General features: G+C 33.9%; 1 protein-coding gene across 1 annotated transcript; it reads left to right on the forward strand.

Annotated features, from left to right (window-relative positions):
* The first annotated feature begins 19,725 nt into the window (after window positions 1–19,725).
* On the forward strand, window positions 19,726–118,909 carry LOC126893020 (follistatin-related protein 3-like). Its single transcript, XM_050662960.1, has 3 exons — window positions 19,726–19,963; window positions 106,386–106,622; window positions 118,653–118,909. Exons 1-3 carry the CDS (start codon window positions 19,726–19,728, stop codon window positions 118,907–118,909), a joined length of 732 nt encoding a protein of 243 aa, XP_050518917.1.
* The last annotated feature ends 25,270 nt before the right edge of the window (window positions 118,910–144,179 follow it).

A 144,179-nucleotide genomic window follows, 5' to 3' on the forward strand; every position in this document is an offset into this window, starting at 1 on the left:
TCAAAAGCCTTCGAAAAATCGGTATATATAACATCAACTTGGCCATTATCGTCAATAACTTCAGAAAGATATTGGGTAAAATAAACCAAATTGGTTACAGTTGATCTTTTATTAACAAAACCATGCTGACGAGATGAAATATAAAGTTGAACAGAAGATAAGATCCTATTATGTAACACGATTTCGAAAACCTTTGAAAAATTAGATAAAATAGAGACAGCTCTATAGTTTTCTATTTCTGACTTCACCCCAGCCTTAAATATCGGACACACCCTTGCTTCCTTCCATAGCTCTGAATACTTCATTTGTTGTATAGATAAGTTTATAATCTTGGTTAAAGGTATGACAAACGCACCAGCGCAATCTTTAATAAGAAACAAGGGAATCTTGTCAGGGCCTGATGTCATCTTATCTTTTAACTTTCTGATAGCAGCATTTATTTCATCCTCTGTAACCGATTGAAAATTAATTGATGTCATATAGTGGTTTATTGGATAATTGCAACCACCTTCATCATCAGAAACTAAATACACACTACTGAAAAATTCCGCAAAAGCATTCACTATGGCTTGCGGATCTTTGTAATCACTGCCCTCAAAACTCATGTTGCCAGGAATTCGTGATGATTTATTTCTAGAGTGAATGTAAGACCAGAACTTAGTCTTGTCTTGAGAAATATTTGTTTGAATATCCTCCAAGTAATTGTCATATGCCACCTTGACCTGATATTTTATTAGTCGTCGTAATCTTTTAAACTCAATAAAATCGGAATGAATCTTAGGTTATTTATATTTGCGTCGGAATTTAGCTTTTAGTTTTATGTTTTTTATAATCGCGGAATCAAACCAAGGTGGATATTTATGAGCATAATTTTTGTAAACCGGAATATGCTTATCAAAAATTTCATAAATTTTATTATAAAAAGTTTATACAGCAATATCTACTTCGTCGCAGCATTCGATAAAACTCCAATCACTCTGTAGGATACTTGAATATAAGTTAACAAAATCTGCATTCCTAAAATTATAAGCTTTATCAAGTGAATTTGGAATAAACGTTACTTCCTTAGAAAATATCTTGTTAAAATTTATTAGTAGAGCCGGATGATGATCATCCTCAGCTACAAGAGGCAAATCATCGTGAGACACAGTACATTTTATATTGGATGCTATCAAATCAAGTATTCGTTCAAGTGTATTTTTTATATTTTTGATCCAAGTTATTAGTATTAAATAAATTTAAAATTGCTGCAGTTTTTCTATCCGATATGTCATTCTCAATAAATTTAGGCGCATTAAAATCTCCCAAAATAATCACAAAATTATCATTCAAATAATCAAGTTGCTCTAAAGATTCATAGAAAAATTCAAAATCTAATAAACTTAACTTATCAGGAATATACAATACCATTACATAAAAACGATATACCTTATGCTGCATTTAATAACTAACATATCAATTAATGGAAACTGAAGATCAAATGGTGAAGTATCCATTACCTCGGACTTTATAAAATTTTTTATTGCAAGCAAAATTCCACCGCCTTTTGTTTTATCAACTATAAAAAAAGCGACAAAACAAAATGCAAAAATTATTAGAGGTGGTCTGTAAAGTACTTGCAAAAATTTTTAGGAAGACATTAACGAAATATGAAAGCAAAGTCATCGGAGAATGCCAGGAAGGGGTAAGACCAGGAAGAACAACTACTGATCAAATAAGTAGTCAATGATTTTTTTATCAAATTTTTTTATCAAATTCTTCCTTCAAATTGGTGAGTTCTTCCTGATTTTTCGTTTGTGATCTCGTCATCATGATGATGATGATGATGTTTGGCATGGAAACTAGTCCATTTGCCACAGATTTTTGCATGTTTATATAATCTTATTTTAAGTTATATTATTAATTATGGTATATTTACGAACTGAAACTTGACTGTTACAAATCTAAATTATATACCATGAGAAATCACTTATCTCTTACGTTTCAAGTATTATCTATATCTTCTTTGTGAAAATAGGAGTTTTTCAGTTATTGGTTGATACAGGTTGCGAATTGTCTTAGTTCTTCCCCATTCTCATTTGCTCAGTTCTCACCTGGTTCTTTCTTGCTGTGGTACATATACACCTATGGTATTTGGTGACCTGTGTCAATGAAACGAGTATGGTTTTCTTAGGATAAATTTATCCCGAGATCTAGATTTATTTGCAAGGCATAAAAGCCTCCCTTTGTAGTTTAATAACAAGAGAGCCCTCTAAAATTTGAAAGAAAAATAATGAGAACAACACTGGCCATGCATATGAGGGCCACAATAGTGGCCCACTAGTAGTTTAATACGATAGAAAGAGCGGCACAAAACAGTGGCCTAAATATTAATGAAATAAAAACCAAATACATGAAGGCCAGCAAATCGACAGGCCAAAGAAACCTACAGAGTCTGACAATAGGAGACTATAACATCGAAAGCGTAAAAATTTTTAAATATCTAGGTTCACTAGTTACCGCAGATAACAATGTCAGCGAAGAAGTTAAGAGAAGAATACATATTGCTAATAAAACATATAATGGACTCATTAAACATCTAAGATCTAACAACATCACCAGAAAAACCAAATGCAAAATATACAAAACCCTGTTAAAACCGGTCCTTATATATGGATCAGAGACATGGACACTGTCGAAAAGCGATGAGAACTTATTAGGTACGTTTGAACGAAAAATCCTTAGACACATATATAAAGGGGTGAAAGAAAATGACGTATGGCGCAGAAGATATAATTTTGAACTATACGCAGCGTACAACGAACCCGACGTCATAAGATTCATAAATATCGGAGGTCTGCGCTGGAGGGGTCATGTTGAACGGATGTTGGAGACCGAAACACCAAAACATATAATGAAGCAAACACCAGTAGGGAGAAGGTCAAAGGAAAGACCCAAACTTAGATACATGGAACAAGTGGAACAAGATCTGAGAACACTTGAGATTACCTACTGAAAGAACAAAGCAAGGAACAGAACAGAATGGCGGAAAATCCTAGAACAAACCAGGACCCAAAAAGGGTTGTCGATCTACTGATGATGACGATGACTGGGCCACAATGTAACAAGAGAGGGAGAAATAAGAATGAAAACAAATGCCGAATTTGAAGGAGAATGAATGAGAGAACATAATATATACATATATATATATATATATATATATATATATATATATATATATATATATAGAGGAGGGCGAAACACATTTCTAAGAACTAGTGTTTGGAATTTTAATTCTATTCAAAAATTTTTTCCAACCCAAAATGGTGGATGTTTGAATTATTCGTAAGGGGATTTCTCAACATTCTCTATTTCATTTGATTGATATCGTACGAGTGGTCGTTAAACCAATAACTTCTCATCTTTTGTTTTAAACATATGTTTTACTTCAAGTAATTAGGGAATTAAAACTTGAGACTGTCATTTTCAGATTTGGCGTAGATCTACGCTTCTGCTATGTCTTGGTCTCGAATGTTGTTTTTGAGTGGAATGTGTCTAAGGATATTCAACCTCTCATCCTTACCGATGAGCCCAGAGAGGTTGAAGAGGGCGAAACACATTTCTAAGAACTAGTGTTTGGAATTTTAATTCTATTCAAAAAATTTTTCCAACCCAAAATGGTGGATGTGTGAATTATTCGTAAGGGGATTTCTCCACATTCTCTATTTCATTTGATTTATATATATATATATATATATATATATATATATATATATATTGTTATATTTCTATTTGATATAAAAATTAAAATTTGATAATTATAAACAAAATTCAATTTAATATAAAATATTTTCAATTTTCTCAACCACGGGCATATAAATTTAGAACACCCTGTATACAACAAATTGTTATATTTAATTTTAAGAAGTGATTAGAATAAGCGTACGAAACTCGGAACAATGTGCTTAGATAAACAAAGTGAATGACGCGTACCATTATCGTTCTTCTCGGAAGGTCGATCATTAGCCTATGCTAAATAAAACTCAGTGAAATAGATGATAGTTCATTATCGTTTTTCGCGGAAGGTTTCGATCATTAGCCTATGCTAAATAAGACTCATTTGAAAGAGAGAATAGGTCATTAAAATTTGTAAATAGTTAGAAAGTATTTTAGAATGGGAATTAAATATTTTCTTTTGAAATCCATTAAGCATATTTAGAAAGATTAAAAATTGGTTTTGAGGAATATTACGAATGAGAGTTGGTGGTGGAAGATTGATTTGTGGGTCTGGAAGGGATATTTAGAAAGTAGGTGAATGAATGACAGAGTGAAGGCAGAATGTTTTGAGCTGTCGAGAAGTGAAGTCGAGTAGTAGACGGTAGTGTTCGAGGAGTGAGAAAGCCGGTGTGGTTCCGTGAGTGTGGAGTATCTATCGTGGAACGAGAAGTAGGCCAGGTCGAGAGTAAAAGAACCTCCTTGAGCCCAGAGTGTCCCGGTAGCTGATAGCAGTTTCGAAAAAGGTAGAACACAGCATCACGACAAAAGCAGGAACGAGAGCTATTCGAGCTAGTTTTTCAAAGGAGAACATCACTGGAAGCCAGGACGAGGTTTGATCGCAGCCAAGGATAGCAGGAAAGGGTCTTGTGTGAGGACATTTTCAGTTCACCAGGAAAAGGTCAGTCTCATTTGTTTGGACATGAATGTATGGGTTTTCGTATTAAATTCCACATAAAAAATTGAATAACATAATCAATAATATCAGAAAAGCTTCATCAAACTTAAATAGAGTTGTTCCTAATAACTCCTAATAGTTAAATGTTAATAAAAACTTTCAATTGAAAACCAAAAGGAAATAAGATTCCCATTTGTAAATGTTATGTTTAAGAATAATAAGAAATAGCAAATATTAAGCATTGATTGCCTTTTTAAATAAAATAAAAAATATTTTGATTATAATTGTAACCCATATGTGTATTTTTTTTACTCTTTTCTTTTCTATCCCGATTAGGAACCATTAAGAAATATTTAGAAGCCACGGAAGTAAGTAATTAATTTATAATTCGTCCTGAGATTGAAAATATATTGATATGTGATCTGGTTAATTAATTAGATTAGTATTAATACATTGATTAAATTAAGTAACATATAAGAATATTATCTCATATCAATAATAAAGATCACATCAACTGTCGTCCAACGTGGAAAGCATTGTAAAGTATTTCTAGTGGCAAATTTGAAGGATAGAAAGAGTAAAGCCGGTATTTGAAAATTTATATGCCTGTGGTAAAAAGTGAGATACTTACATTTGATAACATAAAATTTTAGATCTCTTTAGGTACAAATTTTACATAACTGATTTAATATTTTATTTTTACGATATTTACATTTGATATATTTATTGACAATTTATAATATTTGGGTAAAAAAAAAGTCGTCTTGGTAACATACTAGTAAAATTTCATATTTGGCGGGGATAATACTTCTTGAAAACAAATGTCTGTGACAAGAAGCCAAAGCAAGGACAACAAAAAACAAAAAGAACATTCAGACCAAGAAGATATTTTAGACACGACAATCATGGCATCAGAACAGCAAGAATTATCAGGAATAGATAAACTATTACAACTGATGCAACTCCAGTCACAAAAACTGGATGACAATCAACGAAAAGTGGATCGAAAAATGGATGAAACACAACAAAAATTGGATCAGAAAATGGATAAAGTGGAGAAAAAAATGGATGACAATCAACAGGAAACAAAACAAGCGATAGAAGAGAACAATAAGAAAATAGAGGAACGCATAGAAAAGTATGAAATGAAAATTAAAGATCACATGCAAAAACAAGAAATGAGAATGAAGGACCACATGAAAGAACAAGAAATGAAAATTCAAAATAAAATGAAGGAGTTAACGAATTGCCAGAAAAAAGAAATGGAAAGTTTGGAAAACAAGTTGGAAAACGCTATTCAAGCAATCAGAGAAGAAATGGAAAGAAAGATTGCGGAAATCAATATTCAACAAAATGTAGGAGAAAGAAGAGAAATGGTTATAAATAGCACAGATGACGTGAAGATAAGGTTTGGCGGGGATGTAAGAAGATTAGACCCAGTGCCGTTCATAAATAGCTTGAAAAAGAAAACACAGCACATCGGAAGTTTCGAAACAGCAAAAGAAACTATCAGAAACCATCTCAAAAATGAAGCAAGCCTATGGTTCGATTGCAAAGAAGAAGAATTTGACAGTTGGCAACAATTTGAACAAAAATTTTTGAATTATTTCTGGGGAAAAGTCCAACAATTGGAAATTAACAAGGAATTGCAAAATGGGAAATACAATGATAGGATGGGTATATCAGAAAGGACATATGCATTACAAATTTACTATAACGCAAAACATTTACAATATAATTACTCATCGGAACAATTAGTCGAACTGATTGCAAGACATTTCGAAGAAACGCTGGAAGACCATATCACATTGCAAAACTACAAAGACATAGATAGTTTATGCCAATTCCTACAAATAAGAGAATTGCGTTTAAGAGAAAGAAAATCAAGAAGGTCGCGAGAAGATTACAGGCCCCGAGAAACACAGGAGTACAGAGATAGAAATGAAAATAGGAGGGACTATACAAGACGAGATTTTAATCCCAGAAGGGAAAACGAAAATAGAGACAACGGAAGAGGAAATTATGAACAAAGAAATAGGCAATGGAATGAGGACAGAAATCGAGAATACCAGAATAGAAACACCACACGCTCAAATCAAGAAAACAGAAATAATGGTAGACAAAATGAACAGGGATATCGAGAAAACCGAAACAGATCCGACAGACCAAGAGAAAATAGAAGAGAAGTTAATAATACCCAGACAGATGGATATGACGGAGAGAGACATTATGACGAAAATATAAACAACGATGAGCAACCGGCGTTTTTTCACGAAGGCGCTCACTAAAAACCAAAAATCAAACAGGAATCTTTTGTAACCCCAAGGATTTTATTAAATTGGCAAGAAACAACGAAAAGAAAAATGGAGTAAATTTAAAATTTGTGGATGGATTTATCAACGAGAAACCAATTAAAATTATGATAGACACTGGATCTGAAATAACATTGGTCAACAGAAAACTAATAGAAGAAGTTAACTTAACAAATTTAATTTACAAAATATCTAGGGTAAATTTAGTGGGCGCAAACAAACGGACATTGGCAACTATAAATGAAGGCATACGAGTAATGGTATGACTGGGTAAGAAGATGTATGCACTACAATGTGTAATAATGCCAAACATGTCACATGACATGATAGTAGGAGTTGACGAATTGGCAGAAAAACATGTAGTGATAAATTTTAAAAATAATACGATGAATCTAACAGAAGAAAAAGAAGAAGAACAGGACAAGGAACAGGAGAAACAAAATACGGACGAACCAGGTAAAGAACAAACAGTGGAAATGAATTTGGCAACGAAGCAAGGACAAAGAAGAAAAGGGAGAAAAAGTCAGAAAAAGACAAAAGAAAATGAAACCTGTGGCTCCTCAAAAGAAGAGTTGAGCCCAGAAGAAGAAAATTTGAGAGTATCAGAAACAAAGGAAACCTGGGATTCCTCAAAAGAAGAGACGAGCGCAGGAGAAGAAGAAATAAAGCAAAAAAATGAAAGCGAAAAAGATATGATCGAAACAGTGGCATTTGAAGAGGAGGCATATGAAAACGAGGATGCAGAATACACGATAAAAGTATGTGAAAAATCGGAGGAAAAAGACAGAAGATTAATATGGGAAAAAGGGAAAGACAACATAATAGCCGACACTCTAACACAGGATGAGGACACTGAAAATAAGGAAACAATTACTCTACAGGTGGGACTAATTAGAGTAATACAAGAAGAAGGGGTATAAGACGTAGATTAAAGTAAGGAAATATACAGGGAGTTGGTTTTGCCTCGAGAAAATTTATTTAAAAATGCAGATAAATTTTATCGAATACAAGGCGGGGATTTGTTATATTTCTATTTGATATAAAAATTAAAATTTGATAATTATAAACAAAATTCAATTTAATATAAAATATTTTCAATTTTCTCAACCACGGGCATATAAATTTAGAACACCCTGTATACAACAAATTGTTATATTTAATTTTAAGAAGTGATTAGAATAAGCGTACGAAACTCGGAACAATGTGCTTAGATAAACAAAGTGAATGACGCGTACCATTATCGTTCTTCTCGGAAGGTCGATCATTAGCCTATGCTAAATAAAACTCAGTGAAATAGATGATAGTTCATTATCGTTTTTCGCGGAAGGTTTCGATCATTAGCCTATGCTAAATAAGACTCATTTGAAAGAGAGAATAGGTCATTAAAATTTGTAAATAGTTAGAAAGTATTTTAGAATGGGAATTAAATATTTTCTTTTGAAATCCATTAAGCATATTTAGAAAGATTAAAAATTTGTTTTTGAGGAATATTACGAATGAGAGTTGGTGGTGGAAGATTGATTTGTGGGTCTGGAAGGGATATTTAGAAAGTAGGTGAATGAATGACAGAGTGAAGGCAGAATGTTTTGAGCTGTCGAGAAGTGAAGTCGAGTAGTAGACGGTAGTGTTCGAGGAGTGAGAAAGCCGGTGTGGTTCCGTGAGTGTGGAGTATCTATCGTGGAACGAGAAGTAGGCCAGGTCGAGAGTAAAAGAACCTCCTTGAGCCCAGAGTGTCCCGGTAGCTGATAGCAGTTTCGAAAAAGGTAGAACACAGCATCACGACAAAAGCAGGAACGAGAGCTATTCGAGCTAGTTTTTCAAAGGAGAACATCACTGGAAGCCAGGACGAGGTTTGATCGCAGCCAAGGATAGCAGGAAAGGGTCTTGTGTGAGGACATTTTCAGTTCACCAGGAAAAGGTCAGTCTCATTTGTTTGGACATGAATGTATGGGTTTTCGTATTAAATTCCACATAAAAAATTGAATAACATAATCAATAATATCAGAAAAGCTTCATCAAACTTAAATAGAGTTGTTCCTAATAACTCCTAATAGTTAAATGTTAATAAAAACTTTCAATTGAAAACCAAAAGGAAATAAGATTCCCATTTGTAAATGTTATGTTTAAGAATAATAAGAAATAGCAAATATTAAGCATTGATTGCCTTTTTAAATAAAATAAAAAATATTTTGATTATAATTGTAACCCATATGTGTATTTTTTTTACTCTTTTCTTTTCTATCCCGATTAGGAACCATTAAGAAATATTTAGAAGCCACGGAAGTAAGTAATTAATTTATAATTCGCCCTGAGATTGAAAACATATTGATATGTGATCTGGTTAATTAATTAGATTAGTATTAATACATTGATTAAATTAAGTAACATATAAGAATATTATCTCATATCAATAATAAAGATCACATCAATATATATACATAGTCAGATACAAAAAATATCTTCGCTTAGAATGGAGAGGATATATTATACAGAGACGCCCACGCTTAGGTATGCTGAGAAGTATAACTAACTGAAAACCACTGTGGCCGAGGTGTAGTGGAAAGCTTAGAAGAAGATGGCTGGATGATGTAGAAGAAGATATAAGACCAATAAATGTTAAAGACTGGAAAGTGCAAGGACAGGAAGAAATAGAAAAGAGTCACGAGAGGAGTAAAGATACACAGCAAGCTATAAATAACATAGAGGAATAATCCACCTCACCCAAGAATATGATTTTGAATGCCATGGCGTTATCTATAATCCCTAGCAATTATAATCCTTAATGAATTAATGAATGTAGTTTGAATGCCGTATTTAATAATTACTAGTTTTTACAATCGACTACTAATCGAGTACAATCAGGCATATAAAACGGTTACTAGAACAAAGCGGTGGGAAGCCTTGAAAGACCTGAATATTGACAATCACCTTTTGCAGATTATCATAGAAGTGTACAGGAATAATACAGTACAAGTTAGAAAGAGAGAAGTATTGTCGCTCTCCATTAATGTCACAAAAGACCTTAGAGAGGGTTGTAGTATGTCTCCTCTTTTGTTTAATTTGTATGTTGAAGTAGCCCTTAGAAGCTAGAAGAAGGGATGTGGTCGAATGGGTATTCCAGTTAATGATAACACCCTTGTCTCTCTTAGTTCTGCAGATGATCAAGTCGTGATAGGTCAAGATGCTTTCGACCTAGAATTTATAATAAAAAGGTTGTATCATGAGTATCAAAAGTGGAGACTGCAAGTGAGTCTAACAAAAACAGGGTATTTGGTAGTAAACAAAGAGGCTCGGTTTCAAAGTCCTTGTCAATAATGACATTAATATTATTTAGGTGGAAACATTTAAATACCTGGAACTATTGCTTGACAAGACCGGATTGTGGGAAGCAGAGATAAAGAAGAATCCGGAAAGGCATGCAAATTGTGGGAAGCTTGAATTTATTTTGGTGGAATAAGAATATTTCTAATCAAAACAAGAAAAGGGCAGATCAATAGTGGAGTCGGTAAGTCGGTACGATGTTATGGTTCGGAAGTATGGACTCTCAACGCAGATCTGAAGAGAATGCTACTAGCCGTAGAAATGGACTATATAAGAAGAATTAAAATCTAGTGTCGGAACTCGAAAGGAGTCTGCATCAGAAAGAAGTCGCCCTTGCTGCATTTTTAGATATAGAAGGTGCATTTGATAATACCTCGATCGAGTCTATACACAGCGCACTGGTGAGGAAGAAAATCAACAATACAACATGCAAGTGGATTATTCAGATGCTTCAGAGAAGAATAATATCCACAGATACGCATGAAGATACCATAAAACTGAGGGCAACTCTAAGGGATGCCCTCAAAGCGGTGTATTGTCACCGTCATTATGGAACATAGTTGTCGATGATCTGATTCATGGGCTAAGCGCCCAAGGAATCTGGGTCCAGGGTTTCGCAAATGATATCGTAATAGTAACTAGGGGAAAATTTCCCAGCACTGTTGCGTTTCAGATGCGATATGCCCTTCACAACGTAGAGAACTGGTGTCTGAAAGAGAACCTCTCCGTGAACCCTTCTAAAACTAAACTGGTAGCCTTTACAAATAAGAGGAAGCTTACTGGACTGAGTGAGCTGAAATTATTTGGAGAGGTACTGGAAAGAACCAATGAGGTTAAGTATCTAGGGGTAACCCTGGATTCGAAACTCAATTGGAATACTCATATTACCAATATAACCAATAGGGCTAAGCGACTCTTCTGGAACTGCAGACGAGTTGTAGGTAAAACCTGGGGATTGAAACCAATGGTGGTATGTTGGTTGTACACATCAGTGATACGACCGACAGTCACTGATGGGTCAGTACTCTGGTGGAGAAAGACGGCTTTGCAATCTTGTGTGACCACTCTCACCACCCTACAGAGACAAGCGCTTCTAAATATAACAGGAGCCTTGAATAGTACAGGAACGGCTTCACTAGAGGCTATCACAGGTCTCCCTCCGCTGGAATTATATATTTCGGCGGTAGTCTTTATGACCATCCTGAGATTCAAAGCAAACAATACTTGGAGGCCAAATTATGTATTGAATAGCCACACAAACATTACTGGGACTATACTTGAGGAATCCAACTTTATGATGATCTCAGATATGATGACACCAGAACTAATCTTCACTGAGAAGATTAACATAATTATACCATCTAGAGAACAAAAAGTCCCAAACATTAATGGGGACTTAATATGGTTCACTGATGGATCTAAAACTGCCCATGGTACTGGATCAGGAGTCTTTGGGCAAACATGTAACTATAATAAATCTTAGAGCCTAGGTAAACATACAACGGTGATCCAGGCTGAAGTGTCTAGTTTGGTGGCCTGCATTGATGAAATCATTGATGAAGACCCTAAAGCTAAGAGAATCAACATTTACACAGATAGCCAATCGGCTATTCTGGCTGTAAAGGACCCTCTCACTAAATCAAAACTGGTGAAAAACTGCAAAGATCTCCTCAATAAACTGGCAAAAGACAATAAAGTGTCTTTAATATGGGTGCCGTGTCATGAAGGGGTGCATGGGAACGAACGAGCATATATGTTAGCGAAACAAGGCTCGAGAGAAACTTTTGAAGGCCCAGAAACTTTCTGCGGCATCACTAAAGATGCTATGAAAAACGAGGTTCAGAAATGGCTGATAAAGAATCATCAAAATAAATGGAGAACCACTCAAGGGCAAATCCAGACTAAAAAAATAATCAAGAATATTGATAAACAACTCTCGAACAATTTGATAAACCTCAATAAACGAGAGATCAAAACGGTCACTGAAATGGTGACTGGACATTGCCGTTTAAGAAATCACCTATAAAAACTAGGTAAGGTGAATGAACCATGGTGCAGAAAGTGCGAAATGAAAGAAGAAACTGCCATACACACACTATGCCATTGCAGTGTGCTAGGTGATGTAAGGCAGGACTTCACTGATCAAATGAGGTTTGAACCAGAAAAGATCCTAAAACTACCAATAAGGAAACTGTTGGCCTTCGTTGAGGCCACATGACTTATTAAAGTTTAAGGAGAAGAACAGGGTTTGGTACAAAGGTCTTATGACCAAGTGCCAGAGACTAACGAGTCTCGCCTGAGTTAAGAAGAAGAAGAAGAAGAAGAAGAAGAATATGAAGAGAAGAATTGCAAGAATTTCAAGATGGGAAAGGAAAAACTGACGAAGAAGTAAGAACAAGAATGAACGCTGAGGAAACGGTAGTAGATAGAATAGAAAGAAGATCATTAAAATGGTTTTTACACCTATTAAGAATGCCTGAATAACATTGGCCTAAACAAATATTTCAGTGGAGACCACCAGGAAGAAGAAAGCGGGGTAGACCGCGAAGATCGTGGAACGAGAGCGTCAGGAGATCGATGTATGACGGCAATTTACAAGAAGACGATACCTTGGACAGAGAGGTTTGGCAAAAGATGACAGGAATACGCAAGATGCTGTTAACAATTGAATAATTATTGTAAAATAATTGTACCCGTAATAAATAATAAATGATAGTATTTACAATTAATGTGACCCCAGTTAATGTTCAATTTCTAGTCCAGCAATGTAACATGATATACGAAAAAAAAACGCAGATTTTAAATAAGTTAACTTAAAAATTATGTTCACATTTCTTGTTCGCGTGTATTTACTAGTAAGAATTAATATCATTTCATGTTTAAATAAAATTACTTAGAAACCCGCAATACAAAAGACCTAATCATTCTTCGTTTCCGTTTAGCATATCGAAAAAACGCCGGAAACTTTTCGCTAAGTGAGAAATATCTTAATCGAGGTGACAGGAAATATTTATTAGTCTGTTTATTGATGACAGCTTTCAGAGAAACCTTTAGCCAAATAAAATATTTTGTTATATATAATGTACTCAGAAATATATTGAGTACACTGAAAAAGTGTTACACAAATTGAAAACATGACTACAAAAGTGCAAAAAAATCGATCCACTGAAAAATTTGGTCATTTTTTATTTTCTTTGGTCTCGAATTTCCTAAACCTGTGGTTCAATTTAAGTGATTTTTTTACCATGTTATAAGCCTTATTCATTAACAATAATGCTGTAATAATATTATTGCTAGACAGGTAAACTGTTATTGTATACCGGGTGTACGAATCAAACTGTGTTTTTTTCTCAAAGTTCGCATCACCCTGTGGACTATTCTAGCATTTATAAAATACCTAAATTTAAACCCAACTATAGCCTCAGGTTTTCTTAACATTCTATTTTTCGTTTCATTCGCTTATGTTGGATAATAGAAAAGTTAGGTACTTTAACAACTGGCCATGTTCGTCATCAGTACAGGGTGTTTCTAAATGAGTGCAACAAACTTTAAGGGGTAATAATTCTGCATGCAAAAATAAGACCGTTTGAATATATTCTTATAATCATATATGTCCACAAACGCTTCGTTTCCAAAATACGGGATGTTAAATTGTTTTTACAAACTGACGATTTATTTATTGCTTTAAAGCCAGTTGGGATATGGAACTCAAATTTGGTGGGTTTTAAGACGTAGTTATTGCACATTTTTTGACATACAATTAAGAATTTAATATTCACCATTGTCGCGCAAACGGGTATTATGACCAATAGTCATAATAATGTCAAATAGTCGAAACCGAGGCAAAGATGAAAAATGTCAGAAGCATTAAAAATTAGAGGAGGTATTATATTACTTAAAAAAATAAATCTACTTTTTAATATCTGCCTTCACAACGCCAATATTCCAATAAACTGGAACAACGCTACCATGATTATATTAGATTAAGCAGGAGACAACTCAAATTTAGAGAATTACAGACCGATTAGCCTGCTCAGTCGTATATATATAAGTTGTTTACACTAATAATTATTGTAAAAAGAATGGAAAGAAAATCAGAGACTTATCAGCCAACAGAACAAGCCGGATTCCGAAAAAGTTACGGAACGAATGACCATCTACAAAGCATAAAAACCCTAATAGAGAAAGTAATGGAATACAGTAAACCTCTAGTGCCAATATTTATCTTCTTCTTGCTTCTTGTACATAGGCTTTAAAGCATTCTTTAATGTTAGCCTCCTAAATTGTTTAAGTTATCGCACCATCTTTTTCTTGGTCTGCCAATACTTTTTCGTCCATTTGGTGACTTATCTCGTGCTATTCGTACTATCCTATCCTCTCCTATTTTAGTAATGTGTTCGTTCCACTCCTGCTTTCGTTTTGTCACCCATCCATTTATGTCTTCTACATTGCATGATCTTCTTATGTTTTCGATTCTCTCCCTATCCAACAGACTCTTCCCTGATATTTGTCGGAGTATTTTAATCTCTGTTGTTTCTAGTAGTCGTCTCGTTTTAAATGTGTCAGGTCTTGTCTACGCCGTGTATGTCTATATAGGACTAATTGCTGCTTTATAGAATCTTGCTTTTGTGTCTTGTTTTAGGTGTTTGTTCTTCCAGATTGTGTCATTAAGAGATCCCGCCGCTTTACTTGCTTTTAAGCTTTGTTGTCGTACTTCCTCTTCAACATCTCCGTAATTGGTTATATCTATTCCCAGATATCTAAACCTTGCTTCCTGCTTTATTATTTTCCCATCAATTTCGATTTTACATCGTAGTATGTACTTACATGTTGTCATACATTTGGTTTTTTCTGCTGATCAGAATATTGTATTTCTTGGCTGTTGTATTGAAGATATGTGCTAATCTTTGGAGATCGTCTTCTGTCCCGGCGATCAATGCGGCGCCGTCTGAATAACATAATATTTGGATTTCTTTGTTCCCCATTCTGTAACCATGACCTTTACGTACTTCTTCTATTACATGATGCTAGTATATTATAGTATGTTAATATTTATCGATTTTCACAAAGCCGTTGACACAGTTGAGCTAAAAAAAAACTACAGTCGCTTAAAGACGACATCAAAAGAATCGATGCACAGAATTCTGCATGAAGCTCAAGAACGACAGAACTAGAACAAATTAGGGGAGGCCTATGCTCAATTTTGGACGCAAAAGGCTGAATGATGGAGAGGATGGTAGTGAAAGCATAATCATCATCACCCTGAGTTGTGAGGTCCGACCAGAAGAAGAAAAATGAAGTCATGCGTTATGCGTTCTTATGTATACCTGTATTTTTGTATTCGTTTCTTGACCCATTTATCAGAAAGTTTACGTAGTTTTTAAAACTTACTAAATTACTGGTTTAGATTTTGTTCCTAATATATGTACTTCATTTCATTCTATTAATTAACCATTTTAGAATTGCATGTAAGTCACAAATAATTACTTCAAAACTAGACAAAACATAAATTGAACCAACATCACTCATATTTCAGCTAAATATTTCCAACTTTTAAAACTAAACTAAATTGAAAAACATTTTCAACTAAAATTTAAATGAATTTGTGAAAGTAATATAAAATAACTCAACATTGATTCCTGAACACTCGTCTCTAACGGCACTTTCATGGTTGTCGTCTGGGACATGCAAAATCATTTTTACGACTTTTTTTAAATTCTACAAATTTCTGTGACCACTATAAAAGTAGTAGATCTTTACACTTATGACCACAGTTATATTTATATCGTCTTAAATTTTCCGAAAATTACTGCCAATCGTGAGCTGAGACAATTTCAGGTAAACATTTTTATTGCATGAATGATTTTGGCTTAACAAGGTATACGACACAAGAGACTTAAAGCAAAAGCGGAGGTACAGAAGATGATATTAGTATGAGAATACCAAAATCTCAACAAGCATTTAGCATGCTTAACCCTGTTTGGAGGTCTGGAGAATATACTACAAGGACAAAGATCCGAATATTCCAGTCAAATGTTATGTCTGTTCTACTCTTTGGATGTGAAACCTGGAAAGTGACAAAATATCTTACAGACAAATTGCAGGTCTTTGTTAACAAATGTCTACGAAGAATTGTCCGTATTTTCTGGCTAAATACCATCAGAAACGAAGATCTGCTACACCTGACCCAACAAAAGAGGGTAGAAAATGAAATGAAGTCCAGAAAGTGGGGCTGGATAGGTCACACACTCCGAAAAGATAGTTCCAGTATTGCAAAAACTGCCCTAGAGTGGAATACTCAAAGAAAAAGAAAAGGAGGTCGCCCAGCACAAGGAAGTCAAGGAAAGTCTTGGAATGAGGTGAAGGTCCTAGCGCAAAATAGAAGCCGATGGCGCGTTTTCACTGAAGCTCTATGCTCCACTTAGGAGTTCAAGAACTTCTTCTTCATCTTCTTCTTATGCAATCCACTAATGGATATTTGCGATCACGTTTGACCATTTTTCTCTATCCCTTGCAGTATGTATTAGGTCTCCTATGTTTTTTAGTCCTGTCCATTGTTTGACATTACGGAGCCATGACGTTTTCTTCCTGCCCACTCCCCTTCTTCCTTCGATCTTTCCTTCAATTAAGGTTTGCAGAAACTGGTATCTTTCGTTTCTAATTAGGTGCCCCAAGTATGCCGTTTTTCTCTGTTTAATTGTGCATAGCAGTTGTCGTTCTGTACCAATTCTTCTCAGGATTTCTTCATTTGTTATTCTTGCGGTCCAGGGAGCTTTAAGGATTCGTCGATAGATCCACATCTCAAATGCCTCTAGCTTATTCATTGTGTTTATTTTTAATGTCCATCCTTCCATGCCATATAGGAGCACCGACCATATATAGCATTTTGTGAATCTTAGTCTTAGGCTTAGGTAAAAGTCAGAGTTCGTAAAGACGTTTCTGAATTTCATGAATGCACTTCTGGCCCTTTCTATCCGACATTTAATTTCCATATCCGACGTCCAGTCTTCACATAGCCAGGTTCCCAGGTACTTAAACTTTCTTACGCGCTCTACATCTTGGTTGTTATATGCTAGTCTTGCATTTTGATGTTGACATAATTGACGGCTGATTATAAGGAACTTCGTCTTTTTTTATGATGAAGTCCCATGTTCTCGCTATGCTCTCCAATTTTATTAAGAAGGTTTTGGAGGTCTTCTATATTGTCTGCTATTAAGACCGAGTCATCCGCATATCGTATATTATTGACCCAGGTACCATTTACTTTGATGCCGCTTTCGCGCATTCCTCAAGGGCTTCCTGGAAGGTACTTTCTGAATATAAATTGAACAGCAGTGGGGAGAGAATGCATCCCTGTCTTACATTTTTGAGAATTTTTTGAGCTTGCGTTGTTTCATTATCCACCTTGACGACAGCTGTTTGACTCCAGTAAAGAGCTTTTATGCAAACGTTCAAGAACATTATACATATATCAATTTTGCGGAAATGACTGCCAATCGTGAGCTGAGACAATTTCAGGTAAACATTTTTATTGCATGAATGATTTTGGCTCAACAAGGTATACGACACGACAAAATTATTGATTTATATTCTAAAAGTAAAGATGACTCAAATTTGACTACAGAACAGGCCTCCACTATGTGCTTATACGTATTTCGAGTTTAGCTTATCCTCATCAGAGCAGCTGTGTAGAAGCACTAAACAGGAATCAAGTGTTTTCATCCCTTCGGTGTAATTATTAAAGTAATTACAAAATATGAAACTGCACTATCTCTGAATCGTCAGTCAAAATGGAACAGGAACTAAAATTCGAATTATTTATTCTCTATATTTTTAAGCCCAATTCCTCTTCAATGGAAATTGGCTGAAGTGGAATTGGGCGGGCCATAGAGCCAGAATGAAACGGGAGATGGATCCAAAAAATTAAAGTGTGGAGACCAAAAGCAGACAGAAGAAGTAGAGGGAGACCACCTAGACGATGGACAGGCAACGCCGACGTCAAAAGGATTGCTGGGAATTGGTTGCAGGAAGCCCAATATCGGCAAAACTGGAAGAAATTAGGGGAGGCCTATGTTCAATTTTGGAGGCAGAAAGCTGGATGATGATAACATTTTTTAAGATATAATAAAGCAGAATATAAAGCAGTCAAAAATTTGATCCAAGTTACGTGCCTCTACACAGGTGTTCTGATGAAAATAAGTCTGTAGTGGTATAGCAAAACTTTATGAGTTCGATTTGTTGATATTTGACTGTTTGCTTGATATATGTTATCTAGTAACATTTCTTCAAGTTGGTAGAGTTTGGATGTCTATGATGAAGGTAAAACCCTTGAAAAATGAGAATGACTAATATATAAGTAACTTATGATATATAGTAGTTCCATTTTATTTTTGCCCATGTGGGACGACTCATTTTCAAAAAAATTAAATGAAAACATAAAGTGAAACGTACGCCGATGTGTATAGTATATAGTATACAGTATACAAAATGTATATATGTTACCGGCCAAACCCGATTTTAGGACAAACTAGTTTGGCCTAGGCCCTAGGCCAAAGTTTAGTTTGAGTTTAGTTCACGGACAGACAGACAGACGGACAAGCGGACGGACAGATGGACGTGGATAATTCAACATTTTCACATTTTTTGAAAATTGGTGAAAACAATATTAATTCGTACTCGATTTTATTCGTAAGTGTATCTTTTCTTTTAATTTTTGGAGAAAACCTCATCCTTTTATTTATTATTTTTTATATTATTTAATTATTATACAAGAATATATTGATTTATAGCATGTATCAATATCTCCATTCGATGTATCATAATATGATATAATATATCGATGTATAATTTTTTCTCCATCCCTGTTGGGACGTGATTTGGGAATTCCCCGCATGTAAAAGTCCTTATTACATGTTCGCTAAATTACTTTCGTCTCGTCTAAATTGGTTTACACTAGGTCGTACTAGTTTATCCTGAAGTGTGAGTCTTTATTATATCAGGATAAACTAGTTTGGCCTGAAGTATGTGTATTTATATCAGGATGAACTAGTTTGGCCTAGGCCAAACTAGTTGATCCTGAAATCGGGTTTAGCCGGTAACATTATACCCATCGACGTTCGTTTCACTTTATGTTTTGACTTAATTTGTTTGAAAATGAATCGTGACGCATGGGAAAAGTTACAGCGGAAGAAGTATATCCGCCCTTTACTTATTAGGTAGAGCAAAACTTGTTACTTGGTAGGGTAACTAGGTAACTAGGGAGGGTATGTTACTTGATTTCTTATGTTGATTACTTTTCGTTTTTGGTTTGGCAAAACATGATTCAAACTTTCAAAGTGCTCTCCTGAAAAATTTGGTTAAACGCACATATCAGCCTTTGCCAAAACACTACATAAATTCTAAATACGCATAAGCACATATTGGAGGCCCTGTTCTATAATCATGGACGATGGCGAAGCTAAGATATCAACAGCAGAAATAGTCCTACTTCCTTTGGATATTCATCATCCACCTATATCTTTTGAATTTAAGTGTGAATCATGTGTTAACAACCCTGGACTGACTGGTGACGCTTTTTATAGAGATTTACATGCGCTCAACGTCCTAGATGTTACAAGTTTTCTTTCTCAATTTAATTGTGATAATTTGTTCAAAAATAAATCTCTTGATGATATGATCAGTATTTTTTACGATATTATATACTTAACAATTGATCTTTATGTTCCTGGTAAAAAGTATTCAGCAAAGAAATTTCCGGTGTGGTTTTCTCCAGATCTCAAAGTTGCAATTATTCAGAAAAAGAAAGTTCACAAAGAATATCTGAGAACTAAATCCCCCACTAGTTTTAATGAGTTTTCTGCATTAAGGGCTCAATGTAAACGCTTAAAACAACAATGTTATCGTGATTACATTGCATTTACTGAATTAATCTCTCAGGGATAATATTAGAAATTTTTAAAATTTGTTAGTAATAAAAATAGCAAGCCTAATATACCATCAATTGTACACTATAATAATATCATTGGTACTAGTGGTACAGAAATTGTTAATTTGTTTGCTGAATATTTTTCAAAAACTTATAGTGATAGAGATTGTGTTTTGCAGGATAATATTTTAGTTTCTGGTAACATCAATTTATCAAAATTTACTATATCTCAATTTGGCATTTCTATTTCGTCTAAAACTTTCCATTTTGGATAGCAACAAGGGGCCAGGTCCAGATAGTCTTCCACCTTCTTTTTTAAAACACTTAAGCTTTTTACTTTCTAGACCTCTTCTTCTTCTTCTTGTAGTTTCATGGCCTCCACCTCTTAGGTACTTGGCCAGTCCTCGTATTTAGACTAACTGGAAGGGAATCCTCTTTTCAAAGGGTCTGGATTTTTCCATATTCCCTTCTTTAAATTCATTGTGATATGATTTTCAAATAACTATTTTTATTTTATATTTTAATTTGAAATATTGTTAAAAATTGATTGATCTTTCTTAAGGTTTGTTCATTAATATTATGTAGGAGATTTTGTATTGAAATGGGGGTTGGACTTCCTATATTAACAAGTTCCTGATACAGGTCAAATTGATTTGTTTTATTAATTGGGCATTCAAGTAACATATGAGTTATACTTCCTATTTGTCCACATTCACAAAAATGAGTATCACTACAATTAATTTTAAACAAATGATCTGGTGTGTGACAATGGCCCGTTCGCATTCTAATAATTGATGTCAAGTGCTTTCGATCCACAATTGTGAATTTGTGGAACCAAGGGTTTATAGAAAAATCACTTTGGCATTGTTGATACCATTTGCCTTTAGTTTTAAACTGCTTTGTCCATTCAACTTTAAACTCATTTACAATTTTTTGTTTAATAAAAGGCAAAAAGTCAAATTTATCTATTTAAATGTCTGCAGGAACATTTAAAGTATTGCCTATATTTGCCAATTTATCAGCCTCTGTATTCCCCTTTACTCCAGTATGCCCTGGAATCCAAGCTAAGATGATATTAAATCCTGCTTCCATTGACTCAATAATGAGTCTTTTAGTTAGGTTTACAATATGGTTGTTTGTCCCCCAGGTGGTGTTATGTAATTTTTGGATAGCACTTTTAGCATCTGAAAAAATTATTGCTTCTTTAATATTTTTTTCGATACAAACAGACACTGCCTTGTTAATTGCAATAATTTCTGCAGTGCATATTTGAGTGTGCTCATGTAATCTGGGTGCATAGTTATAATTGATTGAAGGTATGTGTACCCCAAAACCTACTGTTCTCGACTCGGGATCTAAAGAACCATCTGTAAATACCCATGTATAATTTACATATGAAGCTGAAAATTCATTAAAAAATTCCTGATGAGTATAGGTTTTCATTTTTTTGTGGGTTGAGAAAATTGTCTGAAATGTTCCCGTAAGATAATTCAGTTCGATCTGAAAGCAGGATTTAATGTTCTCTTTATATAGATTAATAAGTTATTTGTCAAAATTATTTTTGATTTCAATCAGATATGGTGGCTCTTGTGATTTCCAAAATCCTATTTTATAATTTACTTTGGTTCCCAACTCTGACAGAATGTCGTTCAGTGGATTTTTCAGATCAGCTAGGATTTTTTCTAGACCTCTTTTTCACATTCTTAACCTGTCATTAAAGACAGGGATGTTCCCAACCTACTGTAAAGCTAGCTTTATTACCCCAATACTAAAATATGGAGATAAGTCTTAAGTGAACAATTACCGTCCGATTAGCATTCTGAGTTGTATTCCCAAAGTTTTTGAGAGCCTTGTATGTGACTATTTGTCAGCAAGTTTAAAAGGCTGTTTTATCGACCAGTAATTTGGATTTCTCTTTAGCCGCTCCACTGAACTTAATTTATTGACATTTACCGACTTTCTTTTGGACTCTCTTGAAGGCGGCTTCCAGGTTCATGCTGTATACACAGACTTTACAAAGGCGTTTGACCGGGTAAATCACAAGATTTTAATCAATAAGTTTAGACGTCTGTGTATCCAGGGTGAACTTTTAGAATGGTTATTATCCTACCTATCTGAAAGAATACAAATAGTACGTGTTCAGGGTTTTCAATCGTTTAAAATTAAGGTACGTTCAGGAGTGCCACAAGGGTCACATATGGGACCCCTTCTATTCAATATCTATGTTAATGATAATCCCTCCTGTTTCCACTTTGCTTTTTTCCTAATGTTTGCTGACGATTTAAAATTATATTTGGAAATCGAGAATGATGGTGACTATCAAAAATTACAATCCGACTTGTATCGGTTGAGCTATTGGTGTGATAGCAACGGAATGGAACTTAATGTTAAAATGTGTCACTTAATGGATTTTGGTCGAAATGGAACTCCTACAAATCATATCTATACTATTAAGGATTGTCCTTTAGACTCCGTATCTCAGATAAAAGACCTAGGTGTTGTACTCGATTCCAGCTTATCCTATATCCCCCATATCTCATCTATTGTCTCAAAATCACTTCAACTTTTAGGGTTTATTAAACGTTGTGCTAAAGACTTTCTAAATATCCCATCCATAAAAATATTGTATTGTTCACTTGTGAGACCTCACCTAGATTACTGTTCATGTGTTTGGTCTCCACACTATAACACCCATATTCTAGCTATCGAGAGAGTTCAGCACAAGTTCTTAAGATTTGTTGCATTTAAACAAAACCATAGGGTTGATGAAATTAACTATTCTAATATAGAAAAGTTTTTCAACATAACCTCTATCCAAATCCGACACATGCATAAGGCTCTCACAATGTTTTATAATATACTACACTCCAATAATTTTGGTCCTCAACTATTGGAGAAAATTAGCCTTCATGTACCCAGTAGCCAAACGAGACTAAATCAACGTTTTTACATTAGACCCGTTCGCACTAACTACGGACACAATTCCTTCATGTCCAGAACACCTAGGTTTGCTAACCAATATTCGGAATGTTTAGATTGTTATAGTTTTCCAAATGAATGTAAAGCTCAGCTTAAAAACTGTGTGTGATAACTAGAGACTGGAAAATATGCACTAAAAAATGTCTAAAATATGCATGCAATATGCATTTTAAAACAAGCTGAATATGCACAATTAACATGCAAATATGCATTTATATATGCACTTATTTTTATATGAATAATTTTATGGTTTACGTTAAATACATAAATAAATAAAAAATAATAAAAATAAATAAATAGGTTTGAATTTAAACCAAATTGTATTATTATTTCTTAATATATTTTTTTAACTTCAGGTTTTGTGACAAATAAAACGGCAAAATATTTTATTTTGACCACAAGATAAATAAGAGTACAATAAAATAAATGTACATATTTTTATTGTTACAATATTGATTCATATTTTCTAAACTAATATTATAAAAAGAGTACAATAAAACAAATTTACATATTTTTATTGTTACAATAAATAATCATATATTGATTCATATTTTCTAAACTAATATTATGTCTTCTATCTGTTAATATTTGTTTATAGGCAGAAAAAGATCTCTCAACGTCACAAGATGTAATTGGGGCATATTTAAACTTTGCTATTAGAGACGCATCCATATTAATATTTTCATCGAAGTTTCCAAAATTGATTATATTATTTATTGAACGCAATAAAGTGAAACCCTCATTTTTGTTTAAAACGTCATCAAGTTTATCTTTAATTTTTACTCCAATTTCCCCATTCAGATTTGTTATTTTCTGTTTAACCGAATCAACAATAGACATACTATTGTGAAGACATAAATTTTGAGCCTCTAATTTTGTAATTGAACTTTCAATGATATCGAAATTCGATTTTATATACAACAATTGATTTTTAATAGACTTTTCTTTAAAAATATTTTGACAGTTATCAATAGCGGTACAAGTCGGATCAAAACTTGAAATAACGCTTTTGATGTCGTCGTAGTGTTCAGATAAAAATATAGCACTTTTAAGCCAAGTTCCCCATCTGGTTAATACTGGTTCTGGTGGTAAAGGAATATCGGGAAGCATCTCCCTATATACCTGTACACGTAGTGGTGCTTTCAGAAATACTTTTTTTACATTATTTATTAAGGTGTTTACATTGGGAAATTCAATTCTAACTTTCTCTGCAACTCTGTTTAGGCCGTGCGCCAAACATGTACAGTGAATTAAATTAGGGAAAAAGATTTTAAGATTGGATGCAGCTTTCATCATATATGAGGCGGCATCACTAAGCATTAATAATATTTTTTCAAATGGTACTTGATCAGGTAAAAAAAAATTTGTTAGGGATTCGTTAACAAATCTAGCTATTGTAGCATAGTTTGTTTTTTCCAAACATTTTACACTAATTAAGTATGAGTTTTTAAAATCGCCAGAGTCGTTAAGAACTCCAACAATTAGATTCGCAATTTGTCGACCCTTTGTATCCGTTGTTTCGTCGACGGAAATCCAAAGATATTCGGCTTTTAACTGATTTTTAATACTCGTCATCACATCTTTGTAACATGCACTGACATATTTTTTCCGAAGAGTTGAAGAACTTGGTATTTGAGCTGGTTTATCTTTAATCTTGCAATAAGTTTTTAAAAAGTTTTGACACGATTTATGTTCTAACTTGTGCAGAGGGATATTGCAGTTCAAAAAAAAATGGCATAAATCCTTTGCAAAGGTTTCTTGCCCAACTGACGTATTCTGAATCTGCAAACTGTTCTGTAGAATCTGCTGGCGAGGTTTATTATCATTTTTTGATAGCTTAGTTTGGTGAAGTGAAGTTTTTATGTGTTGAACTACTTGGAATTTCTTTTGACATGGAATCTGGAATATAATGATAATGATGTTTTAGATGTTTTCGTAAATAGATACCTACATTAAAATGATCAAACTTTTTAAACCTCCCCCAATTTTTTTTTATTTCTCAAAGTGAAATTGAAATCGTCAAACAATAAAGTACAGTCAGTGTACCGTAGTATACAGGGTGGGCCACTCTCAACACTTCGCTCTGTATAAGCCAAACCGTTGCGAACTTTAAAAAACAGTTTTTGAAGAAATGGGACGGTTTGTCATTTTAGAATAGACAGACACATAGATGTGCAAAGAAGTTTGATAAGTTTAAAAATCTATTGAAGTGGAGAACTTACCTTTTTATCACAAATGGTGCAAAACATACTTTCACTGTCGATAACTTTTAGATGATTGTTACTTCCAATCCAACTTCTGAGAAGACTTGATTTTTCCCTTGCTACTTTAGGCATTTTCACAATAATAATAAAATGATTTTTTTACACAGTATAGTCAATAACTTGCAATCACAAAAGTTGAATAATCGGCGATTGATTTAAGACTAACCATTCATAAAATAAAATAATCTATCCTACCCTTAAAATGCTTAAAATTTCGTTTTGGTTGGTTTTCCCAGAATAATTCATAGTTGGCCGACACCAGCAGAAAGTACAGGTAATATTTGTAATGTTATTCAAAATATAATCGGTATTTACTTAGGTAATTTGTAAATTCTGAGAAGTCTATAAATCTTAAATATCCGGATAATGATACCTGCAGCTATAAATAACGCCCATTATGTTTATGGGTACAACAACAAAGGAGCTTAACAGCAAAATATTTACTTTCACATTTTATTTTAATGGATGTTGATGTTACTAATATATACCTTATTTTTAATTGGGGTAGAGTAAATTCCCATCAAAATATGCATTTATATGCTCTTAAATCTCCAAATATGCAAGGCATATGCATTTATGAAAAACATGAGAAATATGCAGCATATATATGCATATGCATTTTGCATATAATCCAGTCTTTAGTGATAACTTAATATCCTTGTGTTTAGTACATCTTTTGTTAATGATTGTTATTCAATGTTCCTAGTTTGTATGATTAAAATTTTTAAATTTACTTTAGGTTAGGTTATAAATCTCCTGTGATTAATGTTTATAATGTATTTTAATTGGGTGATTGCCCGTTGATAAATAAAATAAAATAAATAATCACATCTGAATCATCTTTCTTTTAGTTTATTTCACTTTTGTGGGTATAAAAGGAATTAATTCGCTCAAGATTATTATCACGGTGAATGAAAGGTCGTGAATGCAATAATTATAGGTTTCCTTCTCGAGTATTTCACCACTCTATTCTGCTTTATTTTTCCATCTTAAAAAGCGCACAGGATAAATAATTCGAATTTTAGTTCATGCCCCATTTTAAGTTATGATTAACATTCCTTTTCATTTCCTTTCCACTCCATGTAACTCGAATGATGTGTTAAAATCAACAACAAAATACACACACCCAAACTTATATGGAATCACCTGATATTTTTTATTATTTCGTGCGAATTTAAAAAAACGAACACACGAAGTCAAACAATATTTATTTTATCGCAATTCAATAACAAATATATAACAATTAAAGAAAACAATAAAGTATTTAACAAACAAATTGAAATTAGTTTTATTAAAGTCAATAGCATAAAAAAATTCAATGTAAAACGAATAATGTTTAAATTGTTATTTATTTTATTTTTTTGTTTTTTTTTTGTAGTCAGTGTTATCACCTCTTGTCCTTATGCAAGCTTGAGTTTACGTGGGCACGCTCCTAATCAAATTATCAACATTTTGTTGTGGTAGGTTGCTCCATCCTTCAGGATCAGCTTGTACTAGCCGTGAGGTGTTTTGTGGATTATCATGGCGAGCTCTAATTTTCTTTTAAGCATATCCCACAAATTCTCTATAGGGTTAAGCTCGGGTGAGCAAGCAGGCCACTCCAAACAAAAGATACCTTCTGCTTCAATGATGTCTCTAGTCACTCTAGTGGTATGTGGAGGTCCATTATCATGCAAGAAAATTAAATTTTCTCCTTTTGCACCTCTCCAGAGCCTAACTACAGTTATCAACATACCTGTGAGCAGTTACAGTTGATTGGATCAAAATTAAAGGAGTTTTTTACGGATCACAATTCCTCTCCAGAACATTACACTTCCTCTTGTATACAGGGTGAGTCACCACTAACGGGACGAAAGATTACAGCGAAATGGTAAAAGTTTAAAAAAAAAATTTAAATTAGTAGTTTGTAAGTTGATAAAAGCTACATTTAAAAATTATTTTGAAATATACAGGGTGTCCCAATAAATGACGGCGGCGTATCAAAGTTATATTTTTTCTTATGGAACACCCTATATTTTATTGTATTTTTAATTGTCCGCAAAAAATAAGGTATAGTTTCATAAGGCTTCCCTATACCTATGTACAGAGTGTTCTGAGCTATGTTGACTTTTCTTAAAATGTAGAGTTTTAAAAAAAGACTTATTCTCAAGTTAATTATGAAATTATGAAAAAATTACTTTTACATTTAAATAGTTGGATATTGGTTGAATGTATTCTATAATTGATTATTACACATTTATATACAGGGTGTTCAAAATTTGCAGTTTCATTATTGGATTATTCAATGTGTCCTATGATGCTTATTTTAAATAGAACACCATACATATTAGTAAATAATTATACTAAACAAATTTACCTCTTTCGAACGGTATGTGGATGTCCTATACCTAGGTCTCATAGTTATTGCGTAATTTACAATTATTTAAATTCTTAATCTGTAAATCGATTTTAAAACAAAAGATGTAGTTATTTAATGTCATTGTATCGCATTGTCATTTTATGACAGTACGTTTTGGTAATTATCTTATAATTAATTGTATTCCATGATTGATTATTAGGTATCCATTTATTTACAGTGTTCAAAATTTACAGTTTCATTATTGGATTATTCAATGTTTTATATGATGCTTATTTTAAATAGAACACCGTATGGCGTATATTAATAAATTATTATACTAAACACAGGTTCCTCTTTCGAATGGTATATGGATGTTCTATAACTAGGAGTCATAGTTTTTGCGTAATTTACAATTTTCTTAAACGGTAAATCGATTTTAAAAATATTTATTTTAGAGTCACTCTCGATTTTTAAACCCATCATCTTGACATAGTTGGTATGAACGAGTGTAGTTGTAAATAAAGATGTATATTTTTAGTTGCTGATTTGAAAAATAAATTTTGTCCCTATTGAAAATAATTAAATACATAACGAAACAAAGAATTTTATTAAAACAAATACATAAATAATACAAAATGAATCACAACTTACTATAAGTAAAAAATGATCAGTTATGTAATAGATGTTCAAAATGTTTGCTATCTTGTGCAATACAACAAGCGATTTTATCTTCAAATGATTTGCTTACATTATTTAACATAGGTGGTGTTATGGACGCAAAAGCGTTCGAAATTCTTAATTTCATATCATCTGGAGTAGTAGCAACTGTAGCATATACAATATTTTTAATATAACACCATTTAAAAAATCCATCTTTTTTCAATCCTGGTGACCTGGGTGACTTTCGTAGATAGCGTGATTGTTCATTTTTAGGAACAATTAAATTTGAATATTATACACGGATGTTTATATTTTTGATAATTACCAGACCATACTGTCATAAAATGACAATGTCATACAATGACATTAATTAACTAACTACATATTATTCTGTTTTAAAATCGATTTACAGATTAAGAATTTAAATAATTACAAATTACGCAAAAACTATGAGACCTAGGTATAGGACATCCATACACAATTCGAAAGAGGTAAATCTGTTTAGTATAATTATTTATTAATATACATGGTGTTCTATTTAAAATAAGCATAATATGACATATTGAATAATCCAATAACGAAACTGTAAATTTTGAACACTCTGTGCTATTTAAATGTAAAAGTAATTTTTTTATAGTTTTTTAAATAACTTGAGAACAAGCCTTCTTTTAAAACTTTAAATTTTAAGAAAAGTCAACATAACTCAGAACACTCTGTACATGGGTATAGGGAAGCCTTTTAAAACTATACCTTATATTTTACGGACAATTAAAAAATGCAATAAAATACTGGGTAAGAAAAAATAAAACTTTGATACGTCGCCATTTATTGAGACACCCTCTATATTTCAAAATAATTTTAAATTGTAGCTTTTATCAACTTAAAACCTATTAATTTAAAATTTTTTACAAATCTTTTACCATTGTGCTGTAATCTTCCGTCCCGTTAGTGGTGACTCACCCTGTATTTGTGAACAGATCTGACAGTTTTCGTTCTTGCTTGTCTTCCTCGACCTCTAAGTACACGATTTCATGGGTCATCTGATTTTACACAAATCCTGACTTTTCCTGAAAATAGCACATTTTGTTAATTCCCAATGTTCCAGTTATGGTGGTGAAGACACCAATTTAGGCGATCAATCTTGTGCTGCCTGGATAAGTCGGGTGTCCATAATTGTGTCCTGCTGTATACTTCTTGGCACGAACTTCCCTTCTTATCGTTTCAACTGAAAGAGTTACACCTGTAGCTTCCAAAAGCTGCCTTTGGAGCTGCAGGTGAGAAATGGTTGAGTGTCTTAAAACTGAATGGACAATTAAACGATCGTGGCGAGCCGTTATTACTTTTTGGCGACTTTCCCAGCCTTTATTTTTGAGCTTTCCTACTCCTGTTACCTAGCATAGGTATTGGACAGAACGCTCTGTGTTACGTCTGGCTCTACAGCTATGTCCCTCTGAGAACATTACTTGCTCCACAAGACCAATAATCTTTTCCGTTGTAAGTTCTATAACCCCTTTTGACGCATGTTTTAGTTTTTGGGCGCAAAAGTTAGTTTATTTATTTTCGTTCAATTTGCAACTCAAGCAAATAACCTATACCGTACTGAGCTGTACTATCTGATTGTCTTATATGTAGATTTGTTTATTTTCAATAAAACCTTTATTCTTCGCAACAATAACAAGTTTTTTCAAAAGAAATAAATATTACTTTGAAATAAATGGTAATTCCATATAAGTTTGGGTGTGTGTAATTGTTGTGCCTACCTAATATCAACATTTTCGACCTTCTAAATTATATTACTGACAATACCATTTTATTGCCTATTTTAAAATTCTGGAATGGCATATGTAAATTTTCAGTAAAAGCCACGCAGATAAAATTAAATTATGAGAAGAATTATTATGTTTTTTCCAACGTAATAAAACAAGATCCCATCGTAATAAAAAAAATAATTGGAAACCGACTCCTCATTTGGAAATCCAAACATCAAGTTTATTTTATAATTTTGGTTTATCTCTTAACAATATAATGTAGAATAAAAACAAAAATAATGTTAAATTCAGGATCTTTCTACCGAACATAAATTTTCTAAAACAGGACACATAAAATTTCTTTTAGCTTCCGTGTTTTAAAATAATAATAATAATATATTAGCAGTTCGAGCCAATCATTTGGTTTGGTTTGGTTTATAATCTTCCTCAATTTCTGTTTGTTCTTCACTTTTTGATTCCAATTGCTGACATTGAGATACCTCAGATCGTCATTAACTTCATGACTCCATCTGGTCCTAGCCCTTCCTTTTTTTTTCTCATCTACTGTAACGCTTAACAAGAGTTTTGGCCTTCTAACATAGGTCTTTCTTTAGACATATCCTAACCATTTAAGGCTTTGTGCTCTTACTACAATATATTAGGCCCCCTTCCTAATAACACAAAACATTCCAGGAATGTTCCTAGAAGGTACACATAGGACATTGAAAACATTCCTGGAATGTCCCCAAAAGCACACGAACGTCCCTGGAAAGTTCCAGGAAACTGCTGTGTCAGCATTTTAAACATTCCTTGAATGTCTTGTTGGAACATTCCATGAATGTCTACGAATGTTCTTTGAACATTCACAGTATATTTTTTAGACTGAATGTCTTGTTGAAACATTCCATGAATGTCTACGAATGTTCTTAGGACATTTAAAGTATATTTTTTAGACATTCTCTGAAATATATCGTCAGTTATGTGACAATACCTCCTATATGTTTTTTCATGAGTTTTGCAGGAGACGAAAAACATTTTTTAAGGTCACCCAGTGTTTTCATACGTAAATTTTGACTTGTTTTATAGTAAATAGATAGTTGAATTTACTACAAAACAAGTCAAAAAATATATGAAAACAGGAGGTGGCCCAAACAAGTTTTTCATCTCCTACAAAATTCATGAAAAAGCAGATAGGAGGTATTGTCACATCACCGACGATATACCAGAAGTATATGTGGCCATACAAAATGATGCATCCTTGATAAATTTCATTTTTATTGCACAAAATCTTGTCATATATTTTTTTCCAAAATCATCACTACGGTGACGATTCATTGTATTGAATTGTACATTACAATTATAATCTGGTCATAACTCTGACCAATGAGCAATTTTAATTTAACCTAAATTACTACTGTTCCTTAAAATGAAGAGCTTACCCCATAGCATCTCGTATCTAATCTAACAGGCACACCTATCACTCAAACTAGTTCAAAAAGGCTTTGTCCTCTTCAATCTTCTAGTTTGCCCAGTAGTATCGAGGAGCTGGATTTCCTCAATATTCTTGTAGGTACTTACGAAGTTGTTGCTTGTGACTTCCAACTTTACTCCAACTTTAAAAACAAATCCAGCCGTAAAATATTTATGTGCCTGAAGGCTTTTGTATGCTTTCATCTGCTGCTTAGAGTAGTAACTGTGAGACTCCACCAGATATGTATAAATATCTATAATAGTAATTTAGTGGAATGCACTTTATGGTAGAATCCAATTCTGACTGAATTGTATATAAATCTAATCCCCAATTATTTTCAGCTTCAATAAATAGCTAAAACAATAAAAGAAATAATGTTATTGCTTGCAAAATTCATCAATATTGATAAATATCATAGAAAAATGAACAGTAAATAAAAATTGTTTCCCCTACCTTTCTCCAAACATCTGGAGTTTCCAATAATAATTTCCTTAAATAATCACTTTGCAGTGTGGTAAAGTTTAAAAAGTTCACAAAATACAGCAAACGAAATCCAAATGAATCCAAAATAGACAAAATACGACGATAAATAATGAAATGAAATGACATATTTCAAACATAATATAATATATTACAAACATAACCTCTAACCTCTGTAACTTTTTGTATGCCAACCAGAACCAGAAGTCACGTGGTTTGAATTGCCTAAATACATATATACAGGCGCGGCAAATTTGAAAATGAATGCAAATTGAATAGCATATGGCCTCTCTTAAAATATAGGATATTGGTAGTATGTTCATAGAATGTCTTGTGGTAACATTCCACCAATAACTTAATCAGATGTTCACCGAATGTTCCTTGAATATCCAGGACATTCAAACATTAATAGAACTTTGATAGTACATTCCTGGAATGTTTTGTGTTGTTAGGGTTATATAATTATTCTAACTCTGTCTTTTCTTTGTGTCCACTGATTATTTATCACTATTCCCCCAAATATCCTAAGAAGTATTTTTCTTTCCCATTCTTGTAACACTGATATTTAAGTTTTTGTCATTGTCCAGTCTCATGAATCAAACGTAACTATTGGTCTCATTACAGTTTTGTATGTTCTTAATTTAGCTGCTTGGATATATTATATTTTTTCTTTTTCTATGTATATTGAATCCATACCTGCAAGGATTTCCTTGTTTGGGTATCTCATTGAGAACTAGAATACTTAAGTGCTATGTTTTCTCCACCTTGCTCTATGGTGTTGAAGCCTGGACAATGACAGAAGCAACACAAAAGAGAATCCAAGCATTCGAACTCTGGTGTTACCGTAAAATTCTCAGCATATCCTACATGAGCCATACGCCAAATGCTTAAGTCTTGCGGAGGATGAACAAGGAAAGAGAGCTTATGTTTATAATAAAAGAATGGAAAACACAATATTTTGATCACATCGTAAAAAATTAAAATTATGAACAGCTCAAACTTATAATTTCAGGCAAAATCAATAGCAAAAGAGGACCAGGAAGAAGACGCAACTGTTGGCTTAAAAACCTACGACAATTTTCTTCCAAAAATTCTTCTCAATATTCGTCGTTCCCATATTTCAATTTTCTGTTGTAGTTTCTTTGTTAACACCCATGTGTCGCACCCATACGTCATCATAGGTCGCAGGAGAGTTTTATACAGCCTTATTTTTGTATTTCTCGATACCTCTTTGTACTCCTGTAACTTGGGATTTTGAACTCCTGTAATGCCTTCATCAGTTTTGATCTATCTACATTGTCATAAGACCCTTAAAATCCACAAAGAGAAGGTGGGTCGGTATGTCGTATTCATATGCACCAGAAGGAACTTGTTTCAGCATAAATACATGATCACTCGTTGTTCGATTTTTTCTAAAACCAGCTTGATATGTTTTCTGTGGATACTTTTTTTTGGTTGAAATGTTATTTGGTTAAAATGGTTGAAAGTACCTTATATGTGACATTCAGGAGTGCTATTCCTCTATAGTTATCACAACTTGACGGGTCTCCCTTCTTATGTATTAGGTATATTATAGATTTGAACCACTCTTTAGGTATTATTTCCTTTTTCCAGAAATGACATATTAGTTTGTAGATTTTTTCTCTTAGCTAGTCTCCTCCATATTTTAAGTTTTCTGCTACTATCCCGTTTTCTCCAGGGCTATTGTTTTTCATCCCAGTTAAAACTTCCTCAACTTCATCATTAGTTGGTCTTGCAATATCTATTCCATCCATTAGTATTGGCTCTCGTTCATTATCGTTTTCCTCCCACATTTCACCGTTTTCAACTTATTGTATTTGCGATCTACTCCGACTAAGTATATTTTATCTCCCAATCTTCTCGCTTCATTTATTTTTACTTCTATACCCATTTTCTCATCGATAAAATTTTCTACTGCTTCTCTTGTTTGTGCTTTTCCAGTTCAATTGTTTGTAGATAAAGCCAAGTTTTTACCGGAGACATAAAATTTCTTTTAGATTCCGTGTTTTAAAAAGTCCTATAAAATTTTTGGAAGAACACCTAACCAAACTTTATAAATCGTTATAAATTCGTAGAGTAAGATCAACTCTCTGTGCATTAAATTACCCATAAATTTTCGCAAAGGTAATACCCGTAAATTTAATAGTTATCCAAGTCGCGTATATATCCGAAATAGTGAAAAGTTAGATTTATTGTAACTTTAGTGATATCTGAATTTTATATAAATGCCCTAGAAAGTAAAGGGTTAAGTTTACTTAAAACATGCTTGTGACTGCAGATTTTAAAATTTATTATCAGAAATTCGAAAGATTTACTGACCCGCAACTTACAATCGGGCCTTGCTATAAAGCACGTCATTTTAACGGTTTGCACGAAATCCATTTTTTCTAATCGAAACTTTTTTGAACAAAACATCTTGCATGTTGTATACCGACTCCTCGCTAAAATAAAATAAAAACTTTTAAAATAAGGATTAGTTCATACTGCCAAATCTCCTGAAAAATATTCACATTTCACCTTGTTACAGTAGGTATCCCATTTTATTTTAATAGATGTGGTAGGTTGTGAAAAAATTGTGTATCCGTAATTATTTCTCGAAGGATCATCCACATCTTCTTGTCGTAGCACTACAATCCTGGGTAGGTTTGCTGACTGCACAACTCACTTCCATCTCGAGCGGTTGTCCATGATAGTTGGCCATACAGTGGAACCCCTATAAGTCGGCTCCCGATAACCCGGAAGTCCGGCTAACGCGGACCGATTTTTATCAGACAAACATTTAAACAATAAAATTGTATGTAATATAATATTTGAGAGATAATGAGTATAGTGGAACCTCGATAAGTCGGCCCCCGATAACCCGGAAGTCCGGCTAACCCGGACCGATTTTCATCAGACAAACATTTCAACAATAAAAATTTATGTATTATGTTAAAACATTTTATCTGTACCCTCTTCTGGAATGTCTTAAAAATATCGAGTTTCATTGATAAAACTTCGCTTCGACCATATATTGGAGAGATAATGGGTATTTGTGTAATTTGAACTATACGATAGTAAAAATGACTCATGGCACACGGCGGCGGCGGCGGCAGAGCGATGTTAATTATCTGGGGCTATCGCAAACAACAGGCACTTGTTATTCTTTTATTTATTTTCAACTGTCTTTTAAAAAATTATTTTTAAACAATGGTCTTTTAAACAATGAAAGAGCCACTGTTCTTAAATAACATAATATTGTTCCGATGGCAGACAAAATTGACACAACCGACACTGACTGAGATTTTTTACCTAGAAATGAACAATACTCTATACTGTCTATACTATACTCTATACAATTATAGGTAAGTTAGATGTGTACTGTGCATATTTATATTTCATGTTATTTTAATTATAACGGACTTTATCTATAAGTATACCGCATTTTATTAATTTTTACCATACTCTCCGGCTAACCAGGATTTTCGATAACCCGGGTCGGCCGCGGTCCCGATTAATCCGAGTTATCGAGGTTCCACTGTATTTGTATAATTTGAACTATACGATAGTAAACATGACTCATGGCACACGGCGGCAGAGCAACGTTCATTAGCTGGGATTATCGGAAACAACAGGCACCTGTTATTCCTTTATTTATTTCAAACTGTCTTAGCAATAGAGAGTTTTTAAACCCTCTACTTTTTCACGTACCTTAAACGTAAAATTGTATACTTGTCATGCGCATTGAGTAATAAATAAGGGATAACGTGTTTATTTAAAGTAGTTTTTGAATCCTTTCAGAAAACACGCACACAGGTTAACGTTAATTGACATTTGGCAAACGTAACCTATAAAACGGAAGTTGTGTCCTATAACCTATTTTATTGAATTATTTGCCATAATGGAAGAAAATGTATTAAGACGTTCACCAAAGAAAATTTACTACTTGAAGAACACAAAACATCCATCCTAAGTTTAACAAGACAATTCAGTCAAGTGTCAAATTTTTCAAGAAATTGTGTAATTTAGAATTGAAATTAGAACCTGATAGTTTTTAAGAAAAACAAATTTTGATTACAATTTAATACATCGTTACAATATTTTCTACAAATCTTACAAATACGTCATCCCTTAATGACGTGAAGCTTATTTCTACCTTAACCTTCCGATGACCAACCTTTTTTTGTTACACGGATGACCCAGGGGGGGGGGGAATGACCCCAGGTCAAAAATGTAAAAAATGACAATTAACAAAAAAATGAAGTTTTTTTTTATTTTTATTTTTTGGCATGGACTTTATGTCATTTAGCCAGTCGCAACATGAGTATTAGTGTCATGTGTAGTGTGTATGTTGAGTAAGTGTCTTGTTACTTTGCAAATTCGACGTCATTAGCGTAAAACTACTTGGAATTACACATAATAGACGGTATTTTAAATTTTTTTCGTAAAATATAGGGAATTTTTTTATTTCAAAATATGAGGATATCTAGAATGATATTAAAGTCAAATAAAAAAATAATGAGTTAAAAATTGAAAATACTTTTGAATTTATTAAAGAAAAACATACCCTGGGGTCACAATTTCCCCCGCTTGGTCATCCGAAGGTTAATAAGGGGATACCTTATCCGCTAATAAAGTAATACGTTATTTTTCTGTTAATGCGCATGAGCAGAATAACGTATAACGTTTAACGTTACTGAAATAAGGGACTTAAAAACTCTCTACTGTTTAAAAAAGACTAAAAGACTATTTAAAAAATTATTTTTTAAGAAATGGTCTTAGTCTGCACTGTTCTTAAATAACATAACATCGTTCTGATTGTGACCGTATTGTGTGTAGTACAGTCGTATTTCAATTATAACGGAGTTTATCTGTAAGTATACCGTATTTTATTAATTTTTACCATATTCTCCGGATAACTCGGATTTTCGGTAACCCGGATCGGCCGTGGTCCCGATTAAACCGAGTTATCGAAATTCCACTGTATATATTATATTAAAGGCTATATTAAATCTGGCAAATATTATCTCTCTCTCCATTGCATTCGTCCAACTAAAAATATTGATGAACATATTATCACAAGAAAGTCACAGGCTGGTCTTGGACATTAACCTTTCCAAAACCAAAATCATGGTATTCCACAAGAACCCCCATGAACAAATTACACCCAAGATAAAAATAAATGGTATCACCACCCTTCAGAGTTACCAAAGCTTCATAAACCTGGGCAGAGATTTAAATAGTAAGCTAGACCACTCAAAATAAATTAGAAGACGCATTGAAATATCAAGGTCTGGTTTTATGAACATGCGTAAAATGCTCTGTAACCCCAAACTATCAGTTACAATAAGATTGAAAACACTAAAGTGTTATGTGTATTCTCTATTAATATATGGCTGTGAGACCTGGACATTAAAACAGGATGACGTCAGAAAAATGAATTCATTCGAAATGTGGATGTACCGCCGAATGCTAAGAATAAGCTGGACCAGTAGAACTACGAATCTGGTCATACATACAATCAAAATTAGAAAGACGTCATATCTACGACACATAATGCACCATAGGGAATTTGAGCAACTCCAGGTAATATTAGAAGGCAAAATCGAAGATAAAAGTGGTATAGGAAAAAAGAAAAAATTCTCGCTCCGAAACATCAGAGATTGGACCCACAAAACAGGGAATGACCGAATTCATCAAGCCCAGAAAAAGAGACGGCTTTACCTATTGTGCAGAGTGTGCGGTGCACACGAGCGCCGAGCGCCAAAGAGCGGGTCCTTTACTTTGTTTCAACATAAAATATGCTTTACAACCATTAATGAAAAATTACATTGGCACTTAAGCCCGATTTATAGATTGCGGACCGCCCGGCTGTCCGTCCAACGAACGGGCGGCAATATTTTTATTCGTTTGAAGACATAGGTACCGACAATAATTCCGAAATAGGTTGTGGATCTTATAAAGGTAAAAATAAGCTTTGAAGGAATGGATTAAGTATTATATTTAAGTTAACATGTAAATATAAAGTAAAGCGGCTTTTGATTGAAATTATTTAAAAGGAAGATTTTCTTTTATTACCACCACAATTATTGCTACATTTAGCGGAGTCAGAGCTCCTCAAAAATTATCCATATTCAATTTGTTGTTGGTTCTTTTAGTAATACGTAGAAATATAAATTACGTAGTTCATCATTTTATCAACCTCAACCAATTCTCAACCTTACCTCATAGATGAAAAAGTTCATTTTTGATTAAATATTTTTTACAGATTTGGGTGGGTTGTTCTGATGCCGTGAATACCTATTGGCTTCCAACATTCTTAATCTATTATTGCACTATTTGCATCTGGATGTTTGTTTACATTATAAGCGTGCCTAATACCCTCTAATACCCTATGTACTAGTATTAGGTAGGTACTTATTCGACTATTCCATTTTGACTACGCGTCTACCAAAGGGCGCCAGGGCATCAACTGCACACGGGCGCTACATGGGCTAGAGCCGCCTCTGCCCAGAACAGAGAGAAATTTGCCATATTGATTGCCAACCTCAATAGAGAAGGCACTTAAGAGGAGGAGGATTGCATCCGTGGGTATCCTAAGGTCTTCCTTCCTGTGGAGGCTTCCTCCCAGATTTACTTGGCAAAGTAATTATTTGGGAATCTATAGACATGGCCAGCCCATACTAGACGTTGGGATTTAATCTCTTGGGCTACGTCAATTGCCCGATACATCTATTTGACTTCCGCATTTTTTCTCATTCGCTATTGGTTGCTATTCGGGTAGTGATAAACTACGAAGATTCTTCTGGGGATTATTCTCTCAAAATATCTAAGCTTTCTTTAAATTGCTTTGATCAGCGTCCACGTCTTACTCTCACATGGGCATCGATCTAGTCACCGTTTTTTTTTTTCATCATAATATGGATGGAATAACCAATTTTTTTTTTATTTATTAAACACCAATAAGATGCTTAAGAATACTACAATCGGATCAAATAATGTGATCAATGAGCAACTTATTTCTAACCTAAATTACTACTAAAAACTTAAGACTAAGGGCAAACTCAATAGTACCCCTTAGGTTCTGTTAGTATATTGCACAAATGTTAACTTGCACCATCACTTGCACCGTGCACTATTTTTCACTTAACTAACTCGAAGGGTTTCTTCCTCTTGAGTCTTCTGGCTAGATCCGTGTTGTCGAGGAGCTGGATGGCCTCAATATTGACATGTTGAAGAAGTCGTTGTTCGTGACTTTTGGCAAATTTTTCTATGGTCTTGTTAACAGCATCCATGTGTATGTCCCTATGGAGGTCACTGTTCCTATAGTACCATGGAGCGTTCACAATGTTCCTTAGCACTTTGTTTTGGAATCGTTGAATGATGTTTAAATTAGTATTACTATCGCAGCCCCATAGCTGGATGCCCTATGTTCATATAGGTTTTATAATTTTATTTTATTATGTTTTATAATCTGTTTATACAAAAGTATTTTATTGTAAATCGAGAGAGTGGGTTGACTTCCCAATAGCCAATACGTTTTTTTATACTTCATGTTAAGCTGTTCTCGTTTCTTTTTAACATGGACCCTCCAGCGTAGCCTAGCGTCTGGTGTAATACCTAAATATTTTGCGGTATCGACGTATGGTATCTGAGTATTATTAACGTTAACAGGAATGTATTGTTTTTTCTTGTTTGTAAAATTTATATGCACTGACTTCATTTCGTTTAATTTAATTCGCTGGTGTTTAGTCCACTTGTTAAATCTGTTAACAGAGATTTGTAGTTTTCTTGCTGCTTCTTCATGGTTTTCACCTACGGCTAAGACGGCAGTGTCATTAGCAAAGGTAGCTATTGTGTTATGATCTACTTCAGGGATGTCACTAGTGTATAATAGGTATGGGACCGGTCCTATCACACTACCTTGTGGTACACCTGCATTGATTTCCTTTAGTTCCGAGTAGGCTTCTTCTTGCTTAATCCTAAAAACTCTCTCTGATATATGATTCCAATAATTCTGTGTATTGTCTTGGCAAAATCCTGCTTAATTTGTATTTAAGTCCTTCGTGCCATACCTTAACAAAATCTTGCGCCACATCGAGGAAGACAGCGGAGCAAACTTTATTTCCTTCCAGCGACCTCTCTATTATATCCGTTATTTTATGGACTTGGTCGATAGTTGAATGACTTTCTCGAAACCCAAACTGGTGTGATGGAATTAGAGCCTTAGCATCTATAAGAGGTTTCAACTTTTCAGCAAAAGCTTCTCGTATAGCTTTGAAATTACGGATATTAATGAAATCGGTCTGTACGATGATACTGTATTTGGTTGTTTTCCAGAATTAAGGATCATTATGACTTCAGCCACTTTCCATATCGTGGGAATATATTATCTTAATCTGAACCATTTATAAGATATGTCAGTTTTACTATGGCTTTTCTAGGCCAATTCTATTGGAATAACCAATGAAACCGTGTTAATATTCTAAATACTAAGTGCTGTTCCGTGAGCGAAAGATACGTGATTGTTCTCTAGATGTGTAATGTCAAAATCGTTTATCTAGTCCTTTGGAACAGAACCATTAGACTGATAATTATTATTTCCAGAGTTCACCAATCCAAACAATCAGATCATATCCAGGGGCGATATGTGGATCAAATAATACTCTCCTCATGGCTAAAGTTAAGCTTAAACTTAAAGCGCCCAACAAACGAAGAGATACAAAGAATAGAGTCTAGAGAAAGGAGGAAGACTTATTCCAACAAGTACAAAGAAGTATGCCCTCTATTCTTAAGGAGACATCACACGAAATCTGGCCGACTATTAAACATTATACATCAATTAACAGCCCAAAGCTAAATAACCCTATAAAACAGAAACACTGGATAATAGATGAAACCCTGGAAATAATTGAGAATAGAAGAAATCTTTGTCGACGTGATATACATGGTGAAAAGGAAAAGCTAGTTTAAGAAATCCAAACATAGAGAAAAACGGAGATGCAAAGCTGATAAATATAATAGTACATACTATTACAATATATGTAAAGAAACTGAGAGCCACGATCAAAACAATCAGCCGAGAGATCTACGAGTATTTAGAAAATATAATATAACACAACTGCATAACAAGGGGCTTTAAAGCCAGAACTTATGTCACTGAACACCACACAAAAACTCTGAGAACCATCAGACCAGATATAGTAAAGACATCGAGATTGAGCAGACGGAACCTATAATGTCAGGAACTTATTCATCCAATCACTGAAGAATTGGAGAAAAACCTATTATACTTGAGAATGAAATAAGACATGTGATACTTAAACTCAAGTACAATAAGGAGCACTAAGTCCAGACATAATAACGGCAGAAATTCTCAAAGACATAGAAGAAACTGGAAATGGAAAACAATTGCTTCACTTACTCTGTAACAAAATATGGCACTCCAAGCAATGACCTGGCAACTGGACGAAATCTAACATAACGACAATACATAAAAAGGCAACTTCCTAAGCTACCTTCACCCTAAAAACAATGATTCCAGAAGTGTAAAAAAGGAAAATATATCAAATATTAATGATCCTTAAAAAACTCTGACAAAATCGGTCCCTTGAAATTACATTTAAAGGATGTAGTACTTAAGTTATTTATGGGCTCAGAAAATAAACTTCTTTAACTTAGTGCTGTGTTCATAAAAGGATGTGGGTAATATTCTGCAAATTAGATTATTTATTTGTAATCAGATTTTGTACTAAACATTTGTTGATAAATGTTTAGAACAATTTGTTTGCTATTTTCGGGGAAAAAATATTTTTTTTGTACTCGAAAAGCTGGCAATTTTTCATAAGTTAAAAAAATAAGTTGTACGATTAGAGGCGAGGTTAGTCATTTTTTTATTCATAGCGTGTAGCGTGTTTGTTTATAACAATTTTTTATTTATTTTTTTAGTATTTACAATATGTCCTTAACAAAGAACAGTAGGTAAATTATTTGACAGAAAATTGAAAATTTGACCTGTACAGGGAGATCCAGTGATCATCCTCTTTACATAATATAAATTAAAACAAGTTAAAAAGTTTAGTTATTACAGATTATTTGAATCTTCTTGCTAGGTCCACTATTTTGAATCTCTTTAAGCGTCGTACATCATTATGATCATCAGTGAGATTGCTGGCTGCACCTACATTAGGTGCGTTCGCGGGTACAGTTGACAAATTGTCGCCGACAATTTCTAACCTCACTTAATATAAATAATACCGTTAATAGATAAATATACAAGGTATATTTACTTTTAGTTAATATTAATAACTAATTATTAAATTATACTAGGTAAATATACCTTGTATATTTATCTATTAACGATATTATTTATATCATTTTAAAGTGTGCATGCGTTTTGCTGCTAATTTGTCGACGACTAGTCGCCGACAGGCACCCGCGAACGCACATATTGGATCTGTATTTCTCCGATCCGATCCGATCCGAACCGATCCGATCCGATCTGACGTCGGTTTGAAAACAAACTCATGGTATTAAATGCAGAGACATGTTAACCGTAGACAAGGCATACTGAGCAAAAAAGAGTAACGCGCGGCAGTGGATCGGTGGTCTCTCTATCTCTTTTTACTAAGCGATACCGCTCATGTGACGGACAAAGATGCCTAGACCGCTCAGAATGAATATTGACCAATGGCGTCCTTGATATCGGCGTTACACCTCGATGCACAGAGCGGCCCATAACTATAGCCTAATCTACAGGTTATTATATCTATGATTAAATGGCTGCACCTACATTGGATCCGTATTTCTCCGATCCGATATCGGGCGATGAGATAGAAGAAGCTGCAGCAGAGAATCAGTTCGACGTCGGCCGATATCGTATCGGACCGGATCGGAGAAATACGGATCCAGTATAGGTACAGCCATTTAATACCATGAGTTTGTTTTTTAATCCAACTTCGGAATTTTATTCCTTGTAGTTTTCTTTTTTGGGAAAATGTGCTTTTGTCCAATGAATCTCCTATCAAGTTGGATTCCTAGGTACTTGACAATATCGGTTTTTTGGAGCTGTGTTTCGTTCAGAGTACAGTTGGACATGTTTGTCTGTTCATAATGAAAGTTACATGGGTGGATTTAATCTCATTCGCCTTTATTTCCATTTTTTAAGCCATCGTTGGATATTGTAAAGGTATTTTTGAAGGGTTCTGGACGCTATGATTGGATCATGGTGAGAGGCTAGTACAGCGGTGTCATCATCAAAAGTTGCACACGTTATTCTGTTACTTGTCGGTAGGTCAGCAGTGTAGAGCAGGTACAATATTGGTCACAGGGCAGTTCCTTGTGGTAATCCGGCTTTTATTGGTCTTAGGCTTGTGTATTCATTTTCCTGTTTTACTAGGAGATGTGGGTTGGAAATACAGCTTTTTAGGAACTGTTAGAAAGGATGGAGAAGATCTTTATGTGGCTTACATAGGTTACGAGCATGCCATACTTTGTCGAAGTGCTGACCAATATCCAGGAATGCAGCAGAACAATACCTTTTATTTTCTAGAACATTTCTGATGTGTTTTACCAATCTGTGTACTTGTTCTGTTGTTCCCTGTTGTATTCTGAACCCAAGTTGATGTTGGAGTATTAGTTTTCTTTCTTCTGTGATTGGGGGTAATTGCTTAGGGAGAAGTTTTTCCAAGATTTTTCATAAATCAGGTAGTTTTATTTTCCCTGGCTTAGGTATGAGAATAACTTAAGCAACTTTCCATTGTTCTGGGCAGTACCCTAAGCTTTATAACCATTAAGAAACCTAATTAGCTGCATTTGAAAGCTCAGGAACTGAAGTTTTAATGTACGAAGTTTGAAAAAGATTTACTTGAAAGAGGGTTGTCTACAAAGCTTCAAAATGTGGATCTCTAATAGCTTCAGCTTGGAGTACTGGAGGATTACTTTAAAATTCGCGCTATAAACTATGTCACCGGTTCTTGATAGATTTTGACGTTTCTTTTTTAATTTGTATGTACTCTTTTTATATAAAATGAATTTCGCTCTTATTAATAAATAATATTAAATTAATCAGGTAAATTGTCAATCTGCAATAATTTAAATAGTTAATTTAATATTAAATTTATTTTTCACATTAGTGAGAGACTGTAATTTTTTAAGATATTATCCAAAGTACTTTACAGTGCGTCATAGAAAGCCTCTTTTTTCTATTTTTGGTTAATTATGTTCGGTGCCCTATATAAACATAGTTTCAAAAGTTATGACATGGTTTATATTTTTGTAATTAATTTTATATAAGTAATCCTATTTGTGAGATAGAGCGACATTTCTTTCTGTTGTTTTCGATTGTTTCATATAATGTAATTTTTTACAATTGTTCATATAAAATGTAATTATTTATACAAAGAAAGATATTATTAATTATTTTAGACACATAAAAGACCGCTGGTTTTTCTCCACAAAAAATACATATTTTTTATTTCACACTTCGGCTTCTTTGTCGTGAATTACAACAACCGTAGAAAAGTGACTAATGGTCGAGTTTCAGAATGTTGCGTGTTTTGGAAGAAACAAATAATACGCCGGAATGTCACAAAAACATCCATTTTTGTCCTAGCTCTTGTCCGATTGTTCAGTTTATTGATGTCAATACCCTCTCAACATGCAATTAAAAAGATATTTTTATTGCGTTTTATCAAAATTATCATGTATCGTTTACTAATGGATAGGCTATAATCTATAGCGTGCCATTGCTTCTTTCTTATTAAGGGCCAATGTAGACTTATATTGTATTTGTTTTGCCATTGTAAATTGTGATCTTGGTTTTAAGTGAAATACTTAATGTCGAAATACTTAATTTCCTAATTTGTTTATTCCTAAAAGGTTATTTTCCATTTACTTTATTAATCGTATTTGATCGTGAAGGTTTTGGACTAATGACATTTTAATTTCATTATAATTATCATAAAATTACATTTTCAATATGATTTTCATCACGATCCCCATGAGGAAATGGTTATCGAATTTCTATTTCTGCATATTTGGATGAATTATATTGATAGCCTTCAAAAAACATTTAAACATGCCGTGTTTCTTCTTCTTATTGTACTGACTTATAATGAAGGTTGGCGATCACTTCTTTTAACGCTTCCCTATCTTTTTCAACGTGAAATATCTGTTCAACACTGAGGTTTGTCTAATATCTAATATTTTTCAGCCAAGATTTCTTCTTTCTTCCAAAGCTTTTTCTTCCCTCTACTCTTCCTTGCATGATGACGTCGTGTAGCAGGGAGTATATATCGTTTCGAAGTATGTAGCCCAGATACAATGGTTTTCTTATGTTAATAGTGTTCATAAGCTTTCTTCTGATGGGTTAATATAGTTCACTTATGGATCTAAAACTGCCCATGGTACTGGATCAGGAGTCTTTGGGCAAGCATGTAACTATAATGAATCCTACAGCTGAGGGCAATATACAACTATGTTCCAGGCTGAAGTTTTTGCTTTTGTGACCTGACTTGTTGAAATCCACATTTATGCAAATAGCCAAGTGGCTATTTTGGCAGTAAAGAACACATTCACGATATCAAAGCTGGTGAGAAACTGCAAAGATCTCCTCAACAACCTGGCAAAACACAATAAAATGTCTTTAATATGGGTGCTGGGTCAAGAAGGGGTGCATGGAAACGAACGAGTAGATATGTTGGTGAAACAAGGCTCGACAAAAACTTTTGAAAGCCTAGAACCTTTCTGTTGCATCACTAAAAATGATACGATAAACAAGGTTCAGAAATGGCTGATAAAGAATCAATAAAAGAAATGAAGAGCCATTCAAGGGCAAATTCAGACAAAAAAATAATCAAGACATTGCCGTTTGAGATACCACCTATACAAACTAAGTAAGATAAATGGACCTTGGTACAGAAAGTGCGCAATTTAAGAAGAGACTGTCATACGCATATTATGCCATTGCAGTGTGCTAAGTGATGTAGGTCAGGCATTCACTGGTCAACTGATGTTTAAACCAGAAGAGATCCTAACACTACAAACAAGAAAACTGTGGGCCTTCAATGAGGCCACAAAACTTATTAGAGTTTAAGGAAAAAACAATGTATGTTACAAAGGTCGTATGACCAAGTGCCAGAGAATATCAAGTCTCGCCTGACCTAAGAAGAAGAAGAAGAAGAAGAAGCTTTCTGCCATGTCCAATTCGTCTTAATACTTCTTCGTTTGAAATTTTGCAGTTCAAGTAATTTTCATAGTACGCCTACATAGCAACATTTTGATGTACTCCAACTTTGTTACTGATTGGGCTTTCAGAGTCCAAACTTCTACCCCATATAGTAGCTGCGACCATACACAACACTCGACGTATTGCCGTGTTTATCTCATACAATTTATTTTGCTTTCCTGTCCTGCTCTTTACAAAACACTTACTCTTAGTGACTCTTCATACAGGATTAATTATCATTTTAGCGTTGAACGTGATTTTTTTTTACTATTTTGATATATCACTGCTGCCTAAAAGAAGTCCTCCTCCTTTATCCTTTATCCTTGGTAAGGATGTGGTGACGTTATGGTATTCGACATATAGTTGCTATCTATGCTTCTTTCTCCTGGGCATGGTGGGCTTTCTCAGACAGAGAAACCGCTGATGCTCTTTATTTGGTCTAACCGGTGATGCTCTTTAGTTCGTCTAAGCATCGAAGTGGCGATCTTTCTCAATTCTTTTACCATCTACTTTGCCTTCAACCACCAATCTTTCCACACCTTTATTTCCTCTGGCTATGTATCCAAAATACCTCAGTTAATATTGGTTGGTGATGGTGGTAAGCCGAGTGTTGATGTCGAGTTCTCTTAATATTGAGATATTTATGCGGTATGATGTCCAGGGTGCATGTATTGGTATACTCACCTTTTAAAGGCGTCGTCAGTCTGAGTCGTGTTTGTTGGTCCAAGTTTCTGCAGTTTGGATAGCGAAAAGAAAGATAAGCGCCCATACAAGCAGTTTTTTGTTCTTAATTATAGTTGTACTTTTACAGATTTTACTAAGCGTCATCCATTTTTTGTGATAATCAATCTAGTGAATTAAAACGGCTTACCACTTCATACCCTATTACGTTTCGTATATTATTATCTGGCTGGTTATTTCTAGCACATAACAAATAAAGGAATAACACCAGCTTTCCAAACAAGCAATACCTTAAACAAATATATCAAGAACAATAAGAGCCAAAAGAAGCACTTACAGAGTGGTGTATATAAACCTACATGTGGTGCCTGCCCAAAAACTTACACCGGTCAAACTGGTAGCATCCTTAACAAACGTATTGTAGAACACAAAAGGGCTTTCAGTAATAGAAAAAGAAACAGAATCTATGTATTCACTTCACCTTCTAAGTCGTAATCCTTTTATTAATGACCAATTAAAAGTTCTCCCTATTTGAATAAACTCTTTAAGCTATCTGTATTAGAATTTATGGAAATTATTGAAATAAAAGATACAGATATAAGTCTGAATGACCAACTTAAGACAACAACTCTACCCTTTTCAACTGATGCAGTTAAATACTATAAAGCAGGGGTCACCAATTATATTTCCTGAGGGTCCGTTTTGAAAACCTATGACACTTCCGGGGTCCGGAGTTAACACTACCTGTCTGGTTGTTCGAATTCGGTAAAGAAATCAGAAGAGTGCAGTGCGAAACTTTTAGGCAGAAATTATTTTTAACAGTTTTTTAATATGTAAATCCAAAACATCACCTTTTTTGCTCCCAAAAAAATGTTTTTAGCATTTTTGGGTCATCTTAAACAAAAAATATTTTTTGTCATTTTTCTCAAAACTTTATGGATTTCAAGTTTTAAGCGATTTATAGTCTAAAAAATTCGAAAATTAGCATTTTCGAAGCTTGAAAATTCATGTTAACATTATTATTTTTGCGGTGGCCAAGTGCCTAAATTGAAATTTAAACATTCAATTTCAAGATTCTGATGAGTTATCGGGGTTTATTTCAATTTCGACCGTTTACTTTTATTTGGGTATTTAATTAGAACATTGGCAATAATTAATTGAATAAATAAATAAATCATTAAGAAAAAAATATATGTTAATAATAAAGAATAAAATTTTAATAAATGTGAAGTATTTGTTGGGCATTTTTCGTATAATTACGTATGATATGTATAATAAGTGCGACAGAGACCCACCATAAATTGCGATGTGCGGCGGCTTAAAAGTCGAGTGGACTCGCATAATTAGCAATTAAAACAACAACGGTCTATATTGAAGTAATCCCCGATTACTCGTTAGAATCTTGAAATTGAATTTATAAACTTCAATCTATGCATTTGGCAACCTGAAAGCTAATAATTTACATATGAGTTTTCAAACCACGAAAATGCATAAGTATCTTCACATTTTTTAGATTTTAAATCGCTTATAACTCGACATTTATGAACTTTTGAAAAAACGACAAGAGACCTTTTTTTTAATACAATTTTCGGGACTAAAAGGTAATTTGGAATTTGTATAAAAAGATTGTTTTGCCCGGCATCTCGGGCCCCTTCTGATTTGTTTAAGGGGACATTTTTGAACAGGAATCCACAAAAAAAAAATAAGAAAATTTGTTATTTGGAAGCGGCCTCACAACATGGAGTAATATGTAAAGGAAACCTAATAATATGAGATTATTTTTTGGTCACTGTAGAGTTGAATACTTTCCTGGTACAATAAATAAAATATAAATTCATTGTGTATTGTTTTGATGTTATTATCAGTAACACAGAAGTATTGTAAATTGTTATTGAGAATATTTTAAAAGTTAGGGATTTATAGTTTGGATGTTAATAAAGTCTTTCTCAAGCTTTCAGACATCTTCGGTTTTGTACATTTTGTAGGTACTTTCTTGAAATCCAGTTATTAAAAGAGAAATTTAAAATAAATAATCAGTACGAAATGGTAAATGATTTGTTATTTTTTCTACAGTAGTCTCAATGCAAGCTGTTTGTTGCAAACTTATTAAATCTGAAAACTATTTAGTTACATACATGCACACCTGAAAAGGGACGGGGTCGAGTTCGCTCCCAATGGTATGAATTTTACCTGAACTAAAAAAGGTAGAGTCCGAATTGGCTCCCATAGACAAAATTTATTTTACCTAAACATGTCGAAAATATCACCCAGCGTTGTCACTTCTTTCAAATTTTCTCTTTTTGTTAGAAACAGGTACCTTCCTAGAAATATCTATGGGAAAGGAGGAAGACCTAACCCTTCGGTCCTAACTTAACTTTCGGGTATTAGAGTGTAGAGCGCAAACCGGCCGATTTCAGGTAAGAGCGCAAAACGGTCGAGCGCATACCGGCCGACACCGATAATTTGTGTTAAAATTGCCACATATGCCAATGTTGAACTAAAACAAACTCTAAAAGTATTTGTCTAAAAGTATAATTTTCCTATAAAAAGTCTATATCACTATGTAAATTTCCTAAGCAGTATAAATATTACACGATTTGGCAACAACGTCTAATGTTTCCGCGATTATATGAGAGCCTACCCGCATTCATGCAGGAGCCAATTCGTACCCTTCTAAAATATACCTGAACGAAGCGGAGCGAACTCGACTTCACCCCTGAAAAGTACCCCCACTTAACATAAAGTAGAGAGGAAATGAATATAAAAAACGCACATGACAATTTTATATTACCTACAGTTTACTTAAATTCAGAATTAAGGATTATAATAAATATAACAATAAAGGGAAAACTCTTTACAAAATTAAATTATCAGTGAGAAAAATGACATTTTTTATTATGTACAACCTGTCTGAAGTTAGGAGTGAGTTTGGTGCAACTGATTCTCGTTGGGGAGTTGAGATATTCATCTGTTAGCTGAGATCTGTACCGATTTTTAATAAAGTCCATTCTTGATAAAGCGGCTTCCCACACATAAGTTGAGTCAAACATATAGACTAAGAGCCGCTATAGGTGAAATTTCTTAATCATTTTAGGCACGATGGGACCCTATAACTTAAATAGTAGAACCTAAAAGAAAACGTTTGAACACTGTGCCGTCACTTTTCAGTGGCACATGCGTCGACAGTGGCGCATCAAACTTTCCACTTATGGACGGGATAAATAAATTAAAAGTTAACAGAACTTACTAACAAAATTACATTTTTTTTATTTTTTTAAGTTATATGTGATTAACACATAGGATTCATCGTAATTTTAACCCACCACCCCCTTCCCCCTGCCACCACCATCAAAAACTTCATTTTTCGTGTTTATTTTTTTGGTGGGATGCAATCAATTTTAAAATTTCAAAAAATGCACACGCATAGTTGAGGCTTTTATAAAACATGCCTATTTTTTATAGAACCATAGGTAGAGTGTACATAACCTCAAAAAATTAAAAGAAATTTTTTTTTTCAAAAAAGCGTATAATTTTTTTTTGAGGAATAGCTGCAGGTCTAGTTGTTCCTTAATCTTGTGTGTTTTATCAAACACTATATTTTTAATTTTTTTCAGATTTTTCCGAAAGTCTCCCCACCTTCAAAAATCCGAAAAACTGTTTTTTGGGGGGTTTTGGGGGGTTTTCCCTATTTTATAGACTTCGTAATATATCAAATCAATTTTGTTTTTATAGGTTATATGTAACTTGAAGTAACTGAGTTCTTTAGAATATTCAAAAATCAGAAAAACACGTTCAAACCCCCCAAAACCCCCTTAAAAACAGTTTTTTTTTATTTTTGAAGGTGACTAACGTTACAGAAAAATCTGAAAAAAATTAGAAATATAGTGTTTGATAAAATACACAAGAGTAAGAAAAAATTAGATCTGCAGCTATCCCCAAAAAAAAGTTATATACTTTTTTTCAAAAAAATTTTTTTTTGAGGTTATGTACACTCAACCTACAGGTCTATAAAAAATAGACGTGTTTTATAAAAGCCTTAACTATGCGTGTAAATTTTTTGAAATTTTAAAATTGATTGCATCCTACCAAAAAAAAAATAAAATCGAAAAATAAAGTTTTTGATGGTGGGGGCAGGGAGAAGGGGGTGGTGGGTTAAAATTACGATGAATCTTATGTCTGAATCACATAAAACTTAAAAAAATGAAAAAAATTAAATTCTGGTGATGAGGGAGGGTATTTTTTAATTTATGTATCCCGTCCATAAGTGGAAAGTTTGATGCGCCACTGTAGACATTTTCTTTTAGGTTCTACTATTTAAGTTATAGGGTCCCGTCGTGCCTAAAATGATTAAGAATTTTCACCTATAGCGGCTCTTAGTCTAATACAATTTCATGTATAAAGTATAGACGCATAATAAAAATATATCACTTGGGAAAGGCAGCCAAAAGCTTTAGCTCTGCCAAAACAGGTGTAGTGAAAATAAATTGTAATAAAGATTGTAAAAGTGTAGAAAACAAAAGTTTTCAGTGTTTTATTCTTAGATAAAATGAACTTTCATCAAATAAAAGTCGAATTCATCATCTACTCAAATGTTTCTTGAATTATGAAACAACTGAAATTTTTACTTTCGAAACTTTTTTGTCGCTCATTGTATATATTTTTGTGATATCCGGAGGCTTTCATTATCTGATACCTCATTTACCAGAGACGACAGATAAACGTATATAAAATTAAAAAAAATCTCTCACCACACTGGCAAATACAAAACATCCCGCTTTACAAATCACTCTAGATTTGTACCCTAAGGCTATTTCCATTGTAACAGGAACTCAGATAAAAGAAACAGGGAAAGAGGCGTCTAGTGTCCACTGCTTCTCAATCTGTTGTTTGTATAGTCTCAATGTGATTCTCTCTTGTCGTTGTCAGCCAATATGTGTGTACATGAGCACCAATAGAGCATTAAAACCGACTCTATTTCCAATATATCTTTTTACCGGTTGATACGTTTAATATAAAAGGGTTTCAAGCCAATAGTTAACTTTGTATAATTATTATGAATACACAACCTAGAGAAACATAAAGTTGGTTTGTGGTTTACTTTATTTGCTTTCCGGGAAAACCCAACTATTTGTGTTACAAAAACTAATTCAACCTAAAATATCAAAGGAACTAAATTAATGGTATCTAGCGAAATGTTTGTATATTAGCATTAATGCTTAATTAAGTAACATTGATTTTTGTTTTTGAATTTCAACTTTTATCTTGATTATCTAAAATAAGAAAGAATTTTAACTACATGATCATAAATTAGTATCCACTTTGGATAGGGATGGACTCGAGTCGAGCCGAGCTTTTGACAAGCTTGAGCTCGGCTCGAAATTTCGCGACGAGCTCGACATAGAAGTTTAACTTGAACTTGTGTGACTCGTGTTGCTCGTGTTGGCTCGGCTGGAATTTATTCCATATTTTACGGGCACATTCTTCTTCCTCTTTAGGTGCCGTGTCTGTATTCAGACGTTGGCCGTCATCATGTTTACAATTTCCTGAAACCTCTCTATCGGCTGCTGTGCAAAATAATTCTTCTACTGTGCAGCCACACCATTGTCTAATATTACGCAGCCATGAAAGTTTCTTCCGACCAATCCATCTTTTCCCTCCACTTTTCGTTGTATTATAATGCGAAGCAGATGGTATTTAGGTTCTCGAATTATATGGCGGAAGTATTCTGTTTTTCTCCTCTTTATGATGCTTATGAGCAGACGTTCTGAATTCATCATTTGAAGAACATCTTCATTGGAAGTGTGCGAAACCCACGATATCTTCAGGATTCGTCGATAGCACCACAATTCGAATGCTTATATTTTGTTTAGAATTGTGATTTTTAACGTCCATGTCTCATAACCATACAATAGGATCGACCACACATAACATTTCTGGACCTTCTTTCGAATATTTATCGACAGGTTTCTGTTACATAAAACTGGTTTCCAGGTCATAAAAGCTTTCCGTGATATTTCGATCCTAGTTATTATCTCTTCGTCATAGTCACAATTTAAATTTAGCCAGCTGCCAAGGTACTTGAAATGCTTCACCCTTCTAACTCCTCTCCATCAAGAGAAAGCTGACCTTGATCTATATTAATCTTTCCAACTACCATCCACTTTGTTTTTGAAATGTTGATTTTAAGGCTTCTCCGATAATTTGCTTCACTGACTAGATTTAGTAGTGTCTGAAGATCTTGTAAATTTTCAGCAAGAATTGCTGTATCGTCAGCGTATCTAATATTGTTGATTAGTTCTCCGCCTAGCCTTACTCCCTCTTGTCTGTCATCCAAAGCCTCCCTAAAGATTTCTTCAGAGTACATATTAAAAAGGGTGGGTGATAAAACACAACCTTGTCGTACTCCACGTTTTATCGGTAGTTTTTCAGTACGACTGTCTCCAATTTGGATAGAGGCTACTTGGTTGTAATATAAGTATTTCAGCAGTCTTATATCGTAGTGGTCAAGTCCTGCTGCCTGCAGGCAATCGAAAAGTGTATCGTGTTGTACTCGTTCGAATGCCTTCTCGAAGTCGATGAAACAAACATAAACGTTCCTAATCATAAACAAACATAAACAAACATAAATAGTGCTTCTCTAGTTCCTAGACCATTTCTAAATCCAAATTGCTTATTACCCATTCTAGTTGCGCATAGAAGAAATACTCGGTTTTGTATAATAGATACGTAAAAGTATCTTAAGTATGTGATTCATCAAACTGATTAGTCTAAAATCGCTACATTTGGTGGGCCTGCTTTTCTTTGGTAATGTTATAAACAGTGACTCCAACCAATCATCTGGTATTTTTCCTTCATTGTAAATTTTGTTGAAGAAAGTCAAGTAGGTAATGTTTTCCTCATCTAAAAGTTTAAGTAGCTCAACAGGGATTTGACCTGGTCCAGGTGCTTCATTGTTTTTGGCTTGTTGTATTGCTTTTATGACTTCCGACTTCAGTATACTGGGACCACTGTCTAATTGGTTGTCACAGGTAGTATTTGGAGCGTCTTCTCGAGAAGCATCGTCAAAAAGGTCACTGATGTGTCTCTACCATTGCACTGTTGTTCGCGATCACAAATTTTTCCGTCTGCGGTTTTAAGTACGTGAGGATTTTTCTGTTTTCTAATTCCGGAGGTATATTTAAGTTTCGTGTGTAGGTTGAAACTGTCATGCTTTTTTTGGAGGTCTTCTATTTCTTTACATGAATTCTCGAGCCAGGATTCTCTAGCCTGTTTAATTTTTCAAATAGGACACACCGTATATTTAAAATACATATTTGTAGTCTACATTACTTATTCTCAAACAAAAGTATCAGTCGTAGCAGAAATAAATTAATTACAAAAAGTATTGAGCATTAGTTAAAATATTGACAAGCTCGTTAAGAAAAGCTCGGCTTGTTTTGAGTTTAGCTCGGCTCGGCTCAAAAATATTTGATTCAGCTCAAAGCTCGGCTTGCAAGAAACAAACCGGCTTAAGTTTGATACTCGGCTCGTGAAACGAGCCGAGTTACGAGCCGAGCCGAGCTAAGCTCGAGAATTGTGACCATCCCTAAATTTGGAAGATTCTTAAAATTTAGATACCTAACTGTTATTTAAAAAAGTATTTTTTTATAAAATCAACATAGACGGTTGCGCTTTGATTCAATTTGAGTCTCTTACCATCCTTTGACACGTGTTTCTAGGTCTACCGGTTATCAAAGAGGCTTTGTAATAAGACTTAACTGAATCAAAACACACCGACTGATTGGTAAATATATTTAAAAATTATTATCATGACACTACTACTATGATACTTTTTATGGGTTTATGGCAACAACTAAAATTCTCTTTCTAACAAGAAATTAAACAAATTTTTGTTTAAATAAAAATTTGAAGAACTTATTTATAGTAATCAGTAACACTAATGAATTCAATGAATCCACTGTTCGCAGATTCTCCTTGTGGGATGCAGTGACTTAAGAAGAATACACCCAGAGGATATGACTGTAAAAAGCGACTTACGGGAGTAACTAACCGCTGTCCTTATCCAAGATTTCCGCAGCCTTACCCAAATTATGTATCTTAAAACCCACTTCACATAGAACGCAATAAATGCCAACTACCCGTATTTCTTGCCTTCGCAGACTATGAAAAGGCATTTTGGTAGTATCGAGCTGTGGGTCATAGAACAAGCTATTAATAATTGTAGAATAAATTCGAGATCTAGGCAACTAATATATATTATTATACATGGATATGAAAACTCAACTCATAGTTACTATGATCGAAAATACAAATCCCATCCCCATTAAGAGAGGAGTTAGAGAAGGAGACGTAATAGCACCAAAGATTTTTAATCTAGCCCTAGAAGACGTCTTCAAAACTACAAATTTTATTGGTCAACTTAATAGCATTACCGTTAATGGCAAGAAGTTAACTTTTTGCCTCGGCCCATAGTCGCTGACAACATTGTGATTATAGCGCGGACATTCGGGGAACTACAAATTATGATGGAGGAACTCACAGTCAACTCCAAATGCGTCCAACTAAAAATAAATATTACAAAATCAAAAACAATGACAAACACAGACGCCGGATTCATGGTAGGACGGGGACGTGGACGACACGGATGTCCTACGGGGCACGTTGAAGATCGTCTGATATGAAAAGCATTGGCTGGTTTATGCTGCAACGGGACGGGGCGACAACGTGGCGGAGCGACAACGGAGCGGAGAGGCGCGCTTTGTATTGTTCTACGGCACGTATCGTGCACGCCCCGTTCTAATATAAATCAGTCTTAACCCAGACATAATTGGGAGTGAGATAGAACAAGTCCATGAATACATAGATACATGGCCATTTTGATGACTTAAATTCTATAACAGATTCCAACAAACATATAACACACCTATTTCAGGTTCACACCGAGAGAAAAAACTTCTTGACATAAAGAAACTATATTAATATTTAAGAAAGATCGACTTGGCATATTGCCTAAGAAATATATCTTTGTATGTAAGATATAATTTTCTAAAATATTTCAAATAAATTGTACTATAGCCAAAGAAATATATCTTAAACATGATTGAACTATCACTTTCTGGCAAACTTCAAACCCATTTATCAGAAAGAAATTACACTTGATGTTAATTAATTTTATTAGTCATAAAAATATATTTTCTACACATTAGAAAACTATTCTTTCTGAGTAATAATATTTCTTAGTAAGAAATGTTATTATTTTACTATTAATAATTAATTTATTTAATGATAAGAAATATATTTCGCAGAGATAAACGTATATTTAGAGTTAAGTTAATATTTCTTGAAAATAAAGTGATATTACATAAGGGGAAATAAATCATTGTGATAAGGTAAAATCATTATTTATTAATAAAACAAGATATAAAACGTTATTATTACATACAAATATTTTCTCCACTCATAAACCACTGGCTTCTACACAACAATAAAAGGATAGAGAGGCAAATCCAACTTCCTCAAATTTTCTTTCTTTTGTTAATAGCACTTTGTATATATATATATATATATATATATATATATATATATATATATATATATATATATATATATATATATATATATATATATATATATATATATATATATATATATATATATCAGCAATTCACTAAAACAAAATCGTTATGTAGAAAGAGTAAACTTACTTTAATAATTTTTTTTATAAAGATATAGATATTTATTTTGACAAATTTAGGAAATACAAAAAAAAACAAATACACGGCCCCACATAAGAACTATTAATACTAATAATAATCAATGATATTTAGTTCAAACATGGCATTATTTAACCTACACATCTTTGTCTATTTTTTTTTTTGTTAATGAAATATTAATTATTAATCTGTATAATATTAAGTCACACAATCAACATTGTTTAGCTAAAACAAGAGGGAAAATACAACCAATGTAAAACATTGAAGCAGACATAATAATATGTAATTTTCTTAATTTTTATAATCTGAAAGAGACAGCATACCTAATCATTAAGAAATTTTATTACGGGAAAGTATTATTAGTTTACATCTAAGTCATTTAATACATATTAACTAATTCACGGTTTTCGGCAATAACATTTCTTAACCATAAACATATATTTCTTTTAGACTAACTGATTTCTTTATCTCAAATAAATTAACAGAAAAACTCCTCAGCGTTGCACCCGCCATGTTTGATATAGCGTTGTATTGTATATTTTTATAGAAGACGATACATTCAAGAAACCTATTATAGTTGATACATAAGTATACACATTTTTAAAAAGGTACTTACATGTATGAAGTTCTACCATTTCTAGAAGGCCCCGCAGTTGGTTAATGACTCCTTTCTTAATATTGTTCTGAAGCTATATATTATATCATTCTGTCCCAGCTTTAAATTGTGGCATATTTCCCAGTTAGAATAATAAGCTCAGAGTCGTCCATCATTATACCTAAAAAGCATATAAAGATACTATTATGTTTCTTTTTTAACCATTCGGATACGCAACAATATTATTATTACATCTTAAATTACTTAATTTACTTTTATTTAATACCTATATATGTACGTACCTTCAAAATATCCGTTAATTTTTAAAGTACACCAATAAATCCAACATCCATCTATATGAACATGAACATATCACGCCATCTTGACAAACACTGACGACTAAATAATCATAAATAGTTATTCTGCGCAATTCTTTTGTGGAAGAAAATCTCTTTGCAAGTAACATTTCGGCATTAATGACAAAGTTTTTATTTTATAACCAGAGTTACTACAGAGGGTATTTCTGAAGAATTATTTCTTGTGGTTTAAAATATTTATTTGATTGCAAGAAAATTTCTTGTTCACAAATATAAATATGGATTAACTTAACATTGTATTTCTTATACTGCAAAATATTTGTAGTTTTCAATTTAAGAAATAAAAACTTTAGGATAAGAAAATTAAATGTAGCCATTAATGCATTTCTTAGTATTGAAGAAATTATCTGTAAGAAATTATTGAGTTGTGTTTAAAAAACTCGTTTCTTTATATGTGAACCGCTATGTTTAAGTTAATAGGATATGTTAACTTTTAAGAAATATTGCTCAAAGAAATCGGTGTTTTATGAGAAAAGAAATTGTTCTCTCGGTGCATATATTTATTGAGGCTAACAGGAGGGCGACGAGGCGATTCCCTGTCAAACACAATATTCAACATAGCAAGCAGTAGAAATAACAATTAAAGCCATCGGAATTAAAGGAACTATAATAGCCCACTCCTCAACACAAACAGTTGCATATGCAGTTGATATACTTCTTATGGGAAGAGGCAAGGAAATATAAAATAAGCGGTAACAATCCTGGCAAAGTAAGCACAGAAATTAACTACACGATAGAAAACTATACGATTGAAGGAGTTCAACAATTTAGATATTTGCAAGTAATTGTGAATGGCAAAAATAAGAGAAGTGAAGAAGTAACGGAGCGAATTCTGACAGGCAACAAAATATACTGGAGATATCATAAGCTAAAGAAAGACAAGAACTTATCCAGAAATTCAAAACTAAAAATATACAGAGTTGCAATCAAACCACTAGTTACATACGCATCTGAGACAATGAGCTTCACAGAAAAATATGAAGAAAAATTAAGAATATTCGAAAGAAAAACCCTCAGATGAATTATGAGCCCGATTAGAATGGAAAACGGAGAAATGAGAAGAAGAATGAACGATGAACTAAGAGACACAATGAAGGGAGAAGATATAGTTATATTTACTAAAGCGCAGAGGCTGAGATGGCTGGGACCCATAGAGAGAAGGAAAAATGACCTTCTGATTAAGACGATCACCAGCTGGAAGCCAGATGAAAGACCAAGGGGAAGACCCAAAGAGATATGGAAGGACCAGGTAATGAGAGATATCAAAATCCTAAATCTAAGAAACTGTAGGGAACTATGCACATATCGAAATGAGTGGAAGAAAATTGTAACGAAAGCCAAGTCATACAACAAATTTTGACAACACAAAAGTGGAATTCGGAGTGATTCACCGCAATCAGCGAATCCGAGAGCTCTAAGTAAGAGGGGCAAACATTCCATCCAGAATGAAAGGCCTTGATGATGGTTATATTTCTTGAGGTTACCACTATGAAATAATATCGAGTTGCAGATTTTTTTGTTTCCTGTATCAATCTACTTGATTTTCTGGATAGCTATTTCATGCCAATATTTTAAGTTATTCTATTGTCTTGCCACTGCTACAGGATTATGTCAACTTAATGTTCCAATGTTCAGATCTTTTTCCCATGGTGGTCGCCGTATATTCGTCTAATTCCGAGGTATCTCTTCAGCTTTCAAAACAAGAAAAGCATTTACAAGGTAGAATTGTTAGTTCTACCTTTAACCATCTTTTCAGAAGACCATTTTACCCATTCTTGTCGGCTGTCAAACATGCTTTACAATGTTTTATCAAGTTTCAGTTGTGTGGTCAAGACCACACTTCTTGGAGATGAGGATAGCAGTTGGGTTGTAGCTGCTAGAGACCCTTTCTGAAAAACACGGTATGATGCTCATTCCTACCCAGTGACGGCTCGTGATTTTTACCATAGGGTAGGCTATACCTAACTGTAAAATATCTAGACAAATTTGAACTAGCAAATAAAATCCGCCAAAAAAATCTAATTAAGGCCCCATTTTTTTGACCATTTTTTATTTTCATTTTATAATATCATCATAATTCATAATTTCATAATATCATATTATTTTAAAAATAGTTAGTCAAATTGTAAAAGTGTATTACCAAAGTTTGTGTCGTTTATTTGTTAACAATTCTATCTCTATAAATAGATATGCATATCAAAATAAATACAGATTTGAACTTTTGCAGTCCATACAGGTTAAAGGTTCACATTTTTAAGATACTCAACTGAATTTTTTTAATTCTAAAAGCGTCCTACTGCGAAGCCAAAAACACGGTAAAATACCGATATTTTGATTTGCATTACAGATATAGGAAAAAGTTATTTGAACAAGTTGTTCCAAATATTATTCTAATCCCACATACCAAATTTCATCACAAAATTCATATTTTAGTTTTTTCATTATTTGTAGTCAGGATCCTAAAATTGTAGAGGAGGCTGCTGGCCGATCAGCCGCCCTTGCCCAATCTCTGGGCAGCGTGTGCGTTAAACTATAATGCAGCTCTAAGGAGACCGGGCCTCCGTAAACGCTTCTGGGCTGCGCAGAGCATTAGCAAGTGAGATTTTCCGGCCAGCAGCCTCCTCTCCAGTTTTAGGATCCTGACTACAAATTATGAAAAAACTAAAAGTGCGAATTTTGTGATGAAATTTGGTATGTGGGGTTAGAACATTATTTGGAACGACTTGTTCAAATAACTTTTTCCGATATCTCTAACGCGAAGCAAAATAGCAAAGTACACAAAACACTGTAGCATGTGTAAAAAATTTATGGGGACGCTAAGCCTCCTCTGACCAGCCGCCACTGTACTACCCCTTTGTACCCTATTCCTTATAATTTGCAAATAATTGTAAATTAAAAACAAAAACACGTATGCTTTAAAGGCAATAAATATTACTTCCTTGTCTAAACCTTTTTTTATAAAATATAAAAACTCCAGGGTATATTTCACGTTAAATTTAAAAATAACAAAAATTTCCTCCAAATTTAGAAAGGATAATATAGCATGACTGGTCTATATATAAAATAAGATATTTCATATTTTACGTCGTCACTATAGCGTGAGAATTTTCGATACAAATCCAATGAAGCGCTATTTCCAGGTTCCAAAGAGTATATCAGCATTTCAAATATCTACGAATATAAACGAAATCTCAAAAATCTAAATATTCCACATATGTAAGCCCGAATGTTCCGTTCCATTTAAGTGCCTTTTCGCTACATGTACTATTAAAATATTTATAAAATCGTTAAAAATCTTAGAAGCTATCAATCCGGTTTTGAGTTAGTTACAACTAACATACAGTAGGTTTTGAAAGAAGCTACAAATTAAAAAAATATTAAAACACTGAAAACTTTTGTTTTGAATACTTCCAGAAAATTTATTACAATTTAATGTGACTACAGCTGTTCCGCAGAGTGCATTTCTCAAGTGATGTATTTTACTATGTCTCTGGATAGGCTGAGGGATCGGGAGCTATTTGTCTCAAGTTGGTCATTCAGAACTGTATTTAATTTGCTGATTTTCATAGATTACAATAAAGATAGCTTAAGGCCTTTATTGTGAATATAAAGAAACTGTTCATTAAAACATTGATTATGATCTAGAAAGTGAACTGCGTCCGTAGAATTTGTGTTTATATTATTGAAGTCCTATGTTATATTATATTATAATATCTATGTTCTGGGATGTTATGCTAGAGGAACTGTTGGAACAATTGACTATAGATCCTGAAGTGCTTGGAAGCATAGCATATGTAGATGATTTGTTGTTGATCATAGATGCAAACTCAAGAAGAGAATGAGAAAATAAATCAAATGAAGTATTAATAAGAGTAAATGATTGGATGAATAAAGTAAAATTAACAATATCAGATTTAAAAACAACATATAGTTTAATAAAAGGAAATTTAGAAAGAGATCCAATTATAAAAATTAGAGGGAAAACAATAAAAAGAAAAATGGAAACAAGATATTTAGGTATTATAATAGACGAACAAAAATTATTTACAAAACACATGAATTGTGTCTGTGAAAAGGCAACAAAGATCATGCATAGCATTGCTAGTCTAGCACAGAAGGAATATAGAATTTCGTTCCGACAGATGAGAATATACCTAAGTACAATACTTGCATCAATTGTAGGGTACGGTTCAAGTGTATGGGCACATAGATTAATAAATAAAAAAAAATGCAGAAAAATTAAATAGAGCTCAGAGAGGATTTCTTGTAAGAATGACGGGAGCATTTGGAACAACTGCAACACAGGCACTCACAGTTTTAACTGGAGTAATGCCAATGCATTTAGAAACACAAAAAAGAGCATGTAATTATTGGCTAAAGAAAGAAAAATATGAAAAAATAATACAAATAATAGGATTAGATATAAGAAATAAAAGAGAGTTAAAAGAAATAATAAATAGAAAAAGACAAAATGAATGGCAAAAATTCAACAAAATCTAGACGTTTATACAATTTTATACCAATATTAGAAAATATTCCAAATTATTTTAATCCAAAACAAGGTTTAATACACTTTTTAACAGGACATGGACCGTACCCAACATATCTGGACAGATTTAACTTAAAAGATGATACATTTGTGAATGTAGAGAACTAGGTACACCAGAACATCTAGTGTTACATTGTGAGAATACTATAGAAAATGAAGAACATAGAGAAATGAGAAGAAGATTAGAAAGAATTGAAATAAGAGATATATTACAAAATGAAGAATATTTTGAAATATTAAACAATCTCACACAAATAATATCTAAAAAACAACAAAAAATCTATAATAATAGAAGAAGACAACCAATAATCCAACCCTGATGAAGTTGAGTACGATAAAGTTAAAATAAATAAAATAAAATATAAATTCAAAAATAGATATTTACAATTATAATAATAATAATTCAATATAAAATAAATATAAAAAAATAATAATTCAATACATAACTCATGAAATTAAAAAAAAAAAAAAACAAAAAAAAAGACTACCATCTCTCTTCTGAAAATAGAGGGACTGTCTTTATAACTTAGAAGGGAGTTGATAGTACCAAAAATATTTTAAACTAAAAGGGAAGTTCCCTAGGTTGGCTGTATACCATATAGTTAAAAAACTCTAACAAGAAGTAAAACCACTTCTATGTAAATTGGTATATTTATTAAAACTTAAAAATCCCAATGGATTGAATAAAATATGTCCAATTCAGAACGTTTTCAGACCTATCGGTCCATCATCAGTGAATGTGCATACTTGCTAAATAGCCCCAGAACCAAACAATGGTTGAATTTAAAATTCGATTTACATTATTTAAAAATAATATTCAACAGGCTAAACGCCGATGTTACAGGATATTGCCTATGGGAACATGGTGAAACCCTACCAAAACCTCAATCAACCATCTTAGGCCAACTTTGACTATAAAGTGACTTTATAGTCAAAGTTGGCCTATAATGGTTGATTGAGGTTTTGGTAGGGTTTCACCATGTTCCCATAGGCAATATCCTGTAACATCGGCGTTTAGCCTGTTGAATATTATTTTTAAATAATGTAAATCGAATTTTAAATTCAACCATTGTTTGGTTCTGGGGCTATTTAGCAAGTATGCACATTCACTGATGATGGACCGATAGGTCTGAAAACGTTCTGAATTGGACATATTTTATTCAATCCATTGGGATTTTTAAGTTTTAATAAATATACCAATTTACATAGAAGTGGTTTTACTTCTTGTTAGAGTTTTTTAAAAATATTTTAAATTGTTTATTTAAATTTGTTTGTTAAACGTAATTAATAGATTATGGCAAATTGTTAATTGTAAAAATAGATTTAATAGTTGAGTAAAAAATGTAAAAATATAAAAAAAATATCTGTAATCCCATCAAGAAAAAACGACCTGGATTAGTCACTAGAGGCCAGGTCATATGTATAAATAATAAATAAAAAAAAATAAAAATAAAATTATTGCAGTCCTTTGTGTTCTGCTATGCGTTTGTCAAAAGTTCTGCCAGTCTGACCGATGTAAGTTTTTGAACAGTCACCACATGTCAGTTTTTATATGTTACCGGCCAAACCCGATTTCAGGACAAACTAGTTTGGCCTTTTGTCCTATCGCGCGTAGGCCAAACTAGTTTGTCCTAGACCAAACTAGTTTATCCTGATATAAAGACGCACACTTCAGGCCAAACTAGTTTATTCTGAAGTGTATATTTTTATATCAGGATAAACTAGTTTAGCCTAATATAAACCAATTCAATCTAGTCGAAAGTATTTGATTATAGATTGGCTGCTGATTTAAATGTAAGTTTAGAAGACACTATTAAGACTTGTAAGACTTTTAAGTATTTACGGTAAATGATATACCGAGCAGGCACTTGTATGAAAGATATAGAAATGAAATTAGTACGGGAAAAATAAGCCACGAAAGCACTCCATGGAGTGATATGGAAGAACACTCTAACTAAAGAAAACAAAAAAGGGTTTTTCAGGGCATAGTGCTGAATATTACCCTACAAGAGCGGAAGAATGGCCAGTGATAACAATAATACGAAATAAAATACGAACAGCTGAATTGGAGTTTATGAGGTGTTTACAAATTACCAGGTAGGATAGAATAAGAAGAAAGGAAATATGAAACAGAATAAAAGTAGAATGCTCAATTACAAAAAACTTGTGGTAGTAAAAGTAGAGCCCTGAAATGGTACGGGCATGTACAAAGAATGCCGGAGCACAGGTGGCCGAAAAGATTACTGGACTGGGACCCCCCGAGGAGGAAGACGGAGAGGAAGATCCGCTGTGAGATGGAAAACTCACACAGGAAATGATTGATAAATAGAGACCTCAGGGATGAAAAAGCCAAGAAGGAGAAAGTAATTCAGCGAACTAGTACGACTCAGTATAAATAATAGATTGAATAAAATACTTTGCTCTTGGAAAAATAATGATTTTTATTAAAATTATAATTATTCGTAACAAACAAACAATAATATTGAGTTATATTCGCGGTCGGACGGACCGACAGCCCAGGTCAAATGTCTCACCGATAGTACCATCATTGGATTATAAGCTTTCATTTGACACCTCATTTGTCATTCTACCTGGTATAATGACGGAGGAGTTGAGTTCACAGACAGACAGTCAGACGGACGGACGGACGGACAGACGGACGTGGATAATTCAACGTTTTCACATTTTTTCAAAATTGGTGTGAAAACATTATTAATTCGTATTCTATTTTATTCGTAAGTGTATCCTTTCTATTAATTTTTGGAGAAAACCTCATTCTTTTTTTTATTAGTTTTTATATTATTTAATTATACAAGAATATATTGATTTATAGCATGTATATGTCATATGTTATGATATATCATAATTATGATACAATATATCGATGTATAATTTTTTTTGCCATCCCTGTTGGGACGTGATTTGGGAATTCCCTGCATGTAAAAGTCCTTACATGTTCACTAAATTGGTTTAGACTAGGCCGTACTAGTTTATCCTGCAGTGTGAGTCTTTATTATATCAGGATAAACTAGTTTGGCCTGAAGTGTGTGTATTTATAACAGGATAAACTAGGATAATCTAGTTTGGCCTAGGAAAAACTAGTTTATCCTAATCTCTTTCAGATTAAAACAAGACATACGTAATTTTTTGCAAAGATATAGCTTTGATCCCAATAATTGTGGATCGCTCGTTATTATAGATCCGAGATATTTATATTCTTTACATGTTTTTGTGGTTCTAATTTCTAAATCTGGATCTTCTTCATCGTCCCCTATTTTAAGATACTCTGTCTTTGATATATTCATATTGAGGCCCCATTTTTCATATTCTTTCTTTAGTTTTCTAAACATGTAGTCCATGTCTGCCCTCATAATTCGCTACGACTACCTGATCACCTGCGAAAAACAAAGTTATTAGACATTTACCACCGCCTATGTCTATTCCCATTCTGGATACTTGGTTCTTTCACTGCTCTAGTTATGATTGAATATACAGGGTGTCCCGAAAAGATTGGTCATGAATTATACCACAGATTCTGGGGTCAAAAATAGGTTGATTGAACCTCACTTACCTATATACAATAGTGCACACAAAAAGAGTTACAGCCCTTTGAATTTACAAAATGAAAATCGATTTTTTTTTCATATATCGAAAACTCCTAGAGGTTTTTTATTGATAATGGACATGAGGAATTTTTATCGCAGCAACATCTTAAAAAAAAATTATAGTGAAATTTGTGCACCCCATAAAAATTTTATGTGGGTTTTGTTCCCTTAAACCCCCCAAACTTTTATGTACGTTCCAATTAAATTATTATTGTGGCACCATTAGTTAAACACAATATTTTTAAAACTTTTTTGCCACTTAGTACTTTTTTGATAAGCCAGTGTTTATCGAGATATTTTGAATATTTGTCGAATCCACCACATATACGTATATGGTTAAGTATGATTATAGACACCTGTTAATAATCTGAAAATTTATTTATAACTTAAATTTTTTGGTATATTTTGAAAAAGAAGCCACATCTCGATAAAAGTTGACTTATCAAAAAAAGACTAAGAGGCAAAAAGTTTTAAAAACACTGTGTGTAACTAATGGTACCACAATAATAGTTTAATTGGAACGTACACAAACATTTGGGGGGTTTAAAGGAACAAAACCCCCATAAATGTTTTATGTAAATATAGTAAAAAAGAAGCCGCATCTCGATAAAAACTGGCTTATCGAAAAAGTACTAAGAGGCAAAAAAGTTTTAAAAACGTTGTGTTCAACTAATGGTACCACAATAATTAATTTATTGGAACGTACACAACAGTTTGGGGGGGTTTAAGGGAACAAAATCCCCATAATTTTTTTATGGGGTGGACAAATTTCACTATAATTTTGTTTTAAGGTGGTCCTGCCATAAGAATGATACATGTCCGTTTTCAATAAAAAATCTCTGAGAGTTTTCGATATATTGAAAAAAATCGATTTTCATTTTGTAACTTCAAAGAGCTGTAACTTTTTTTATGAGCACATTTGTACTAAGATAAGTTAGGTTCATCCGAACTATTTTTGACCCCAGAATGTGTGGTATAATTTATGACCAATCTTTTCGGGACACCCTGTATATATTTTAAATAAAGTCGGAGACAGACAACATCCTTGGTTAGGCCCCTTTGTTATTGCGTTATTGGAAATGATTCAGATATAAAGTTTCCTTCTTTAACGACGCTTCTTGCACTTTTGTATATATTTGCGATAGTATCCACATACTGTCTACTAAGACCTACTTTCGTCAATGTTTGAAACAGTTTTTTCAAAGGTACCGTATCATATGCCTTCTCTAAATCTACAAACAATAGCTGAGTGATAGATTCCTTGCCTTCCGTTTTTCTATTACCTGCTGCAGAACGAATATATTACCAGTGCACGATCTTCCTGCACGAAATCCACTTTGTTCTTCCATGTCTTCGTATTCTGATTCTATTCTTTCTTTTATTATTCGACCGTACAAACTCCCTACTGAGCTGGTAAGGAAGGAGAACAAGAAAGAATAAATCTGTACCTTTTCTTAATGTTTTAGTGCTATACGCCATTAGAAATCGCATCCATTGTATATGTCTGAATTGCCAATATAAATGAGTCAGATTAAATAAATTATTAGAAGAATTTTTTTGCTTAGCAACAACACTTTTGTTTATTTTAGTAATATTTTGTATTTTGACAACGACACCCGATTTGGGCGTCGAAACGTTAATAAAATTATTTTTTTCATTTTAATTGTGGCTTATTTCCCATATAAGTCATTAATCATTATATAAGTATTCACAACAAAAAGAGATGATAATAATTTGAACTTTAAATATTGAAATTTTTAATCCCATAAAATTTTAATAATAATGGAGATACACAAAGTACTCCTTATGCTTTTATTTCATTAATTTCTTTTTGTTTTGATATTGTTATAACCCAATTCAAACTAGTCGCGATTATCAAAAGATATAGTAATCTTTAGTTAAAGTTTATGATTATCTTTAAAATCTAATTTAAAAATCCTTATTCCAATTAAAAGTTTTTGATGAAGCTAACCGTTCGTAACCGCGATCGTATTAACCGCGAAGTTTGTGCCAGAAGATATGGAAAAACTTATAGCAGTGCACTATCTCATTCTGGTGACATTATCCAGTCGACATACCATACGCCTAAGCGTGGCTTGTTATGCCTTCCCTAAGGGTAAGTAATTGAGTTAGTTACTAGCTAGAGGATAAAAGTAGGAATTTAAATAAGTAAATAAGAAGCAGCGTGCATCAGCATTTTTAAAGGTAGAATTCACTTTGAGCGATACATTTAAGTATTTTAAAAATATTTAGTGTATAATCATTAATAGAGCGCGGATAATATGCAAATTGCACATCATACGTGCATATTTTGCATATTTTGTCAGTTTTTGAAAAAATGCATATTTTGGGAACATTGAAATTTACCTGTATATTATGGTCATCTTTACCCAAAAATTATATTTAACAGTTCCCGCTGGTAAGGTCGCAGAATTTAAGGAATTTCCAAGTTGAATGATCGTATTCAGGTAATTTTTTTTAACCCGATCTCACTGTGGTCATTAGACAACAATACAATATTTATAAGGGACTATTTATTTTTATTACCATGTCTAATCTTCGGGCTCAGCGGAGATCTATCGCCTGTAATTGAAACACCAAAACACTTGTATAATTTATTGATAGAGACTGACACTGGGGTACCTCAAAACCCCCAGGAGAACGTAGCTGTACCGATATGTGCTCGTATGCGAATTACCGTGCATGCTACATGTTGAATGTATGAGGTGACTCGAAGGAATGAAGTTAAAGGAACATCTGGCCTGGTTGACTTGAATCATTCTAAATGTATGTTCTCTCTTGTTGGCAACATGAATTGGATCATAGCCCACACGCCCAAAAGAACAAAGGTTTTTATTTAGTCAGCTAAATTAATGTAAATTGCCAAAACATTGCTTATGAATTGCAACAATTTAACAAATGAAATAGCCAGCACATGGTTAAATATAAAAACAAATTGGTTCATGTGATATACGGGTGATAAAGATATACTGTTTAATATCGGATATGAATTATGAATATTTGATATTGAACATACTGCCAGGCGAAATAAATCATAACACGGCGTCAGTACAACAACGCTAACAATGATAATGATAAAGTATTTATAACATAATAGGTTAATGTACAGTGTGATGTGAAGACACTAATCTTTGAACAACTTATCAATCCTCCAACTGCAACACCTTAGGTAATAATATCAAAATTAAATCTGCATCAGAATTTAAATCAAAAACAAAGTTCAAGTTAAAGTTCAGTTTAGGTAAAGATAAAGGAAAAGGTATTGAGTGGGATAGATGTTTCAATGTGTTAAGTGTTGTATTATTCTTGTATTCTCTTATTATTATAATCGTATGGTATTATTAGTTATTTTATTATTAATAGTATCGAATTGTATAATTAGTTATAGTCATGCATCGATTCTGCGACGAGCTCTCGGACTATAATTATTTACCGTGGCCGGTGTATTTTATTACAAGGCATTGCAATCAAACCATTCCCGGTGAGTCGACCCTCAGAAAGAAAAATATTCATTCGGTCTACGAGACAGTTCTTCAGGAAATAAAATCTTCAATTGGCGAGAAAAACTTCTACATCGTTTTGGATAAAAGTACCGATGCTTGTGGCAGATATATCGCACATCTGATGATTGGAGCACTTCAAGAAAATAATTCTACAAACGCATACTTAATAGCTTCAAAGCAGTTGGAAAAAACCAATAATATGACGGTATCCAGATTCATACAGAAGTCTCTATCAATCTTCTTTCTTCCAAACCCAATGCCAGTAGAAAAGTTGTTGGTGCTTCTATCTGATGCCGCACCCTATATGGTAAACGTAGGACAGAACCTTAAAGTATTTTACCCCAATTTGGTGCATGTTACATTTCTTCTACACGGGATAAACCGAGTAGCAGAAACCATTAGGAACAGAATTTGCGTTAGTAACTAAGCTAATTTCAAATGTTAAAAAAGTATTCATCAAAGCCCCTCTAAGAGTGCAGATGTATAGGGAGAGACTGCCTGGAGTTAGTTTACCACCAGAACCTGTAATTACCAGATGGGGAACATGGACTAACGCGGTTATATTCTACGCTGAACATTTTGATGCCGTGTAGGCATCAGAGTGTAGTTCAAAATAAGGACTTGTTACAAAGTCCAAGTGTAGCTAGAGGTTTATTTTTTATTAAAGCTAATTTTCGCTTTATACCATATATGATCACATCGTTAGAGAGTGGACAATTAAATATAAGAAAGTCCAAAGTTTAAGTCCAAGAAAGAGTCCATTAGTACCATGGAAACTTTTATGGCTAATTGTGGCAACTTTCCGGGTAAAGTTGGAGATCAAATAAGGAGCAAGGCGGAAGTGACTTTAACAAAGAATGAAGGGTTTAAATTTTTAAAAACAGTCAAAAATATCTACGAAAATAAGTCTTCTGACGAACATGTACCATGGCCTTATAGTATACTGGCAAAACTTCAGTATTGTCCAATTACGTCAGTAGACTTTGAAAGAACCTTTTCTATGTATAAACACATTTTTAATAATAGAAGACAATCATTTTTACTGGAAAACTTCGAAAAGTATCTTGTTGTAAATGCCTTTTATAGTATTTCCAAACGAGAAATTGTACAATATTGTAATACTTTTTGTGCCTTGTATATATTTTATCTATATGATTAAATTGTAAACTAATTTTGTACCATTTTAAAATAGTAAATAATTGTATATGACTATGTTTTTCTTACTTACTATGTGTATTTTTCCAAATAAAAACCATTTTTTGAACATAGTACTTTTTGCACCCTATTTTGTTCTATTACATCATTAAATTTTATTACATACTGGATTGCATATTTTGTAATAAAAGTCAATATTTTTGCATATTTTCATGAATAAAATATGCATAAATATGCGCATATTTTTACAAAAACATGTTGCATATATTCCGCGTTTTAATCATTAATCTCATTATTTAGTTGTACAAAAGTTGTGTTTTTGGATAACTCGGATGATGTATTACAAATAAAGAATGCAACACAGATTGTTGGTCAGAATTTGACTCATTGACTGCACCGACTTGTTTCAGTTAACATCATATGCATCAACTTCCATCTTTATCTTGTCGTTTCCCCCTTACTGAGGATTGTGATTTCTTTCAATATTCCTAACAATTTTTTCCATTGGTCTCTAGCTTCACCTGCTCTAAGAGCTTCGCAGAATGCGTTTCCAGCTGAATACTTAATTTGGTCTGACCATCTAGTTGTTGATCGTCCTTTTGATCTTCTCCCCGGAACGTTTCCAGAAACAATAATTAATCTCTGCAAATTATCATCACCTCTGCGAACCACGTGACCGAATAATTCGTTGCAGATACATTGTGTACAGCCCTTTCCTCTCAATTTCCATGGCAACGCACTAATACATCAGTCACTTAAACCAAGTTTGCAAGTGCATTACAAATGGATACAACATCAGTCAAATTAGCTCAAGCAGTAGCATTATTGAGAGAAGGCCTGAGCCAGAGGGTCATGGAAAATCGATTTTTAAGCCAATCAGCTGTGTCACGAGTTTATCATCAGTGGAAAGATACTGGTGATTAATGTGATTATATCTTATGTCTGCTGATAAGGAGGAGGCCCTTAACGGATATCAACGGAGAGAGATGATCGATTTTTGTATCCAAATTCCTGAGAAATCGATATTTGACTGCTGCTAATTTCAAATAAGAGCTTAGAGAGGTCCGGGGTGTTGTTACAGGTTGGACAGTAAGGAGGAGACTGAAGGAAGCGAACCTGACACCAAAAAGGGCAGCTACGAGTCTCAAGCTAACTTCAGCCAAAAAGTAAAGGCAATTAGAATTTGCTCGCGAACAGCTGGATGGCAAGGCTATCAATTGAGTCAGGTATTGTTCTCCGACAGAAGCAGAATCTGTCTACATAGCAACGACAAGAAGCGTCGAGTCTATAGAAGTATCATATGGAGGCGGTTCTTGTATGATTTGGGCAGGCATTCTCATGGATGGGAAAACCGAGGTAATTTTCGTACCTCGTGAGGACGTGGAGGAGGTTTATCAGCGGATCGTTACATCAGAGACATTTTGGAGAAATATTTGGTCCCATAAGAGGCATTTTTTGGTGATGCCTTTACTTTAAAGCACGATAATGCACGATTTCATACCGCTCGAGTCTCCACCATCAGATTTAGGTCGGTATACCTACAATAACTTGGCCTGCGTTGAGCCCGGACTTAAATGCAAGGGATGAGCTTAAACGAAGGGTTCGGGACAGAAATCATGCAGGGACCATAACGGAATTAAGAGCTGTGCTTAATGATGAATAGGAAGCAATGTTTCATGAAACTGTAAGCCAAGCCGCACACCAAAGAAACATGAAACGAAAAACATGAAACATAAAACGAAAAACATGTTTCATGAAAAGAAAACACTGCTAAACAAATCTCAAAGTCCGCCTACCAATGAAACGAGTGTGATTCATGCTCATGACACATTTTTATTTTCGGAGAGTTTCATAACCGGACATATATTTGTTTAGCAGTGGTTTGTTTCCATGAAACGTAATTTACGTTTCATGTTTCTTTGATGTGCGGCTGCCTAAGTCAGTAAGGAGCCAAATTCTACTTAAGGGATTTGGAGAAAACGCGAAGAACAAATTGCGTCCAATCAGTTTGGATTTTTGAAGGCCGTTGGTACGAGGGAGGCTTTATCTAGCTTGCAGGTGTTGATTCGTAAATGTATAAACGTCAGCTGTGATGCTTCTGCATCTGATTGACTGCAAGAAAGGTTTCGATAGAGTCAAGCATGAACAAATGATGGAAGTGCTGAAGAGGACAGGGATTAACGGAAGAGACCTGAAAATAATGACTAACCTAAGCAGATGATAAAATAGTGTTTTCCAATACCATAGAAGGGCTGCAAAACTTAATGAAAAACATAACGGAAACAAGTAGAACAGATGGACTAGATATAAACACCAGCAAAACCAAGCTAATGTTCATCAGAAAGCAAAACGTAACTGGGACAAATATGTACGTGAACCAAATGAGAATTGAGAACTGAGAAATGTGTCTCACAATACAACTGCTTGGGAACTATAATTAATCAATGAGTCGTGGGACAATAAACAAGATATTAAATGTCGCATCGAAAAGGCAAAAAGTGCATTCTTGACTTTGAGCTCTGTGTTCAAGAGCCATAACCTCACCTTAAAAACAAAAATAATCTCTCCTTAAATGTTACGTGTATTCAGTGCTTCTATACGGAGTAGACACGTGGACATTGAAGGCGGAAACTCTATCGAAACTTCAGGATTTTGAGCTATGGCTCTATAGAAGGATTCTGAAGATACCATGGACAGACAAAGTCACCAATGAAGAAGTACTACAGAGGATGAACACATCCGCAGATTTGGTTCAACATCGTGAAGGGCCGTAAGCTGCAGTGCTTGGGACATATACTGAGAAATCAAGATAGATACGAGCTACTCCAATGCATTTTATAACGTAAAATTGAAGGAAAAAGGGCCCCAGGACGAAGAAAATTATCCTGGCTTGCTAACCTGAGAGCAGGGTATAGAAAGACCTCAACGTAACTATTCCGTATAGCAACCAACAACATTATCATAACCAGAATGATCGCCAACGTTTGGAACGAACAGGCACCCTAAGAAGAAGAAAATTTGGGTTAAAGCTTCATATTTTGAATTCAGGAATCTATACTTAAAATATTTCCAATTATTTATGAAACACCCTGTATATGTAAACAAAGAACATTGAATAAGGTTTAAAATTATTTAAATAAATAATTACAACACAGTAAACACTAAAATTATGTATGATGATGTTTCTTATCGATTAAAGCGAACAAACCTTTAACCTAATTGTCCCGAATGCATCTAAAATTTGCAAAATAACCAATTCACTCTATTTTATTCAATTCTGGTGACATTCCATGTGTTTAAGCGAAGCTTGTTACGTATTCCCCAAGGGTAAGTTAAAATGTGCATTATTCAGTTCATTACATTACCAGCATTGTATCAAAATGTAGTACCAATAATGGGCTCATCAGTCCACTCAATAATAATCTCTCTATTCTGTATCGTTTTGTCAGATTTTGAGAGCATACCGTTGTGAAAGTTTGATGTTAATTGGTTATTTGGTATGCCTTAATGGCCATCAAATTGGACTACAAGAGAAATATTGTGCAGAAAGCTTGTGTTGAGATTAAGAGTAAATTTATACAGTCATTTTTTGAAGTAATGAGTAACGATGTTTTTAATTATTTTACGTATTTGATATGGCTCTAATTTTTATTTTTGTTTTTCGTTACATGTACAGTTACGATCACTAAATAATTCGTTGCGTCAGAATAACAAGGTTCTATCTGCAATTTTTGTCTAAACTGAGATTTTTATGTAACTTGGTTCTATTTTATGTTCTTCGTCTTAATATGATACTAGCACCGACATCTATTAACAGGTGGCTGAAATACGTAAGTTACAAGGTTCTATCTGAGAGAATTTTAAATGTTGATAAGTTAACAAGGTTCTAACTGAAATAAAAAAAACAGTCAACTAAGTACACAAGGTCCTATCTGCAAGAACTAAAAGTGTCTATAAGTTAACAATAAGACTATAACAAATAACTTGAAGTTATTTTATTATATAATAATTGTTAAACAAGTGTATATGTGGAAGATAAACCTTTAATAAATAAGTTTAACTCATTTCTCAAATCAGAACTACGTTGTATTAACTATTGAAGTAACCTTTTAGGGTTAATAAAAATATATTATTTTTTTTAAATTTACATCGTTATCACAAAGCTCGGATTATAGGCAAAATGCCTTTTTTGTTTATATATATTTTGCCTATTTTAATTGTTTTTTGCACTTTTTGCCTTTTTTCGTAAATTCCGCCTATTTGTGCCTTTTTTAAAATTTCATGGTACTACCCATGATATTATTCTATTGCTAAACCATTCTATAATAAAATTTTGGGTCAAAAATAAAATATCAATGGTTTGTTTATATAACAGATTTCTAGAAAAATGTACTTGATCGAGACTTGAGGGTTAACTATTTGGAAATCCCTAAGCTTTATTAGTTTATTATCAGTTGTACAGTCGGTTACTATATCAGAGTTTAGTCACAAATTGCTATATGCTAATGTTTAGTTTTGTTGCGTATACCGAAAAACAAAGAACACGTTTTAAAACGTTTTAGACATTTGTGTGAAAAGATGACATCTAAATTAAGGCTATGGTTCGCACCTTATTCGGAACTTTCTCTAGAAGGAGATGGAGCATTTTGTAAACCATGCGGCAAATCGGTAAGTTTTATTTTTTCTCTTTTTTTCTCGTCCCACAACATAACTAAATTCTAAAGCGGTTTTAGAATCCTAATTATTTTTTTTTAATTCTCAGATTTCAAGTAGAAAAAAGTACTTTATTGACCAGCATTGTGGAACCCCACTTCATAAACGTAATTTGGAAAAATTAAATTCCTCTAAGTTAGCCCAAATATCTCTGCAGGATAGTTTAAGCAGTTCAAAAAAAAAAAGGAGGAAGACGCATTTAAATTTGATTTATGCCAGATGATGATTGCATCCAACATTCCTCTATATAAAGTTAATAACCCTAGTTTTAAATGCTTTTTCGAAAAATATCTTAATAAATCCTTACCGGACGAGAGTACATTGAGAAAACATACTGTGGAAAAATGTTATGTGGAATGTATTTCAAAAATTAAGCGGGAGTTAGAGGGCAATTTTTTGTATATTATCGTGGATGAAACGACAGATGTATGCGGCAGGTATATAGCTAATTTAATGATTGGAATTTTGAACGAAAACTTTGCGAGAAAACCTTATTTAGTTGCCGTTAAATAATTGGAAAAAACAAACAATTTAACAATAAGTCGATTTATACAAGATAGTTTAACAAACCTCTTTTTACCCAACCCTATACCAGTGAATAAAATAGTTTTAATGCTTTCAGATGCTGCGGCATATATGTTAAAAGCTGCTGTTAATTTAAATATTTTTTATCCTAATTTAATTCATTGCACTTGTGTAGCCCACGGGGTAAATAGAATTGCTGAAGAAATAAGAAATCTGTTTCCGTTGGTAAATAATTTTATAAATTTTATGAAAAAAGTTTTTGTAAAGGCTCCGTTGAGGGTGCAAATATATAAAGAAAGACTTCCCGGTGTCCCTTTGCCACCTAAACCAGTAATTACAAGGTGGGGAACCTGGCTCGAAGCAGTTTTTTTTTACTTTGAACACTGCAATGAAATAGAATTAGTTATGTCAGAATTTGATGATGATATTTCCAAAGCCATTCGAGAAGCAAAAAAAATATTAAAAAATCCCAAATTGAAACAGGAACTCGCTTATATCAATGACAATTATAAATTAATACCGTCCACTTTTAAATTTAAATATACTGGGTGATTTACGTACTCTGTATATTTTTATGTTTTTAAAAGCATCTTCACAACCTGATCCCAACGAACTTTATTTTGAGTTTTGTATTTCATTTCTTGACGGAAGTTATACATTATGCATAATATAGCTCGTTGGGATCATATTGTTAAGGACCTTTTAAAAACATAAAAATATACAGGGTGTTTCATTAAAAATAGAGATGATTGGCTATACTACACTTACCCGAATCAACTTGTATATTCAAATTTGAATTCACATTTGAATTCAAAAGTTGATTATTATAATATTTTATAATGAGATCTCAAACAATTTGTTTCATAAGTAGTTTCCACGCTGTATCATTTCAAAATTTCCCCCTGTGTTATCAATAATAGATCCTTCATGATATAGTTCGTTGATATTAGGTTGTTAAGTAGCTTTTCAAAATATAAAAATATACAGGATGTTTCATTAAAAATGACGATGATGGGCTATGCCAGACTTGCGTGAATCACCCTGTACAGTTAAAGGGTACCCCCCGTTAAGACAAGCAAAATGCCTTCACTCCCAGAATTCAATTTTTTTAATTTTTTTACGTTCTATGCAACTAAAAAATGAAATAACGGGGATTTTTAGCTCGCCATCCCCCTTACCCCTCCCCCCACAGCCAAAAACGTAGATTTTTAGATTTAATTTTTTTAGTTAGGTTTCAATTAATTTAAAAATTTCAAAAAATTCACACGTGTAGCTGAGGCTTTTACAAAACATGACCATTTTTTATGGACCCATAGGTCGAGTGTACATTACCTCAAATTTTTTTTAACTTTTTTTTAAACCTATAACTTTGTTTTGGAGGGCGCTGCAGGTCCAATTTCTTTTGCATTTTGTGTATTTTATCAAAAGCTGTCTCTCTGATTTTTTTCAGATTTTCCGTCAGGTGCGCCATCTTGAAATATCCGGAAAACTGTTTTTTTTAGGGGGTTTTTGGGGATTTTCTCCATTTTATAGACTGCAACATAGATCGACTCAAGGTTTTGTTAATAGATAATGTATAATTTAAAATAACTGAGTATATTAGGGTATTCAAAAATTGGGCGAAATACTTTTAAACCCCCCAAAAACCATATTTTTTAAAAGTTTTGTATGGATTTTTGCGTGTCTAATTTTATTTTTTAAGGTCGATACAGCCTGAATATATTTTTTATTTTTTTACGTTCTATATGATTTTAAAAAATTAGGACTCACCGAAATTTTCTCTCCTCCACAGCCAAAAATGTCAATTTTTCGATTTTATTTTTTTAAGTTGGTTGCAATTAAATTGTAAATGTTATTCTGAAGCTATTTCTTTGTGGAATTTTTGTAATTAACTATTCTAAATGGGAAATAAGCCACAATTTAACTAAAAAATGATTTTATTTTCCATCTGTAATGCGATAGAGATAATTCGATAATCTGTGACGCACTGAAAAAAAGGGTTTGGGACGATCTATATAAATAAGTCAAATTAAATTAAATTATTAGAAGATTTTTTTTATCAAGCAACAACATTTTTGTTTAATTTATTAATATTTTGTATTTTGACAACGACGTCCGTGGTGGACGTTGAAACGTTAATAAAATCATGTTTTTAGTTAAATTGTGGCTTATTTCCCATTTAGAATAGTTAATAATTAGTAAATTATAAATTACAAAAAATTCACACGCACAGCTGAGGGTTTTACAGAACATCTATTTTTATGGACCCGAAGGTCGCGTGTACATATTATAACCTCATTTTTTTTTTGTTTTTTAATAGGTACGTATAACGTTCTTTGGTGACGGCTGCATGTCTAATTTTTTTTGTGTTTTGTGTATTTTATCAAAAACTATATTTCTGACTTTTTCAGATTTTTCCGCAATGTGCGACATCTCCAAAAATCCGCAAAACTGGTTTGTTCGGTGGTTTTTAGGGATTTTCTCCATTTTATCGACTTTAAAATAGATTAACTCGAGTAGGTATAATTTGAAATAACTGGGTTTTTAGGGATATTCAAAAATTGTGCAAAACACCTCTAAACCTCCCAAAAACTATGTTTTTTAAAGGTTTTTGAGCGGTTACTCATACAGGCCTGGATACTGTGTATCAAAAACAAGTTTATTAATAGCAAACTGAAAATTTGTTAAAAGCTTAACAGTCGGACAAACTTTGATGTACGGGAACACTGGAATAGGGGAAGTTTTAATTGTTGAACAGGTTACACGTTTCGAGCGTCAGACTACGAAAACCGTCCCATGTATTTTGTCGGAGAGAATTTCCAATTGTTGTTAGCCTTTCATTAAACCCTCATGCAAAAATCAAACTACTATTTACCACCAATATAATTCCTGTCATTTGACATGCTCTACGTGTCGGACGTATTAAAATGCCCAGTATATTTGTCGGACAAATATTTTTTCATATATTATACAGGGTGTTTCATTGGGAAACGGAAATACTTTAATGGTGAATAGAGGTCACCGAGCCGGTTCTAGATATAGTACATTTTTTGCCCTACCGACTTTTATAACCGAGTTACAGGGTGTTTTATCGATTTTGCCCATTTCCTTTCTAAGCCATAACTTTAGAACCACCCTGTATATTTTTTTGATATTTGTTACACATATGTCTCATTCAAAACCCAAACGACCGACATACTAACCATAAGAAAAATTCAGGTCCGGATAAACAAAAAATTATAAAGTAATTGTGACCTTAAAAAAACACCCTGTATATTAAAAATTTGAAAATTTGAAAATTTGCTTCAGTTTTTCGGCCAGAGAATTTTATGACTTTAATTTTGAAATTATATTGAATTTTTTAAGAACTGACATTAAAAAGCAGATATTATTAACTTTTAGTTACAAATTATTAAAGTTAATGAATAAATACTCATTTTAAAAATAATCAATACTTATTTACCACATTGGAACGACCCAATTACTAATGACAAGAAAAATCCAGGTCCGGATTACGAAAAAAAAAACAAAGTAATTGTGACCTTGAACCAACACCCTGTATATTGAAATTTTAAAAATTTGTCTGCGCATTTTAAAAGAGTATGAAAAACTGTGATTAAAGGCTTATTTTAATTTTTTCGCCGTTGGTTAAATTACATCAATTTGAAATTATATTTAAATTTTAAAGAACTCTGAGATTAAAAACCAGGTATTTTTAACTTTTAATAATAATTTAATGTTAATGAATCAATACTTATTTTAAAAATACTTAATACTTATTTACTACGCTGGCTTCATATATTCTCTGGATTTGTAGCTATATGCACATTATTAAAAATTAGAATTGCGAGAATTTGGATATTTTAATGATTTAGTAAAGAATTAAAAAAACTGCTATATCTAATAAAACAAAAATTCGTAACAATTTAACATAAATTAAAAATATTTGAACTATAACAGTTGCTCAAAATGTCCGCCATTTTGTTCGATGCATTTCCTTGCTCGTTTTAAAATATTTCGAATCGATTTTCTAAGTACATTGGGATTGTTCTTCATTTTTCTGGTAGCTTCTTGTGACCTTGACAGAATTAATCAATATGATTTCAAAATTGCCGTAATTAAATTATCTGCGCAAAAATTTGACATGCACCTTTTAACGCAGTTTTTATGCTCTTTTAAAATACACAAGCAAATTTTCAAAATTTCAATATACAAGGTGTTGTTTCAAGGTCACAATTACTTTATATTTTTTTCTTAATCCGGACCTGGATTTTTCTTGTCATTAGTAATTGGGTCGTTCCAATGTGGTAAATAAGTATTGATTATTTTTAAAATGAGTATTTATTCATTAACTTTAATAATTTATGACTAAAAGTTAATAATATCTGCTTTTTAATGTCAAAGTTCTTAAAAAATTCAATATAATTTCAAAATTAAAGTCATAAAATTGTCTGGCCGAAAAATTGAAGCGAACCATTAAACTTACTTTTTTGTGCTCTTTTCAAATATGCAAACAGATTTTAAAAATTTCAATATACAGGGTGTTGTTTTAAGGTCACAATTACTTTATAATTTTTTGTTAATCCGGACCTGGATTTTTCTTATGGTTTGTATGTCGGTCGTTTGGGTTTTGAATGAGATATATGTGTACCAAATATCAAAAAAATATACAGGGTGGTTCTAAAGTTATGGCTTAGGAAAGAAATGGGCAAAATCGATAAAACACCCTGTAACTCGGTTATAAAAGTCGGTAGGGCAAAAAATCTACTATATCTAGAACCGGCTTGGTGACCTCTATTCACCATTAAAGTATTTCCGTTTCCCAATGAAACACCCTGTATAAAGTTTGCTATTGAATAAACTTAAAAACAACCTGCTAGTTTTCACAATCATAAACTTGTCATGATGACACGTTTCACAATTAAAATTACGTTTAACAATTAAAACTTCCGCTGTTTCCATACCTACATTAAAGTTTGTCCGACTAGACACCGTTAAACTATTAACATATTTTCAGCTTGCTATTAATCAACTTTTTTTGGTACACGGGGTCCAGGCCTAATATTTTTTGACATCAATACAGCCTGACTTTTTTTCCATTCTTTTTACGTTTGATGTGTTTAAAAAATAAGCCTTAGCCCAATTTTAGCCCTCCTCCCCCTCAACCTGCCCAATAAATCATCATTTTTTCGTTTTAATTTTTTCTCAGTATATCTGTTGCTCAGTTTGTCCTCAAGTAAACTACATTTAACACAATCATTTCAAATTTTTGCAATATTTTTATATAAAGTAAAGATTTTTATATAAAGTAAATATGTCATTTAAGAAGAGAAAAATCAATTTAAGAAAAATACATTATTTTAATATATCATACTTCTTGTCGTTTTGTAAATCAAAACCATTTGTTCTTTGTTCATTAGTTTGTATATAGTAGGTACCCTAATATTACCTTACATTATACATATTCTAATTATTCAAACATGTGCTAGAATATATAGCTTCGTATATACACGTAGAGTATTCGGAGAGTATTCGTTGGTATTACACTTTACAGTTCTAAAGTCTTCATCGCTGTCTTCGTCTATTACAGGTATAACATCTGTATTGTCAAAGAGTTTTGTAAGATATTCTGCTGGCTTGATGATTTTTGTAAAATATCTTCCATGCGATAAATATTATATTATGGCAGCTACATGTGAACAACAGCCTATGGTTATGTTGCCGTTTGCGCAACTCGCATCTACAACAGTATCTATCTTTTAATGTTTTCCAAACCATCTTCGTTTGGCTCATAATGCAAATAGTCCACGCTGTATGCTTGTCCCCGTTAGTTTAATTATTCCGATTCATTTTTTTGCACAAACTTACTCAAAAACAGGTCCTTATAACAAATTAACAAGGTGCCAGGCAGTACCGCGGTCGGAAAATTGTTTAAACAATTTTTTAAACGAATTCAAAAAAATCTATTTTTTCACTTCAGACAAAGTTTTAGATTCTCTGGATCAACCTGAGCAAAAAAGGTCTCTTGTGATTTTTCTATAAAATTGACTGCTGTCGAGTTACATGCAATTTAAAATTTGAAAAACGCGAGAATGGCCATTTTCAAGGCTTAATAACTCGATTAAAAATTATTATTATGAAAGTCATAAAGCGACCAACTCAAAGTTTAAAGCCCTCCTTGCAAGAGCCTGAAGAAATTTTTGTCATCATTTTATTACTAACTATTATTTTTAATAATTAAAAATGAGCGCTAAGCACGTATTGAAGCGGCCGTCCGCAAGAGAGATGTACAATTCATTGGACGTTTTTAAAAATTATCGATTGGAAGTCAAAAACGTTTTAAAAAAATAAAAAAGGAATTTTGAGGTTATATGTATTGTACACTCGACCTACGGGTCCATAAAAAATAGATATGTTTTGTAGAAGCCTCATAAAATTTTAAAATTAATTGCAACTTAACTAAACAAAAAAAAAATAGAAAAATTGACGTTTTTGTGGGGTTAGGGAGAGGGGGTGGTGGACTAAAATTGCGATTAGTCTTACTTTTTAATCACATATAACGTAAAAAAATGAAAAAAAAAATATTCAGGCCGTATCGATCTAAAAAAATATCTTTAAGCCCGCAAAAACCCTTACATAACTTACAAAAAACATGGTTTTTGGGAGGTTAAAGGTGTTTTGCCCAATTTTTGATAATCCTAAAATACTCAGTTATTTCAAATTATACATAATCTATTAACTCAAACCTTGAGTTGATCTCTGTTGCAGTCTATAAAATGGATAAAATCCCTAACAAACCCCTAAAAAAACAGTTTTCCGGATTTTTCAAGATGGCCCACCTGACGGAAAAATCTGAAAAAAAATCAGAGTGATAGCTTCTGATAAAATACATAAAATACAAAAAAATTGGAGCTGCAGCCCCCTCCAAAAATAAGTTATAGGTTTTAAATTGTTAAAAAAAATTGATGTTATGTACACTCGACCTACTGGTCCATAAAAATTGGACATGTTTTGTAAAAGCCGCAGCTATACGTGTGAATTTTTTGAAATTTTTAAATCAATTGCAACCGAACTAAAAAAAAATAAATCTAAAAATCTACGTTTTTGGCTGTGGGGGGAGGGGTAAGGAAGGTGGCGAGCTAAAAATCCGCGTTATATCATTTTTTAATTGCACAGAACGTAAAAAAATTTAAAAAATTGAATTCTGGGAGTGAGGGCATTTTGCCTATCTTAACGGGGGGTACCCTTTATGTTTAATTAAAAGTTATGTTAAAAAGCGTACACTTATATTTAAAAGGTGGCTTGTCTTAGAGTTTTTTGTAATTTTTTAAAATGATAATTAAAACGATATAAAAAAACTATAAGTGGTTTCCACACTGTATTTAGTAGTAAATTAATTCACCAGAAAGTTATACGTCGTTCGTATACTTGGTTATAAACTTCAGGATTTTTGGGATATATCCCCAATTTTCCCTGCAAAGTATCCACACGCCGCTTAGAGTTTTTGTCGCCATGTCTAGCTAGGATCTCTTTTTTGTGCTTATCTCAAAGGAGTTTCAATATCTAGATTGGTATCTGACTTCTGTTTTTTAGTCCACCGTGCTATCATACATTGTAATCGTTTTGAGTTAAAGTTTCTTTGGTTCTGTAAATGCAACAGGTTGGTTTTAGTTATTTTCAATTGTTTCAGTTGTTTTTAAGTCGTTTTCCTGAATACGTTTTATTTATGTGTTTTATTTTGTGTTTATTTGTGACTATCCTGATATCCCGTCAAGATACCTGACGGTTTGTCAAATCACATAAAAGGTGATCTACTACGAGACTCCAAAAGGGTGGGAAACCCTTACTTCTATACAGCTTCCAATAATAGCAGGCCCTATTTCCTAAATTGTAGCTAATTCATCTTCTTGATTTATTGTGTTGGCGTTGTTTTCTTCTGAAAAAACTGCCTTAAATCTTTGCCTTCAAATTTTTGGTGGGTATCCTTAAGTCTCTAGTTATTTTGATGTTAATATTTTAGAAAACATAGTTGTGGCTTTGGTACACCTATCAATTCATTTATTTGTTGTTTTCTTTTTATTTTCTTTTTTATTAATCCCCTTTCCTCTTTTTTGTTATTTTTTTGTCTTGATATTTTATTATTTAAATACTAATAATAATTACTACATAAAAAATACTATTCATTATTTTACACAATACAGTAATCACTAATTCACATTATTATTATACTTTCATTACATTTAGTACTTTTTGTTCTCTAATGAGGGACGGAGGCAAAATCTCTGACATGAGGCTGTGTGTGCTTTCCTATTCAAATTAGCATCTCTATGAGGTACTTGATATTCTTGCAAGAGAAACAATATACTGTATCCAGTTAATAGCCAAATAATACACACAGTGTCAGGAGTAAATCTCAGCCATTCTCAACGTATAGTTGATCTATATCATGCTTGTCAATAGGCCAGTGTTTGTAGACAGAAAACAACTGTAACTTTTCAAACAGAGCACACATTTAATAAACATATATATTGGCTCTGGTAGTGATCGTTTGGCTTTTTTTTAAGTAAAATTTTTAAATAAACCTCTTTAAGGTTTGCTTGATATTTAAGTTAATTTTAGTTAGAATAGATGGACAACTTCTTCTTCTTCTTCTTCTTAGAGGTTAGCAACCTACCTATCGTAAAACTAAGCAATGCTCAAAGAACCAACGGGATGCCTCGGAACAGGACGGATACACAGATGATGAAAACGGCGAGAATCAGGACAAAGAATAGGAAAAATATACTCAGGATTGCGACATGGAATATAAAATCATTAAACAACAGAGACCAGGAGTTAGAAAAGGAACTGAGAGAAAATAAGATAGAGATATGCGCGATCCAGGAAACAAAAAAGAAAGGGAAAGTGCAGATGTGGCTTGGGGAATACTTCTTGATCTATAGTGGTGTACCAAAAAATACGAGAGCCAAAGAAGGCGTGGCCTTAATGATACACAAAAAATGGGCAGATAACATAATATGAATATCAATACATATCAGAAAGAATTGTAGTTACTAAGATCAAATTAGAGAAGCAAAAAATAAATATTATAAGAGTTTATAGCCCAGAAAACTGCAAACCTGAAGTCGACAGAGTCCACTTTTATAACGAGCTTCAACAAACAGTCGACGGAATACCAGCCAATGAGATAATATACATTTTAGGAGACATGAACGCAAGAGTCGGTAACATAATTATACCAGGAATAAAGCAACGATTCAATGAAGGAAACAAAAATGAAAATGGAGAACTACTTATTACCTTTTGCTCTCAGAACGAATTTCGAATAAACAATACGTTCTTCAGACACAAAGATGGACAACTTACAGAACCTATATACATAGGCAGCGAAATAAGACAGGGAGACTCATTGAGTTCTATGCTGTTAAATTTAATCATGGATGCAATTATCAAAAGCGTCAACAAAGGAAGAGGATACAGAATATGAAACAAAGAAATAAAAATACTATGTTACAGAGACGACGCAATATTGATAGCCCAAGATAAAGATAGTCTGCAAAGAGTAGTCCACAGATTTAACATATATGTAAATGCAAAAGAATTAAATATGACAATTTCATCTTAAAAGGCTGAAATAAGAGTAATCAGTAAAGAACCAATCAGATGTAAAATACAAATTAATGGGATCAGTATTGAACAAGTAATGAAAATAAAATACCTTTGAATTACATTGTTAAGCTACGGAGACCTGGACAAATAAATGAGAAATCAAGTACAAAAAGCTTTTTATAAATCATATAATATAAGGTCCATTATAGATTATGGCAGCTTCCTATATGGCAGTGCTAATAATAACTTATTGAACCGTTAAGAGTAGAAACTGTGGAACCTCCATCAGAGCTGAGAAGGCAATTATTTGCAGAAAAAATGATAATCAACTGCAAAGTCAAAAATTCATCACTTACTCAAAAGATCTCCACCCTAAATATTCAGGACTTTACAGGATCATACTGGTCCAATAGAAACTCACCTTCTTTATGTGAAGGATTTAAAAACTCAATAGACTTCTCCCCTACAACAGTTAAAGTCAACTTAGATGTTTTATTGTTGAACATTCAGGTAATTATACCTAGATATTCTGAATTGAGATATCTTAATAATGAAATAATCAATCAGATATTAAACAAATATCAAATGTATACTTACTGCTATTTACACAGATGCATCAAAAGATCCATACGGCACAGGTGCGGCGTTTATTGTCCCACTGCAAGTACAGTTAGTAGAGATTTAAATTGAGTAGAAAAACATGAATTTTTACAGCAGAAGCGTTTGCTATTTTGAAGCTATATAATTTATAATGAAAAATAACATTTCATACTCCATAATTTTTTTTGATTCACTTTCGGTATTAAATAGTTTACGATCACTTTTACAAATCAACTCTCCATATAGTCTCTCTCACAGTTTGCTCTCTCAAATTCAAAAAACTAGAAAATTTATTTTTGTGTGGGTGAAAGCACACTCAGGTATCACATTCAATGAACAAGTTGATAAAGCGGCTAAAGAAAGCATACAGTTGGGAGAAGATGTTCCACCCTGAAAGAAAACTACAGTACCTCGGACATGTGATGCGGGGCGAGAAGTATGGCATCTTGCGACTCATAATGCAGGGAAAGATAGATGAGAGACACCCTTATTAACATTAGATGAGAGAATAAATATTGCTAAGGATAATTTATATGAAAAATGGTCTAAATAATACAAACATTCCATTTTGACAAAAGGCACAAGATATACGTTGCTAGAACCCGATATTCGAAAAAATTACTGGTTTAAAAATTACGATTATCCGAGAGATTCAATAACAACCATATCTCGGATGAAGTTTGGACATGCTTGCTATCCGGCACATTTATACAAAATAAAAATAATTGATAACAATCTTTGTGATATTTGCAATGAAACGGCGGACTTAGATCATATATTTTTTAATTGTAAGAAGTACACACATCAGTCGGACATTCTTACAAAAAATTTAAGAAGTTTAAACGTTTACGGTCCCTATAATGTTATGTATCTTTTGGCACTGAGTGATAAACGTATTTTTGATTTTATTTGGTTTTTCCTATATAACTGTAAAATTAAGTTATAGAATGACTAGATTAGGCATGTAACCTTAAATGTCTTGCCTTTTGATTGCCTACGTGCCTGCTTTACCGTGTGGGGTGGGTATATAGGTAATCAATAATTAATAAAAAATGCTAAGAAAAACCCTTGGATGAGAAAAGTGTGACCCTTGTCCTTATCCCAAAATGTGTATTAAGATTAATTTAACAAAAATTCACTTTGAAAAAAAAAATGTTTATTATATCTATTCTTAACAAAAAGTTCGGTCAGACTTAGATAACCTTAACTTAGATTACTAATTAGATAGTTTAGATAAGATATATTATGTTTATGTATGTACTACTTACTTTGTTTCTGGCCGCATGGTCTTATCCTAAAGCCAATAAAAAAAAGTACAAAAAGCAAATAGACTGGCAGGATGTCCATAATAACATTATATCGCGAGACCGACATATTAACACTGAGATGAAGTCAAGAATTTATAAAGCCAATGTACGACCAATTAAGGCATATGTATCAGAAACAAGACCGGATATATCCACAACACAAAGACTACTAGAAACGGCACAGATGAGGGTACTAAGAAGAATTACAGGAAATACGCTGAGAGATCGAAAGAGAAGTGAAGACATTAGAAGACAATGTAACGTACAGTGTATAAAGGAATGGACACCAAATAGAAAAAAGGAATGCATAAGCAAAAGAAAAACATAAGCAGAATGGGGGAGACACGTGAGATCAAAATAGCAAGAGATAAATCACCAATCTGTAGAAGAATTATCGGCCGACCGCGCAAAAGATGGAGTAACAACCTTTCATAGAGGTACCAATCCGCCAATGAACAAGCAGAGTTGCTTATAAAGAGGAAGAAGAAGAAGCAAGAATTACCAATAATTGTATTTGTGAGAAGGAAATAGAAAAAATGATCGGTATGGACAAAACTGCTATTGCCAAACTCTAAAAAGTATGGAAATATCAAAAATAGGACACGAACTGATGCTTTCGAAATGTCTATTTCTAGGCGAATGCTAATCTAAGAATATCATAGGCCCAGAAATCACTCAAATACTAAGCACAACTATTTAAAAGAAAATCAAGAAATATTTTGGCCACATTATAAGAAAGAATATCGATTCGCCTCAAAAGCTACTAGTGGGGGAAAAGTTGAATGAAAAAGGCCCGCAAAAAGATTGTCCATACCCTATGTTCTTCATCTTCTTCTTCTTTTTATTTAGACATGACTGTCTGTTTTTCAATGTGCCTCCAGTAAGTTGCCATTCCATCTTTTTTGTGGTCTTCCCACTGATCGTCTTCCTATTGGGGAACCGTCTCTCACAGTCCTTACTACTCCATTTGTTGTCATTCGGCTTATGTGGTCGTTCCATTCTATTCTTCTGTTTTTCACCCAGTTATTAATGTTGTCCACCTTGCATCTCCGTCGTATATCTGCACTTCTAGCTGTATCCCACAGTGTATTACCATCGATTTTTCGCAGTATTTTCATCTCTGCTGTTTCTAGCATTCTTTTTGTCCTTTGTGTATCAGGTCGTGATTCTGCCGCGTATGTCATTACTGGTGATGACTGTTTTGTAAATTATACCTTTCACTTCTTTTCCGAAGTTTTTATTTCTCCATATTGTTTCATGCAGGCAACCTGCGGCTCTGTTTGCTTTATTCATCTGATCTTTCACTTCTGTTTCAAACTTTCCGTAGCTAGATGCCATAGATATTTAAACCCCATGACTTGTTCTATTATTTGACATTCCAGCTCTAATTTACACCTTATTAGATCGGCTGTTATAACCATGCAATATACTCTATGTTGATCTAATATAACACAAATGATAGGCACATCTGCGTATCGTCGCACTCAAATGGCTGGAAATGGAGATCGATGTCGTCAAATCAAACTTGCCACATACTATGCTACGATGCTTGTACGCAAATTTTGAAGAGGAAAAAGGAGAAAAAGATATCTTACTGGCTGTTCCGTCTCCTTATAGTTTAGTTAATTTTAGTTTTTTCCAGTTTTTTTAATTATTTGCCAGAAATCTCTTAAAAGATTAAAATACATTCATCCTTGCCTATATAATTTCTGGGTAACATTGGTCATTTTTATCATAATCCTCTTTAGAAAGTAGGTATTTGGAAAGTTAGGCAAGTCAAGCGGTTATTATCCCCTTCTGAGAAGGACAGTGATAAACGGTGTTCAACGGTTTTGTAATTACGTTTTTTCCAAAGTGAAATTTTGTAGGACAGATATATGTAGACATTTTTGTTTTCCCCACACCAGGGATTTCTGGTCGAGAGCCGTTTTGTAATTTTAGTAGTATTCAGTTGCAAACGAAAATTAGATCTGTAAACACGTATAGCGACCAATAAAGAGTTCTATCGAAAAGTGTCGTCGTATATTATTTTAATTTGCTAAAGTAATATGTTATAGCAGCGTATACTCACGGTAAACTAATCGTGAATCAAACACTGGATTTAATTTTTAAATAATAAAAAATTTTCTTAAAAAATTTACTAAATTAAATTGGAGTCTCCCACGACACTTTACATCTCTTCTTTTATGTTTTCGTTATTTTTCGTACTTAATTTTTTATTATTCAAAACATACGTTTTCCCGCTGCTAAACTGAAAATTTACCGGACTATAAAAAGGGTTTAAAATACCCCCAAAAGATGCTTGTTGTGTTCATTTTCTTTATAGTACAAGGGTGGGCTCGTTGTTGATGCTTCCTCAGGAATTTTATTATATGTCCTTTACACAGCGAGTTCGGCATGCTTGATTATAATCTTAAACAAGGGAGAACAAACAATCCTTTGCTTCTCATACATGGCAAGTTCAAGAAAATTACAGTTATCTATAATTAATTATTAATATCAAGTGGGAAAATGTACGTGTCTTCGAAGGTAACTGGTGTTAATATCCTTTTGTTCTGGAACTTCTGTATTTTCTTATTCGAAAGACTGTTTTTGTAAGATTTGTATTAATTGTATCCTAAAATTTCAAAGCGATATTATTATCATTTCAATTATTTCGTTTTCTGTTATACAATAACTTAATTACTTTAGTAATTTAGATAATCTTAATTATTATATTTACCTAAAAATTCTTTGATACGTAATGACACTCCTTGATGTTATTTTGGTATCTTTGGTGTATTAGTAAAACTACACCCTCTTTGGCCCTGTTTCTTTTGCTACTCCACTGTAGATTAGTATATGTATATTCGCCTAATCCTGACTCGCCTTTTCCTTTCGTTTTGGTTACCTGTATAGCGCATATATCTATTTTTAACTCTTTTAGCTCTCGGGTTATTTCTTGATATCTAGTGTTGAGCGATCTAATGTTCCAAGTGGTTTTTCTCAGCTGGGTTTTGGAGGTTTTTCGAGTGTACTTATTTCATGCCGTGGTCGTCTTCATATTGTCAATCTGGTTCCGAGGCTGGACATTGTTTCTTTGAGCAGTATTCGTTCTTAAGATTGGTAGGTTGCTAACCTTGCCAATCACCCTCCACATCTTATCCGGGCTTGGGACAGGCTGTGGTAACCACAGAGCTACACGATCCACCCTGCAATCACCCCAGGCAGTGTTTACAAAATTTACAAAATAGTCATCATACCAATAATGGCATACGCGGCAGAAACAAGACCTGGTACAGAAAGGATAAAAAGGATGCTAGAAACAGTAAAGATGGAAACAATTCGAAAAATCGATCGTAAGACACTATGGGATAGAGCTAGAAGGGCACCCCGTCAAAATAGCCCCGTCAAAAAAGCTCCGACAAAATAGCCCCGACATAATATCCCGCACACAAAATAGCTCCGACAAAATAGCCTGCAGACAAAATAGCCGCGGAATAATAGCCCGCCGACAAAATAGCCCCGACAAAATAGCCCCGACAAAAAAGCTCCCTTCAGAATTCATCATGAAATCATTCCTTAAAAATTCATTATTTCGGAAATGGTAATTATCCTCAATTCAGATGTTTATCTTAACCACATTAAATAAAAATGGTCTTTTCAGAGAACTCGAGTCCTGTCTTCCCTGCCTCTTGTATGTTTGAACATTTAAGTTAAGCGAAAATCAATGTTTATTTATGATATAAACATTTCTTTCTGTTTTCGGGCAACAGTAAAATGCATTTTAAATTAAATAAGTTAAATACATTCTTCCTTTTTGTCAAATCATTTAAATTAAAAAAAAGTTTTTGGACACCTTGTATAAATAATTACGTAATTGTTTATAAGAGGATGTTTTAGCCGGGGCTGTTTTGACCGGGGCTATTTTGTGTGCGATCTATTTTGTCGGGGCTATTTTGTTTGCGGGCTATTTTGTCGATGCTATTTTGTGTTCGGGCTATTTTGACGGGGCTTTGTTGACGTGGCTGTTTTGACCGGGGCTATTTTGTGTGCGATCTATTTTGTCGGGGCTATTTTGTTTGCGGGCTATTTTGTCGAGGCTATTTTGTGTTCGGGCTATTTTGGCGGGGCTTTTTTGACGGGGCTGTTTTGACCGGGCTATTTTGACGGGTCACGAGCTAGAAGTGTAGATATACGACGGAGATTCAAAGTGGACAACATTAACAACTGGGTGAAAAACAGAAGGGTAGAATGGAACGACCACATAAGCCGAGTAACAACAAATAGATTAGTAAGGACGGCAAGAGATGGTTCCGCAATAGGAAGATGATCAGTGGAAAGACCACGAAAACCATGGAATGACAACTTACTGAAGGCACAGTGAAAAACAGACAGAGTTATCTTTACACAAAAAGAAGAAGAAAGAGACCTAAAAATATTTGACGTTTGGATTTCTACTCCGGAAATCGTTATCAAGAAAAAATGAAAAGAAATTTGTTGAAAAAGTGTGTACAACCGCCATTTGTTGTGATTTAGGATTATGTTACATTGTCAACAAATTGTAATGATACGCCGATACGTCGAACACGCATCGATACTTAGAACCGTGCCAGTTTCACAAATCGCGCAGATGGCCCCACTCAGTTCCATTTCTCCGAAACAACACCGGCAGAGGGATATTTAAGGAGGCCACAAGCAGAGATCAGCCTTAGATCATTCATAGAAGAGCACAGACTCTGTTGAACGTGGTCGAATAATGGTGCAATAAGTGGAGAGTCACACTAAACGCGAATAAAACAACAACCTTTGTGTTTCGCGCTCCCTCTGTGTCACACAAACTCATCAGAAATGACGACGACCAATACCCACTGAGTTTGATGGGAGAAAGGCTCTTGCTCAGCCCGACTGCTAGCTACTTGGGAGTCCTGTTTACCAAGACTCCCAACTGGGATGCAGACCTAAAGGCAACTTTAGATAGGGTAAGAAATAGAGCCAGACTCCTTAATCCTCTCTCTGGGGCAATTGGCAAGACACACAGAAAGACTCTCATACACACTTATAAAACCTATATTCGACCCGTCATCGAATACAAATCAGGCCTTTACTGCCTATTCAATCGTAAGCAAAGTCGTATGTTGTTGCGAGCGGAACGTAGAATCCTGCGTGCGGCGAACTACAAGCCCTGGAGATATCCCAGAAACGAAATCCATAACATTTCAAACGTCCCCAAAATCACTGAGAGGATACTCTCACTGAACAGGAACTTCACAACAAAAATTATCAACGGTCCCCAATCCGACACCCAAAACACTCTAAAATGTTCCTGTTCTTCTTCTGGCCACGTACGCAGCCGAAAGCCCAAACGGAAAAAACTACATCCACCGTCCATTCTAATGCAATCATGCATTGGCAATCTCCCGGCTGAGTACGAAGATATCCTCGAGGCTACCCCGCTAGCCTTCCGCACCCTCCACATCTAATCCTCATCCTTACCCCGAACAGGGAGAAGTTGTTTTTTTGCGGTTTCCCAACTTCATTGCACAATTATACCTGTTCGTCCCAAGAAAATAGCCGCAACTATTTTCAGCATTCGAACTCACACTGTCCACGCCGCGCTCAAAAGCCACCTCCTGACCGCCGACGAGGGCCGCTGGTTTGCCAGTTGGCGTACAATGGTTTCTAGGGAGCTTGGTCGAGGGCAAAGCACGGACAGTACACACATATGTCAATGGAACCAACACCAACTCCATCATTCTTTCTTCTCGGTTGTCTGATAGTCTTCTGGACCACCACCGTCCGGCATAACCCAGGAACACCAGGACCACCACACTTGCCCCAGTGTGTTTTCGGACTGTTTGCTTTTGCGGCCATTGTCTGATGTTTGACTACATATCACATTCACTACAAACCCTGAAGAGGACAAAATCCTAAACAGGGACACTCAATGTAAGCATTTCAATAAAGCATACCAAATCTTTCACGCAAATCCACACATTGATTGAAGAGATCAGCCAGTCTTGAAGCAACAGCTCTGGGCTCCACTGCCAGCCAAGCGAGGTGACCTAGGCAGGCCGACCTGAGTACCGAGGCACCGTGGTGAATTTATCTCGCAAGCTAAGGCAGGCCAACTCGAGCCGCAAGGTGTACCGTGGTGAGGTAATTTGCGGCTCATAAGTAAACGGTGGCAAGCGTGGTGAGCGAGCTCCCGATAAATTTATATATTTGAATAGCGTGACTGTTTTGCAAACTTACACTGTGCTGAGGTGTAAGAACATTTTATGTTATTGTTAATTTTGCTCTTCTTTTTCAGACCTCTATCCAGAGGAGGACTTCGCTGCGACGAATAGAATGATATTTTATTTTTATTTCTTTTGATCTGTAAATAATTATACCGAATATATTTATTTTGTTTTAACCTGTCTGTCTTAGAAGTCTTTGAGTCTGTCGTCTTAGAAGGACAACCCATCACAAAATATTGAGGTTTCAATGGGCTTTGCCTATGATGGTTGTAGGCAACAGTCAGCTTAGGCTGGAAGGATATGAGGATGAATGTTTTTTATGCTCTGTGATACATGCTACACGTTAAACATGTTAAAACCCTATCCAAATAAACTTTTTATAAATGATTTTGCCAAACCTCTGATGAAGAGCCTCCTAGGTTTCTATGTCAGAGAGCGCTAGATTGACCTCTTTTGGGAATTTTGGTCGTTTGCATAACGGTGCTACGCAGTTGCACAGTATATGCTCTGCCGTTTCTTATTCGTTGTAACAGAAACGACAGTTCTCACTATCTGATTTTCCCATTTTTTTAGATGATACCTCAGAGGGCAGTGACCAATGAGAAGGCCAGTGACTATTTTTGATCTTTTTTTATTCATTTGGAGAAGACGGTTTGTTGCAGTAAGCGACACTTTTATGAGCCTTTTTGCTTGCCTTTGTGCGGGTGTGTTAGACCAATGTAGTTGTAGTTGATTGAGTTCCCAGGTCGGGAGTTCTTCTCTGAAGTGGCTTTTCTATGGTTCACACAAGGGTTCTGGACCTTGGAATGGGGTATTAGCCCCTTCTTTTGCGAGACTATCAGCTTCCTCATTTCCTGCAATTCTCTTGTGACCTGAACCCACATCAAAGTTACTTTGTTGCGTTCCGCCAACTTCTTGAGGGATGTTAACAGTTTCCAAACAACTTTGACTCACAATTGAATGAGTTTAGAGCATTTAAGGCAGATTGGCTGTCTGATAAAATAAAGATTACGGCCCTACGAGTGCTCCTCTTGATTTACTTCCACTATTAAATTTTCGACAAGATATTTTGGGGACCTAATATCGCTATGCCGTTTTAAATATATTTGTTTTACTTCCAACTACGTAAAATGCATACCTAATCTAAGTTATGTTCTTTCTGATACTGTATATATACTGAAATTAAAATTAACAAATTGTGTAACTATTTATTTGTACTTGTTAATTATACTAAAAATAGTTAAATTCCGTTTTTGTTTTATGATATATTCTTTATAGTAAATAATTTAGGGTTAATTTTGATACTAATAGCTATTTTGTTTAAATTGTCATCGTTAAACTGGCACGCATATTAATATGCAGCTAATTCCCTTGCTTTATATTACGTTGCTGCCCAATAACTATTTTAATTAAGGTTTGTTTTTGATTAAAACATGGATATGTTCTATTAGCTAAGTAAATTTTAACATTTTGACAAAAAATGTTCATTAAAATAGTTTAAATATAAAACAAAAATTTTAATTAAAATATGTAGAGGAGATCCAAATTTCAGTGTTTTCAACATGTAGGATGGAGAGTTTTAATTTAAATATTTTACGAATAAAAGAAAGTTACGTCTACCTTATTTAATTTTTAGAAAGGGGAAATCAGTAAACCCTTTTTATATTTAATTTAACTTTGAATACATTTTTCTCCCATTTCAATTCATAATAAGATTATGCTAGTGTTTTAAAAATTGCACTGTTAACAGTTAGCGATTAGTCAAAAGAATAGGGTAATTCCGGGTTAGAACCACTTTTTCATTTTCCTTTACTCACTGATTATTGGCCCAGTTCTTATGAAATAACAACTCTGATGTTTTGTTATGATAATCTTTCATTATTCCTTTAAATATTGTATTTATATATACTATTTTTTCAATATGAAACATTTTTTAAAAATAATAAGTTGTTCCATCAATCCCGGACCCTCCAGGATAGATGGACCATAATATAGGGATAGTTGGACCAGTAATTTCAAGGGCATCTTTCAAAGTCTGAACTTTATTTCCACAAGGCACTGGATGTATTTTGTCCAATAACTTCGAGGAAGCTACATTTTCAGATAGGCCTCTTCAGATCATTCTACTCTCAAAGACATGCCTTTTTTTATAAAAAGTGGCATTTTTTTATAGCAAAACAAAACAACTCAGCTGGATATGACTTTGAATCTGAAATAGGTTTTTTATAAGTAATACTTAATTTAAAGATGTAGTTAAGCCTTAACAGGAGATATAGTCTAACTATCCCAGGTTTATAAGTGGTCCAACTATCCCAAATTTCCCTAGCCAGTCTATCCCGATTGTCAGGGATAGATGAACCAGCCCCCCGTTCAAACAAATAACGTTACAGGCACGTTGTTTTAGGATAAGATAATACCTAGGTGTACAATGAAGTTATATCATTGATCTTACTTCGAAATGATTTAAACTTTCTTAGCCACATAACAAAGAAGTCGAGTGTAAAAAATTTTTCAACTCACGAAAACATACAAATTAAGTTTTCTTCTAAAATACGCGTGAAAATAATGAGAAAGACTAAGCAGTGTTCTGTCTACTCAAAAGCAACCACCACACATACCGACTGCAGTTCTGCTGTGATAGGCCATCGAAATATTCGACGGGGTCCGTCTATACCGGTGGTCCATCTATCCCCGACTTACCCTAATAATCCTTCTTCTTCACGTGCCATATCAGAATTATCAGACGTTGGGTTTCACCATTGGGAAGGCTTCTCGATCTTCTGGAATATAGAATAATTGTCATGTATTTGACATTTGAGCCTATTCTCAAATGTTTTTTAATCAAAAACTTGTTTTTATTGCTACGCTTCTATGGCCCTCTATTCTGTCTTTAGGGATCAGTTGTAGTATTCTATATCGATTTCTCCTCACTATATGTCCCAGATAAGATATTTTCCTTTATCAGACTTTAACAGTCTTTAAAAGTTCTCTATCTTTGTTGAACCTCCTTAGTACTTCTTCAGTAGTTGTTCTTGCTGTCCAGGGTATCTTCAGCATAAAGGGGTAGGGTGGTATTTGCCCTTGGTATGGGGTTGGTCAGCAGAAATACACTTATTTACCCATCAGTACTTTATTGGTTGTTAAATACAGTTGTTTAATATGTATAGTACTCAGCTCATGACGACACTCATCATATATTACTCTAGGCCAGGCGATATGCAACCCCAAATCTAACTGAATATCTCGCAATCTAACTAATAATAATGCCTCTATTATTTCGTGTGTATCTATTTATTAGATTGATATGTTTTTATATATTTTGATATGTATAATAATATGTTTACTGCTTACTTGGCAGAAGTCATCGTGTCATCAAAATGCGTGTGCCCCACATTTGTGGTGAACATTGATCGTCTGTTATTTAACATTCGATATAAACAATATCGTAATTATGTATTTCGTATTTTAATATGATTTTAGAATTATCTGCTATATTGTTAAGATATTGTACATCAGTATCCATCAATGAGTACACATTCCACAATATTCTAAGGCCTGCTCTCATTATGATTTTTATGACTGTGTATTACTTAAATAAGGAAAAAATATGGACAATTTGATGAAAAGATGAAAAAGACGTAAGGAACCATTTATATGTTTATATGGTTTGTCATTTTAGTTTTTTATATAGCCGCTTAGAAGGAGCCACCAGTAAAACCTTCCTACACACACGTAACCTCAATCTTATGTTGGCATAAATCAAAAGTTTCATTGTGATACAGCAAGTCCTGCAGATTCAGTAAATTTTTGATATTAGCAAGTCGGTCGAAAAATGGATCTTAGCCGAGAACATTTTCAAGCAATAATTTTTTATAATTTTCGGAGAGGATTATCTCAACAGCAATGTCACGCTAAAATGGTTTCTGTGTTTGGGAATGAAGCATCATAATACCGGTCAACTATTTCCGCTGGAATTACCAATTTCAACGTGGTCGCTCCAGTCTCAGCGACGAATCCAGGCCAAGTCCACCCAAAACATCAGTCACACAGCAAAACATTGATGCGGTTCGTCAGCTAATTAAGTATGACAGCCTGTAACATACCGGGAGAGAGAGGCATCTTTAGGCATTTCAAACACCTCGATCCAAAAGATCCTACATGCAGAACTGGGTGTTAGGAAGTTGGTTTGCAGTTGAATCCCTCATTTGCTTACAGAAGAGCAAAAAGCGGTTCGCGTCAATTGGTTTTAAAAAAACATTAGAACGGTTCAACAAAGGAAGCTCAAAAACGTTTACAATATTGTTAGTGGTGATGAATCTTGGATTTACTCCTACCAACCAGAAAATAAACGCCAATCCGCTGTGTGGATGTTTCACGATGAGGAAAACCCAACAAAAGCGATGCGTTCTCGAAGTGTGTCAAAGAAAAGGGTCGCACCTTTTGTGTCAAAATCTGGTCATGTTGCAACAATTGCTTTAGATGATTAATTGCTTTAGAACGGTTACTTCTGACTGGTATATACCGTTTGTTTACCAGAAGTTATCGCGAAACTTCCGACAAAGCAACACACAACGGCGAATCATCATACATCATGACAATGCAAGTGCTCACACTGCCCAAAAGACAATAGAGTTTTTATAGCTTTAAAACATCGAATTGTTAAACCATCCACCGTATAGCCCCGAGCTAAGTCCCAATGACTTCTTCACGTTCCCACACATCAAGAATTTAATGCGTGGATGGCGATTTCAGTCGCCAGAAGACGCCATCGATGCCCTTAAAACAGCGATTTTGAAGGTGTCAACTGAAGATTGGAATAACTGTTTTTCCAATTGGTTTGAACGTATGCAAAAGTGTATCGATCTTGGTGGGACATATTTTGAAAAGCAATAAAGTACTTTAAATCTGTATATTTTTTGTTTTTATGGCTATATGCCAAACTAAAAAGACAACCTATCGTAGAAGTCTATTAAACAAATCATTTTGTTTATTTTATAAGCCTTTTGAATACAGACTTGGAGTTTAGAGCTCAGCCCTTCGGTCTCTTTTTGTTCTTCTTCTTCTTCTTCTTTTATATAGGCAGTACTGCCTGCTTTTCTTCAACGGTGCCTTTCATTCTGCCCCTAAGTTGTCATTCCATCTTTTCCTTGGGCGTCCTATACTTCTCCTACCTCACGGTGACTTGTCCCTGGCTATTCTTACTATCCTTGATTCAGACATCCTGCTTATATGCTCATTCCACTCTTCTTTTCTGTTCTTTACCCAGGTATTTATATTGTCTACCCCACATATGCGTCTGATTTCCTCACTTCTTACCTATCCTGTAGTCCTTTTCCAGCAATCCTTCTTAAGATCTTCATTTCGTTGGATTCCAGATATCTTCGTGTTTTTCTTGTATCTGGTCTTGTTTCGGCCGTGTAAGTCATAATTGGCATAATAACTGACTTATATATTCGGGCCTTTGTTTCCAATCTTAGGTGTTTGTTTTTACAAATTGTGTTGTTTAGGCATCCGGCCGTTCTACTGGCTTTAATTATTTGGTCTTTTACCTCTTCTTCGATATTGTTGTCGGCTGATATATTATTTCCCAGATATTTGAAAGTCATTACTTGTTGCATAATTTGATTGTCTACCTTCAATTTGCATCTTATTGGTTCTTTTGCAATTACTAAGCTTTTTGTTTTTTGGGATGATATTTTCATATTCATTTCTTTTGTTAATGTTGAACTCGTGCAATAAATCTTTGTAGGTCGTCTTCGCACTCTGCTACTAACACGGTGTCATCAGCGTAACAGAGTATTTTAATCTCTCTATTGCCCATTTTGTACCCTCTTTTTTCTTCACTTGTTTTATTATTGCATCCAATATTATGTTAAACAGTAGAGGGCTTAGTGAGTCTCCTTGCCTGATCCCTGTGTTTGTTTCTATGGGTTCTGTTATTATTCCATTGACTTTCATTTCTATTATATTTCTTACATATATGTTCTCTATCAGTTTTATGATATCCAGTGGTAAATTTTTCTCATATAGTAGGTGTATCACATCTTTTAATTGGATTCTATCAAACGCTTGCTCTAGATCTATGAAACAGAAAAAGGCTGGTTTGTTATATTCTAATGATTTCTCCGCTATTTGCCTTATCACAAAAACTGCATCGTTACATGATCTTCCACTTTTAAATCCTTGTTGTTTATCCGATATATTTATGCACGCCATTATTTTCTCCATAAGTATTTTTGTTGTGAGTTTCAGTATAGTGCTCAGTAAATTTATCCCTCTATACTTACTGGGGTCTGCCCTATCACCATTCTTAAATAACGCCAGGATTTGAGTAGTTCTCCATTCTTCTGGAATTCTTCCTGTATTTATTATTTTACTTATAAGGATATTCAGTTTTTTGTGAAGTCTATCTCCTCCGCTTTCTAAAAGTTCATTAGCTATTCCATCTTTCCCAGGAGCTTTTCGATTTTTCATCTTTTTAAGGCGTTCTTTATATCTTCCTCTTTAATCATTTACAAAACATTTAATAATGTTTTCTCATCCGATTCTAATCCTGGTGTTTCCAGTTCTTTGTGATTAGCTGTTTGATAGAGGTTTTTTAGATAAGTTGTCCATGTATTTGTATCAATATATTTTACTTCTATCAATTCCTTCATCTCTGCTCTTTGACCTTTTTTCATTTTCCACATTTCCTTTTGCTTCCCATAAAAGTCGTGCTCTATCTCTTTTGAAAATGCTTCCCAATGTTCTGTTTTCTTCATTCTTACTATTGAGTTTAATTCATTTCGTACTCTTCTATATTCTTCATATGTTTGTCTCGTTTTTTGGGCTTGTATTCTAGGTAGATTTTTTTTTTTTTCTTGGCATTTCATTTTTATTTCTTCACACAACCATGGAGTTCTCCTTTTCTTTCGTATATGTTTACTTATCTTACGTTCTCCAAGTGCTTCCGTTGCTGCCATTTTGATATTATCTCTGATCTTCCTCCAACTTTCTTCGATGTCTTCATCCGTTGTAATGTAGTTTTCATTCAGTACTTTTTGCAGTCTTCTCTGGTATAGATCTCGTGTTGACAAGTCTCGTAGCTGTTCTACCTTTATTCTTGTCTTACATTCAACAGGGTCTTCTTTCCTGTTTCTTTGTAGCTCTATTCTGATTTTTCCAAGTACTAGGTTGTGATCGCTTCCAATATTAGCTGCACTTAAACATCGTATGTCTAGTACTTGAGAGTGGTGGATGTTTCTGTTTGTCAATATATAATCAATAACGGATCTGTGTCCTCTTGTATTTTGGAATGTATATTTTTGTTGATCTTTGTGTCTGAAGAACGTATTGTTTATTCGAAATTCGTTCTGAGAGCAAAAGTTAATAAGTAGTTCTCCATTTTCATTTTTGTTGTCTTCATTGAATCGTTGCTTTATTCCTGGTATAATTATGTTACCGACTGCCTGGGATAACTATCGGGTGCATCGAGTAGCTTGGCAGTTATCACAGCCGGTCCCAAGCCCGGATAAAAGTGGAGGGTTAATAGGCGAGGTTAGCAACCTACCTATCGTAAAATGAAGCAATGCTTAAAGAACCAACGGGATGCCTCGGAACAGGACGGATACACAGATGACGAAAACGGAGAGAATCAGGACAAAGAATAGGAAAAATATACTCTTTTTGTTAAATACCAAATAAAGTATAATAGAGTATAAAAAACAATATTTTTATCTCCAAAAAGTCAATTATATTGTTGTTTTACCAGTTGAAAATAAACATTGGGCTGGGAGTGAAATAAACGAGGGAGGTGTGACATTTTTCATTCATGCTAATACTAATCGATGATGCATAGTGAACGGAAGAGAGTGAGAGGATTTTATTGGTATAAAGTATTATTTATGTTGGATTAAACATGAATTCGGCTTAATGTCGGATCAATTGTGGAAACAACGATGTGTACAATTTTTAAACTGCTACCATATACATTTTGTGTTTCACGCCGGAGATTTATCGATAATGATAACAAACTGATAGAGGACAATGCCACAAAACATTTAAATCCCTTGTTTTTAAAACACTAACTCAGAACAGGTACACACCATTACAGAGACAAATGACAAATATATTTTTAATCACGGAACGCTTATTGAAACTAGAGAGTTGTTTTAAAACTGTATTAAAAAGGAACTATATTGAAAAGGAATTAAAGCTAAAATCAATATTATTACAAGAATTAATATTAAAATTATACTCACTTCAGCTTGAACCGCGTCGATATTAACTGGGTCGAGCTTTCGACGTCCTTTATGGCGTCATCTGTGAGGCTTACGGGGTTTACACTGTTCACTGGACACTGTAATATTGCTGCAGCACTTGTCACTTGTAAATCTGTAGATCATTAGGTAAGGTACTATAGCTCTTATAAAAAAGATATTTATGAAATAAGCAAGGAGGATAGTATACGAGTTTTCAACAAGAATCATTAGTTCTCGAGATATTTGAAGTTAAAAATGAAGGGGCACACTACATCAATCAAAATAGCTGTGCCGTTGCATTTTCAACTTCAAATATCTCGAAAACTAATGTCTTTATCAACATACAACAATAAACAAGTAAACAAGTAAAAATACAACAATACTTAAAAACAAGAGTGTTTGACCAGCGCATACTCCCAATTCTCACATACGCATGCCAAACATGGACCTTGACCAAGGCAAACATGGATAAAATAATGAAGACACAAAGAGCCATGGAGAGAGCAATGTTAGTAGTAAAATTGACAGACAAAAAGCAAAACAACTGGGTCAGAAATAGAACAAAAGTCAAAGACGCAGGCCAACATATAGCCAGGCTAAAATGGAGCTTCGCAGGTCATAACGCTAGACAAATGGACAATAGGTGGAATAGCACGATACAACAATGGAGACCATGGACAGGAAAGAGAGCAAGAGGACGACCCTAGATGAGATGGGGAGACGACATTAAAAAGATAGGAGGAACGCACTGGAAACAGAAAGCACTAAACAGAAGCGAATGGAGGAAACTGGGGGAAGGCTATGTTCAAAATTGGACGAATTAAAGGGCAAAAGAAGAAGAAGAATAATGTCTTTATCGTTACGAATAAAGAGTATGTTATTTACCTAGAAAGTATTGGAGAATAGAAATATTGTGCTAAAATAGCAATTCCGCCACAGGCGTAGAATTCGGAAAGGGTAAACCATTCACTGTCCCCTGTCGTACAACTCTGGTAGTAGCTAGAAACGTTTATCATAATTTAGTAGGGTGTACGGCAGAACTAAAAAGCCGCATCTCAAAAGCTTGCAGCCTTTTTGATTAAGTCAGCATTAACAATCCAATAAAGAAGAAAAGAGTGGACATAACATTTTTATTATTATCCCGGTTTTTTATAGCGTTCTCCGTCTTCCGGTTGCCAGTTTCCAGCTTCGTCCGTCGTTGCATTCATCAGGGTGAAGGTTCCTTTTCGACATTGCCTTCTGAATGCCGCCTAGCCAGGATTGTTTCAGCGTTCCTCTCTTCCTTCTTTCCCTTGGCGTCCATTTTAAAATTTGCTTTGGCAGCATGTCGTCGTCCATTGAAGTCGTACATGACCATACCAGATCAGTTATCTCCTTTGAATTTCGTCTATGATGGTTGACTTGACATAACATTTTACCATCCGATATTAGATTTGCAGATTAAATCTTTGGTTACTCAGAAATTTCCTCATCTTCAAAAAGGCTGCTCTTGATTATTCTATTCTTGATCGAATTTCTGAAGTTCATTTTTTATCTGCATCCTTGTTATGGCTTAATATAATGCACCATATTAAACATTTCGTAATTTTACTGGGAACAAATTGTTCGCATGTACACACCTGAAAGACAATTTATTATTATTAACAGTCAAATGTCTTTCTCCAAATGCTTTAAAATGATACTTATAGTATTTTTATATACAGTATTTTTTCAAAAAAATTTCTTGGTCAGAGAAAAACCTCCAACAAAAACATAAGCGTACATACTGGGTATAATCCTCCGGCCCGGGAGACATTTTGAAAATTTCATTTTGGCCCGCGCTTACAAGTATTTGCCCACCCCTGGTGTACGGTATCTACACATTCTGCAAAGTATGACAAGGATAATATGTTAAATAGTTTTGAAGTACTGGGTAAAAATGGTTATTAGATTTTTAAATAACACACGCTATAACGCAGACGCATTTTCTGGCTTCAAAATTTACGAAAGTGGTATAACAGGAGTAACACTGAACTGTTCCGCGCTGCGTTAAACAAAGTCAAGATAGCAATGATGATCGCCAACGTCCAGAAAAAGGGTAAAAATATAGAGATAGGTAAAAATTAAAATATAAACTCGAGATATTTTGTTAAGCCTATCCTGTCAGTTTAGGGTACTGTGAGAATTCCACATTAATAGAATAGAAGGGTTTGTTTAATGTTATTACTAGTATCAGTATCAGTTTTATAATGAGACACTAAAGATATGAACGAAGTATACTTTTGAAGTTATAGACATATCGATATCAAGTGACATCAAAGAATCCATTAACCGATTGATACCGGCAGGGTAGCAAAAATGGTGGAGTGAATCAGGCACAAAATTACGACAACTGAATATATCGTCATGAAATGTGTTACTTACCTCCAGAACACAAGAAATAGTCATAGCTCATCTCATACTCGGTGTACAATTAAGGTACTAGTACACTTTAGAAGACCAAAAATAAGCATTTTTTCAAGATTTGTTGTTCTCAAAACCTTTATTAAGAATGAACACTTTTTACATATTAATATCTAGCTCTTAGAGAACACAAAAAATATCTCTCTTTTCATTTATGCACGTACACTAATATTGTACAAGGCGCCAAAGTTGAGGCCACGAAAAAAAAAGTAGTTCCGATGGCGGGCAGTTAATCTCAGGATTGAAAATCGTACGGCATTTGAAAAAGGAAGGTTTTTTACGTGACAATTTACCACCGTTAGTAAAAAATTACAAAAAAAAAGATTTTACGAAAATTTGAAAAATTTTTGTGAAAATATAGCCCGTTTTTCTTCAGTTATTCATGATTAAAAAATATTTATTTTTTATTTTTTGGTCAAATTGTGGTAAATTGTCACGTAAGGAACCTTCCTTTTTCAAATGAAGTACGATTTTTTTGTTTCAGATATCCTTTGTTTGAGAAACCATTTTTGTTTCATAGTACCCTAAGGCATGTACTTATTGTGTGACATTGTTAATATAATTTCAGAATTCTGTGGACTGTATTAGGTTTTTACTTCAAGGGGAAATATGAGAAATTATAATATACAGACAATATCTAATTGAGTTTATAAAAAATCGTACTCAGGTCACTATTCCACTCGCATATCCATTAACGTCACATATGCCGGTTTCACACATGGTCGCTTCTTGTACAAGGTTTAATTGTTTTTAGCGGATTAGTGGTTTGTCTATAACGAATTGTTTTACACTATTGCATAGAGAGAAAAAGCGTTTATTCAGTGATAGTTGAACCCAGAGAGAGGTTCGCTTATTAACTAGCGAATTGAGAGAATTGTGGTACCTTACCATGTCTCAACAGCTGTCAGAGAAAATAAGTTAGACGTGGGGTGAGACAGGGATTCGTATTGTCGCGTTCTCTTTCTACTCAGAAGAGATCCTAAAAAAAGGCTCTTGAGAATAAAGGTAAACGAAGTTTCCTTTAACATTAGATCTGCGGATGACATTGTCATTTTAACCTAAAATATTGAAGATCTTCAGAGAATGGTGAACAGAATAGCGACGTATAGCCAAGAATACGGTCTAACAGTTAACATCAAGAAGACAAAATTTATGAGAATATCTAAAACGCAAAGAAATAACGAGAACCTCCTCATAAACGGAACCCATGTCGGACGAGTAGACCAATATGCATATAGTGGAACAATGATCAACTCCACAAATTATTACGTGCAGGAAATTAAAATTAGAATAGAAAAGTCAGAGCGAATTTTAACATGAGAAAAGTTCTCTGCACAAGAAATTTGAAGTTTGAGCTAAGAGTAAGGTCGGCTAGGTGCTACGTTTTCTCGACTTTGTTTACGGAATGGAAGCTTGGACCTTAAATGCGGCATCAATGAAAAAACTGGAATCATTCGAGGTGTGGGTTTATAGAAGGATTCTGAAAATATCATGGACAGAACACGTCACAAACAAAAAGGTTCTGAGAAAGATGAATAAAGAAATGGAAGTCTTAAATACAATCAAAACCAAAAAATTGGAAAATCTGGGACATATTATACGTGGAGAGAGATACAGATTGTTCCAACTCATTATGCACGGAATGATTCAAGGAAAAAGAAGCTTAGGGAGACGCAGAATACCGTGTTTGCGCAACCTGAGAAAATGGTACGGATGTTAATCAAATGAACTTTTCAGAGCAGCCGTATTTAAAGTCCGAATATCTATTATGATTGCCGACCTCCGTCCCGGAAGAAGAAGAAAATCCCTTCAACCAGAGAAAGCAGAGAGGAGCTGGTAGAATCTAAATAATATCAAAGCAAACCTTCTAGCATCACATTATCTGTCCCTTTTCTTTATAGGTCTCCAGATAGCAAATGGTATTTTCCTTAAAATATTGAAGAACGCCCGTTATATAGAAATAATTTGCAACTTTCTACTTTAAACAAAGTATAAAATAATGTGTAAATAACACCGCCACATCTCAAATGATTTCAATCTAAGAAGGCTTTTAGAGAAAGGTTTTTTATAAATCACATGAGTAATAATTACTTAACTCTTTTTGGTATAATACTATAGCTCTTTTATTAAAGTTTTCTTCTTTTTTGTTGCAGAACAAAATGATCCCTGCAGGGATAAAGAGTGCTTATTTGGTTCTCGTTGCACTGTCAATCCAGATGGTCGTAACGCAACCTGCATCTGTCCAGATAAATGTCCCAATTACGGTGATCATACAACTTCTCGCCCTGTCTGCGGTTCCGATGGTGTCAACTATGGAAATCAATGTGAACTGCAACGAGCTGCTTGTTCTTCCCAGACCAATATCACAATCAAGTTTTATGGAAAATGCGGTAAGTTGAAGACAAGACATAATATTATTAATTTTATGGAAATAAAAGGCAGACATCGAGCACTGAGTTTTGTTAAAGTATACTTTCTCTCCTAGAGCATCTTTAGGGGCATTTCGTCGAAAAAGGAAAGTATCCTCGAATGTCATTAATAACATTTGTCTGAATGGTGGCAACTTAACTTAAATAACATACATTAGACTTAAATATTTAACATACATTAGACGAAGGACAAACAGATAAAATTTGATTGCCGGTACTTGGGTACTTTTCAGAGGCGTCCATGAAAGTGGGGGAAGCACCGCTTCCCTATACTTCGATATAATAAAATATATTATTAATTAATACTTAATTATCAACTTTTTCCCTAATCCAAGTAATCTACATATTACCTAGGCAATAGGTATTAATATATATTATATTATATTAATTATAGGAACGAACTCAATATGCACACAATTCAACTATTCGATCCACTCCTGACAGAAGCGCATCTCAAAATCGCCGCTTGTCATGCAGTTGTCCTGTTTAAAAATTGGTCATGGTTCAATGAGCGCACCCACTAGTCGCGCGAATTTTGGTACTCTGGAAGCGATCGTTCGAGCGCCTTCCGAAAGTGGGATGCTCTGACTACTACTGCTGCTAAGGGGTGCTTAGGTACATACATTCGCTTAACGAATATTTCGATTTAAATTTTTTGCAGACTTTATTAATACGATAATTAAAAAACGAGAGCAGTTTAAAAATATTTGGGATAAAACTGAAAAATATGGGGTTTGAACATGAAAGAAAAATAAAGAAGATTGATAATGTCGGCAAAAGAGCTTTTAATAATATTCCACAACAAATAAATTCTCGCTTTCAAAATTTTAACTAATTAAAATTTGTATAATTATATATTATAATCTTAATATTTCTAATTATAATTCATCAAAATTTCCCACAGTGGAATTTATTTCACTACGATTAAATAATGACATTTTTTTGATATCCCAGCTTTGCATTCTCAATGTGTCGTTTATGAAACAACTGACATTAATGAAAGAAATACCCAGAAATCTGGACATTTCTTTATAACTACTGGTTTAAACAAGTCCATGTGTGAAGTGGTCATGTTGTGTGAATTAGTACTAACTATCCCAGCCACAAGTGCATCAGTTGAACGAAGTTTTTCAGTATTAAAATGCATTAAAAGTTTTACAAGAAATTCAACAAGCGAAGACAAACTTTACGTCCATTGAAAAAGACTGCATTCAACAATTATCAGAAGTTGAGAGGAGAATAGACCTCAAGCATAAATAAGTGTCATATTGTTGAAAGTTGTGCGTTGTGGAAAATGCCTCGGAATATAAAAAATAATTAAATAGAACTCTTCTTTAGGAAACCAAGCCCAGAACGAGGACTCAAGGCTCGAGCAAGCAATACAGATCAATGATCGGTCACTAGTCACTACAAAGAGCAGGAATAGAGTGTCTCACGCATTGATCGGGGTAGGATTTAGTGGGTGAGTCCTTGTACCCAGGACGTCTCACATAAGCACTTTGCTGATAGAGAGCCTCTGTAGCGCATCAGAGTGTTATCAGGTGGGATGTGCTCGACCCTTGACCTTAAGAAAATATTTTTATATCAAGACTAAGTAAGACTAAGTTTTCACTCTAATGGCATATAAAACAACATAATGCTATTCTACACTCACCAGAATGAAAACAATGGGAACCTTCTCTGGTTACACCTCCGAGGCTTCTACAATATGCAAGCCATACGGATGCTGAGACTAAGGAAGATGAGGGAATTCTACAATTTACAATTCACGTCCCATCTGCTCAGCGCGGTAAAGTTCCAACGATAATGGTTCCCTTCGTACTCCAATCAGAGCAAATGTAAATCCAAAATGAATAACCATTTTCAATTTCTTTGCAAAACGAAAATACAGCCGAACCATATTCTAGTCCAATCAGAGAGTGCAGCAAGCACCTCTACCGGTTTCGAAGCTTATTAGTCTCTCATCAGGAGGCACATATGCTGCTCTCCCTGATCCAACCAAAACAAACCCCAGCGTGCAGTCCCGGATTGCAACGAACGAAATGGCATAGATGCCCTAGCGGCAACTCCTACAACAAGACTAAGTTTTCACTCTAATGGCATATAAAACAACATAATGCTATTCTACACTCACCAGAATGAAAACAATGGGAACCTTCTCTGGTTACACCTCAGAGGCTTCTACAATATGCAAGCCATACGGATGCTGAGACTAAGGAAGATGAGGGAATTCTACAATTTACAATTCACGTCCCATCTGCTCAGCGCGGTAAAGTTCCAGCCATTTCGTTCGTTGCAATCCGGGACTGCACGCTGGGGTTTGTTTTGGTTGGATCAGGGAGAGCAGCATATGTGCCTCCTGATGAGAGACTAATAAGTTTCGAAACCGGTAGAGGTGCTTGCTGCACTTTCTGATGGGACTAGAATGTGGTTCGGCTGTATTTTCGTTTTGCAACGAAATTGAAAATGGTTATTCATTTTTTTATTTTTATATCCTTATTGACTCGCTTCCCCTTTCGAAAAAGTCACCGCACGCCACTGGTACTTTTACATTTTGAAGATAGAGGTACAATGATTGTACCTCCATCTTCAAAATGTAGAAGTACCTACCCAAGTACCGGCAATCAAATTTTATCTGTTTTTCCTTCGTCTAGTGTATGTTAAGTATTTGTTACATGTTAAATTAAGTTGCCACCATTCAGACGAATGTTACGGATATTCGATATTGTGAATGTTAAAGGATATTTCCTTTTTGGACGAAATGCCCCTGAAGATGCTCTAGCAGTGAAACTATACTTGGGTAAGGTTCAATAAAACTCAGTGCTCGATATCTGCATTTTATTTCAACCACTTCCTATTATAATATTATTAGCAAGCTTTAGGAATGATAATACATACTGGAATAAGTTACTTGAAGAGATAATGGCGTTTGAGAGATTAATGAATGGGATGTGCATTTCTAAGTTAATTGCTGATCCTTTCTCTATGATTTGTTTTGTACAGAATAAGTTGTCGGTACATAATCTTTCGGATCTAAACCCTTACAATAGAAAAAAGAAGTATGTCTTCATCTTTTTTCTGCTCCCGAAGAATTTGGGAACTGGCTGAATTCCGCTCACCCTACGTTTCCTTTTGCACAGAAAAGGTTTTACCACAAACACAAAAATAGCTTCTTAATTGCTTTTTAATAAATTCACTATCACTTTCAAGCTGAAAATTGCTTTCATTTTTTTAATCTTTTCCTTCTGCTGGTGTTTCCTTTAGTGGAGGTTAGCGACTACACTGATACACCAGGGAAATAAGGCAAAAATATACCATGTTCGGGACACTTGAGCAGCCAGGTTGCAAATGGGTTTTTTGGGTACTATATACCTAATACATTATACACACAAAAATGCCCGTCACAGTTCGGACGAGAATTTTAGTTATTAACAAATAAGGGTCAAAAATGAGAATTTTTTCGTTTAAACCGCTACAGGTAAAAATAGGGTAATTAAATATCTTATTTATAATATCTTTCTTTTATTAGATGAGCCAAGGTTTAAAACAGCGATTTTTGAATTTTGGTCCGATCATTTGTTGCTTCTGATATTGCAAAATAAAACTAAAATTTTTAAAATAAAAAATTTGCTATAACTTTTGCAAATATGAATTTAAGACTTTCATATTGCACGAAAAGTTGAGTCAAACAGTACACACAATGCACAAAAAATTTTCAGACGATTCGTCAATTAGTTTAAATTTTATTCAATTTGTTTATCGCAAAGAGCTTTTTTTTCGCAATGATATTGTTCAGAAAATAATAGTGATATAGCAATTCTGTGAAAACAGCATGAAAGAAGAATAGTCATGTTTTCAAAGCATTTAAAAAAAATCATTAAAAAGTCATTTTTATCACTCATAAAATAGTTTACTAAAATAGAGTCATTTTTGGCTTATAAACAATTTGAATAACTTTGTTAATATTTACTGTAGGCTAAAACTACAATAGGATTTCAAAAACTGATATTTTTATAGGAATTTTCAAAGAAAAATTTTTTGCCTAGGTTAATTACGGTCAAAGTTAGCCACTTTTTTATTTAATTGAAGGCTACTTTGTTTATAACAATTAAGCAACCTAACTTGAGCTATTTTGAAGTTGAAGATATTATAGTTTATGTGTAAAATTTGAGTAAACTTTGAACCTCAACATAGTGATTAATAAAGTTTTAAAAATGGCTTCCGAACGGAATTAATTCGTGGTCGATGGAGGGGAATTAATAAAATCCGTGCACTCAAAAAATGAAACTAATTCTGCAAACATATGCTGCGATTAATACCGCCGGAGCTTGTTGATGGATTTTGATCATAATTTTTTAAATTTGTATGTACTTGTAGTCTTGTAGAGTACTTTATGTACACACATCCCCACCTAACAGTACAAAATGTTAGGGGGAACTCCCCTTATCACTCAGGGATATGAAAAATAGATTACGACCGATTCTAAGACCTACCGAATATACATATATAATTTCATAAAAATCGGTTAAGCGGTCTCGGAGGAGTAAGGAAACTAACACTGCGACAGGAAAATTTTATAGATGTAAATATATAGATGGCTATTAACAAATATGGGTTGGTGATAAAAGAGTGAAAATTAAGGTTTGTATGTATTTTTAATTCTACATTATACAAAATTAAGGTAGATAATTTTGTCCAAAAAAATAAAAAAAAATGTCAGGGGGGCAACCCCCCTTATAACTTATGGGTATAAAAAATAGATTAAAACCTCTCCTCCATCCTATACGATATACGTGTAAAATTTCATAAAAATCGGTCAAGCCGTTTCGGAGTAGCATGGTAACTAACACTGTTACAGGAGAATTTGATGTATATAGAAGTAACTGCGAATTAAATAATAAAAGTGGCTAACTTTGAGACTAATTAACCTAGACAAAAAGTTTTCTTCTGAAAATTCGTGTAAAAATACCAGCTTTTGAAATCCTGAAGTAGATTTACTCTATAGTCAATACTAAAAAAGCTATTCAAATTGTTTATAAGCCAAAAATGACTCTATTTTACTACACTTTTTTCGGAGTGATAAAAACTACCTTTTAATGACTTTTTTCAACACTTTGAAAATATAACTATTCTCTTTGCATGTGGTTTCCACAGAATTGCTATATCATTATTGTTTTCTGAACAATAACATTGCGAAAAAAAGCTCTTTGCGAAAAACAAATTGAATAAAATTTAAACTAATTGACGAATCGTCTTAAAAAATTTTGTGCATTACATGGAATGCTTGGCTCAACTTTTCTTGCAATATGAAAGTCTTAAGGCCATTTTCGCAAAAGTTATAGCACATTTTTTATTTTTGAAATTTTAGATTTTATTGCAATTTCCGAAGCAAAAAATGATCGGCACAAAATTCAAAAAGTGCCGTTTTAAACCTTGGCTGATATACTAAAATACGAATACTCTAAATAATATATATAATTACCCTATTTTTACCTGTAGCGATTTAAATGAAAAAACTGCCATTTTTGACCCTTATTTGTTAATAACTAAGTTTCTCGTCCGAACTTTGACGAGCATTTTTGTATTTATAATGTATTAGGTACATAGTACTCATTTGCAACCTGGCTGCTCAATTGTCCCGACAAAAACCTTATTTCTCTGGACTATGACAAATGGGGTCCTTACATCAATCTTCGGAACAATCCAACAGATAACCAAGAAGATTTGAATTACACAAGATGACACATGCACTGCATTAAGCGAAAAAAAAATTTAAGCAAATTACCAATATTAGAATGGCAACAAGTCTAATTAAAATATCTCTTCTTCTTCTTCTTGTTCTTCCTCTTTAAAAACAATTATTCTGCTTGTTCATTGGCGGATTGATACCTCTATAGAAGGTTACGTACGTTATATTTTCTTCTGTGTTTCCTGTAATTCTTCTCAGGATTCTCATCTCTGCCGTTTCTAGTAGTCCTTGTGTTATTGCTGTGTCGGGTCGTGTTTCTGATGCATATATGAGGCGCTCAGAGCAACAGTGGCCTAACCCCAAAAACGAAGTTTAGAGGTAAATGCAATTCGCATTTCCATTATACTTATGGAATGGCGCTATAAATTAAACAGCGCTATTTAGCTAAATATACGGGTAGGTTGTGTAGACCCTCGTTAATCTGAAGATTTAATGTGGCTGCTTTTATTGATATATTAAATCTAAAAATGTTCAATTTGTGGTTTAGGCCACTGTTGGTCTGAGCGCCTCATGTCATCATTGGTTTTACACTGACTTTATAAATTCTTCACCTCATCTCAGTGTTAATATTCGTCGCCATATAGTGTTATTAAGGCATCCTGATAGTCTATTTGCTTTTTGTTTTTGATCCCTCACTTCCATGGGCGCCCATATAAAAATTTCCAGTGGAGGGCCACACTTGAAGATTTTCCCCGTTACATGTTGTATCTTTTGGATGATAATAGGTATATAGTTTAAAGAACCCAAAAAGCAAGGGGGCTACGGCCTCTCTCTACCCATGGGTATGGGCGCCTATGCTCACTTCATTGGTCAGGACTCTATAGTTGGACAGTGTAATTCCAGGGTATTTGATTTCCATTACTTGTTAAATATTGATGCCATCAATTTCTATTTTACATTTTATTGGTTCTTTGCTGATTATTATTTTAGTTTTCTGAGACGAAATTATATATTATTAATTTATTTTGCTCTTTTGTTGAATCTTTGGACTAGTTTTTGCAGCGTCGTCTGCTTGTCCTTTTCCTTTATTAAATTGTTTTTGAGTATTTTTTCGAACTTTGTCTGTATTTATATTTACTTTTTCATTTGTGGTCACTTTTGGTGTTTACGGTTCTGTCGTCATTTGTTCTTCCTCTGCATCTCGTTTTTTTTAGTAGTCAATCCATTTATTCCTTTCTATGCGTTTTGGTTCCATTAGTTCCTCTACTTGCGTTCCTTGACTTCTTATAAGGCGCCATATTTCCTTTTGCAGACCATAAAAATCATGTTAAATTTCTTTTCGATAACATTCTCAGTGATCATTTTTATTCTTACAAGTTCACTAAAATATCTTATACATAGAAGTCTGATGTATAATGATATTTCTTAAAATATGCTGGAAATCTTCTTCTTCTTATACTTGTTGTAGATCTGTCGATATGTTAATTCCGTGGTTGAAGTATTTCTTGAGAAGTAGACTGCCAGCTATCTCTCCATCTTTTTGGTAGTCTCCCCGGTGCACGCTTGCCTGATGGTTTTCCTTCTAGAGCAATTCTTGGTAGTATGTGCTCCTCCATTCTTTTTGCATGACTGAACCATTCTCTTCGTCTTTGGCTGCCCCATCTGACTACATCTTGCACGCCACATTGTTCCCTGATGATGTTGTTTCGTATTCTATCTCTTCTTGTCTTCCCTGCTATTGCTCTTAGTGTCTTCATTTCGGCTGTTCGTAGCATGCTTTTGGTTTTATTGGTGTCTTTTCTTGATTCAATGTCATAGGTCATAACAGGTCTGATGCAAGTTTTATAAATTCTAACTTTGCTGTCCATTCTCTTATATGGGTTATTCCAGACCACATTTCTCAAACATCCGGACAAGACAGCGGCCTTGTTAATTTGTCCTCTTAGGTCTCTGGCTGGGTCATGATAACTTGATAACTCTACACCTAGATATTTGAACTGGTTTAGCTGTTCTATGGGTTTCTCCTCTACCACGAGCTTGCATCTAATTGGGTTTTTCGCAGTGGTAATGCATTTTGCTTTCTGCGTGGATATTTTCATGTTGAGTCGTCGACATGCTTGATAGAATCGATAAAGTTGTCTTTGTCGATCATCCTCGTCCTCTGCAATCAGGGCTGCATCATCCGCATAGCACACTATACTGATTCTACTGTGGCCGAGTCTGTATCCTAGTTGTAGCGATTCCACATCTTCTACTATTTCATCCATTAGCATATTGAATAGAAATGGACTGAGGGTGTCCCTCTGCCTGATTCCCCCTGGTGTTGGTATGTTGGCCGTACTGGTGTCGTTTGTTTTAATTTTGGTTGTGTTAAGTGTGTGTAAGTCTGACTCTGTTAAATGCTTTCGTTGCGTCTACGAAGCAAATATATGCGGATTTGTTATATATTCTATCGACTTCTCCTTCACTTGTTTCATGACAAATATTGCGTCCGTCGCCTACCTGTCTTTTCTGAATCCTTGCTATTCTTCTCTGTTCTTTATCTGTGATATAAATTTCCTGCCTGATTTCTCCTGGTGTTGATATGTTGGCCGCAGTGGTGTCGTTTGTTTAAATTTTTGTCGTGTTGTTATTGTTCATTTGTTTTATGACTTCAACAATGTTTGCCGGTATCCTTTTTTACTTATTTTTTTTTTATTATATCGCTAAGTCTGACTCTGTCAAATGCTTTCGTTAGGTCTGCGAAGCAGATATATGCAGATTTGTTATATTCTATCGACTTCTCTTTCACTTGTTTCATGACAAATATTGCGTCCGTCGTCGACCTGTCTTTTCTGAATCCTTGCTGTTCTTCTCTGTTCTTTATCTGTGATTCCAATTTATGCTGGAAATCATTATGGAAAATTGTGTCGCAAAAATACTAAAAGGCAAAGAACTGTTGAATTAGATGACTGAGATCAATAAAACTGTAACTAATTAAATTTATATTTCTAAAAGCACACGAGTCATGCCATACCGCCATGAATAAAGCTTTATTTGCCTTTTGTCTATTTTTTTAACAAATTTTACAGAGTTAATCCAGAGGATAACTGTCTAAACTGTTTGTCAAGCCACAAAAGTTTGTCATGCATTAAACTTAAATATGTGTTAACTACAACTGCTGAGCGTTCATTATTTAAACGTAGAAATGCCCAAACTTCGATTATTTGTCCATGGTTGAAATATTTATTAGATACGTGAAATATACATTGCGATCATGGATAAAGCGTATTGTAAAGAAGGAAAACAAGCACTTAAAAACCTATAAATTTGAGTTTTTGTGAATAAATACCCTTAACAATATATCAAAACAAATATTTATTTTCGAAAACATTTATTTTAGAATTCAACAAATTTAAAAATATTCAGAAAATCCAAACGTTAATACATTCCTTAACAGATAACCAATAATATAATCAATATCGAATTCTTTAAGTCTTCAGTACCTTGACGGATTTAAAACAGCTTTGTATTGAAAACGATAACGAATTAAATCATTTGCTGTTTTATATAGAAGTTCGTTGATTGCCTGTTTAGAAGGGTTTTATAAAGTGTTTGAATTAGTATTGGAGTTCTTGAAAGGAGATATACATGATGCTTTAGTATGCAATTGAATTCAATCCAAAGGGGTTGTCAAAGGAATAAATCTGTCAAAGAATCGCTTACTTGATAGGCTTATTTAACGAAAAAAAGAATGTGTGTGTACTTTGTACGCACGTAAGAAGTTATACTTCTATTATAATATAATCTAACTTCATATCATGATTTCAACGAAGTCAATATACGTATCTATTTTAAACAGTTTTTTTGTATTGTATTTAAATATTAAACTGATTTTAGAAAGAACAAAAAGAATACCAAAAATTAAAAAAAAAGGATATGACTTTGTCCGGATTCGAACAGGGGACCTCTCGATCCCTAGGTGAATGCTCTACCGATCAGCTACCACCGTTTTTGTATTCAGTCGATCATTTTCCGGACATAATTTCAATCACAGTGACAGATACATTACTTGAAAATAAACATTTTCAATAATACTTATTAGGAGGAAGAGAAATCCACAGACATAAAAATTATAATAAATATATTTACTAAAAACACTAATAATATATTCTTTTCACGCCCACCTTATTTGCGCTACATAACTTAAAAGATGTAGCGACTAATACTATACTATCGGTGTGCGCATGGGCCAGGGAATGTAAAAATTCACCCTCGTGCCTAAAGAAGTATAACTTCAAAAATGCGGATGAAGATCAACACCGGCATACCGGATCATACGGGCGACAACCAAATCATCATTCTCTTTGCTTTATCCCTATGTGGGGTCGGCTTCCCTAATTGCATTTCTCCACACAATTCTATCTTGGGTCATATCAATGTTAATCCCCTTTACCAACATGCCCTGGCTTATCGTCTCCCCCAGGACTTCTTTGGCCTTCCTCTCCTACTCCTTCCAGGAATCTGCACTTCAGCAATTCTTCGTATTGGGTGATTAACGTCTCGACGTTGAACATGACCAAACCATCTTAACCTATGCTCTCTCATTTTGGCATCAATTGTGCTACACCTAGACTTCTCCTAATATACTCATTCCTAATTTTATCCTTTTTTGTCACTCCACTCATCCATCTAAGCATTCTTATTTCCGCCATATGCATTCGTTGTTCCTTTTTCTTTTTCACTGCCCAACATTCAGTTTCGTACATCATAGCCAGTCTTATGGCTGTTTTATAGAATTTGCCCTTCAGCTTCATTGGAATTTTTCTGTCACATAACGCACCACTCGCTTCCTTCCACTTTATCCATCCAGCCCTAATTATACTGCATGCCTCTCCATCTATTTCTCCATTGCTCTGTAATACCGATCCTAGGTACTTAAAATTATTGTTTTTCGCAATTATTTCACCATCCAAAGATACCATTTTATTTGTAGTAACTCCATCTTTAAATGAACATTCCAAATACTCTGTTTTTGTCCTACTAAGTTTTAAACCTTTTTCCTCCAGAGCTTGTCTCCACTGTTTCAGCTTTTGTTCTAAGTCTCTTTCACTATTTCCTGTTAACACTACATGATCAGCATACACTAAGCACCATGGAATGTTATCCTGTAGTTTTCCTGTTATCTGGTCCAAAACTAATAAGAATAAATAAGGACTAAGTACCGAGCCTTGGTGCAATCTTCCTTTCTCATGAAATTTCTCAGTGTCTCCCACACCTGTCCTAACACAAGTCGTTACTCCCTCATACATATTATCTCTCACAATCTGTACATATTCACCAGGGACTCCTTGTTTATTAAGTGCTCACCACAGAATCTCTCGAGGAACTTTATCATATGCTTTCTCAAGATCAATGAATACCATATGAACGTTGGTTTCTTTATTCCTGTATTTCTCCAACAGCTGCCTTATAATGAAAATTGCATCTGTTGTTGATTTGCCCTGCATAAAGCCAAACTGATTATCGGATATTTCGGTTTCTTCACGTATCCGTCTATCAATTACTCTCTACCATATTTTCATGGTATGGCTAAGTAGTTTTATAGCCCTGTAGTTTGTACATTGTTGTATGTCTCCCTTGTTTTTGTAAACAGGTACTAATATACTGCTTCTCCATTCGTCTAGCATTTGTCTAAATTCCATAATTCTATAAAATATACCTGCTAGCCAACTTGTTCCTGTCTTTCCCACTTCTTTCCATACTTCTCCAGGAATATCATCTGGTCGGCATGCGGGCGACAACCAAAGTTATGAAAATATTGAAGAACAAAAATATACCCCTTCCAATATAATGTGAACTACCAACAGCTTGAATACGTAGACCAATACAAATATCTGGGCTGCTGGTTCAACAATCAACTTGATTATAAACAAGAAATAAGAGCGAGAATAAAAGTAGCCGGACAAGGCTTTATTAAAACGAAAATCTTATTTTGTAGCAGAAGCATTTATATCAGCCTTAGATGTCGTTTTCTGCATTGCTATGTATGGTCGATACTATTGCATATAACGGAGGCCTAGACACTCAACATAACACTGAAGAACAAGTCAAAAGCATTTAATCTCTGGTTTTATAGAAGGATCTTGAAAATACTTTTAATAATCATTTGGATTTAATGCAATTGGATCGGAAAACCACAGAAAGCCAACCCCTCCCTATCCGTGACCAAAATATCGGAGGAAGCTACCTATCTAAGACAGTAAAAATAGAGGTTGCCTCCAAAGTGTCCATATTTTCTTCAGAGATTCCATTGATTACAGAGCTCAGTAATTTGATTGAAATCAAATCCACCAAGTCAGGATGTCTGATGAATACATTTGTAAAACTAAGGCGAAGGATAGAAATGAATGGAAGCCGATTCTATAACAGGCCAAGACCCACTAGGAGTTGTACAGCCAATGATGATGTTGATGATGAATACATTGTCGATATTTTGGGCTGGAGTGTTTTGGCTTTGGATTGTTTTTACGATTTAACTCCTACTCAGAGGAAAATGTCTAGTTGTTTATATACTTAATAGAGAACTCGATTTAACGGGCATGTTTAATAGAATATTGGAAACGACCAGCATAACTGGAGTGAAGTTATTTTTACCATTTTTAAAGGTCAACAGGGATGATCCAGCAAACTATAGAAGTATCGACATATCTAACTCAGTTGAGGAAATGTTTACTAATATTTTGTTAAACAGACTTAGAGATTGGCTTGAAGGAAATAATGTTCTTCGCAAGAATCAATTAAGATTCAAGGGATCAAAGGGTTGCATTGATAATGTATTCACCCTCACTTCTGCTGTACAACTGTGAATGAAAAATTGCAAAGTATACTCTGCATATGTATATTATTATAAACGGTCTTTTAAATCCATTATCCATAATTTGCTGTGGCAAAAGCTATTTGGCTTTGGGGTGAGTTCAAAAATAGTAGTCGTTTTGAAAAGCATATTATATGAAAATATGTACTAGAATTTAGGCACATCAAAACTACATACAAGCGGTTGTACAAGACCATTTGATATTAGCATATTAGGAGTATTGATAGCATATTAGGAGCCTTACAAGGAGAACGTCAGGATCATGTCCGGATAGCTATAGAGGCATAACTCTCTTAAATACGACAATGAAGTTATTCACACGCATACTCAAGGATAAATTTATATCACAGATAAAGAACAGAGAAGAATAGCAAGGATTCAGAAAAGACAGGTAGGCGACGGACGCAATATTTGTCATGAAACAAGTGAAGGAGAAGTCGATAGAATATATAACAAATCCGCATATATTTGCTCCGTAGACGCAACGAAAGCATTTAACAGAGTCAGACTTAGTGATATATTATTGTTGAAGTCATCAAAATAAATGAACAATAACAACACAACCAAAATTAAAACAAACGACACCAGTACGGCCAACATACCAACACCAGGGGGAATCAGGCAGAGGGACACCCTCAGCCCATTTCTATTCAATATGCTAATGGATGAAATAATGGATGATTTGAAATCGCTACAACTAGGATAGAGACTCGGTCGCAGTAGAATCAGTATAGTGTGCTATGCAGATGATGCAGCCCTGATTGCAGAGGATGAGGATGACCTACAAAGCTAACCTACAACTTTATCGATTCTACCAAGCATGTCGACGATTCAACATAAACATATCCACGCAGAAAACAAAATGCATTACCATTGCAAAAGATAAATTTAGATGCAAGCTCGTGGTAGAGGGGAAACCCTAAGAACAGCTAAACTAGTTCAAATATCTAGGTGTAGACTTATCAAGTTATCATAACCCAGTCAGAGACCTAAGAGGACAAGTAAAGAAGGCCGCAGTTATGTCCGGATGTTTGAGAAATGTGGTCTGGAATATTTCATATTTGAGAATGGACAGCAAATTTAGAATTTATAAAACTTGCATCAGACCTGTTATGATTCATGGCATTGAATCAAGAGAAGACCCAAATAAAACCCAAAGCAAGCTACGAACAGCCACAATGAAGACACGTAAGCGAAAGGCCACACGGGCGATAATTTACGGCGCCGTAAGAGCAGTAAACCCATTAGTTGACTAACTTCTCCACCAATTAATTGTAGATGAAATAGGAGTTAGTCAACCAATGCCTCGTCACGTTTACTGCTCTTACAGCGCCGTAATTTATCGCCTGTATGGCCTTAGCCTAAGGTCGCGGCAGATTATCATGCACGAATCGTTTTCAGCACGTAGCAGTATATCTGATACGATACGTTCCGGACAGTGTGTTCATATTGTTCATATTTAAAAACATTAAAATCAATATTTTTCGGAAACTAAACGCTACGTGCCGGAAACTGTACGTGCATGATAATATGCAGAAACCTTAAGAGCAATAGCAGGGAAGACAAGAATGGATAGAATACGAAACAACGTCATCAGGGAACAATGTGGCGTGCAAGATGTAGTAAGATTTGGTAGGCAAAGACAAAGAGAATGGTTATGTTATGTAAAAAGAATGGAGGAGCACACATACCGAGAAATGCGCTAGAAGGAAAACCAACTGGCAAGCGTCCACCGGGCGGGCCACAAAGAGATGGAGAGTTAGCTGGCAGTCTACCTCTTAAGAAACACTTCTACGTCGGAATTAACAGATTGACAGATCTACAACAATTACAAGAAGAAGAGAAGCAGACAAGGAGATCTTTTGAATGTACTATTAGTTTGTTCGCACTGGAAAGAACCAAAAAATGGTGTAATACTTTATTTTGTTCTTCTTTGTGTTGAAAACTAAGATAGGCTTTGTAAATTGAAGAGATTAACGTTATTATGACGGTAAACTGTAGAAGTATAACCATTCGTTTATTCGTTCTTCAGTAAGCATTTATGGTTACTGAAACCTTTTACTGATAAATAAAACTCAAGTCAAAATTTGCTCGTAAGTAAATAAAATTATCAATATACTATTATGCTCTGTATTTTCTCTCTGTTATGAGATTGATCAGCATCTCATTAATTCGATTAATTAATTAATTATTTTAATTGCTACTCATGAAAACAAAACAAAATTTATTAAAACTTTCCAATAAAAAATATTCTCAGGGCTAATTGATTTTAATGTATTACCTTTAGTTTGTGGCTTCTAGTATTTCTCGTTGCTTACTTTATCCAGGAAAAAACACGGAAAATAAATATACTCAAAATCATACAAATTGTATAACTATTATTTATTTATATACTATACCATAAATATAAGATTCAAAATGTATGCATAACTTTATTCTGTTGTAAAAATTTCTTATCTAATAAAAAAAAACTTTAATTCTACTATCTCCTTTTTTTGAACCAGAATTCATTCAAATGATTCAGTAGACTGTTCTTATTATTATATAAAAAAAAAAACAAAATTTAATTTTCACTTTTTAAATAGATTACTTATATCTTCTATGAATTTATGAATGAGTAAATTATGCTGTATAACTGTTAAGTTGACAAAAAACAAATATGTTATGTAATATAAAACAACTCTTTTTCATAAATAATCTGACTAACCTTTTCTATCTTCTTTACTTCTTCTCATGGACTGTGTTGTCCTCGGTCCTCCCACAACGTGCTCCTCTGATGCTTCGACTGTCCTTCTCCTTCAAACTGTTTCACAAACAAAAACAGCACTCGCTCGAATTCTCTCCTCAATTAAATCTCTGACTCGGTACAAACAATATCAATCTTTATAATTCCAAGATTTCTTTTCTCAGCTCGATATCTCGTGCAAGTTGATATAAACGGGCTATTCGGACACAAGGAGTCTTTACATCTCGACATGATCACAATTTCGTCTCAAACAAAAATCTGCTTCCACGGCCACCAAATTAACAACTTTACACAAAAATGCTACTTTCGAACTGGACTGGTTGCTTCCGATCTTAATTACACAGTGAATTCTTTTTCCCTCATCAATCCGAAAATCAACCACTCTATTCTCCCTTCATCGGTCTCCTTGCCAGTCAAAAGCATTCTCCATACATCATATTCCTACTTTTTTTCTTAAGAACAAATCAGCTGCCCCAAGTAGAAACACTGTATATCCATTTTTTTCAAAATCACTTTTATTGCATTTTTGGATTTAGGGTTGTTATCTACCAATTACCAAGGAAGAAAAAAATTAAAAATTAGTAGAACCACAATTTAACATTGCTATGAAACACATTATATCACATTCCATCTTCACTTCACCAATTGAAAACACATTATATCCATATCCCCAAGTATAAACACTGTAAATACGGGATATACAGTGTTTTTATTTGGTTTTTGGGATTTACAGTGATTTACCGTGGAAATCGCATGATTTACATTTTACATGCGCCAAGACCATTGATATTTCCAAGGCAATTTTTAGTTTTTTGTTAGTTATTGATAGCTATTTTGATAAGTGCAGTAGAAATTTGTCGTGTATAAAATATTTTAGTTTATTGTATTAATTATTTAAAATATATTTTTAAAATTATACTGGGTGTTACCTATTAATTATCAAATATGAGTAAAAATAGAATAATATTTTGACCTGCTGAATTCGAATCTATAACTTTCTCGTCGCTTCTCGTCTCGAAGCGACGAGAATTTATTATAAACAATTTAATTGTTTAAGGTATTCTAATTCGTGAACTAACAAATATAAATAGTCTTTAGAAAATGAATTTTGTTCTTAAAAATATCTACAAAATAATGTTTGGTAAACCTTGACCAATAATTAGAAACACAGATGCTGCAAAAACATTGCAAAATTACAGAATTTAGTCGATTTTTCACTTGTAAGTCGGCTGAATTTTGAGTAAGATAACTTTATAATAGCACAAATTAATAAAAAAAACTAAAAGCTGTAAAACTAAACCTTAATATAAATATTACATATACAAAGTTATAACAATAAACGAAAATGTTTTATTAAAAACTGCATATTATAATTTGTTTATATAGAGAATATAATATAATTTGTATAAATATGTACCTATACAGAAATAATAGAGAAACTTATTAATTTCTTTGATGTCTGAATACGGATGATCGTTTTGGAGTACTAGGTCAGTCTCAGAGACACTAGTGGACAAGCTTTTCCATAACCCTGGATGACAGCAATTACATGACCCAGACACTGGCCATCAAATTGTTGCAATTTGTTATATATTTGTTAAAGGAACTTGAAAAAAGTATCACTTGTGGTACTTAATGTCGTTAAAAAGTGGGAAATTTTATACTGTATTTTCAGGTTTCCCAAATAAATACACTGAATGTGTTCAAAACCTAGTCAGGAAATAAAATTCAGACATAAAATATTTACTGAAAAACGGGAGTATTTTTTACTAAATTAATGTGTGTTCACTTTTATTTCAAACGAAATAGAAATTTGAAAAGTTGAGTCCTTTACGTTTTCTACTCTGGTGAACATTTTTCGAATTGGCGCTTACAGTGTTTCTACTTGGGACAGCCGAAATAGTATTGTATCCAAATTTTATGTCTTGTCAATTTTCAGGAGATATTAAAATTAAATTTTACTTACATTCTAGAAAAACCCTCTAAACTAAACAAAATTGTTTACAATCGTTTCTTTCTACGAAACCATTTAGAAGCATGGTCTATTGTCGTTTATTGTCGTGGTCGAGTATTAATCCGTTCGTAGAAACTTTATCACTAAACTTTTACTATTCCACGAAACACTGCTTACGGCTAAATTATTTTATTTACAAATTTTGGTCATATGCAGGGCGATGAAAATTTACGATCTCGTGGTCTTTGGCACAAAATTAATTGTCTAACTTTTCCCATTAAAAATTATTTAACAATACATAATCTATTGTTTATTATTGATGAAAAGTTTGTTTTTCGAATCCGGTCCTGGTCTTCCGTTTCCGTTTGTTAAGCGGAATGTGTGCCTCCGGAAAATGTTGACGAAATAAGACTGTAATAATGTTGCATTACGGAACAAATTTATTCTTTATTTTTAAAGTGTTCTGGCGCAACTTTAATGCATAAAATATCATCGAGTTTCCTTCCCAACCACTCTACTAAAGATGACTCGACTCGGTTCATTCTGGAGATTTTGTCTGCAACGTACGAGAAAGCTTTTCTCTCTTTTTACCTTTTGAGTGGCATAAAGGATCGCCTACATTTTTGACAAGCAATTACTTTTGAATGAATAATTAGCCGACGTTATGCAATAACTAGAAGGGGTATACTGTGACAGCCACTTTTCCTTTTTGCTGAAATGACGAAAAACGACCTAGACAGAAAAGTATTTAAACGGGTATACATTATGCAGTCGCTCAAAATAAAGGGTGTGCTAACAAACTTTTAAGTAGTGTACAAATTGTACAAGAAATTTATATATACAGTATTGGAAATATTTTTTGGAACACAGGAACTTTCAATGCAATAAGTTAGATTGTTGATTTGCAATTAACCAGTGTAAATTTCAAGAGAACGTCGCGATGTTTCATATTTAATTCATTTGTTCGACTGCACTGAACTGAGATGCTCCATCGGTTTGCTTCGTTTGCTTGCGAAGGTGCGATAGCTAGCGGTAAAGGGATTACAGTCGAACAAATAAGTTGATTTTAAAACATCGCGACGTTATATTGAATTTTACACTGGTTAATTGCAATTCAAGAACCTAAACGTAGTGTAACGTATTGCATTGAAAGTGCCTGTGTTCCAAAAAAAGATTTCCAATACTGTAGGTATATACTAGGCTGTTGAATAAGTTTTGAGATTCGATAAGAAAAACACAATTTTATGGTTTGAAATACACTTTGTAATGCAGTATAATCTACCTGAACATCACCTGTTCCAACGAGATTCCAATTTATAAATTCCATCGCTGACTTGAAAATCTGGAAGAGGTGCAAAATGCGCTTCCACAGCTGTTATGACCTCATTCTTTGATAAAAAACGCCTTTCACGCTGGAATTTTTTTTAGGTATTGAAAGAAATAGCAGTCTCTAGGGGCCAAATCTGATGAATAGGTGGATGATCCAACAATTCGAACTTTTATTCATGGATTTTGGCCAATGTTAAAATGCTCATATGACACGGTGCATTGTCCTGAAGAAAAACCTGATTTTTTTCTTCTGAAAACCGGGTCTTTTTCATGAATTTTTTACTTCATCTGGTCTAACAGGGTACAATAATATCCAGAATTTATTGTTTTTCATTCCTCTAGCTTCTCAAAAAACTGATGGTAACACCATCTTGGCCGATTTCTAAACACGAACTCGTTTCGGAGCCGAGGAATCAGGTTAATATCACTCTTTAGCCTTTTGTTTTCATTCAGGATCATGGTGATATATCCAATTCTCATCTATAGTGATGAATCGACGAACAAAATCTACTTCATGCTTTCGAAAACACTTTAAATGTTGATGAGAAAATCGCACTCGAATGTTTTTTTGTTTCGTTGTTAGCGAATACGGCACCAATTTTGAACACAGCCTGAGATACCTAGGGCTTCTACTAAATCTATTTCAATTACTCGATTTTCCAATACCATGTCCTATATTTTTTCTACGATTTTTGGTGTTATTGTTGTTTTTGGATAACCTGGACGTGAACAGTTTTAGAGGCTTATAATATGACCACGTTCAAATTCAGCAACCCATCTTTCTACTATACTAGTTGAAAGGAAAGAGTCCTTATACGTAAGATATGAAGAAATTAACCTTTAACTACACGCTCTGGCGTATTTTGTACGCCAGATATAAGAATTGTAGTGCAAATATATTTAATAACTTAATTTTTGACCTTGTTTATCTATCTAACCTATCACTGGTATGTGCTTTACAATTGGTTTCAGTTTCGTTATAATCGACCTTCTGAGAAGATCGTAATTACCAGTTAATTTCTTGTTGTTTCCTGTGGTGAACAAAATACGCCACGATTGTAGTAATTTAAGTACATCTTTTAATTGTTCTTTTAGTCATTATGGCACAAAATATATTTTTCTTTATAAACAATCCTTTTTTTCATATAAAAAATCAAAATTTCAAAATATTTAACACTTCAAAAAAAAATTTTTAGTAGATAGTTGTATTTTTCAAGGGATTAAATTCCAGTTAAAAATCCCAATTGAGTTACTGACAAGGAACTCTAAGCGTTTGCTGATGCTGAATAAGGTGTGTAACAAACAACTAAAGTCGACTTTACACTACATGATTTATCATGTGATTTGTCATATGATTTTTCCCATGACGAGCCGCATGACAATGCTTATGACAAAATGAGCCGTATTAACAATGCAAAATCATATGACAAATCACACAGTGTAAACATGTAAATTTAACTCCATGGCCAAATCATATGACAAATCACATGATAAATCATGTAATGTAAAGTCGACTTAAGTGTATTTTTTCAAAAAAAAACAAAACCGCTGTTTCTCGCGTGTATTCTCTTATGGCGTATAAAGTACGCCACGCGTGTAGTTATGTTATAACTTGATGCGCGGGTAGTTAAAGATTAAAACTCGTATAGAAATTACAAGAGAGCATTTATGAAACTTAGATCTATTCTCAGCAATTCTCAGCTGAACATACAACTAAGAACCAAGTTCCTAAAATGTTATGGCTATCCTGTATTACTATATAGATGTGAAACCTGGATCATGAAGGTTAATATGATGAACAAATGACATGTGGTCATATCGTAGAATGCTCAGAATATCTTAGGTTCAGCGCATTCCAAACAGAGAAGTCTTAAACAGAGGAGATCAAGGCGAAGGTGACTTGATGAAGATGATAAAAAAGAGAAAACTTGAATATCTGGGCCATATAATGAGAGGTAGCAGATACTGGATACTGCAGTTAATACTCAACGGAAAGATCGACGGAGAAGAGGATTTGGTAGGAAGAAATATTCAAGGCTCCGAAACCTTCGTTAATGGACTGGCTTATCAGGAGATGAATTGTTACATGTACATGCCGCGCAAGATCGAAAAGGATTTCGCCAAATTGTCATGGAAGCTACCCGTACCTAAAATTTGGGCACGGTATTCAAAGAAATCCTTATACACTTTCAATATTCGTTCATTTTCTTTGCTTTTAAACTTTCCAAAAAATTTAATCAAAATTTTAAAAATTCAATCACTACACGATACTTGATTGTTTCCATTGTAAAAAGTACTGTGGCACGTCGATACTAAGGGCCGGTTGTTCAAACGCTAATCAACAATGATCACTATCAAATATTTAATTACTGTCACAACTGTCAAAGTCAACTTTGATTGGGTTGCTGAAAACATAATTATTGATTACAATTATGAAATTAGTTAATCAATTATGTTAATAATTGTTATGTTAATTGATTAACTAATCTCATAATTATAATTAATTATGTTTTCAGCAACCCAACCAAAGTTGACTTTGACAGTTGTGAGAGTAATTAAAATAAATATTTGATAGTGATCATTAGGGAGCGGATTTATATGCGATCAATTTTGATGAAATATGCGCATATATATGCAGTAAAAAATTACGAAATATGCGCAAGATATGCACAAAAATTTAAAAAATGCGCATTTCGAGAAACCACAAATTTTCTGTTCTATTGTATTCTAGGGGGTTCTTTTATAGGGGGGCGGAAATCTTATTTAATTATTATCTTTCAAATAATACCATTATTTTTTATATATGCAATTTATTCACATTTTTTACAAAAACTGATACCAACAGTTACCTATTTAAAATAAAACAACAATATTACTATATTATATCTTCGATTATAATTCACTACAATGTGTTTTTCCAAATTTTTTACGAGGAAACATTTTCAGATAGAATATTTCAGATAGAATCAGATAAAATATTTTTATAACTTGGAAAACGCCTTTCAACATCAACAGAAGTATTTGGGGCGTATTTAAAATAATTTGTTAAAGCCGAAAATTCTGAACCAAAATCAATTTCAAAATTTCCATTAAAAATTTCGCATATGTCCTCAAAAATTTTAAAGCCGTTTATAGACGGGATCTGATCTAAAGCATGATTATTTCAATTTCCGTTAGAAAATCATAAAAAAATATTCTCAAACAAATTCTCTTAAAAATAGGGGATTTAAAAGAATCACCAGAATTATAGGTACCTAGTAAATCGGGATACAAATTGTACTAAATAATAAAATTGTACAATTAATAAAAGTAAATAAAATTCGGATTTCCCGGTAAACCATCATTCATCATTTTAACATCCTACAATCATTTTATAACGGCACAGTATAAAGCGGGATAACGGCGTACTATAAGTACTTTCTGCAAAGATCGGGTATTTTCTAAGAAAAAAGGCAGTGAATGAGACGTCCCTCTTCAGGTAGTTCTCGAATTAATAGATACGACAGCCTGAGCGGGGAAATATTAATTTTGTGTCAAATTAAAAAATTAAAAAATTTTTTTTGGACTTAAATGTTTTCAAATAGGCACAAAATATGCATGTTTCTTTAAAAATATGCAAAATTTAGTAAAGTTCTCAAATATGCGAAATATGCATGCAATATGCATTTAGCATAAAATCCGCTCCCTAGTGATCATTGTTGATTAGCGTTCGAACAACCGGCCCTGAGTGGTTTGTAAACAAAAAATTAATTGACAGATTGAAATGAAACTTCACACACGTTCATACGGAGAGAATACCAATATAAAAAATAAAATTAGACTAGTAGCAACGCCCTCTCTTATCGAACCTCAAAACTTATTTAACAACCTTATTTAGATAAAATCATGGCTCAAGGTTAATACAGTAAAACCTCGATATAACGGACCTCTATTTAACGGATTTCGGTTATAACGGGCAAAAAATCCGGTCAACTGTAAAAAAAATGAAAATAAAAAAATCAAAATTCTGGAAGAAATATCAGCAAGGAAAAGATCTCGGTACTGCTTTGTGCTAACGCCGATGGATCGTATAGATTGACTCCAGTAATTGTTAGCAAATCTCGTAGACCTACAGTTTTAAAAGACATAATGCATCATCTGCCTGTTTCATATTATAGTTCTAATAAAGCATAGTTCACCTCAGATATTTTCAAAAATTGATTTTTTAAAGAATTTGTACCTGCAGTGACAAAATTTCAAGAGACGAAACTGGGAATACCGCCGGAAGAGGTTTAGTGATTATAGACAACGCACCTGCTCATCCCTCTGAAAATATTCTACATTCAGAATATGGCAACTTGAGTTGTATGTTTTGCCAAAAAGATCGCTTATTCAACCCATTGATCAGTGAATAATTTTGACAACCAAACGAATATATCACAGAAAGTTTTTAGATGAAGTGTTGGTTGTATTGCATGATGAAAATAATGCAGAAGATACAAGAAGACAGCATACCTTGAAAAACTTAAAAGTGCGATAATTTAAAATCAACAACTGTTTAATTTTGCTGCAGCATGGAAAGAGGTGTAACAGCAAACATTAAAAAATGGTTGGAAGAATTTCTTTGATGGCCAAGATATGGCCAGACAAAGATATAGAAGGGTGGGAAGTTCATGATTTATGTAGGACAATAATACCAGAGAAGAAGTAGCTAAGGAAGATGTTTTACAATGGCTAGACGTAGATGATGGTGACCCTGGGTATAACATCATGACTGAAAAACTGAAATAGCAGATAAAGTTATGAACCTAAAAAATGAAGATGAATGGAAGTGAAGATAGCAAAGAACACAAAACAACACTGCCAAAAAGGAAGTTATCAGAGGTAAGACCGCATCTAAACGATCTAACAATAACATTAATTGATCTCCATTATATCGAGGTTTTACTGTACACAGCTAGGCGCTCGTACATGTGAGGGCGGTTTGCCAACGTTGACGTCGCGGTTTACCTGAAAAACTCAACCACTGCGGCTCAAGTTACCAAAGAACAAATGCAACCGCAACGTATCGTACAAATGAATCGCTCAACGTCATCAAACCGCGGCGGTTGTAAGTTATAGGGGAGGAAAACGACCGCGAGTCAACTGCTCTCATGTGTACGATACAAACGTCGGTTAACCGCGGCGTCAAACCCTGGTAAACCGCCCACATATGGAAAAGCCCTTAGCAATATTTTTAATTTCCTGAAATACTCTCAAAATACAAGGGTGTTTTCATCGGAGTTTCAAGTATTGCTAATATTTTATTATGTGGGAACATGAGAGGCTCACATTCCGTATGAAATTATAAGGTATTTTCGGTACATCGTGTCAAGTATCTGTTTATCACGACACAGTTCACTGAATTATTCTGTAATATTACTCCAATCGAACGAGTAACTCCTCCGTATTTAGTTTCCCTGTAGTTATTCGTACCACAATGTATTTTCCCTATACAGTGATGAACGCACCAATAAGTAACCGGCAAAATAACGCAAAAGATGGAAAACATATTAAGTTGTGAGATAAAAAGGGATGAACCTAGAAGGTGCGTTATGTAGCGATAGTAACTTAAAAATTGACATTATATTGATTGTTTTCCACCTTTAGACGTATCGGACGAGTTTAGTTTGAGAAATGCCACTGTCACAGTGACAGTTTTAGTTGACTTACTCCTCTGATACGTCTAAAGGTGGGAAACAATCAATATAATGGCAATGCATATTATGTTACTATGGCTAATTTTAACACCTCTACTAGTTTTATTTTTTTTATCTCACAATTTAATATGTTTTCCATCTTTTGCGCTATTTAGCCGGAAATTAGCGCGCTCCTGTATAATATTACTGTCAGTGTATTTTAAAAAATGTAAAAAAATTGTTGTGTAAAATTTTATAATGTGTACTTAATAACGGTAAAATTATATTAAGTAGTATAACTCACGCCATTTACTTGGTTTCTGTTTTTTTTTTGTCTGTAGTTTTTTATTATTTTTTGTTTTTTATTGTATTTTTTTATTTTGTATAAGCTTTGTCCACAAATTGGTAAAATTTTATGACAATAAAGCATACCTTACTTACTTACTTACTTACTATTCTTGTACTTCAGGGATTGTTCTCTTTACCATATTGTAATTATCTGGAACACCACAAAATATGTCAGCACTCTCTGCTTAAATTTCTTTCGAATTTTCGTCGTTTCTACCTAACTTGAATTAATTCTTCACATATTTTTTTAATTGTTGATACGATAAAATGTTCTAAATAGGTTTTAGTGACGATTGTTTAGGAAAGTCTATTTCTTTCCTTTGATCTAGCATGGGAAAAGGTTTGAATTTTAAAAATTAGAAAAAATATAGAACATTCATCCAGAATGCTACAAAACTAGCGCAATGAAATTCCAGCTTTCTGTAGTAGAGTTGCAAATGTTTACACATGTTATATAGATGGATCTAAGATAGATGACAGGGTAGGAGTGGGAGTTACTTGGCCAAATTTCAGGCTATAAATCTCTTGGAAAAGCCCCAACTATCTTTCAGGGGGAAATACATGCTATAGACATTAATGCCCAAGGATGTCTCGTAGGGCAAAAGTCTTTATTTTATCACACAGCAAAACCGCCTTAAAGGCTCCAATGTCATTTACTTGTTAGTCAAAGTTGGTTTGGGACTGTAAACAATTCCTCAATAAGCTGGCGAAACGTAACAAGATAATTTTGATGTGGTTGCCAGGTCATAAGGGAATTGCAGGTAATGTGGAATCTGACAGCCTCGACAAAGAAGGGGCAGTACCCCATTCCAAGGTCCAGAACCCTTCTGTGGACTACTAAAAAGCCACATCAGAAAGGAACTCCGGAACTGGGAACTCAATCAACTACAACTACATTGATCTAACACACCAGGAAAAATGCAAGGAAAAAAACTTAAAAAAGTATCGCCTATTGCAACAAAACGCATTCGCGAAATGAGTAAGAAAGATATCAAAATGGTCACTGACCTTTTCAGTGGACACTGCCTTCTGAGATATCTCAAAAATTGGCAAATCAGATAGTGAGAACTGACTTTTCTGTGGCACCGAAAAAAATAGTCAGAACATATACTATGCAACTGCGTTCTGCACCGTTCTACAAACGACTAAAATTCCTAGAAGTGGTCAATTTAGTGCCCTCTGATATGGGAAACACATCAACTAGGAATAGCTTATCAACTTCAAAAATCCACGAGGAAAATAAAATTCCTGTAGCCTGTATACCATAAATCACAAAAAATACAGGATCCTTTGTAAAAGGTATATCTAAAAGACCCCAATAAGGGTTACATCACAAAACAAAACGTTTTCGGATTAACAGGTAATCCATCATCAGTGTTAAGCCAATAGCATGCATGCATGAGCTACCAAAAAGTTATGGGTAAAAACCCTTTAAAAGTTGCAAGATCTTAAATGATACTACATATTATTATTAAAATAGATGGATGTTGCAAATATTCCTGGATATTACCCAGGGCAACACACGACTCTAACCCACGTGGATGTGATATGAAATGAATGAACCTCACATATTGATAATTGAGTGTCAACTCAGGGGTAATATCCAGGAATATTTGCAACATCCATCTATTTTAATAATAATATGTAGTATCGTTTAAGATCTTGCAACTTTTAAAGGGTTTTTACCCATAACTTTTTGGTGGCTCACGCGTGCATGCTATTGGTTTAACACTGATGATGGATTATCTTTTAATCCGAAAACGTTTTGTTTTGTGATGTAACCCTTATTGGGGTCTTTTAAATATACCTTTTATAAAGGATCCTGTATTTTTTTTCTTGTCAACTTCATCAGAAGTATTGGCATCCTATAGTTTAACTATATTAAAGTTATGCGCAAAAGATCTCTGTATGTCGAAGTGCGGAGATGCTGCATGGCCTTAACCACCTAACATAATATATAATCAAATCTAATGAACAGGCAAACAATCTTAAACAATCATGACATCTGCAAATAATTGGGCACACCACAACAGTCGTCTTGAAATCCGAAATCCAAAGGTCCATTTTTAGTTGTTGCAATTTCATGTCCTTTAAGCTCTCAAGTGTTCTTTTGAGAAGTTATCAAACTATTTATCAAATATCTCCTTAGCAATCATAAGAACTTCTCTAGTTCTCTACATCTGAACCCAAACTGGAAGATCTGGGTTACTGGGCCCAATTTCAGGTTATCCAAATCTCTTGGAAACGCTCCAAGTATTTTTCACGCTATAGAAATTATTAGTGCCCAAGAATATCTCAACCGAGACACCCGTAGGGAAAAAGTCTTTATTTTATAAGAAAGCCAAGCCGCCTTGAAGGCTCTAAAGCTATTTGCTTGTGAGTCAAATTTGGTTTGAGACTCTAAACATTCCCTTAAAAAGCTGTCGAAACGCAAAAAAGTAACTTTGATGTGGGTACTAGGTCACAAGGGAATTGCAGGAAATGAGGACGCTGACAGCATTGCAAAAGAAGGTTCTAATACCCCATTCGAAGATCCAGAGCACTTCTGTGGATAATCGAAAAGCCACATAAGAGCGAAACTCCGAACCTGGAAACTCAATCAACTACAACTGCATTGGTCTAACACACCAGGACAAAAGCAACAAAAAGTTTCATAAAAGTGTCACCTACTGCAACCAACCGCCTTCTCGAAATGAGTAAAAAAAGATAGCAAGATGGTCACTGTCCTTCTCAATGGTCACTGCCTTCTGACATATATCATCTCAAACAAATGGGCAAATCAGATAGAGAGAACTGTCGTTTCTGTGACAACGAAAAAGAAACGGCAAAGTATAGACCATGCAACTGCGTAGCACTATTCTGCAAAGGACTAAAATTCCTAGAAGAGGTCAGTTTAGCGCCCTCTGACATAGGAAACAAGTCACGTATGGAGCATTTCAAGTTAAGAATAGAAGATTACGGAGATAGGGCCAGGTATTTCTAATGAACGATAGAAGTGCGGTGATGCCACGACGAAGACAAGCAAGATTCAGGGTTGTATTTTATCAGGCTTCCCTATAACGCTTAGCACGTAAATACGACTGGAAGTAAACTAAATGCGATTACATTTTTTTTTACTAGAGTGCGCGGGGTATCATAATCAGTAAATCTAGTAGCGACACGTGCGTGAGAGTTTTGGCAACACTGATCTCGGTAAGCCCAATGTTCTATTCTAAACGTGAAATAAACTCCGAACCTGGAAACTCAATCAACTACAACTGCATTGGTCTAACACACCAGGACAAAAGCAACAAAAAGTTGCATAAAAGTGTCACCTACTGCAAAAAACCGCCTTCTCGAAATGAGTAAAAAAGATAGCAAGATGGTCACTGTCCTTCTCAATGGTCACTGCCTTCTGACATATCATCTCAAACAAATGGGCAAATCAGATAGAGAGAACTGTCGTTTCTGTGACAACGAAAAAGAAACGGCAAATTATAGACCATGCAACTGCATAGCACTATTCTGCAAACGACTAAAATTCCTAGAAGAGGTCAGTTTAGCTCCCTCTGACATAGGAAACAAGTCACGTATGGAGCATTTCAAGTTAAGAATAGAACATTACGGAGATAGGGCCAGGTATTTCTAATGAACGATAGAAGTGCGGTGATGCCACGACGAGGACAAGCAAGATTCAGGGTTGTATTTTATCAGGCTTCCCTATAGCGCTTCGCACGTAAATACGACTGGAAGTAAACTAAATGCTATTACATTTTTTTTACTAGAGTGCGCGGGGTATCATAATCAGTAAATCTAGTAGCGACACGTGCGTGAGAGTTTTGGCAACACTGATCTCCATAAGCCCAATGTTCTATTCTAAACGTGAAATAAAGTATAGGAAGCTAATCAACTTCATCAGAAATCAAAACTAAATAACCATTTTCAATTTCGTTGCAACACGAAACTACAGCCGCATCATATTCTAGTTCAGTCAGAGAGTGCAGCAAGCACCTCTACCGGTTTGGAAATTTATTAGTCTCTCATCAGGAGGCACATATGCTGCTCTCTCTGACCCAATCAGGACAAACCCCGGCGTGCAGCTACTCATTGCAACAAACGAAATTGCAGGGATGCCCTAGCGGCAACTGCTAGCAAAAGACTAAGTTTTCAATCTAATAGCACATAAAATAATACCAAAAATATTACTCTACATCCCACCAGACTGAAAACAATGGGAACCTTCTCTGGTTACACCTCTCAGGCTTCTACAATTTGCAAGCCATAACGGATGCTGAGACTAAAGAAGATGACGGAATTTTCAATTTATAATTCACGTCCCATCTGCTCAGCAAGGTAAAGTTCCAACGATAGTACTCCAATGAGAGTAAACATGTAAATCAAAACTGAATACCCATTTTCAATTTCGTTGCAACACGAAACTACAGCAGCATCATATTCTAGTTCAATCAGAGAGTGCAGCAAGCACCTCTACCGGTTTCAAAATTTATTAGTCTCTCATCAGGAGGCACTTATGCTGCTCACTCTGACCCAACCAAGACAAACCCCGGCGTGCAGCTACGCATTGCAACCAACGAAATTGCAGGGATGCCCTAGCGGCAACTGCTAGCAAAAGACTAAGTTTTCAATCTAATAGCACAAAAAATAATTCCAAAAATATTACTCTACATTCCACCAAACTGAAAACAATGGGAACCTTCTATGGTTACACCTCCGAGGCTTCTACAATTTGCAAGCCATAACGGATGGTGAGACTAAAGAAGATGAGGGAATTTTACAATTTATAATTCAGGTCCCATCTGCGCTCAGCGTGGTAAAGTTCTAACGAGAATGATTTTCTTAGTACTCCAATCAGAGTAAATATGTAAATCAAAACTAAATAACCATTTTCAATTTCGTTGCAACACGAAAGTACAGCCGCATCATATTCTAGTTATTCAGTTTTAATTTACATGTTTACTCTGATTGGAGTACTAAGGGAACCATTCTCGTTGGAACTTTACCGCGTTGAGCAGATGGGACGTGAATTGTAAATTGTAAAATTCCCTCATCTTCTTTAGTGAGAGCATCCGTTATGGCTTGCAAATTGTAGAAGCCTCGGAGGTGTAACCAGAGAAGGTTCCAATTTTTTTTCAGTATGGTGGGATATAGAGTAATATTTTTGGTATTATTTTATGTGCTATTAGATTGAAAACATAGTCTTTTCATCAGAAATATTGCAGTCTGCAGTTTAACCAGATTAAGATATGCAACAAAAGATCTCTAAAGGTCGAGGTGCCGCAGGGCCGCCGCTACCATGTGTGCAAAGTGTGCATCGCACACAGGCGGCCAACAATAGGGGCGGCCAAAAGCAGGCCACTGATGATACTACTTTTTTTAAACGCAAATAAGTTCAATTAATTAAATAGTAATGTTCCAGATAATTCTAATTCTAAATCAAAAATGAATAAACCATTTTCATTTTCGTTGCAACACTAAAATACAGCAGCATCATTATTCTTGTTTAATCAGAGAGTGCAGCAAGCAAGATTTTTTGATGTTGTTTTATGTGCTATTAGATTGAAAAATTAGTCTTTTGTTAGCAGTTGCCGCTAGGGCATCCCTTCCATTTCGTTCGTTGCGATCCGTCACTGCACGCCGGGGTTTGTCCTGGTTGGGTCCGAGAGAGCAGCATATGTGCCTCCTGATGAGAGAATAATAAGTTTCGAAACCGGTAGAGGTGCTTGCTGCACTCTCTGATTGAACTAGAATAATGATGCTGCTGTATTTTCGTGTTGCAACGAAATTGAAAATGGTTTATTCATTTTTGATTTACATGTTTACTCCGATTGGAGTACGAAGGGAACCATTCTCGTTGGAACTTTACCGCGCTGAGCAGATGGGACGTGAATTGTAAATTGTAAAATTTCCTCATCTTTCTTAGTCTCAGAATCCGTTATGGCTTGGAAATTGTAGAAGCCTCGGAGGTGTAACCAGAGAAGGTTCCCATTGTTTTCAATCTGGTAGGATGTAGAGTAACATTTTCGATGTTGTTTTATGTGCTATTAGATTGAAAACTTAGTCTTTTGTTAGCAGTTGCCGCTAGGGCATCCCTGCCATTTCGTTCGTTGCGATCCGTCACTGCACGCCGGGGTTTGTCCTGGTTGGGTCCGAGAGAGCAGCATATGCGCCTCCTGATGAGAGAATAATAAGTTTCGAAACCGGTAGAGGTGCTTGCTGCACTCTCTGATTGAACTAGAATAATGATGCGGCTGTATTTTCGTGTGTCAACGAAATTGAAAATGGTTTATTCATTTTTGATTTACATGTTTACTCCGATTGGAGTACGAAGGGAACCATTATCGTTGGAACTTTACCGCGCTGAGCAGATGGGACGTGAATTGTAAATTGTAAAATTTCCTCATCTTTCTTAGTCTCAGAATCCGTTATGGCTTGGAAATTGTAGAAGCCTCGGAGGTGTAACCAGAGAAGGTTCTCATTGTTTTCAATCTGGTAGGATGTAGAGTAACATTTTTTGATGTTGTTTTATGTGCTATTAGATTGGAAACTTAGTCCTCTAATTCTAAAGTCTAATATTCCAAACAATAATTATTATTATTATTACCTGATAATACTAAAATGCGCTTCATTTAACATTTATAGTGCTTTTTTTTGCGAATCTAAATATTTTTCTATTATATTAGATTGTAGCCCAGATATAACGCACGTAGAACAAATAAATAACAATACATTATTGTCGTAAGATGTGTTTCAACTTCAACGCGAGTTCGGATATTTTTTCTCCTGAAACTGACGTAACTGGACAAGGTCTCTTTGAATTTATAGAGAATAAACTTAAAGAATTAAATATAAATATTATGGATAATATGCGTGGACAGTTAAGACAGTGGTTACGATAATGGAGCCAATATTCGTGGTAGACACAATGGATTGCAGAAAATCCTCGAGAGAAATATCCTCGATCATTTTTTATTCCCTTTTCTGCACATAGTTTAAATCTGGTGGTGAATGATGCAGTAAAATTAAGTTTTAAGTGGGTGGAATTTTTTAATAATGTAGGTACAAGAACTATATGTATTTTTTTCTTCTTCGAATATTTGAAGGAAAATTTTATTAAAGCACCTTCCAAAGTGGACATTAAAAGCATTGTTGGACATGCGATGGGAGAGTCTGATCGATGTAATCGCACCATTAAAAACCCAGATAAGTAAAATATATGATGCTTTAGAAGAATTGCAAAATGATAACAAAAGGGATATGAATTTGGAAATTCAATGGATAAACATATTCAATTGTGAGAAAGTGTATAAAGCCCTTACAGACATAAACAGCTCGGAGACTGAAATTAGTGTCAACCGATTTATATGAAGAAATTAAAGCTATTCAACCATATGTTACCGCAGAAAAACGTCTTGGTAATATTCTTGAATAAATTTACGAAATAATATTATATCAACATTTCCAAACTTAACTATAATCGTACGTATATATAAATATATATATATATATATATATATATATATATATATATATATATATATATATATAAATTAAGGATCACTCGAAGAGTGGTGGGTTTTTCGGTCAATAGGTGGAGAAATAAGACAAAGAAGGTGGCTACTTCATCTATTTATTCGAAGACGTTTCGCTCTCTAATCAAAGAGCATCATCGGTTCATCTAAAAAGAATAATATGAAAAACCAAACATCCAAAGAGAAGTTAATACAACAGTGTTACCTCAAAAAGACATGTAGCAGTCAAAGGTATAAAATTGTAAAAAAAGCCTGAAACAATGAACCATTGAATCGTTAGGTTGTAGAAACAATCAATAAAAAGTACAGTTTACAGTTTAACAAAGACTTTGAACAGCAAAAGCAGCATGTGGTTATCATACATGTGATTAAAAAAAATATGTAAAAAACTTGTATTCGCCGAGAAACTAAGTAAGATCACAAGATCAACCTTCCAACAAAAGCATATTAATTTAGTTTGATTTTGACTTTAGGTAACATTATTAAAATGGTTATAAAAGTTAATAGTAGCAAAATTTATAAAAAAGGTATTAAAAGTTACCACAAAAGCTTCTACACTATTCAAATCCACTCGGCAAAATGGGCATTTCTAAAGACAACGAACCATCCCGTAAAAGACAGTGACCTTGAAGTCAAAACTGACACAACAAGGCGAAATACCAACCGCTAATGCATTTGAGCGGTAAATTTGAAGATGTAATATAATATGGTAAGAAAAACTTGTTGTTTGTACGAAACATTATAAAGAAATGTTGTTCTGAAGCTATTTCCTTGTGGCATTTTTATGATTAATTATTTATATGGGAAATAAGCCACAATTAAAATGAAAAAAATAATTTTATTAACGTTTCGACGCCCAAATCGGGTGCCGTTGTCAAAATACAAAATATTACTAAAATAAATAAAAGTGTTGTTGCTAAGCAAAAAAATTCTTCTAATAATTTATTTAATCTCACTCATTTATATTGGCAATTCAGACATATATTATACATTTTAAAGTAGAAGACTTTAAAATGATATTGCCAATATTTATGAGTTGCGTTCCTGGGACGACTTACTGAAAGATAGTTCATTCGATTACATGAAATTAACCCCAACTCAAGAATATCCGTCATAAAAAATTATAGCATGTGATATGTCTTTAAAAAGACAACCAAATGCAACGACAGTAAAATTCTCGAGTTAGAGACCTCATAGTAAATCACAAGGGAAAACCAGGAAAAACCCTGTGATACTATCCCGACATCGTAAGTATTTGGTCTTACATTAATTTACTCTCAAATAATAATACCAAATTCTGACTTGTAACATGTTTAAATTATAAATAATATTAATAATACTAGATATATAAGTAATACTAAAATATAAAATATGTACTAGCTCGATATTATTGACTTACTAATCTTGGTATTTTCTTTCTATTGACTTCCTCTTTCAGTATGGGTAACCACATCCTACTGCATTCTACCGAGGAATTTGCGACACAATTGGTTTCATTTAGCATAATTAGAGCCGCTTCTTTGATTTTTCTCTTTTTACTATCTGATTCTTTCAGGACTATACTTGAATCTCTCCACTGAACTCTATGTTCATTATCCCATGCGTGTTGACATATTTGAGATCTCTCAAATTCTCTATTTTTAATATAAGATTGATGTTCACTTATTCTAACGTCTAATGGTCTTGATGTCTCACCTAAATAAAATTGTTCGCATTCACAAGGTATTTTATAAATGCAATTCTTTGTTCTTTCTTGATCATTGTTAGGTTTAGTTTTAGATAGAATAGATCTCAATGTGTTTGTTGTTTTGAATGTTGTTGAAATGTTGAATTTATTTCCTATTGTTTTAAGTTTCTCGGATAGTCCTTTTATATATGGTATTGATATTTTCCTCGTATTATTTCTGGTGAATGTTGTAGGATCCCGTTCTAAGTTGTTCTGTTCCATTCGATCCAATCTTGACAATTCCTTATTTATAAATTTGAGAATTTGAGAGATCTCAAATATGTCAACACGCATGGGATAATGAACATAGAGTTCAGTGGAGAGATTCAAGTATAGTCCTGAAAGAATCAGATAGTAAAAAGAGAAAAATCAAAGAAGCGGCTCTAATTATGCTAAATGAAACCAATTGTGTCGCAAATTCCTCGGTAGAATGCAGTAGGATGTGGTTACCCATACTGAAAGAGGAAGTCAATAGAAAGAAAATACCAAGATTAGTAAGTCAATAATATCGAGCTAGTACATATTTTATATTTTAGTATTACTTATATATCTAGTATTATTAATATTATTTATAATTTAAACATGTTACAAGTCAGAATTTGGTATTATTATTTGAGAGTAAATTAATGTAAGACCAAATACTTACGATGTCGGGATAGTATCACAGGGTTTTTCCTGGTTTTCCCTTGTGATTTACTATGAGGTCTCTAACTCGAGAATTTTACTGTCGTTGCATTTGGTTGTCTTTTTAAAGACATATCACATGCTATAATTTTTTATGACGGATATTCTTGAGTTGGGGTTAATTTCATGTAATCGAATGAACTATCTTTCAGTAAGTCGTCCCAGGAACGCAACTCATAAATATTGGCAATATCATTTTAAAGTCTTCTACTTTAAAATGTATAATATATGTCTGAATTGCCAATATAAATGAGTGAGATTAAATAAATTATTAGAAGAATTTTTTTGCTTAGCAACAACACTTTTATTTATTTTAGTAATATTTTGTATTTTGACAACGGCACCCGATTTGGGCGTCGAAACGTTAATAAAATTATTTTTTTCATTTTAATTGTGGCTTATTTCCCATATAAATAATTAATCATAAAAATGCCACAAGGAAATAGCTTCAGAACAACATTAAGAAACCGGTATGGGCCTATCGTGTGTCAAAATTTTAGGAAATTGGAAACCTTCTACGAGAAACTGGCACATTGTCAAAATTCAATAAAATTTTTAAGAAGATGTAGAAATAACAACATAATACCAAAGGGCTTGAGGTTACGGCCAGCATACTCAAGCAGAAGACTCCAAAATATTCTACATAGAGCCAGTTTGTCGATGATCCGGGAAAGGTTGCAATTTCACAGGTCAAATTTATTTTTTATCGAACAAGACATCGTAAGTATTGAAGATTTACTTTTCGGAATGATATCAAATTCTGATTTTGATCGAATTATTTTTAGTTTACACATAATTTATGAAAATTCATATCAGAAACAAAGAAATATACATTTAAATAAATTTAATAATCTTTTAGAACAAAATAGTTTACATACTTTTGATAACCTAAATAGAAATAATGACATATTAGCGACAGTTGTCAATCTATCAAATAGACATTTAAATGCAACGGAAAATTTGGTATTGTCAAAAGGTTTAAACTATGCTGTTACTCATCCATCTATTCCAAAATTAGACATAATCAGCTCAGTGGAGAAAATATCCCAGTGTCTACCAACTCATGAAAAAGAACAATATAGGGTACTATGTAAACTTGAATTGGAAAAGTCTAATCAAATTGAACAGAACATCAGCAAAGAGGAAATGAAAGCTTTAAAAACTTTAAGAAATGATGACTCCATAACAATCCTACCAGCGGATAAAGGCAATGCAACTGTAATAATGAATAAAATACAATATGAGGACAAAATTACAGATCTAATTACAAATGGACCTTATAGCAAATTAACGAAGGATCCAACGAAGACACTGGAAAACAAAAGATATAGAACTTTATTCAAATTTAAAAATGATCTAACATACTATCAAAGAAAATTAATGACACCTCACTACAGTAAGACACCACATTTTTATGGAGTGCCGAAAATTCATAAAGCGAACATACCACTTAGACCCATTTGTAGTACCATCAATTCTCCTTGTAGTGAACTATCAAAATTCTTATTAAACATTCTAAAACCATTTGCTAATAATGATGACACTTTTATAAAAAATACAAAACATTTTTTAAACAAATTATCAACTATTGAATTTAATCCAAATAATATTTTAGTAAGTTTTGACATAAACAGTTTATTTACAAATGTACCATTAGATAAAACTTTAAACATAATCAAAACGAAATTAGAGAATGATAATACATTGGCAACTAGGACAAGACTAAATGTATCAGCTATAATGGAGTTATTGACATTATGTACCCATAATACCTATTTTCAACTAAACAATGAATTCTATAAACAAAATTTTGGTCTAGCAATGGGCTCTTCTTTGTCTCCATTATTGGCTAATATATTTATGGAGGATTTCGAAACTAATATTATTTTTAAACAAAATTTAAAACCCACAGTATGGTGGAGATATGTAGATGATGTGTTTTCAATATGGCCTCATAGATCAGAATTGTTGGATACGTTCCTGAATATTATAAACGATCAAGAAGAGACAATAAAATTTACAATGGAAAAGGAATACAATAACAGCCTACCTTTCCTCGATGTTTTGATCTCAAAGAAGGATATTGGATATGAGACTCAAGTGTATAGAAAACCAACACACACCAACAGATATCTCAATTACAAGTCAAATCACAACATCAACGTTAAAAAGGGAATCATTAAATCCTTATATGATAGAGCCAAAATTACTTGTTCTAACGAAAATTCCTTTTTAGCAGAAAAACAATTGTTAACATCTGTTTTATTAAAAAATGATTATCCTTTATCGTTTATAAATAAGGAATTGTCAAGATTGGATCGAATGGAACAGAACAACTTAGAACGGGATCCTACAACATTCACCAGAAATAATACGAGGAAAATATCAATACCATATATAAAAGGACTATCCGAGAAACTTAAAACAATAGGAAATAAATTCAACATTTCAACAACATTCAAAACAACAAACACATTGAGATCTATTCTATCTAAAACTAAACCTAACAATGATCAAGAAAGAACAAAGAATTGCATTTATAAAATACCTTGTGAATGCGAACAATTTTATTTAGGTGAGACATCAAGACCATTAGACGTTAGAATAAGTGAACATCAATCTTATATTAAAAATAGAGAATTTGAGAGATCTCAAATATGTCAACACGCATGGGATAATGAACATAGAGTTCAGTGGAGAGATTCAAGTATAGTCCTGAAAGAATCAGATAGTAAAAAGAGAAAAATCAAAGAAGCGGCTCTAATTATGCTAAATGAAACCAATTGTGTCGCAAATTCCTCGGTAGAATGCAGTAGGATGTGGTTACCCATACTGAAAGAGGAAGTCAATAGAAAGAAAATACCAAGATTAGTAAGTCAATAATATCGAGCTAGTACATATTTTATATTTTAGTATTACTTATATATCTAGTATTATTAATATTATTTATAATTTAAACATGTTACAAGTCAGAATTTGGTATTATTATTTGAGAGTAAA

The sequence above is a fragment of the Diabrotica virgifera genome, chromosome 10, assembly GCF_917563875.1.
Source record: "Diabrotica virgifera virgifera chromosome 10, PGI_DIABVI_V3a".
Classification (NCBI taxonomy): Eukaryota; Metazoa; Arthropoda; class Insecta; order Coleoptera; family Chrysomelidae; genus Diabrotica; species Diabrotica virgifera.

Coding starts and splice junctions, on each gene's coding strand:
- LOC126893020 (XM_050662960.1), top strand. CDS start 19,726: ATGGACGATGGCGAAGCTAAGATATCAACAGCAGAAATAGTCCTACTT. Junction 19,964..106,385: donor ATCTCTTGATGATATGATCA/GTATTTTTTACG, acceptor TTTTTGTTGCAG/AACAAAATGATCCCTGCAGG. Junction 106,623..118,652: donor CAAGTTTTATGGAAAATGCG/GTAAGTTGAAGA, acceptor CATTGATTACAG/AGCTCAGTAATTTGATTGAA.